Here is a 133,474-nt window from a genome sequence, read left to right as displayed (position 1 = left end):
ATAAATTATTTGACATTTTATTTGCACACTTTCTGTTTCTACAGTGTTATCAATGTCTTCAAACTACATGGAATCAAAGATTCTTATATTTTCCTATTGTAAGAATCCTACAATGATCCATATATTTTAAATGAAATAAAGAATCAATTTTTTTTAGAAAATCATTAAAAATCTGCTCTTCCTTCACAAAGTGTTTAATTAAAATTGATATAAAATTCCTGGTCAAATGCCTCCATTCTTCTAGATTGCTGCATTCCATAAATATGGACTAATCTGGAAAACAAATGCTGTTAATATTCTTGTTTATGTGCACTACTGGATAGTAGACAATAGTTCACTCTGAGAGTTCTCAGTGAAAATTCATTGCTATCAGTGCTACACTACAACAGGAGAATTTCATACAAAAATGAAACAAACCATAAATCAATTTCTGTCTTTTATTGAATATTCATATTATAAACTTATTAATGTTATAGCTTAGATTATCAGTTCTATTTTCTATGTATATTATTCTGAAATATATTATTCTGAAACAAATTATATTTTGTATTTTTACCAAAATATCTAAATCTATTTTTTAAATGTAAACTTTGATGATGGAAATACTGCTTACAAAAGGTACAGTGACTCCACATGTGGGGCTCTTTAAAAGTACCCGGAAAAAATAAAAAATATATATAAGAATTGGGGGAAAATTTAATAAATGTGTTATTACATATTGGTTTATCTAGCATTTTATTGGTATATATTTCAAGTGTATATAAGTTTAACAAGGGTTGCTTGTGCTAAATTTATTATTAAAATTAAGAACCTTTAAATGGCTTTGCGGTTTTTATTCCCTCATCATTGTTTTCAGTGGTGTCTTACTGAACATCATTTTTCTCAGAGCTTCTTGTCAAGTGAAAGTGTATAATACAGAAACCAAATTTTAAGATAGATCTGTGATGTGTATGATATATATAACTCAAGGGGCCTAACGAACGTTGTGTTTGGTGTGCGTTTTTCCCTCAATGCTCCTGTCTATCATGTTGTGACCACCAGACTTGTAAAGCTGAACCAGGAGAGGAAATTAGATTCATTTTGTAGGTAAATGACTTTAGCAGAGCTGACGTGGTGTTATTACCATCCTGTGTCTCACCGTTTTGAGAGGCGGCTGCACAGGGAGGTCTTGTATTAATACCTAAAATAAAATGCAGTGTTTGCTTAACAAATTAAGCCAATTAGTTGTTATGTAAAGTGATCTGCAAGTGGAGCCCCTGGGTGTGTATTAATGCTCATATGGTTTTGCTTTAGCTTCAGTCACTGTGCCATAGCAATGCCCCGCACCCGCCGAGCGGTTGTGCGACTCTCCCGCTCCTCTCCTTCTCCGTTTTTCTCTCTCACTCTCCCTAACTCTCTCTCTGAGAGTACAAGCCCTAAGACTCTGTAATAACCAACTGCTAATTTGACAGCTCCCAGTGGAGAAAGGATATTCTGCAGGTGAGGCCTTTTGACCTTGGTGATCAAATCTTTGTACGTGTGTGTGTGTGTGTGTGTGTGTGTGTGTGTGTGTGTGTGTGTGTGTGTGTGTGTGTGTGTGTGTGTGTGTGTGTGTGTGTGTGTGTGTGTGTGTGTGGCATGTGTGCATAAATGAAGCTCTGTTTTACTCTAATTTTAGAAGTGGTTTTCTTCTGACAGGCATCACATATTAGCTTTATATTAGCTTTCGTTAGATTTAGTGCTTTGCCCAGCACAACTCACTTCAACTGTCTGTCAGTCAAATCAGGTGAGAATCTTTCCTGAAAATATCACTGAACACAAATTTGCGTGTTTTTAAAATGAATTCCAAATTTCTGATGCTTTCTAGGAGATGATTGAGAAATTTCAAATGTTTATTACCAACATAATTCATCTTTCATTCACAACTTAATAAGCTTTAGCCTTTTTTTAGCCTGTATTTATTCCCCACTTTTTCCCCTCACACTTTTTTGTAATGTCTTTTGAACGTGTAAAAAATAATGAAGTTTACTGATAATTTAAATGTCAATGATTCATATTCACCAATTGTGAATTTATAACTATTATAACTAATATTTAACTAATATTTAAATGTATTTTCCTTTTTCCCCAGAGAAGAATCTGAACAGTTAATCTGATATTAAATATAATCCTAAATTAATTCAAAATTAAATGGATTTGATCCTTATTGCTGCTTATGAAATATTACAACATTTTTACAAACATATACTTCATATGTATTCATGTGTATTTGAATTTGACTTGGTCTGTAACACACATATTGAAACTAAAATATGAAATTAATTTCTTTCTAAAGAAAGCATTTCATTATCAGATTCAGGGGTTTACATTAAAAAAATTTCCATTCATAAAAAAAAAACACAAACAAAATGCAGATAGCCATACACAATAAAAATTATAGCATCAATTCAAATTATATTCATAAATTAATAAATTCTAGCAATTCAGATCTATTCTCCAAGCCTCTGTTGTGTTGAACTGTTTATTGTGCTTTATTAGTTGTAATGTTTAACGGTTCAAATCTCTACATTATGTGATTAAAGCAAATCATAATTTATGTTTTTCATAATTTCGAGATTTATTTCTCAATAGCATTTATACTGTTCCGTCAGCAAAACAAAATTTTGTTCAATGACCAACTCTGGATTTGTGAGCTCAATTGTACAGGTTTGCTTAACAATGCTACTGGTTAATTCTCTATTCTGATTGGTCAGAAGGAGCTGGTTAATTTTCTATTCCAGCAGTCATTTCTGTGACTTGTATAATGGATGTGGCACATAATCTTAAGTTAATAATAAACAGATTATAAATTTTGGTATTTAGGCAGCTTTCTGTAAGGATATGTTTATTTAATATTTAAGGAAAGCTGGCTTTTTTGTAAAATGTCAGTTATGTTTGTTTTTTTATTAACTTCAAGAGAAAGACAGTGAAAGGCTGGTAAAAGAAGGATTGTTTATAGCTACTACAACTTAAATGATAATAGTAGCCTACTTTTTTGTGGAAGTTGCAAAAAAATACAAAATATGATAAAAATTATGAAATGTTGTTGATTCAAAATTAGCAGAAACATCATATTGCTTTCACATTAGACAAATACTTAACACCAGATTTTTTTTAAATTAGCAAAATTTGGGATTGTTAAAGCATCACACCACCAAGTCCTTCATTTCTTTTCCTCAAACAGTAAGGCCTGAAGTGTTTTTATAAAACTATGTAGTGAATACAGTTTGTTTAAAATGAATGTTTAAGTTGTAAACAATTCTAAAGTCAAATTTACAATCAGGCTCCAGCAGTTTAATACAGTTACTGAAACTGAAATCTAATTGACGTTTCATTTAAGGGATCTTTACACTTTGATGATTGAAACTATACTGTGTTTCATCAGTTAGCTGCTGAATCCACACCGAGTGACTCAGTCTGCTGTAGTGTTTATAGCTGAGATTGCTATCCCATGCGATGCCTTCACTTTGTCTTAGCCATTTAAAAGTGAATTTGTCTCTGGTTGGCTGAAAGTGCTGCCATATGTCAGTAGTTAACACAAATGAAAAAAACTTTATCCTTCCAACTTAACTTTCTACCTTCTATGACATGTTGTTCTAATACCGATAACTCTAAAAAGTGATGCTGACATTGTGTGATTTAACTGCTTCCTCTTTTTCTTAGTCCTTGGTGTTTTGGCCAAGGTTCTCAATGGAATTTTACTTTTCTGGTGTCTTTGTACTGTTCATGCCTCTTTCATTCTGCAGATTTTTTTTGATCACATTTCTGTAACAAATGATTTTCAAACATATGATTTAACTTGGGAAATATGACTCACATTGGAAGTAATTCTACTCTCTGAATTTGTTGTCATGGCGTCAATGTTTTCTGAGCAGATTTATGTATTAATACAGTTTTGAAAACTAGTGCTGCCATAAGACATCAAAAACTGGACCTGTCACTGGGCCGTTTTTATCGTTTTTATTGGTAGAGTAGTCTTGTTGTACTCGATTAAAATGGATCAGGAATTTCTGAAAAGATGAAAGAAAAGGAACATTAATCTGTCTATTAATATTACATATTATTTGTCAGGATTAAAAATGTCTGCATTGTGTAGCAGAAAAAATCTTTGTTACTGTTAGTTGTAGGATTTGGTGTAGTTACATACATACAATATACAACAATATACAAAAGACATCTCTCTCTCTCTCTCTCTCTCTCTCTCTCTCTCTCTCTCTCTCTCTCTCTCTCTCTCTCTCTCTCTCTCTCTCTCTCTCTCTCTCTCTCTCTGTATACTGTATATGTTATCATGCCCTCTACTGGCACAGGTTAATTGTAGGCTTACTCTTAAGTAAATAAAATAATCCTGTGGCTGTCCTCTGACTTTTTGAGATTTCTTTTTTCACAGCTAATTCACAGAGTTTTGATCACATTCAAATCTATTTAGATGAGTTCAAGGCCTGCCTGAGCTGGACATATAGAGTTCAACCTCAACTTGGCAAGAATGGAACATCTTCAGGCACATTAATAACTGAAACAGGTTTTTCTAAGCCACAGAAAAGCCAGAAATACTGATTAGGCATCTCCAATGACAGACTACCAGTGGAGCATCACAGACTAAAAAAGACAGATGCTTCCCTCATACAGTGTCCCGTATTTACCCGTTGAGGTTTTTCACATCAAGTCTTTTTAAACAGTATCCCACTGAGGACTAAATACTCCAGTCAGCCAGCTAATGACTTTTCTTATACACTGCCGAATGTTCAGCTCTCTATGTTCTTTAATCAGGGCATGATTGTAAATTTTTGCCCTCTAAACACTAATCCTATTTGAAGATTGTGTGTAAACATCATGTGTGACTTGTGCCATCCTGGCACACTCATTTTGAGGCTTGTAAGTATATGTGTTTTTTTCCAAGAAGCCACAGTTAAATTGCCTTGAATTCAGCATTTTCTTAACAAATGGGCCATATCGCCCCACCATGCTGTGTTTACATGGAATAGGGCTGACCTCTTGTCAGCGCTGATTAATCCAAAGAGAAAAAAATAACAAAATAAGGCAAGCCATTGGAGCAGTAGCAATTTTCTCTTGCCCTCTTTTTCTTTAGCTTCATGTAAATTTTAAGACAGACGGTATATTTTGTTATAAACTGTGAAGCAGTTTGTCTACATAACTAAGTATCCAAAAAAGCCACATAAATGTAAATCTAATAACGTGAAGCAGCAAATTTAAGTATAAAATGCACTGATTTGCAGGGTTCTAAAAGAGAGTCATGATGTCAACACACCATAAATCCCAGTGGAGCCACTGTACACTCAAACAGATTTGTATCGTTCGGCCAGCACATTCGTTTGTTAATGAATATTATTTTTGACTGTTATAATAATAATAATAATAATAATAATAATAATAATAATAATAATAATAATAATAATAATAATAATAATAATAATGATGATTATTTCTGACACAATTTCTTTGCAGTGCACCATTAAAACAAACACATTCACACTTATGGATAATTTTGTGTACCAATTCATCTATTGGCATTATTTTGGGAGATGAGAGGAAATCTACATATAAATTTGAACACACTGTAGGTTGTGTTTTTTGTTGTTGTTGTTGTTGTTTTTATCTGTTTTAGTCTTTATGAGGTAGGAGCACACACATTTACATCTAGGGGAATTGCCAGAATTTGGAGTTGCCAGTCCACCTATTGGCATTATTTTGGGAGATTGGAGTAAGCAAGAGAACTTGTAATCCAAAGAGATAGAGAGACAGCTTGCTCTGCTCGACCAGGGACCCTGGAGCTGTGAGTCAGCAATGCTACACACTGCATCACCATGCCTCTCTATTTCTTCTATCATTACAAAAGTCATGAGTATAAGTTCTGTGCAATGAGAGAGCAATCTAGAAGATATTACAGATCCATGCATTTTTTTTTCTGGAGTCAGTCATGAAATTAAATATGCCTGATGTAATGACCACAGTAGTTCCAACTTCAGAGCTATGGATACTGATTTTTTCAACCAGAACAGGGATGTGGGTCATCATGGAGACTGGGAGAGGAAGAAATATCTTAATACTTATGGATGGGATAGTATCTTGATACTATCCCATCTGGTCTGCCATATATTGCCCTCAGGAATGTGGTAGTTCAGTGGTTAAGGTGATGGACTACTAACCAGAAGGTCATGAGTTCAAATACCAGGTCCACCAAGCTGCCACTGCTGAGCCCCTGAGCAAGGCCCTTAACCCTCAGTTGTATGAATTGAAATAAAATTGTAAGTCACTCTGGATAAGGGTGTCTGCTGAATGCCAGAAATGTAAATGAATATAGTATATCATCATACAGGCTGGACATACCTACCTCTCATGTCTGTCAGGGCCACTGTAAGACAATCTGTAATTCTGTAATTAAGGACACACACACACACACACACACACACACACACACACACACACACACACAGACAAAAATGTGCTTTCTCTTTCTCACACATATACAGACTCTTATACCCCTTGACTCCCCTGCTTGATGTTCACATACACCTAGACCAGGGCATGACATCAACACTGGGTAAAAATATGGCATTTTAACCTAGCATTGCTGCACTGTTCTTTGCTGATGGCACGAACCCATGTGGAAGCCTTGGCTTTGGATTTATGGCATGCTTCCCTTCACCAGACGTCTGCGGTGAAGCAGGCATTCTGCCGGACAGCTCATATGAGACATCCATCATTGCAAGGTCATCATAGTGGGAAGAGCCGCTTCACAGGCAGTGCTGCATGGAGTACCAGGCAAATACAGACTGGGCTAAACAATTTTATTTGAAGTTTGGAAGCATACTTCTAGCGCAGTGTAGGCTGTATTTTACTCTAATGAAACGTTTCCTGAGGTTTAAGTTAAGTGCATTTTTTTGCTGTAGTTTCGATTTGATTTTCCTTAGGTGCTGGGGAAATTTTTTATTTTGTTTTTCAGTTCTAATTTCAGGTTGCTTTTTTTAGGCACCATTCCTGCAATCTGATATAATTTCAGAAGGCTATCGGTAGTGTTTTAATTTCATTTGTAGTTGAGAAGTCAATACCAAGTTGTGCTTTTAATATTACATTAGGCGAGTCAAATTAGTATGCCTGCATAGCTAGTTGTTTATCTGGTTATATATGATTTGAAACGATTGATTTTCCCATCAATTTCCTGTGCAATTTAATAGCAATTAGGAAAATACTAAAGTGAAGCTGTAACACTGTCAGCTGTATTTAAGCTACACAGTACAGCAATGTTCTGTTCAACCTCATTAACACACACATGTTTCTATATATGAAGTCTTTTGTTAGAAAGTATTTTCTATCACAGCTCACTAAACACACATTAAGAACTTTAGCAGCATGTATAAAGAGCACCATCTAGAGTGGAAAAAATAGATGCCGCAAAATATTACTCAAATATTGCAGAGTTATTCTGGTGTACTAACAATATAAATAACACTGACCACTCTTTTTTTCTATTTGTCTGCAACATCTCTCTCTCTCTCTCTCTCTCTCTCTCTCTCTCTCTCTCTCTCTCTCTCTCTCTCTCTCTCTCTCTCGCTCTCTCTCTCTCTCTCTCTTTCTTGCTCTCACAGACATTCTCTCCCTATATTTCTTCTTTTTTCTTTTGTAAACAGTGTATGATTCACCCTCTCAAATCAGACATTCTGTGTTTGTACTCTGTGTTTGATTACTGTGGAATAAAGACTGCTTTTCCGCCTTAAAGTTGTTTATAGAAGAGAAGAAACAATTTGTGGATAAATCCACGACCTGGCTTGAATGCATTATTTGAATTATATATATATATATATATATATATATATATATATATATATATATATATATATATATATATATATATATATATATATATATAGTTATATTACTAAATATAATACAATTTGTTTGTATTAGTCTCTTATTCCCGATCAGTAAAGCAGAAGCTACAATATCCTTCAGCAAACAAATAAGTTTAAGAAGTATGTAAGGTACAAAAGTTCACCTAGAAACATATTTCATAATTTTTATTAATCTTCCCTACCTTTTTACTTTAGATGGCTGCACTGTACTTGGGCACAGATAACCCATGTTCAGTTGCTGCCTCACAGCTTCAGAGTTACTGTCCCAGTCTGTACAGGTTTCCTTCAGGTTCATCTGTTGTTGTTTTTTTTTTACCATCTCCCAAAATCACCTCTAATGTGTGAACAAGTGTGTGAATGCATGTGTGTGTGTGTGTGTGTGTGTGTGTGTGTGTGTGTGTGTGTGTGTGTGTGTGTGTGTGTGTGTGTGTGTGTGTGTGTGTGTGTGTGTGTGTGTGTTTGTGTTCATGGTGCTCTGCAATGGATTGCAATTTTGTTTAGGGCATTTTCACACCTCATGCTCAATGTTCCCAGGATTATCTCAGGACCCTGTCCACGATAAAGCACTTATTTAAGCTGAATAAAGAGTAAGGTTGGATTTATTAAAGTTTATTAAGTATACAATATGTAATTCCATAACATTGACTTTACACACTTGTTTCTGCATGCACATGAAAATAAATACCTAATGTTTGTGCTTAATGGATTTCAGTTGCCAAGAGATGTGCATAATTTTCAGTCTTTTCATCACACTGATTTAATTTGCCTGACGGCTGAATTAATTGTAAGTGACTGTTAATCAGATCAAACTGGGCGTTTAAACAATCCTGTTGTGATTTCTATTATTGGATCTATGCTTGTTAGTTGAGAGATACACTACATCAGACTGTAGCCAGAGTTAATTATGTTCTATTGCACTTTGCAAACAATATCCATGCTCTCTGTATATGGGCTGGTTCTGTGTCTGAGTGACATTGTATGTTTTTTGACTATAGCAAATATTCCGAAAAGAGGAACTATCAGGCTTTACATTTTGAGCAAAGTAGCAGATGAAAGGTTTACTGTGTGTACTGATAAATGTATGAGTTCAAATGAATCATGAGTTATCCTGTGGCTTTGCAATTTCTTAATGGAGATGTCTTATTATAGGTATACGGTGGCAGAGGTCTGGCACAGATTTTGACTATTCATCATTTTCCATTATTCTCAGAGATCCATAATGGGTGACATTCATGAAGATTTCAGCACCTGTGTCTGTAAGCCCACATGTCTTTTCTTTATTTCAACACCCACAATCAGTAGAAGTCATCACTTGCATGCTGTTGAAAACATAAAGGGCTGTTTTATATTAAACGCTCTCATCATCATGTAGCAATAGACTGTATCCATGGTGATGTGAAAAGCACAGAAGTAATGAATGATTGAAAAACATTAATGCTGTATTGTATCTAGTCTCAAGACTGGCCACTACTCTGGCTAAATTGCTCAGATTTATTTATTTATTTGTTTTTCGTTTATTACAAAGGAACAACAAATACTGTTTCCAAAGGCCGTGATAAAACATGCAGTACAAGGGAGAAGATCTTCACGCAAAATTACATGAAACGTAAATTCAAATGTATATGTAAATCTAAAAATGTTATACAGGAACAACATATGAACTTAACATTAACTAACCAGGAAATCATAACCTAGAACCAGAAAGTATGTAGGTGATTATATCTGTATTGATTACAATCATTATATTCACTACAAAATTTTTATGTAATTTTAATTTTAATGTTTCATTATACTCACAACAACAATTTTCAATAATTTGGGACTATGTATATGAGGCAGGCTTCCCCTTTAGCGGGCAGTAGATATAAAATATAATGGATAGGGACTCGGTTCCAAATTCTTTTGCTAAGAGGACTCGCTTGCTAAAAATATTCCTTTTTTAAGCTACTTTTTACTTTAGCCTTGCATTCCACTTTTCTGTTTCATTTTAACATTAAGTTACTGTAATGAGATGATGAAAGTGAACTTTCTATCAATGTATTGATCTAGAATGTGGCTCTGTTTTGCTTTTCTGAGTGAGAACATGTGATAAAACCCAGAACTGCACCATCAAATATGAATAAAAGTGTGCACTACTGATGTACAAACTCTATACAGTATGTCATTTCTGAGTCTGGTTTAACTGCAAAATACATAATCACACTAATGTACTTTGGTTAATATCATTCATTGTATCTAAACAGCCTCAAGCTTTGTCTGACTGTTTAAGCATGCAGGATGCTACTTGTCTTTGTGAATTAAGCAAAATGACAACTTTACCTCATGTCACACTTTAATTTGCACTAACCCCTGTGGCAGACAATCTACATCAGCTAGAACTAATAATACACAGATGCAGAAACATGAATCTTGTTATTTCAAAAATAAAAACATGTAATCACTGAAATGGTCACAGCTTCTGTAAGGAAATGTTTATTTAACATTTATAGAAGAAGTTTCAGGTGTCAGCACTTTGCTGAGTTGGTAATGTTTTCCACCACAGGAAAGTTTTGGTACTTTCTGAGTAACCTGAAAAGCTCCAGTTTGTGTTTTATTAACATCACGAGAGAGAAAAAAGTGTTTGTGAAGAGCGAAGAACTATTAGCTACTATAATATAAGTGATAAAGAAACCAACTTGTCTCTTAAATGCTAATTAGAATTATTTCATTATTATACTGTGGTATAAGAGGAGTAAAGCATTGAGATGTGTTGTTATAGGAAGTCAATAGACAGTAACTTTGCATTGTTGTATTTTTTTTCTATAATAGTGCACCACACTGTGTTTTCTATAATAGTGCACCACAGTGTGTTTTCTGCAATAGTGCACTACAGTGGGTTTTCTATAATAGTGCACTACAGTGGGTTTTCTATAATAGTGCACCACAGTGTGTTTTCTATAATAGTGCACCACACTGTGTTTTCTATAATTGTGCACTACAGTGGGTTTTCTATAATAGTGCACTACACTGTGTTTTCTATAATAGTGCACCACAGTGTGTTTTCTGTAATAGTGCACGACACTGTGTTTTACTGTTTTCCTTGAAGTCAAAATAATTTGAGGCTTGTGACTTAATTTAAGTGTAGAGTATGTACACAAGAAATGTAATTAAAAGCATATTTATTTATAAAATGTGACTCACAGTGTGATGCAGAGAAATCTGATGCTACCAAACACAAGATCAGAATTAAAGGATTAGTGTCAGGTGTTTACACTTTGCACACCTTCAGCTCTGACACATAATCCGCAATGATGAACAAATAGCACTATGTGCCATTTAAACCACGTTTCCTCTTCCTGTATTAAATATCCCTCTCAGCAAATTGGTCCTGTGTGTGTATGTGTGTGTGTGTGTGTGTGTGTGTGTGTGTGTGTGTGTGTGTGTGTGTGTGTGTGTGTGTGTGTGTGTGTGTGTGTGTGTGTGTGTGTGTGTGCGTGCGTGCATGCGTGTGTGTGTGCGTGTGTGTGTGTGTGTGTGTGTGTGTGTGTGTGTGTGTGTGTGTGTGTGTGTGTGTGTGTGTGTGTGTGTGAGAGAGAGAGAGAGAGAGAGAGAGAGAGAGAGAGAGAGAGAGAGAGAGAGAGAGAGATCAGTGAAAATGTAGCCTTTACCACCTCTTAAAGCATTTATCAGGCTTAGTGACCAGATGCATCCGACTTAGATGAAAGCCAAATAATTGAGACTTATTTACATTTCTGCACATATACCAAATCTTTATTCTGTCTGTACTGCACTGTACATGTAAAAATCTATTGTTAGTCACATATGTAAAAGATTACATTAGCAGCTTGCGATCAGTGGTCAAACCACATGAAAAATGTTACTTGCATTAAAATGTTAGCACACATCAGAAGTGTTGAGACTAAAATACTTACAAACTGTCAAAATAATATTATCCTGAGATATACAGTGTTATGTATTTTGCCTTGATCTGTTCATCCACACTGAAAACACAGTTTTTCTAGAAGTATAATGACTATGGTATTAGTAGTCAGGAATACATGAAGTCAGATTCAGACAGTCAGATTGCTCTACCCCATACACAAACTTATATATCCGCTACATGCTACGAAGAGTACAATCTACATGCAATCTACATGGAAAGTCTTTATTTTGTTTGGGATTAGTATACAAAATATTTAATGTACTAACTAATACACCTCTCCTTTAATGTTATTCAGGTATCAGTTTTCATTGTCAGCTCCTTATGTTCTGAAATGCTAGGGTGTTTTTTTTCCATAAATAGTAATTCTAGTAATTAATTAAATAGTTTTCCTTCAGACATATTTAAAAATATTTAAAAATTTGTCAACCAATGACCTTAATGACCAATTAAAATCACAGCTACATCAAGTTTATCATCTTTCCCCATTCTCAAGTTTAGGAGATGAGGAAGTAGATTCCAAATCCAAATCCTGTTTAATTGTTAATAAATATAATTTTGTTGTCATATAACTATCAGATGGCCATTTGTTGATGCTCATCATGGGGAGACAATGATATTAGTTTTTGACTTACTATTGTTTTCTCCACCTTTGCCTATTTTCCCAGCATGTAGTAGCATTGGCGCTGTGGATGCAAAGTAATGGTAAAAAAAGGATACTGTCCCATTCTGGGACACAAATGTCTCCCTAAAACAACTGTATGCTACAGAAAGTGGACAATTATTGTGTACAACTGATGTGGATATACATTGGATTTCTATTCTGTCATATTAACCGAAACCACAAGAATGGATGTACATGCAGTTCATTACAGCATTTTGTACTGGAGTACTGGACTTTGTTTCTGTTTGTTAGTTATAACATATTTGAATCGTATACTTACTTAGAGTAAATTTATTCAGAATGGTTTGAATATGCATTTTCAGAAAAAAATCTGTTATTCATGAAAATCCATTGACATTTTGTATAAATGTTTGCATTTCCTTAACTGATAGGACTCAAATAAAGTAAATGGTATAATTTACAGTAATTTACTATACAGGATTTGTTCTGAACATTTCCAGAAGAACAGCATCCCATGTGAAAACATTAGTAATATATTTGTTTTCAACTTGCAAAAGCATTTGCATTTAAAAATCATACAGTAACACAAATAGACCTTTCTGGCCAGGGTGAGAAGGTTTAGTCAGAGCTTCACGGAGGTTGTGAAAGCAAGATTAGAAATATAGTAGCACTTGGCTCGATGAGATTCTGGTCTGGCCTAATGCCTAGTAATAGCTGAAGATTATAGCGTGATTAATTATGCATCATTACTGGAGGATTGTTACCACATGCAGACTCTTAAATCATTCTTCAGTCCACGCCTGCTGACGGGAGGATTTATATTTGTTCTCTTTAGTGTTAAAGTTCACTAGCCATGCAAGGCATAGCTTGATGAGAGGAAACATAAAGTTCTGAATATGTTTTGAATTCCCACTTAAATGCCACTCTTTTAGCTGCAAAATGAAAGACTTAAAAACAAAAATGACTCAGCCCTGGAAATGATTGTACTTGAAATTAAATTATTTACAGCAGCTTCTTCTTCTTGGCAGTTGACAATCATGAGATTAAAATCTTCCTGGATCAGAATATTATTATTATTATTATTATTATTATTATTATTATTATTATTATTATTATTATTATTATTTATGTATGTGTTTTTGAGAATACTTAAAATCGTGATCTCATATCTATCCATCATGTCCATGCCATCTGCCAGCAAGTGACAAGTAGGTATGACTCCTACTCCCAATCCTGAGGTTTTTACTCACTGGTGTGAAGCTTTCTGTACTTTAGCCAAAGGAAAGATGGAAAGAGAGAATGTGAGAGAGAGAGAGAGAGAGAGAGAGAGAGAGAGAGAGAGAGAGAGAGAGAGAGAGAGAGAGAGAAAGAGAGAGAGAGAGTATATTGACATGACCTGACACTGACAGGGGGAGTTACAAACTGAAAGAATGAATTCTCTCTGTGTGTGGCTTCACCTGGAGCTTTAAGAGATTGTGGCTGATTGTGGTTGTTATGAGAGACATGTAATGGAAAAATACATAATGAACTAAAATTAGAAAAGGGGAGATAATGAACTGATGAATTTAAATGTGCTGCACAAAGCCTTAAAGATTAAGAAGAAAAGAACAGAAAGCACTTGTGTGTGTGTGTGTGTGTGTGTGTGTGTGTGTGTGTGTGTGTGTGTGTGTGTGTGTGTGTGTGTGTGTGTGTGTGTGTGTGTGTGTGTGTGTGTGTGTGTGTGTGTGTGTGTGTGTGTTAATACAGGCCTAAGGGTACAGTATAATAATTATTATATAAATATAATACTTACTCAAATTTACAACCATTATACTATCTGGATACCATCTGGATAAAGGCATCTGCTAAATTTTTGGAGCAGGGAGAAAACCAAAAAAAACACAGAAAAAGAATAGAACAAACTCACACAGTCAATAACCTGAGCTTAGGATTGAACTGTGAACTGAGCAATTCTACTTCATGTGCCATTCATTGACTGATATATTCATGGGAGTATTTTACAAAAATTATTAATATATTATATATAGCTATATAATATATTAATATATATTTATTCACTGCATCACATCTGCCCTTAAACCTCCATTATAACATAGTAAATAGGTTTGCTGTTCTTGTAGGTAAACAGGTGAAGAAATCATTTAGGCAAGACCAGACTTTATTTTCTTTCCCATATTTTATTCATACTGAACTTATTTCATCTCCACCCAAAATGCTTTGTGCTCAGAGTCACTAGACTGCTGTCTATAGTCAATGGAAAACTCTTGATGAACTGCTCAAAACAGAGGCCGTGGGGTAGGAACTGTGTAATTGCAAAACAGTGTTGCTTTTAAAAATGTGGAATGAAAGGGCCTAGAATAAAAACAACTGTTCAGTAACATGTTACCACAGAGAGAAGCTGCTATGCCTTGGGCTGAGGGTAGCAAATCCACCCTTGGAACAACAACTTATGGCTGCTGGGTGCAAAATTATTGACAAAAACCATGAGAAAGAAGTTACCAGATTTATTGCACCCAAAGCAAATATTTTGCCAACAATGGTTATATAAATGGGTATGTAGGTTATTTTGAAAAACATTAAACAGGACATTGACACTGCGAAATATTGTGCCAGTGAATGAAGTCTTAATATCTTCACACGTGAAGCCTAATTTCTCTGATTAAAAATGTTTTCATTTCATTAATACCCAAAGTTAACATTACCTCGGGGTTTAAATGAGGTCGGAATTTAATATGCTGCTCTTTCTCACGTTATTTCAGAAGAGCTGGTTGCAGTACACAGTGAAATGAGACAACCTTTCTCGATGATCCTGTGTGCTGCAACAGCTATACATAGTTGAAATGACAATAAAAGCTTCTTGACTTGACTTGAAGAAAATAATGTAAAAACCTCCTTCCAAAGTGTTATCAATATAATTTCTACTAAATGAAAGACTGTTAAATGTATTGCTTTGAAGGAGAGTTGCTGTTTAATTGTAAACATATTAGAAAATGCAGACATCATTAAGAGATCCTATTACAAGTTCAATATCTTATCATGAGTCAGTGTTTTTGTAAATCAGTGGCTTTCCAGTACAGAAAGGTGATGACAGTGAGAATGAACTAAACCATGCTTTGCGCCTCTGTATTTGCTCCACGGCTTTTCTTCGAGGTGTACTTCTTAGATGAAGGCTTAAGCTCTGACTCATTGTGTTGTCGTGTGTAGCGCTTACAAGTGCAGGATGTCACAGCAGCAATCTTGTACGTGCGTGTACTTCCATCACGGCACCAGAGCTTGACACGCTGCGTGCGTACATGCTCATTCACGCACCTCCACTCGGACACATCCCGCCGTGCCCAGTATCCTCCTCCAATCCAGTTGGGTAGCAGGTGAGCAGGCAGACACTCACCAGCACACACCAGCTCATTCACTGCCTTCAGGCTTGTGCACTGACCATCTGATATGTACTTGGTAGAGCGCAGCTCTCTGCAGCCCAACTGGCTTTGCTCTGTAAAGAACAAGCAGTTATCTTCAAAGATGTAGAGACTGCAGTGATACCACAGGCTGAACCCTGTGTCAGAACTAAAGTTTACAAACCCTTGCCATTGTAGTGATACCATTAAGGTGGCATAATTTGTACATTTTGTATGTCTATATACAGTATATATACCTAGGAAGTTGCATGCAGTGTTCAATTATGTATTTTAAATTATATTTTAATAAGACTACTTTATTTATCACCTATACGATACAGCAGAGTGAAATACTTTTCTTTGCATATCTCAGGGTAGGATGGTGGAGTGACAGTGCACATCCAGCCATGATGCAGTGGCCCAGGAGCAGAGAGGGATAAAGGCCTTGATATGCCTTGATATGCCCAACAGTGGAAGTGCTGGGGCTTGAACCCTGACCTCCCAAGCAACAACCCAGAGCCTTAAACACTTGAGCTATCACTGTCCATTATAAAGGGTTCCAAGTAAAATATACACACAAAAGATTTAAAAGCTGGTATCACCCGGTGACAAGTGAAAGTGGGATCTTTATTTCTGAACATGTTTACAAGATTTCTTCTCATTTGATTATTTATAGAGTATGTACTTGAACTTGAACTTGAACTTGAACTTGATGTAGAGGTAAAAATTAACAGACATACAAAGTTCCACTCACAGTCACTGATGCTGAGGAAAAATTTAGGGGGTTTCCACAACAAATTCTAACTTTATGATTTACTTTTGAAAGCTAATCAACTGTTTTCATCAGGTATCCCTCAACTGATATATTGTATATTTATTATTTTTCTTTTGCCATTGTAGCAAATAATAACATCAAATCAAATGAAAATACATTTACAGGATTGCAATAAAACATATATGCTTATTAAAGCAATTTGCAGATACTTTTAACCTGATTTCAACCTTAAATTTGTCTTATTGTATTGGCAGAAAATGAAATTTTACAAAGACTAACATTAGATAATTTAAATAATTAACAGATATTATTTAATAATTTGACCATATTCAAGATATTTTTGCTTAGAAAATTCATTTGTTCAAATAAAAATACTTATATCTTAAGGAGAACTTATTTTAATGCTTATCTTTGTAAGAAAATCATACACTACACAATGTCTTGAATATAGTCACATTGATCTAGTGCTATTTATTTTACTACAAACCGAATGTAAGATTATTGATAGAATTTTTTTCCCCCCAAATTTCAGGTTTTAAATGTTGTCTATATGAATATATATTTACATACAGTATACAGGCTCCCCGTGACCCAAGGTAGAGACCCGAGGATAAGCGGTAGAAAATGATAGACATTTGGTGTATAATCTTGTTTTCAGAGCTGCGGTGCGCATTTCTTTAACACTCCACATTGGTTACTGAAAATGAATAAGATGCAGGAGCATTAATGCATCCTTTTAACCAGAAAACAACGATGACATGTTGTGCAGACTGAAGACTGCGCTACGCACCTCTTTGCGCTGTGTTTTCTGCGCGTCTTCCGCCACCGCGAGCTTCGTTCACAGATACAGAGCCATTGGTTTGAGATTCCTGGAGCGAAGAGGCCACGATGTCATCCGACAGTTCAGTGGCACCATTCTGAACTCCATAACAGCCCTTCAGCAGAGCACATAAGACAGTCATCAGCCAGTAAAAACGCATGTTCAAGCGCATATAACACCAGTAGGCTTCCAGTGCTCAGTGAGGCTTTAAACATTGCATGAGTGAAGTGATATTACCTGTTGCTCATATGGCTAAATGGTTTTATACTTATCCCTCCCCGCCTTCAGCCAACAGCACATGCCTGGCAAATGTGGTTTGTAAGAAATGGGTGTGCGCTTGCATTGCTGGTAGGTGCTGATAATGTAGTCATGTTCAAGCTGGAAAGCCCATCTGAGTAGATTCCTGTGGTTTCTCTATTCAATTTTTGTTGTCATCACCATGGACATGCATAATGTGAAAGAAGACTGAAAATTAGAAATTGTGCTCGTTGTTTAAATTTGATCATTTTCTGAAACCATTTTAACTATACATATGAATCAATGCTGTAAAGTATTTCTAAAACTTTTAAGCATTAATTAATTTTGTTATTCAGAAAATATTTAATCTGAATTTTAGTTGATGTAATTCCAACACAGTGGCGGTTGTAAATTTTGAACACAACACAGCTTTAAAGTATTCCAACATGCCATCAACATATGAACTTTTTTATTGTGTGTTTATCCAGTAAAGACAAGGCAAGCCTACTTGTTGAGCATATTCTTCATCACTCTTCATAAATTGAAAATCAGCAGAATCCTGTGAACAGGGCCAAATATTTTGGAAGCTTCTATTGATTGGGGAATATGTCAAATAAAATAAAAAGTCAGCATATAGTATAGTAAGCTTTGCCTAAAATCCCATATTATGCTATTCAAGGTTATCTTTAAGTATGCATAGGTGTAGTGCTTTATTTATATATCTTTATTCATATTTGTATGGCTCGTGAGCCATGTAGGAATGGATAGTTTTGAAAGGAATAAGGAATAATGACTTTAATGCAAAATATATTGTAAATCAGGCAAGTGAATCTATTATTTTATATTATAAGATTAAAAATCAAAATATAAATCAAACTTTTCAGCAAGTTTTTTGACCTATTAACAGATAATATTTAACTGATGCTTTTTTGAGAGGGGGGGGGGGGGTCTGAAGGGTGTTACTGGGGATCACTGAATGTTCAACCCCCAGGCTTGAAAAGCAGAATATAAAAGCCATGTGATATGAGGTGGCATTTGCTAATTTCTTTATCTGAAAAGCAGATATCTGAGATAGTTCTTTTGACTTTGATAAGTTGAGAAGTGAAGACAGAGCAGGAAGAGATAATCTCCCATGAGAGACAGACTGGTTACAGCACTTACTATGAGTTATGAGCATACTGACATGCAACATGACAAGAGAACATTACACAGACCCTCTCTGGCCTAGAGGGTGATCTGATCTCTTGGGATAAGATGAGATGAGGAACAAAGCATTCAGCTGAAGGTGAAGAGCTCTACACAAATTAGCAGAAATGCCTTAGGATGTATTCAACAGTACCAAGCGTGGGAAAGTCTGCTCATATCCCACTGTGACAGCACGTCATAATTCATTTAATTATTCTTGTAATACATTTTGTTACATATTTAGTTTTAACTCTGTCGTTCAGGGGTTCCTCTGGGTGTTGTGGTTTCATCACCCAGTCCAAAGTCAAGCATTGTAGGCTGACTGCAATCTTTAAACTGTTTGTGTGTACAGTATGTGATTGTGCACTGTGATTGGTTTGCCTTGTGCCCCAAGTCCCCGGTGATAGGATGTGTATGTCAAGCTCATGGCAATTACAAAAAGCTCAGTAATTTTTTTTAAGGATTTTAGTATAAAATAATTTCTATGCAAAATTATTTTACATACTATTTTAGAATTTTACAAGTTCATCATAAACTAGAGGTGTGTGACTCGATATATAGTTACTCACAAACTCCCAGAAGGACAGTAATGCTGTATTTAAAAAAGTCTCCTAAATAAAATTCTAAATTAATGATTTCATTGATTTGTTTTAAATACATTTTTTATATGAAAATAAATATTAATTTAAAAATTGTGAGTCAGGAGGTCAAATCATCATCATGATGGTAGGTTGTTAAGGCAGTTAATCTTTATGAGTGGTATATGTACTGTATTCATGATTTTTTTTTTTAGTACATTTTAGTCAGAATAATTTGTAAACTAAACTGTAATTTTGTATTATTTGTTTATTTAGAGCGTGCACTACATTTTGACAGGGTACAATTAAGTAATATACAGTAGCTCACAGAATCTATGAGGACCAGGAATTACTTTTTACTGTATGGCTCCAGATCGCAAAGTTTTGTTCAGACTGTCACTTTTCATGTCTGAGATCTCATCCTAAGATCTTTATAGTCAGAGTTAATCCATGTTATTTTGTTACATACTGTGGTAAAGCCTTGTGGGTAGCCGATCTAGATGCTGGAAAAAACAAGACTTCAAGAAGCATTGAAAGCTGATCTTCAAGCACACACACAAACACACACACGCACACACACACACACACACACACACACACACACACACACACACACACACACACACACACACACACACACCACCACCACCACCACCACCACCACCACACACTTCTAAATGGATAATATTGCAAATTTAGAAATAGAAAGCATAGATTAAAGGCAGACCATTTATGAGGAGTATAATGAAATTAGAAAAATGTAGAAAAGCACCATTATGTTTTCTAGACTTTAGGCAATTTCAAATTATTGAAGATACAATCATCAATTTTTAAAGTGCTGACAAGAAAATTCAACTTCAGCAGTCAACATCCAGGAATACAGCCTGCAATTGTAAATATCAAATACACAGTAGAATAGTAAAATGCTATAATAACTTGTATTGGAGATTAAGAGGATAAAAACCGCCCTCTGCTGTCATAAATATCACACTACCATAAAAGTCTCAGCACACAGAAGATAACCAACAACACTCCGGCAACCTCTACCTAACAAGAAGGTGTTTTTTATATTTATACTATCATATAATATCAAATTTGTTCAGGTTAATTTTTTTGATTAACCATAACTACCCTGTTAAGAAAGTCACCAATGAATGAAGCAGTTTATTAAATGTTTATTCAGAGAAATATGAGTCATACAAAATTAAACAATTTGTGGAAAAAAAATATTACTTGACAGAATTACAAGACAGAAATTTATTTAGAAAATCGAAATAAAAATAAAAATTGTTCAAGGGGGAGGTGTAATGGAGTTGTTCTGCAAGGTTAGAGTATAAGTAAGCCATTTCAAAAGCACACCACCAGTCAAAATGTTCTCTTTATATTACTATTATATTAGAAAATGTACAGTATAGTGTAACGTATAATAATGTAAATTGTAAACAAATTAAAGTACATATACAGTACTTTAAATATAGTATTCATGGTATGAATTTTTTTTTATTCAATCAATTTGATTCAGAAATACATTTACTGTATATATGCACAGTATCTTCATTATAGTTGTCCAGAAGCAAATTTCAACCATACACTTTTTAGCAAAATTGCTTACACATTTTGACTGGTAGTGTTGTATACTCTCTAAAAGCTCTTAGGGGAACCCTTACAGGTACTGTATAGAGCCCTACAACAGAGGATTTTCTTTTTAGAAATGATTTCAATTACAATACCGTCAGAAAAAAACCCAATACACCCACAGTATCATTTTTGGGTCTAATGGTTCTTTTGATATCACTCAAGGCTCAGGTCTGATTGTAGGACTGAGTGTTTCCCGGTCATGAAGGATTCTGGTTGTGTTCTTCCTGGTTAAAATGAGTGGTGATTGAGCAGATTGTTAACAGTCAGGATGATGGATGGCCTTCTCTTCCCCAGTCCTGGCAGCCAGACATGGCCTCTGCAACAGCATTCGAAGGGTCAGGGTAGTTCTCGGAAAAAGAACGTGAACGTCCAAGTTCCGCAAATCCCAAACAGAGACCCAGCAATGAGCTGCAATTTCCCTCCATCAAATCATGAGCATTGGCTGAAGAAACAAAGGATTAGAACTGAGTGGACAGTAGAGGAAGCAATCACATGAGTCATAAAATGCTATCCTATCAGAGATAACACAAAAAAGCCTCACATGTCCTGTGGAATTTATTAATAAAATTTTTGCTCATGATCATGAAAGTGTCTCATGATCAGCTTTTAATTCTTCTGTGTGACTAATTACTAATAATTACAAATTAGAGCTTTGCTATTCCAAGATTTACCAGTGCATTTCTTACACTGTAGTTACCTGCTAGATGGTCTGTCTGAAAATTCATACCACCATCTCCCACACAAAATTAAAAAAGACAGAATCACATGGCAATATTTTACCATGTCCAGGGATTTCTCTCAGACTGGCAGAGTCTTTACTTTGAAATTCTCTCTGTCGCTGCAGGGCTTTACACACTTTCTTATGAGTGAACCAGTGCAACCTCTGACAAGCCTGTCCACAATAGACAACCTAGAAAGAAAATAAATCATAATACATAATATCTCTTTAACTACCAGTGCTCACCCTTTGGTAAAAATACTGAGTGTAAATACACAGAACTCGCAAAATGTTTTCAACCTGAATTTTATTAACCCATGACTCACATCCTGTCAAGATTAAAGATGCATTAAATAATATAAAACGGACAGCCTCTGTACCATTTCGCAGAACAAACACTTCTCATCAGCTCCCCTCTCTCCACATGTAGCACAAAACTCGGTATCCATTAGAGCCATCTGACCCGTTAATGCCTGAGTAAGAACTGAGAAGGCTGTTGGGGAGTGACCCTAGAAACAACAAACAGTTTGCTGATTTAACACTTGTATATTGTTGATTCAATGAGCAGTTTGTAATTTTACCTTTTTTTCTGCCTGTGAGGTAAATTGCAATTCCACTGAAAATTTCCCATAATTGATCCAACCTCATCTGGAAAAACTACATATGACCTGTGTTTTGTAATTTAATGAAAAAAAAAAAGGGCAGGAATATAAACAGAAGCCTGAAGCCTAAAAGAACAACCAAAAAAAACACAAAAAAACACCAAGATTGCAAATTAAAGTAATTTTTAAGGTAATTGAAATGATTTGGGACTAAAACACACTGTAGTATATCATGAAATTAATATTTTCTGCTAAATACTTCTTCCTAAACTATACATGTTCTATCAAGAATGAATACACAAGGAGCTTATTTATAGCACTCATATGACCTATATACATATGTAGGTTACAGGTTTCACAAGGTAAAGTCAACAAAAATCAAAATGTTAGTAATAAGTCATACAGTTTCACTAACAATTTCCACTGGAGCTATGTTTTCGACCAGCTGGTGCAACAGAGTCGCCTCACAGTAAGGAAACTTCCGGATACAGTCACGAATAAATTTCTCCTGGTACTGCGGAAAGCCATCACCGTCTCTGCCTTTTAAAAGACTTAAAACAATCCCAAAATTACTATTTGTAGAACAAATAATATTATTAATGAATAATAAGTGATTTAAAAAACTGATATTTGCATCACATTATGGTGGTTGACAATAAAATTACCTCTTGAGGAGAGCGTCTAGTTTGTCATCACGCTCTTGTAAGAAGGTCAGGCACTTTTGTAAAACACAGCTGATGTAGTGCATCTTCATAGCCAGCACTTCATTCATGTCCTGCTGCTTCACACACTGCTCACACAGCAGATCCATCACATGGTAACACTTCTCTAGAGCTACAACATCTACTAGGAGCGGGCTTTCTTTCACCATCATCACCATCTAACCAAGAGTGTGGAAGGATTGGTGGGATTTAAGATTAGGAAAATGATAAAAGAATAAAAGGAATAGAGGGAAAAAAATATTTCAGCAAAATTTGAATCAGCTTGCAGTCTTCCAGGAACTTCTCACGATATTCTTTTAAATCACCTAAAAATAATAAGAGCAAGATATCTTAGATAACTTAAGAAACCATGATCCAACCGACATAAGGCACATAATATCCAACGACACCTGAGTCGTTTTCTGAGTCTTTACTTTGCAAGAATTTCCAAAGTGATGGTACAGTGTATTTATATACATCCACACCCACATTACACTTTAAAAGGAACACCTGAACACTTTCCGTTTATGCTGTGATCAAGCAGCCGATCATGTGGCAGCAGAATGATGAATAAAATCATGCAGCTACCTGTCGAGAGCTTCAGTTAATGTTCACAGAATTAGAATGGAAAAAATGTGATGTATATGACTTTAGCCATGGCATGGATGTTGCTGCCAGGTGGGCTGGTTTAAGTCTTTCAGAAACTGCTGATCATTACTAGCCTAATTTTCTCAAAGAACAAACTCAAGTGTTTATAGAACGGTGCAAAAAAAAAAAAAAAAAAAAAAACACTGAGTGAGCAACAGTGGAAATTTTGGAAATATTGTGTTGATAAGAGAGCTCAGAGGAAAATGGCCAGATTGTTTGAGCTCCCAGAAACTGTGTATTAACTCCTGTAATTATTCTTTAGAACCCTGGTAAGCAAAAGAGCATCTCAACACGCATTAAACAACAAATGTTTAATTGCACAGGCTACAGCAGTAGAAGACCACACTGGTTTCCACTCCTATCAGACATGATCAGAAATCTAAAGCTTTCATGGGCACCGACTCACTAAGACTGAACAGTTGAAGATGAGAAAACAATCTCACCTGGTATTTTTCAGGCTACAAACTGTCAAATTTCCTTTTGTGGACACATTAGTGAATCTTAACTCACTTGCTACATTCATGGGAAGAATATTTTCTAGTATATTTTATGATAATCTCTATCCATATGTTTATATAGGTTCTTCTAGATGTTTACAGAGAATGATCTTTGCAGGACAATATCTAGATTTACAGTACCATCCTTACCTTGACTGGGTTAAGGTTGGTATTCATGATGATTTTATGTAAAGGTCCTGCCAGTTTTGGAGGAAGAATGGGTTCCTTCTCTAAGCCCTGTGGTCTGGTGTAGTATTCTAATCTTGTTCGTGAGAAGAAGTTATTGATCACGGTCACGCAGTCATGCTGGCCTGAAAATACAAGAAAAAAGATAGCTGATAGCATACAGTAGCTGTTTGTGGTTGCATACTGTATAATTTACGTTTGTGAGCTGTTTGTAAAAATATTTGCCTGTCTGTGAGCATTACCTGCTTTACTCACCTACAAAAGCGGCCATTTGTGCTGCTGTCCGGCCCACGGAGTTGACCAAATCGGTCTCTGCCCCAGCATCCAGCATCATCCATGTAATCTCAGCATTGCCTAGGCATAAATTTTACTAGAGCTAGGAATATTTACTCCAAAAAAAGTGAGCAAAAATAATATATATTACAAATAAGCATCTCTACTTATTAAAAACCACATTCTTTTTTTAACTTCTTTTAGTTGATTGATTCTCCAAACAACTACAAATTTTTACCCCAGAAATGATTTGTGTTGTCACCTGAAAGGCTGGCGAACATAAGAGCAGTATAGCCATACTCATGCTCATTGCAGTTGACATCAGCTCCATGCTGTAGCAACAGCCTGCATAAGTCTGCTTGCCCTTTATAAGCTGCATGCATGAGGGGTGTCATGCCATTCTGGATGACAAGGTCATGGGAAAACATAAAATACACAGATGTGAGAAACTACACCTTTTATTGGAATGCATTTTTATGAACAGACGTCCAATTTGATTATTTAAAGCAACAACACGTTTTTTTTTCTGCCTCTAATCAACGAACATTTTTACTTCATTTGCATGTTATCTTTATGACTCATAATCTGAGCTGATTTTTGGCCAGTGCTGTCTGAGTGCGTTGGTGGCACAGACTGCATGCCACACATCTGAGTTTGACAGGCAGGAGGCTTGTGGTTTTCTGCTTTAAACCAATCTATTTTTTGACAAAAGAGTTTGAAGAAGCCTGTATTGTGGGCTACATTGAGTACCGCCTCTCCATTATCAAAATCGCTTTGAGCTGCACGTCTGCCTCTCACGAGTCTCAACCATATGTCTGTTTAACAATGGACAGCATGTGTTGTTAATACGCTCCATCAGGCACTGCACAACTTCACATAATTCATAATTAAATCATTTACACACTAGCAAAATTTACAATTGTTCTATTCTGTTTGGTCAGAAATTAACCAAAATTCTTTAACAGTATTTCTCGCAAGTTGTTACTATAGCAACTATAGTGACTATACTAAAGGACATTCCACATAAATGGATTTTAAATAATGTCATTATTGATATGGTGACATTTTCTGTGATGAGACATATTTCTTGTATTTTAGAGGGAATCTTCAGTGTCCATGCTTTGTAACAGTCAGAGGTAAAGCTATGAGATTAAGTTTGTGAAAAGTAGAAAAGTCTTCAGGACAGGTGGCTTTGTGGTTTCTCTGTACAAAATCAAGCTGTATTTTTGCTTATGAGTGAAGGACTATAGCTTATACTGTAGCTCCTATAAGTGATAACAGGAACTAACTTGTTTCATGGATGTATAACTACACTAATAAAGTATGAGGTGTAATTTTTTAATTAATGATTAATCAACTATTGGCAAATTGATGCGATGTAATAGAAAATAGAAAAGAAACCTCCTCGTCATTACACAATTGTCGCTCTGTATATTTATAATTACACTCTCTCTACTGTCACCCAAATGACGATGGATTCCCTTTTAAGTCTGGTTGCTCTCAAGGTTTCTTCCTTTTCCATCTAAGGTTGTTTTTCCTTGCCACAGTCACCTCAGGCTTGGATAAATACAAACACATTTAAATATAAGTCTAATACTAATCTAGAATTTCTGTATCATATTAATATTTGTATAATATTAAACTTTTTATATTATGTTTTTTTATGTTCTGTAAAGCTGCTTTGAGACAATGACCATTGTTAAAAGTGCTATACAAATACATATTTAATTGAATTGAAAATGCTGCTAGCTGAGAATAATCAACTTAATGATAGGCTTGCATTGGGCCACATCACATCACCTTTCACTGATTTATGTTCTTATAACAACATGAGCTTTATTTGTCTTTCTGTTTATATACTACAAAGAAGATTTCATTACTCTTACCTCATCCAGACAGTTAACCCGTACTTCTTTACTGTTGAGAAGCCGAGTGGCCTCTTGCACATCCCCTGCACAGAAAAGATTTTCTGGGTCAAACAATAACAAACTAATAGATATTTAGGAGCTACACATATATGATCATAAATGAACGGCAATATAAATTCAGAAAATTATATAAAACTGTGTACATCAGTTCTACATAATCTTATAATTAGCTTCTTACATAATTATTCAGAACAACACTGATGTCAGTGGCCTCAAAGTATTGACTGAGATTTGGTACCCAATAACCAATAGTGACCAAGCCAACTCTCTGCAAGTTTCTATTGTCAAGTTATTCAAAGCACATGCATGGAAATCACCTTCACACTTATTCAAGGTATAAAATAGTCTGAAGAGCAATTGGAAAATTTTGTTAAATACAACCTGATACTGATCCAGTGTTTAGATCCCTTACACCAATACTCAGTAGTGAATTATTTGTAAATTAACAAAAAAAAATACAGTAAATTAACAAACAAACAAACAAACAAAAATTCAATTAAATAATAAATTAAATAATAAAAAAATTAAAAATGTAATTTATTAATTAACAACAAATTATTAAACCTGTATGGTTTAATACTATAATATAAATAATATAAGGTTTTCAATTTTAAAGATAAAAATGTGTTTCTTTTTAGTTCTTATACCTGCAGCAGCAACCTGTAGCATCTCTTTTTCAGCAGATGTTAAATCACCTCTCTTGGTTTTAGCTGTGTTCTCTTGAGTTGTCATTTTAATCTTAATTCGTATGTTTATTCTTAATAGGAATAAAAATCACCTTTATTTATTCCCTTTAATGTAGCCGCATATATACAGAAACCCCTCAATTTATAACACTGTAGCCATGGAAGAAAAGCCTTTATTAGGATCATACCATTTGCAGTTTCCCAAAAGGGGGAGACAAAAAAACCGCCTTCAAGTATAAGAGGATTGAAACAAGTAGTTTTTTACTATAGGTTGAAATGCTTAATTTGGTATTAAATAGAACTTTCATCATATGTATTGTTATAGTTATAGTGTATCTGAATTGTAATGTAGATTTATGAAGTAATAATAAACTCCTTGGTCTGGTCAAATGTAGACTGCTCTGAGTGCATTTCAGTGCTTCTTGTGGATGAGTGAGACTTAGTGGTTCTTAACACTGGTGCTTCAAACTCTTCTGAAGATTAAACCCACTGTCAGGTAAAAAAAATATACTGTATGTTTTAAATCAAACATTGGTTTTTAATTAGTTTAACGTGCTGTAGCTTTCGTCCCTGTGTTAGTCAGTACTGGTGTGAAGCTGTGTGTTTATATGTCAGCTGTTCAGTGGCTCTACTGTATGTAAGAGTCCAGGAAACTGTGCTGTTCATCAAGGTGCATATACATCTATATGTCCCTGTTTAACACGTATTTAAACAGTGGAACCAAGTTACTTTAAACGTTATTGTGGATAAGCTTTTAAGCCTTTGTTCTCTTTATTGAAAATACACGTGTAAGCTGGGATTTAACCTCAAAGTCAAAGTCATGTAATATAAACTAGTCAACATTGCTGAAAATTGATAACACGTTCCACATAATACATATCCTGTTTATTCTGGATACCTTTTTGTCTTTTTGGGTTTTATTTTCCCTTATTATTCATGCCTTATAATGCACGCTATCATTCAGTGAAAGACAAGAAGACCTCAGCAAAATGTTTTCATAATAAAGTGCAGAAAAGAATAATTTTCCAGTATATAAATACAGCCTTTGTGACACATTTTACCAGGTGAATGATTTAGGTGAAAAATGTGAACACTTCTTATCCTGGTCTGATTTGATCTGGTTCGCAAATCCGTTCAAACAAATATACATGTGTAGGCGTTGGATACACTTCCACTGACACCATCTCATCTGTGAAATCACAGTTGTATTTCTGGTCTGGAGTATTTTCAGCAGTCCTGACGTATAAGACTGGTGACACCACCACACTGTAAACATGCCTAATTATTGCATGGCTATGGAAATGAGGCCTGAGCAGGACAATGTCCAACTGGTATACTAAACAGGAGATGATGAGAATGTGGGTTATCATTGTACAAAAAGGTCTGAGCACTTTGTAGGAACCTGTATGAGTTTTATGAAAAGAGTGAACATAGTGTTATTATGTAATTTGCAATTAAGACTTGTGGCAGCTCAGTGACAAAAATGTTGGACTACATATCATAAGGTTTATTAAACAGGATAAATTTAAGTGGATAGGAGCATCTGCCAAATGGTGTATTTGTGCTTTTTTCTACTTCCTCAACATATGGTTTGGAATAGAAAAAGCTCACCTAATAGTCAGCAAGCTCACCTAATAGTCAGCAAGCTAGCTAAACTATAAGCCCCAACATGTATGGCTTACTATCATCCATCACTCGCTAGCTTTTCTACTAAATTAGAAATTCTCCTAGTTAAATCCTAATGCCTTTTTCTCAGTAGTCTAGTATTGGAATTGTCTATTATCACACTCCTATTCGTTTAGGCTTTTAGGCTGCCTTTTACTCTTTCCCTTTTACCTAAATTCACCATATTCTAGGGCTTTCTCCATGCTTGAATTTAGGGAATGATATCATTTGATATCTCTGTGTTGGGGTAACACTTATGCTTATGGATTTACTGTCATATCCAAGCTGACACAGCACTGTCAACAGCCTTCAACTCTCAGCAGCTGAAGAACATAATTTAATACAGTATTTCTCTTCTCCACTCATAAAGGTTTTTCCCATTTTTAACAAAGTCCTTTTCACTGTAACTTTATACAGTTGTACAATTCCAGTTGTACAATCACTGGAAATGTGTTATTGTTATGTATAGTTAACAAAAACTTTATTACAGTATTGGATAAGATGTATTTTATTGTCCAGTATAATCAAGGAGTGGGACTTCCTCTTTCTGACACTCGTATCTGATGTAATGAAAGAGTGAAGCATGATTCAGGCTCCTCTCTCATTTGCAAGGTGTGATCTCTGTCTGGGTGACTCAGTTTCCCTGCTAACACCCAGAGACTTCCTCTAGAGATACCGGTTTACGAATGCAGCCATTGCTTGTGTCTGATGCCTTTTGTGCACAGCTAACAAATGCAGTGCTGTTATTTTCAGTGGACAGTGGTTAAAGAAATCCTGGCTGCTTAAATCTGAAGTGAAAATAAACCTGGTGGAACTTGTATTTCTTGTGTCCAATTTTAGGCAGGGGTGCCAGGGTGATCTGGTATCTGCTGTTTACTTGGAGTCAGTGCTGTGAGAAATTACTAGCTTAAGCTGAGAATTAGTGCGTCCATGCCTTTATAAATGAAAATTAGCTGACTAATAGGGACAATACATGAAACACACCAGAGAGAAAACAGTAGATTATTTTGTATTATGTATCTAGTATCTCTTAAAAATTGTGTATTTGGAGAAATTGAGAAATTGATTCCTTAAGAAACTTTTGTTTGAAAGAGTTATAATAAACTTTTTTTCTACTATATAAACAATGATTCCTTAAACTGAACTCCATTATTTGTGTAAAACGTACCTTTTTTGCTACTTCAGAATTGGGTTCAAAATTCAGTTCCAGTTGCTGTCTTCTCACATTTCAGTAGTTTCAGTAGTTAGGGCAGTTTTGGCAGCACTTATTTCTAATTTAGATGCAAATGCTTAATCGTGGGAGTTGGTCTTATGTACTTATTAGCCACAGAGGAACATCAAAAAATACCTTTGAAAAAGTTAGAACAGGAAACGTTGCTTAAGAAATGGAGATTTTAGTGATTCATATTTCTGTGATTACGAGATTATTAAATGTTGACTGTAATGGCTTGATTAGGGCATCATTAGTGATTGTGCACCTGAAAAGAATTGTGCATATATACAAAATGGAAAAAGACACTTATAACTTACTTTAATTACTGTAAGGGCAGCTCTTGAAAACATGTTCATAAATTCTGTAATTAAAGTGTTTTGTCTTTTCAGAGATCGACCTACATGTTCAAAAGGAAGAATACATTTTTAACTGCTTTGGAAAGTTTGATGAGGCAAATAGTGAAAGCTATACTGAAATATTCTCTTATTGTTAATTTAGTAGTTTTATTTACTGTACAGTATGAGCATATTTTATTATATTTATTGACTTAAATCATTCAGTTATTCTTAGGAATGAATTTTGAGTAAATAGGCTTTACCTTCTTTTATCAGTAAAAGCAAATGGAAAATATTATTTAGAGATGTGATGGAGACATAACACTAGACTGTGTGTGTGCATGTGTGTATGTGCGCATGTGTGTGTGTGTGTCTGTGTATATGTGTGTGTGTGTGCATCTGCACAATGCCAGGCAATGGACTATGTTCAGACATGTCCTTACTGTAATAAGACACATGACCCATGGCTGGCTTACTGATGTTTACGTGGTCACAGAGATGAGCTCCTCTATATTTAGCACAGAGCAGTGTGAGCCTGACCACAGCAGTCACTTTGTGCTAGAGTGCTCAGAGAGATACACACGCATCACTCTCAATCTATAGTGGAAAGGACATTACAGCTGGTAAGCTTTTCAAGAAGCAGGCTTTTTCTTGTTCTCTCTTTACTGTTTTACCTCAGAGAAACTGTGTGTTCAGGACCGTGTTCGTGATGAAGCGTGGGAAATACCTGGCACAGAATCCGTTACTGAAAATAAGGGTGTGAAAAAGTTAGGTGTTATAAATTTACTGCACCTTTGCTTTCTGAATGATTGCTTCATGAAGTGGTATCAGGTTTTTGACTATTAGTACCGGGATTGGCTTCAGATAACAAGTTATTTGAACATAAGCTTTAAACTTAATTTATATTTGCTGCATGTATAATATTTGTGATAAATACAGAGAATACTTGACATGTTTGCTGTGAAATCTTGTGACCTAATAATAGAAATCTAAGGGCAGTTGAATTGTCAAAAAATGTTTATTAGCAGCCTTGTGATGTGAATTCATGCATGAGAGAACAGTAAAGTAAGAAAAATGCTTTGCTCAGAATTTTGTGGCTTCTGTGAGATCAAGTGGAAATCGAGGCACTTTATGCTACATTGGTTAAAAGTAGTCTGAAAGGATGAAATATTCACTTTTAGAGCTTAATTTTCCTTAAACAGAAGAAGACATTAAAACATCCTCTGAATTATTTATTTATTTATTTATTGCACATAATGAATGCCCCAGCAACTACCTGTAGACATCCAAAGTGAACTGAGTTTTGTATAAACAGATGTCAATATGCTGGTCCTTTAATACTCACACATGCACTACTGGTTGAATGTCTTTGGATTATTCCTTTAATGTTCAGTACAGACTTCTGGTTCTGGACATATTTCAGCCTGATGATATGTTTAGACTTCTGATTTGTGCTGGCATGCGAATGTTTTTTCAAGTAGATAAAAAAAAAATGCAATTCTTTAAGTCTGGATAAAATGGTCTGCCTTGTTCAATAACCTTTATTTTTTATTTTTTTTTAGGACTTTTATGAATACCGGTAAGCAACAGAAGCCAGTGCTTACAGGCCAAAGGTTTAAGACTAGGAAAAGGGGTGAGTGTCCATTTTCAGCACTGTCCAGCTCCATTGTCATACGCTACAGTGATTTAGCTCGATTAAATAGCTTTTTTTTGTCTTCAAGGCTGTTTAAGAATTACTTCCAAAATGACATTTATCCAAGTTTCTTTGGGCTCTTATCCATGTTAGTGCACACACACGCATACACACTCCCCTACGGTATTCATCTGCTGCAGTCTTTCACTCACTGTTGCAAAAGTCCCTGTAACAGCTCTCTGCCTTCCATTAATAGCCTGTTTGTGTCTGCTCTTACACAACACTAAACTGTGTACAGGCCCCATACCACCCCACTACTGCTGCTTATTTTTCAACCTGAAAAACACACACATACACACACACACACTCACACACATACAGATCAGGAGCAGCAGAATTGAAGCTGCCCACACTGGATCAGATGCAGGACTTTTCAAACAGGCTTTACATGATTTAAATAAATTAGAGTTAGATGGCTGTGACTGCAGCACAATGCTTTAAAAACAAATGCTCATGGAAAAAATGTTTCATCTTGAGCCTAGCTTGGCCTACAAAATGTTCCACAGGGAGCTGTGACTGCCAAATGTGAGGGTGTTTTTTAACCCAGAACACTGGTGTCACACTTCAAAGCCTTGCTCTGTAGGTGCTATTGAGTGTTCAGAAGTGGGGTGTCATTGTCACTGCCACAGCCAGACTGTTAGTGTGTACTTCCACTCATGTAGTCTGATTTATTTGTGAACTATGTACAGTAATGATGGACTGTAATTAACCTATAAATCTCATTAAAAACTGCAGTATCCATTCTCAAATGCTCACGGTGATGCACAACTTTTAGTTATACAGAAGAGAAATGTCTTTAGTAACCACTTAATTAAAAAGTAATATGTGCCAGTCCGTACTAGTATGTACCCGTCTCCCGGCTGGCTTGGTTCTTATTACTTATTACTTATTATTCTTCTGGTTATTGCAGATGAAAAGGAGAAGTTCGAGCCCACGGTTTTCAGAGATACAATTATTCAGGGCCTCAACGACGCTGGGGGTGATCTTGATGCTGTAGCCAAGTTTTTGGATGTCACCGGTTCGAGATTGGACTATCGTCGCTATGCTGACACTCTGTTTGACATCCTCATTGCTGGGAGCATGCTTGGTATGAACTATGAAAGCAAAATGTTAGTTAAAATATTTTAAATAGCTTTTTCTACATTTAATTATATATATATATATATATATATATATATATATATATATATATATATATATATATATATATATATATAGATATAGATATAGATATATAGATATAGATATAGATATATAGGCTGGAGTTATGCTTAGAATCACGATCAAGAGCAAAGGTGCATTGATGGGGTTTAATTTGCGGTTTGTATAAAGTTGCACTCATCAAAGGAACAAGTATGAAATCTGCCTTGAAACATGTCAGGGAAAGTGAGTAACATTGAGTAGAAATACAATTAAATGTAAATGCACATACAATAGATATGCAATTACTTTCAACAATTTGTTGCTATGGCCAGATTGTCAACCCCACATTCAATTAAATAAACCCAAATAACAAATACTTTTTGTTTCACACATTCATTTTTTAAGCCTTGTCTGTTCACTTATGTGTTATTTATAGCCGTGACCATTTCTCTAAATTATTGCACAGTGACCTAGAAAGTGTCTTATTAAAACAATTAATACCAATTCTATCTCTATATACTGTATAGGCAAAAGTGTGTAGAAATCTTGGAAGGTCACAGTTGTATAGGATGGTTTTCAATACTGTAGCTTTACAGTTGCCATTTCCTGTAACTAAGAAGCCCAAACCAGTTCCTGCATGGCAAAGCCATTTAAATGAACACACTGTTTGCATAATTTGGAGTGGAAGAACTTTGTCACGTCAACTGACATATATCTTTTGGCCATATAATGTATGTTGCTTACATACTGCATGTGGTGTTGGTGTAAAGTTGCTGTGTTTTTTCTCTCTTGTTGACATCATCACTGTAGGGTTTACTGATCCAAGCAATGTACAGTCATGCAAACCAATACACCATTAACCTCTAACATCTGATTGCTTTCCAGCCCCTGGGGGAACACGCATTGATGATGGGGACAAGACCAAGGTGACTGTCCACTGTGTGTTCACTACAGAGGAAAATCACATTGCTGTTCGCAGCTATGCTCAGGTAATGCTTGGTCATGCTAAGCTGTTGTATCCCTGACTCCACCTTTCTGTACGGTAAGAGCAGAAAAGCAGTCATACTGTGTCACTTTAAATGGTCAGAGGTACAGATCTCCTTAACACTCCCTGTATTATGTTTTATACATTAATCCTGAAAATCTTTATTATTAATGTAAACTAACACTTAACTGGCTGGAAATGACATTTGACATTGACAAAAATGACATTTTCTTTTCATTTTGTTTATGCACATATTGTCAGGTTTTCAATAAACTTATCAGGAGATACAAATATCTGGAGAAGGCTTTTGAGGAGGAAATAAAAAAGGTACTTTCATTGTACTGTACTTATTCCAACAGATGGTGTTTATACTGTGTTGAGGTAAAATAGTTCTTCTTGCATTTTTCATCAGAATCAGTATAAATACTGCTATGGTATAAGAGCTCGGTGCTGTTTATCAGGATGAGTCACTGTTGTCTCTGTTGCTTCCTCTTATATCTCTTCTGACACGCTCTAATTATATGTTTGCACTTTAATTATGAAAGTGACCACATCTGAACGATCATTTTATTTTTTCAGAGCTTTGCTGATTAATAAGAATATTATACTGAGATCAGAACACATTAATGCTTATTATACAGTACTGTGTAGCCGTCATCGTATTATCCCATTAGTCTTTATTTTCTACTTCAAATTGATTTTTGGATAAGCTGCAAGCTGACTCATGATACTGAATCAGACAACTGGCCGTTTCAACATGTGAGCCTAGATATTTCATAATAAGGTGTACCTGAGGTATAATAACCAAACCATGTAATTGTGGAGCTTTGAAACTGTAGTTAATAAATACTCATTATGTCAAAGTTTCTGGATGCTTTATAATTAAGAAGTTAAATATTCAGTGTTTTTTTTTTTTTGTATAATATAGATGTGTGGATCTACGCGTGGATATGGATAGGCAATGATGTGGAACAAAGCAAATTAGTGTTTTGTTGTTTTCTTTCTTTCTTTTTTTTGTTTAACATGAACTCTTTCTGTTTGTTACTGTTTCTTCTGGACAGCTGCTTCTCTTTCTGAAAGCCTTCACTGAGTCCGAGCAGGCGAAACTTGCCATGATGACTGGCGTCCTGCTGGCCACTGGCACACTGCCACCTGCCATCCTTACCAGCCTTTTCAGTGATAACATAGTGAAAGAAGGTTTGTGGAAAATGTTATATATTAGGCTTGAAAAGATTCCACATTTGATTTGACATTAGTTAATCTTCAATAACCACTCAAGTGTTTTTCAGTCGCTGAGCATTTTATAAGATACGATCAGATAAGATAAGATATACCTTTATTCATCCCCCAACAGGGACATTTCTTTATTACAGCAGCAAAGAAAAAGAAATATGTATACAAAAATAAAGACATAATATAGTATACACACAACACAATGTATAACATACAAAGAAGAAAAAAGAGACCACGAGTAAGTAGTTACACTAACAGTCATATTGCACACAGGTAATATTGCACGGTTTTAAAATTTCTGTTATTGCAAATGTGTTGTTTAAAATACTTTGTTATTGTTATTATTGCAGTTAAACAGTAATAAAGTGTGTAATTTTGGTGACTGGTTCACTGGGAGCAGCTTTGATTGTAAAGTCTAATAGCAGCAGGTAGAAAAGACCAGCTGTATCGCTCCTTCAGACATTTAGGATGTAACAGTCTGTCACTGAAGGAGCTGCTCAGAGATGAAACCGTATCATACAGGGGGTGAGAGTCATTCTGCAGCAATGATGATAGTTTTGCTACCATCCTCCTTTCCCCCACCTCCTGTACAGTGTCCAGAGGAATCCACAGGACTGAGCTGACCTTCCTGATCAGCTGGTCCAGTCTCTTCCTTTCTGCAGTAGAGATGCTGCAGCATACCTCACCATAGAATATGGCTGAGGCCACCACAGAGTCAAATAAATGATTAAGAACTCCTGTACATCAAAACATTCAAGCAATTATTTAATCAGCCACTTGTGTTGCAGCAGTGCAGTGCATAAATTCATGTAGATACAGGCCTCGGGTATTTTTCACATCAACCATCAGAATTGGGGAAAATGGGATCTTATTGTACATGTGTACATGTGTACATTCTCTCATGGCCACAATTTACCCCTCTTCTAACAATTATTTCCAGCATGTTAATGTACCATGTCAAAGTTGCCTCAAAATAAAAATAAAATTTTCTGCCAAGCGAAAAAACATTTGTGAAGTTCTCATACTGTCATTAAAACAGATGTATAGAAATCCCTGTAGTGATAGGATACTTTGCATGAGTGTGCTAGCTAAGCAATACTTACATCTTACATTTATAGGTTTAAATTGTTTATAATTTGATATACATGTCTATTTTTGTGACTATTCATTGCCAGTAAAAGTTATTTGGAATTGTACACCATATAAATTATACTGTAGTATTTGTGGAATCATCCTTCTATATTTGTGGGAATTTGATTGTTTCACTTAGTTTCCCATTTATCTTATTATACAGGAATCGCTGCTTCCTTTGCAGTGAAGCTGTTCAAGGCATGGATCGCTGAGAAAGATGCCAATGCCCTGACTTCAGCCCTGAGAAAGGCCAGCCTGGATAAGAAACTTCTTGTATGTTTGTGTGTGGAAAAACACCTGCGGTTTAATAATAGATGATATTTAATATTGTAAACATGTTAAATTTGAGATGATCATCAGATCTGAGGGTGTTTGCTCTAAACTTTCATGACCTTGAGAACTGGACATGGTAAACAGAAAATACAGGATAATCTTACAGCTCATGACTTTGTTTTTGCATTTATTAATACATTTTAAAGTAATAAATAAGTTATTTAAACCTGGTATTTATTAACTCACATTTATACATCTAAGGTCACATTTATTCCATCTGCTCAGGAACTGTTTCCTGCCAACAAGCAAAATGTGGAGCACTTCTCCATGTACTTTAATGAAGCTGGGCTGAAGGAGCTGTCGGAATACTTGCGTGTGCAGCAGTCTTTGGGCACTCGCAAAGAGCTGCAGAAAGAACTGCAAGAGCGTCTGTCTCAAGAGTGTCCCATCAGTGAGGTGCGCATGCTTCCACATTTATACACTTACCCCTAAAGTCATCATTCATTTGGATGTATTTTAACATTGGTAACTTCCTATTTACTTCGAAGTCTTGGTTCTGATTGGTCAGATCATGTTGATTAACTGCTGATCAGCAGCTGACAATATTTTTCGTTGCAAGACTGTAAAGGTCTAAAGATGTTTATTTGGCATTTTGCTAGTGTTTATATTTACTACATTAGAGACAAACCTGTTTTGCAGATAACCTTAAGTTTAAAAATAAATGTAACTATAAATGGATAAAAAATATGAATATCTTTGTTTATTAATTAGTAAATTGGACTGACTCTAAAACTGTTGTGCAACAAACCACCCTGCCGTTGATCATTTTCCTTCAACAGCACAATCTACAGTATTGACTTTTATTCTCTCTATCATATATTTTTAAATGTATACATTTACTAAAAGATGAGTCTACAGATTAAAAAATCATGTTTCATCTTTGACCTCATATCAGAGTCAGAAACACAGCTGTCAGAAAGCCTATTGAAAAAGAAGTAACCCAACTTTGTTTTGCTGGACCCAACAAACACCATCCTGCTAAACGCTCACTTTGCTCATCAGGATGCACCATTGTCCAGTGTTAGTGTTTAAAACTATATATTAAACTGTTTGGTAACAGCATTGCTTCTCCTGATATGCATCTCAACAGAAAATGCAATCAAAACAATCAAAAACTTTGTTTTTTCCTTTTAAAAATATTGAAAGATATAAAAAAAATACCTTTTTAAGTGTGCATGAGTATTGACGAGATGTCCATGTCATGTTCAGATTGTGGTGTATGTTAAGGAGGAAATGAAGAGGAATGCTCTGCAAGAGCAGGCTGTAATTGGCTTACTCTGGTCCTGCCTTATGAATGCTGTGGAGTGGAACAAGAAAGAAGAGCTGGTTACTGAGCAGGCCCTCAAACACCTAAAGGTATGTAGGTTTCTGAGGTGTTCTCCTCAATCGTATTAAATACATTTTGCCATCCTACTGCAGTGACTGTGATACTAATGTACATGTCCCTGATTGTAGGAAGGTAGTTGTTTAGGAGAGCTAAACAATTTATTCAGACTGTAGTTGTTGACTTTCATAGTATATTAGTTTTCTGGACAGTTCAGACTGCTCATAAAACTTAAATCCTGAGCAAAACTGCAGAGTACTTTCAACTCTTTTCAGTCTTATGAATCTATTCTGCTATTTCATAATTGTATTCATTAGCCTTCATTAGTCACCCTGATGTCTCACTTTTTTGTTTAGCACTATGCTCCACTGCTGGCTGTGTTCAGTACTCAGGGTCAATCTGAACTGGTCTTGCTACTGAAGATTCAGGAGTATTGCTATGACAACATCCACTTCATGAAATCCTTCTCCAAGATAGTGGTGCTGTTCTACAAAGGTACAGTACAAAATCTCACTTGCTGTGTTACGGTATGTAGATACCAATAGCTTGGGAGGAAATAAAACTTGCTTAATTTACCCCTTACAATGAATGTAACTGATCAACAAAAGGCGTGTGTGTTTTGTCCAACCAAATATATTTTGTCCCTAAATTATATACTTACTTCAAATAAAAATGTTATTTAAACCCATCTCTAAATAACCTGTTTGTATTTACAATAAACATTTTCAGTGAAGCAGCTGCTAAATATATGTATATAAGTATGATTTTTCAAGTCATTTATAGAGTGCCTAGACACTCAGGAATAATAAAGAATGCCTAAATATAATAATATATAATAACTTCTAAGAAAGATTTTGTGTGAGGTCAATTACTCATTAGCTTTTCATTGAGCTATGATGCTAATAATAAAATACCAACCCCTTCCCCGGACACCAAACACATCTCAGCAGATTTACTACATTTCAGGCATTGTATAAATTAGATTTTTCCAATGGTCTTCATGTGACTGTGAGCCCTTTTCTGTTGTTAGCTGACGTCCTTAGCGAGGAAGCCATTTTAAAATGGTACAAAGATGCCCATTCTGCCAAAGGGAAAAGTGTCTTTCTGGAGCAGATGAAGAAATTTGTGGAGTGGCTTCAGAATGCAGAGGAAGGTACGCAGGTTTTACAGAGATGTTGGAAAAAGTATAAACTATGCTTCATTCTCATTGTTGCTTTGCTGCATATATAGCATACTAGCCACTGCTGAAGTAAAGTCATTAAGTGTGTATGGCACTCTCTCTGGCAGAGTCTGAATCTGAGAGAGAAGATTAAATATTCGGGATGTCTGAAGATCACTGCACACTGCTCTCTGAGGCCAGCCTGATAATACACTGTAGTAGGAAGACTCCTAGACACTCAAGCACAACTGGTGGAAAAGCCATACATAACCTTTTAATAAGACATATATTCTTTACTAATGCTTTTCAGGCAGTTTGTGAATCAGCTTCTCAATTATTGTATTGAACAAACCGACATGTATGTATGACTGATTTTTATTAATAAAATGGTTTTATATGCACCATCTCTTGTTGAATTGTCACTTAAACATCTGAAATCTTAATCCTGAAAGCCTAATTTCACTTTTTACTGATGTGGGGTGATTAGAGGTTTGTAGCCCCCCCCCCCCCCCCCCCCCCCCCAAAAAAAAAAAACAAAAAAAAAAAAAAAAAAAAAAAAAACTGTAATGCAATGAAGATGCTGAAGTATTTATTGTAATTGTTTTCACCCAATAAAGTAACCTTTTTAAAACCAAAATGCTTTAGTGGCATAAATCAAGCACTATATTTTTATATATAATATGTTGTTGCACTGCGTAGGTGATGAGGCTTCCAGTATAGCCTTCGCTTAGGATTTTTTGTTTAAAAGAGTAATAATAATAAAAAAAAATAAATACATAAAAAATGTATTAATAATAATAATAATAATAATAATAATAATAATAATACATTCACACTTTATGAGTAATGATTACATTGTTATAACAAATATCTGTACCTAAAAATAACCCTTTAGCAAATGTTCCTTGTCAGTTACATAATCAATTATAATATACTCAGAATATTATAAAATTTCCAAAAAAAATATCAAACAATGGGGAATTTATGTGTTACGTGTCGGATACTGCTCTCTGATTGGTGGAAGGCGTGCTGTACTGGATACTGCTTCCTGAATGGTGGAGAGCGTGCTATGACGGCTGCTGCTCTCTGATTGGTGGAGTCTCTTCTGTCCCGGGTGCAGTGTATTCGATATCGCTGCTGCTCTCTGATTGGTGGACATTTTTTGCGGTTCCTGCTGCTGCTCTCTGATTGGTGGACGTTTCGGTGGTTCCGGCTGTAGTTGGCGCGAACGTGTACAGCAGCCAGAGACAAAGAGCATCTTGCACTCGTCAATGTGGAAGCTCCGTTGGTGGTGATCGGTTATCTGTAGGTGTATAATTATTACTCACTGATTCGGCATGGCAGATAAAGAAGGTAAGCGCTGTTTAACGAGACTAAAATTCCGGCTTTATTAGCTACTTCAACACCAAAGCTAATGTTGCTAATTGTTAGCATTTGCGTATCAACACAGGCCTCGCGCGTCCCGCCATATTACTAGCTAACGTCGTTATAAACAAAGCTGCTGTGCGTTTTAACTTTTTATAAACTATTTCATTTGCAGACGTGTTCTGTCTTGTGTTAGACTCTGAATTAGGCCAGAAATGAAAGTTACACTGCTGTAAATAGTTGACAGCTCGGGCTGGTTGGTGAAGTTAGCTTTTGAATGAATTAGCATGCTAGTCTTAGTACAGTTATGGCTTATAAGAATGGCTTGTAATTCTCTAAGGTATATAGATGTAGATTGTTTAGTGTATGAGGTGCAAGTTTGGTCGTTCACATGTCACTCAATAAGTGGCTGATTTTTCCATTTGGTGTGTTGCAGCTGCTTTTGATGATGCGGTTGAGGAGCGGGTGATCAATGAGGAGTACAAGATATGGAAGAAAAACACGCCGTTCCTCTACGACCTGGTGATGACCCACGCACTCGAGTGGCCGAGTCTCACCGCGCAGTGGCTCCCTGATGTCACCAGGTAGTCCATCACATTCCCATCTGAAGCACAGGGTCACGGAGTTGTCCATCACATTCCCATCTGAAACACAGGGTCACCGAGTTGTCCATCACTTTCCCATCTGAAGCACAGGGTCACCGAGTTGTCCATCACTTTCCCATCTGGAGCACAGGGTCACCGAGTTGTCTATCATGTTCCCATCTGAAACACAGGGTCACCAAGTAGTCCATCACTTTCCCATCTGAAGCACAGGGTCACTGAGTTGTCTATCACATTCCCATCTGAAGTACAGGGTCACCAGGTAGTCCATCACATCAGTTTTCAAGTACTGGTCCTTTAAATGTTTACTGTGCAGTTTTCTTATGTAAAGTGTTTTATGCATGTATAATAGAATGGACAAAACCTGTGCTTAAGATGAATTACAAACAAACTGAGGAATTCAGGGGAAACGTCATCCTTTTTCTGAACAGAATTTTTTTTTTACGAATTTGGTCTTTGTTGCATCTGCTTTAGAATTAATAAATATTGTGTGCTGTACCCTGCAGGCCTGAGGGGAAAGACTACAGTGTCCATCGGCTGGTTCTCGGCACCCACACCTCTGATGAGCAAAACCACCTGGTCATTGCCAGTGTTCAGCTGCCAAATGATGATACCCAGTTTGATGCCTCACATTACGACAGTGAAAAAGGAGGTAAGAGTGTTTATGTAATTTGGTGATAAGCTACTAGGTATTTGATAAGCATGGGCATGTGTATAGCATACCTTCATGTTGTTTTATAAAGACTGTCTTGTTTGATTTCAGAGTTTGGTGGCTTTGGATCAGTGAGTGGCAAGATTGAGATTGAGATCAAGATTAACCATGAAGGAGAAGTGAACCGTGCCCGCTACATGCCTCAAAACCCCTGCATCATTGCCACCAAGACTCCAACCAGTGATGTGCTGGTCTTTGATTACACCAAACACCCATCCAAACCAGGTAAGAACATCTTTCACTGATGTCAAAGTCTGTTAAAATGCAAATCATTTTTTTATTATTTTGTAGCTTTTTGAAAAAGTTTCTTGGTGTTATACAAATTATTAAAAGGTGAGACATTATCAGGGGAGGATAGTGTGTTTAAATATGAGGTCTCTAATAGGCAAAGAAGAACAGTAATCTGTTTGCCTTTCGTTCCAACTACTTTAATGATGAAAGCAAAAGTGGGTGCTTTTCAGGAGTTTCCCATATTGCTATAGCAACTTATGAATATTTTTTTAAGTGGGTATTGATCTGAATCACCCTGTAAACCCCGAAATTGTATCCGTACCCTTGTTCCTGTTCAGAATTGAAGGGAAATTTTTTGCTCCATTTTTTTTTTATTTTTTTGGTGTGAAAGTTGTTCAGTCACAGGTGCAAATGGGAACAAGCAACTGATATATAAAAAAGAAAACATAAGAGATGTTTGCTATTATGATATAAAAGGGACAGGATGGTGTGGAAGAGTTTCTCTATATATTTGCTTATTAAGGTCAGCTGGGTGAGTGATTCAAGGTCATTGCTTGGCCAAACCTTTTTTTTCTCTCTCTCCATAGACTGGACAACAAATTAAACACTACACCATACTGCATTTATTTAATCTACACCTAAATAGTAAGTCACTAGTCCCACCACTGGTGTCAGTTACTAGTTAGACGTGTTGCTTGGGACACTTTGCTAGTATTCAGTCTGTATGTGCATGCCTACAGAGGGGAGATTCGTCTGTGCAGTGGAGGAACTGCTTATGTACAGTTTGTTCTTGAACTGTTATTCCATATGTAGCCTGAAATCTTGGGTGCTGAAGCTTTGTCTGTCATTGCCCATTCCCTGTAGACCCCTCTGGAGAATGCACTCCTGACCTGCGATTGAGAGGACATCAGAAAGAGGGCTATGGTCTGTCTTGGAACCCCAACTTAAGTGGCTGCCTCCTCAGTGCCTCTGATGATCATGTAAGATGCAACATTCCTGTTTTCACATTATCACTGCTAAATATACTGTCTGTCAGATCAATGCATTGTAAAATCTGTACACACAGCAATGGCCTTATGATGTTCTCTCTTATGTTGTCAGACGATCTGTCTGTGGGACATCAGCACAGTACCCAAGGAAGGGAAAATAGTTGATGCTAAGACCATTTTCACTGGTCACACTGCTGTGGTGGAGGATGTGTCCTGGCACCTTCTGCATGAATCTCTCTTTGGATCAGTAGCAGATGACCAGAAACTGATGATGTAAGTTAGTTTAGATTATTTAAGCATAAAGGCACCTGGGCCTTTAAAGCCTCTAAAAATATCTGGGTAGAATTATTCAAAGATAAATGCAAGTGCTCACAAATGAGAGATTTAATTGCCTTGCCACTGATCACTCTGAAAGCTATTTTAGCCAACTGTTATACCACCCGTATATGCATCCCTCTCGCAGTCGCATTGAAAATCAAAACCATTTAAAAACAGATTTTTAAGAATGTGGTCTTTCATATTGCTAAAATATGTTCAGCATGATCTTGTGCCCGCATTAATGTAAATTAAAAGTGCTATGCAAAGCCAGAGGTACAAAGCAATCTGGTATTTATCTGGAATAACTGGAAACCAGGGGAAAAAAGGACATTCTGTTACAAGTCAATGTGCATATCGTATGTGGTGTAGAAATCGCATTTAATTAACAGTTGCACATCTGACTGCAAGTGTAAATGCTTTTCATTAAAACTCTTAGTAGGTGTAGTCAACACAGCTATATACGCTTCTGGAAGAACTAGAACTTTTACAAAAGATGTTTGTTAGTGTTTGGTAATTAAAAGCTATTTACGTTTTCTGTTTCAGTTGGGATACACGCTCTAACAACACATCCAAGCCCAGTCATGCAGTAGATGCACACACTGCAGAGGTCAATTGCCTCTCATTCAATCCTTACAGTGAGTTCATCCTGGCTACTGGATCTGCTGACAAGGTAGGAGCAATAGTTGAAGAGCCTTAATCTTGTCTCTCGTAAAGAATATTTTATAATTTCTTTCCTTCTTTATTCTTATCTAGAATGTTTTTTTTTTTTTTTTTATCTCACTATAAACTTTTTTTTAATAGACTGTTGCCTTGTGGGATCTCAGGAACCTTAAGTTGAAGCTGCATTCCTTTGAGTCACACAAAGATGAAATATTCCAGGTATGGGAATAGCTATAAAAATGACTTGTCATTAAGGTGACTTGATTAATCTTGAATGCAAATTTTCCTGATCTTTTAATGTTGCTTACAGGTTCAGTGGTCACCTCATAATGAGACCATCCTGGCCTCTAGTGGAACAGACAGACGTCTCAATGTTTGGGATCTCAGGTGACCATTTACTTTTTACTCTATTCCTGAGTTCTCAAAGAACAAAAATAATTTTGCTATAATCATTACATTCTGATACTGAACCTTTATTTATTTTATTTTTGTGGGTAGTAAAATTGGTGAGGAGCAGTCACCAGAAGATGCAGAAGACGGACCTCCTGAATTACTGGTGAGAAGCATTATATTGTCATTGATTAGTTATACAGCCATGTACAGATCTGTATATGTATTTGCATGTGTCTTTTATATATCGATTAAATAATTATGTTTTTCTTCTGTCAGTTCATCCATGGTGGGCACACAGCAAAGATCTCAGACTTCTCCTGGAACCCCAATGAGCCCTGGGTGATCTGCTCTGTGTCTGAGGACAACATCATGCAAGTCTGGCAGATGGTAAGTCAATATGTTCCGCACATTAAGCTGTTCTGAAAGCTAGAGTAAAATGGTTCTGTTAAGATTTACAACTAAACCAAAATGCACTGAAGCAATGGTTAAGATAAACCAGTCAGGCTGATGAATAATCAGTGTGTGGTATTTAGGTCATCTGTTTATGTAAGAGATGTTCATTTGAATGGACGGTGCTTAGTAATGTGCTGCATAAGATACAGATTTTATCATGTCTATAAAAACGGGTACAATCCCTGATCCCATTTTTCACTGTTATTCTGCAGGCAGAGAACATCTACAATGATGAGGACCCTGAAGGAGCAGCAGACACAGAGGTCCAGGGATAAAAAAACATTGTAGAACTTTGAGCATCCACCACACCTCACTGTCTCACATGACCATGCTCTTTCCAGTTTTCTGAAGTGGTGAACTGCATTGGTTGCATCTTCAGCCACTCTCATAATACTCAAAATGAAGTTTCTTGAGAGAAAGAGAAGAAATGAATTAATTTTCTCTTTAATATGAAAAGTGTATTTTTCTAAGAGAAATTGGTTGCTCTTAATTTTCAATACGGCTTATTAAGCTCCCATCCTGTCTTTTACTTCTAATGTTTATCCCGTAGCCTTTACATTCTAAGGGCTTGTCTTGGCTAAAAGGATGTAAAATTGAACTCAAATGATGCTTATGCCCACATACCTATTTACCATAGTCAAATTGTGGTGGATGTCAGTAGGTTACTTATTTTAGATTTATTTTTACATGGCTGAAATTCGAGTCATTCAAGCAAATGTTATCAAGGGTCCACATGGTGGCTTGTGTACTCTTCATTTTGTACTTTTCCTCAACAATGGTCTGTCACGTTATTGTCTTTAATATTCTAAATCATTTTGTGTTTTTCAGTCTCTTTCTTTATGTCCACACTGTTGTACAGAACATTGAGAATAAACTGTTTTTCATTGAAATGATTCAGCCATAATAATGATTATACCCTTTGGCTCAAGCATTTTGATTTATTTAAGTATGTTCACACTGATTCAAAATAAAGCGCTTCAACTCTTATTATTGAGGCTTATCTAAACCTGTTCAGCGTCATTCAGACAGCATGTTCTCATCGTTCTTCCATTATGCCCTAATATGTCCATCTTCTCTCGTGTCTCGTCTTGTTTGGTGCCTTTAAAGACAAGTCACTGGCACTTAGACTCTTGTGTATAAAGCTTTATTTCCTCCACTCTGACTCACATCCCTATCAACACTGCAAATAAGTCTAGAAAGCTCTGAGCTGTTTAAGTAGGCAGATTAAAGATTAAAATCTGCGCAGTCTCCATCGCACGTTCCTTGCTGTTGTGACATTGCAGAGAGGCTGAGTGGTGCTGGTACATTACATGTTAACATCTGCCAGCTTTGGAAAATTTATAAAGGGCAACCACATGCATGTTTATGCTATTAAAATTGTGGCAGTGCAATGAGATTATTTACATTTAAGAATTAAGCAATCAGACAATCCCTGCAGAAACACCAAGAAGAACTTCTGTCACTACCAAACTGCAACGTTAGGCCACATTTGTCTTTGTCAATCAGGTTTTTTCTTCCATCAGTAGGATGTCCTGTGGAGGTTGTCCCTCTAAGCTTTCCCTGTATAATTAAAAATACAACATTTATCTGGTAATTTGTCTTATTATTTTGTAAATATATTCATTTTCATGGACAATAACACTTGCCTATAGAAATATAGCTGCTTGGCCAGACTTCTCTTAAGTTCCTCCATGTCTTTTATTTTATTAATCTGTATCTGAAGTTCAGTTTTTAGTTCTCGGTTGCTCTCCTCTAGGCGGTCTATTGTTTCCTGTGAAAAAAAGAAATGGCTTTATTACATTATATCTGGCAACTATCGTTCAGGATCAGTTATATGCAATAATATGCGTCACAACATCGATAATTAGACATTCAAAATGATGTGTACAGACTTTACATACACGGTATTGTTCCACATTCTCCTTTCTCTGCTTCTCCATGAGATAAATGCGCTCCTCCAGGCGATTCCTCTCTAGTCCCAGCCTCTGTTCTTCCTCTTTCAGGGGTCCCAACTGGGTTTTCAGCTCTTGGCACTGCTCCCTGTACTTTATTAAAGCATCAGCGCTACTTTGCCGTCTCTTTAGTAAGGCTACCAGCTTGGGCTCGTAAAACTCCTCCAGTGCTTTGATTCCGCCCTGCAAGTACTGCTGTAGGTCGAGGGATGCACGTCGGCCTTGAGACAGGTACGAGTGGGTCTTGTCCTTGCTGGATTCCTGGGCCATGTTATTTATCTGATTTTGTAGGGTCTGCACTTGGCTTTGGTGTTCAGAATGAAGCTGATCAATGACTTCAATCAACGTCTCAACAAAGGCCTTCATCTCCTCCTGATTGAAGAGGACAATGCAGCATTAGAAAGTTTACTCAGATTGGAGCAATGAAGAAAAAAACATTTAGTGTACTGCAGTTCTGTGGACGGAAATTGTTTCTCTGATGATTAGAGAGGTCAATGAAGAATGTTTTGATTGGTTTGAACTGAAAGAAACAGTATAGAGCCACAAAAACTACTCTGTACAATTGTGTTGAGCAGAAAAGCATCTCCTCAAACCTTGAGGTGGATGGACTACAACTGCAGAAGTCCACATCAGGTGGTATCGGGCACAGGCTTATGAATACTGGACAGTTTGAAATAAAGCCTGATCTGATGAATCTCAGTTTCTGCTGAAGCACACAGATGATAGGGTCGCAATTTGGCACAAACAACATGAGGCCTTTGGACGCAACCTGCTTTGTGTGAACAGTAAAGGCTAGTGGAGGTGGTGTAATGGTTTGGGGACCATTTGCATCACTTCATGGCCATAATTTGCCCATCCACTAATGGCTACTTCCAGAATGATAATGCACCATTTCACAAAGCAAAAGTCATCTCAAACTGGTTTTATAAACATCACAAGTGTTCATAAACAATTCACTGTTCTTCAGTGGTCTTCCCAGTCACTGGATTGAATAGAGTACCTTTGGGATATGGTAGCTTGGCTTTGTTATGAGATTCACAGCATGAAACCCTACCCAAGTTTAGTATAGTGTTCCTAACAAAGTGATAGATAGATAGATAGATAGATAGATAGATAGATAGATAGATAGATAGATAGATAGATAGATAGATAGAGTGAGTGAGTGAGTGAGTGAGTGAGTGAGTGAGTGAGTGAGTGAGTGAGTGAGTGAGTGAGTTAGTTAGTTAGTTAGTTAGTTAGTTGTCCTATTTTTGTCCCATATTCCTAATATGAATGTTTACACTTGCAGATAGAGAGACAGACAGACACCAATTACACATCACTGTACCTGTTCTTCCTTCAGCTGCTCCACTTCTTTCTGATGTATGACCAAAGTCATCTGGCTCTGTGCACAGTCCCTGGCAGCAGCAAACAAGCGTCGTTTGAAGAGTCGCATCTCATTCAGCAGATTCTGTCTCTGCAGCATGGCCTTAGACAGGAGCTTATGGGCCTCCTCCAGCTCACTTCTCAAAGCATGGGCCTCCTCCTGCATGGGTTTCTCCAGCTCGAGAAGCTCCTGCACCAGCTCTTTTTTCATGCACTCTAGTCGGCTCACCTCCTCAATACAGCTCTCGAATGTTGTCCCCAGCTGCTTTAGCTCCATGGTTGCAGACAGCTCTGGTACAACAGTGCTGCCTTCAGGCTCAGCTACTGCCATAGATCCTGCTGTGTCTGAAATACAGTCTTCATACTCGGCACTATCCTTTAAACAACTGGTTACTAAAATGTTCTCTCTTTCTGAGAATAAAGATGGAAGAGTAGATTTGGTCTCATGAGTGCCTTCAAATGCATCTAGCTGTGCCAGCATCTGTCTCATAAGTACATTAAATTCAACTTGCAAGGTTTCCTGACATTTTTGTGAATAGGGCATGGAATCACCAGGAAGAGCAAGTGCAGCTTGGATCTCCTCCAAGCAATCTTCAAAGTAGTCATCTTCATCTTCCTCAATAAATAATGGATCATGTTTTTCCTTGGGCTCAGACAGAAACCCACTGTGTTCCTTCAAGCCAATGTCTTGTTCAGCCATTTTCAGTTTATTACCTGTGAATAAATATATTTTGCTCTGAATTACTGGCTAGGTTATAATTCTGTCATTTGCAGGTCAAATTTATTTACATTATAAATCCTAAACCTAAAGCATTTTTAATCAGTACATCTAAGAACTTTTTTGTATAAACCTAGAGAGGGTTTCCCAAATAAAATCCCTTTAGAGCACTATTCATTCTCCAAGGAAACTTTGAGGCATGTTAAACTTATGAGAAAACTTGATTTTTGACTCTTGGCAACCCTCCTTGTTTGGTTGTGGGTGATGAGAGAGATCTTGTTGAACAACCATAATGTTTGGATGCTTTGTGAGTTTTGGATAGCACTGTGTAATAAATGGACATGGAGGTAAGGCTGAGTGGAATTTAAGATCTGAGAGGCATGTGACACATTAAGTAGCAGCTGCACAAGCCTAATGAACAGCTGATAGATGATTAGCCTACAGACAAAAATACAGTACTGAACAAAGCTAGTATTGTGTGGTCCATTATCAGAATATACATCCATTTTTGGGGAGAGATAAAGAAGAGATGATGGATACTGAAGTTTTCATCACTATGGGCCAAGCTGCCAAGCTGCAGTTTGTACCTCAATTCCAGCTCTAGAGCAAATTTGTGCACTTTTTCCATGTGTACCCTTGGGAAAAAATGTGATATTACTGTCTTTGATACCCTATATGGTCTGACAGAACATGTCGCTGGTAAAGGGGGTCAGTAGGTACAACGGCAAGCTCAGAGAGAGCAGCTGGCAGTCATGGGCACAGGCATGGCACATTCCACTGGCACACTGGTACAAAACCCACTACGAACTCGCATTCTTCAATATGAAGAACATTTGAAATGTATAATTAAATCTTCCATTGTCTCTTTCTCACCTGATGCATCAACAACATATCAAACAGACCTCTAATAATAATATTTGTTGAAATAAATTGGTTAGGTTGAAATTAGACAAACTTTCATTCAGATCCTTAAAATGACCAAGAAAAGCCAAACATCAAGATCTTGCACAAATGTATCTACATAATTTTCTTTTATATTTTACAGTGTCTTAGATTCATTAGAATGTATTTTGTACAAAGAAAGTTAACATGCACGGTACTCACCACAGTCATTAGGTTTCGTTCCCCCACAGCCTCAGAGCAATATCCAAGAAGTGAGTAAGAGCCAGGAGAAGTCAGAAAATAAGAGGGAGACATGGGACATCTGGTTTCTTTCTCCCAGACTGCCGAGTCACCCAGGCAACTTGGACTCTGTTTACATTTATGAATAAACAGTAGGAGGGACGAAATATGAGCCAGTTAAACATAGAGTCCATCTTAAACTGAGCATGTACAAAGAGGTCCACTGGGAGCTGACCAGCTGATATAAACCAATAAGGCTCCAGAAAGAGTATTTTATATAAATAAATGTCAGAATCCAATTAGGAGCATAGTGTTCATGACAAAGCAGAAGTATTAAATGGGATTTACAAAAGGGCATCCAGATAAATGTAACACTATGATGTCACATCTGGGAAAACCAAAGGAAGCACTAGCTGCAAATCTGTGTCCATATTCAAAACATCACACTCTTGTACTAAATAGCGCATACGTATCAAGTGCTACGTTTTAATATGAAATAAGCTTTACTGATGGGCTTCACAGAGGATAACCTGAATAATCCTAAGCAATGATGTCATTTTTTATAACATGACCTAAAAGCCTGGCTATCATCAAGCCTACCAGTAACTGAAATCTATCACAAACAGAGTGCAACCATGAAGCTGGAGAAGCCACGATGACAAAGTGTAAGACTTAGCAAGTGTAACGGTTCTGAATTCCCTCCATGCCTGTTCAATGCCAAAGCTACTCTAAATATACACTGTACTTTACATGACCTCTTTGAAGACAGAAGGATTTCACTGTTCACTTATGAATATGGTGCAATTAATAAATATGCTGCATTATTTACTTTTATGTATATGAATCTCTAGCTATTTAAGCTCTATTAATGAGTAAAAGATATTTACAAATTATAGAAAGAGGTATAATTATCTCTTTAATTGGTAAATACAGCAATGTACTACACATGTAGCTTGTGACATTTAACACATACTCTATTATAATATGATTTACGCTATTCCATTTTATTTCAAAGATAAGAAATAGATTATATGGATCTTTGGATCTGCGTGTGATTCTCTTGAGAGAGATTTCCTGGTCATCGTTCTGATTAGTGAGAATTTTGGGTAAGTTAAGTCAATCAACAATAAATCAATAAACAATCAACACCATTAGTCGTATATATATTTATTATGCAACTAATTTCCAATGAAAAAGACTTGTTTGGGAAAACAGGAGTAAAAGAAAAAAAATGTAAATTTGTACATCAGCATTCACAGCATTTATATTTGTCTTCGAAGCAATATTAAGCTGTCTTTAAAATGCCTTTGAGACAAAAACATGTACAGATGAGTGACAAATTAAAGAAGAAAACACCAGTGTCTAACACCATTAGCAACAGTGACTTAGTAAGGTATTGGATCCATTGTGTTCATCTGGGTTGTGATCTAGTGAAGATGAAGTCCATAGCATATGATTTACATAGTTTTTTTTAAACATCATATCATTGCAGGAGCCATCATGCCATGTGCCTGGGGAAGTTTCTAGTGAAAGAATAAAATGTTAAAAGAAATAATGTATGAACAATTTGAGCTGTGTTGATAGAGAGGAGTCAAACAGGTGGACATGAGCTAATGGAAAAGAGCACTGGCTTCCAGGGGCTTTCCTGCACCATGAACTCCCAGAGTTCCCAGTAGTGTGTTTCTCCTTTATAACCACAAAGTGGTGCTGCTCAGCTTCTGTTTAACTAAGACTGGTAGTCTAAAAAGTTCTTCTTCTTCTTCTTCTTCTTCTTCTTCTTCTTCTTATTATTATTATTATTATTATTATTATTATTATTATTATTATTATTATTATTATTATTATTATTAATAGTGCTTGCAAAGCAACATTCTTGTTATTGTGCCGGACAAAATTTTATAAGCGATCGGAATTCCGAATTCCCGGTACGGAAGCTCAAATTGGCTTTTTCCCCCCATAGACTTCCATTATAAATTCTGGAGGTTTATAACTCGGCAAGTTTATTGAGCGATTTACACCAAACTGGACAAGCTCCGTTAGGACCTTACTCCGGACAAAGTTTTATTTCAGTAGCAACTTTTGTCCAAAAGTATTGGCACTCCACCGGGTATTCACGTGACGTCAAGTGTAGCCCCGCCCCCAAAATACGCGAAATCAAAAGGTTAGCACAACAACATGGACATGTCATAAATCAAAACACTCAGCACGATGAGGGGAAATTGACTATGACTATGAAAATGACTATAATAATAATAATAATAATAATAATAATAATAATAATAATAATAATAATATTAATAATAATAGTAATAATAATAATAATAATATTCTTTTGATTCTTTATTTATTTAACACTTTTAACAATTTGAATTTGAGTGAATGAATCTTCTATTAACAGTTATTTAAAATGATAGTTGTAAACATTAAATCGTTGTTAATCGTTTACTAATAAACTTTATATTAATGAATAAGTAAAAAGATGTTTAATATTTATGCATATTATTATATATTTTTTAAATGAAGCCTCAGAAATTCATTGTTGATCTTTATTTAAACTGTGATTCTCTGCTATGACCACAGAGCGGCGCTGTTTGGTTTCTTTTTTCATTTCACATCCCAAACCTAAACTCACTCTTAAATCGATGAAGGAGTGTAAGAAATCCCATTCCCAATCCTCTGCCCTCTCAAGCTCTTATCCATGCAGATTGAGCCATAAGGACCTGTGAATTCCTCAGGAATGTATTTTTGTTTTAGAAGGGTCCACTCTTTCACAGCACATCTCTGGGAGGAGGTAGTTTTTTCCTTTTATCTTTCTTTTTTACATTCACACCAATGTGTGGGAATTTATACCTCTCTCTCTCTTTCTCTCTCTCTCTCTCTCTCTCTCTCTCTCTCTCTCTCTCTCTCTCTCTCTCTGAAACACAGCCTGTAGAAAACCTCTCTGGAATGCAACAGCACTGCTACTGTATAATAAACATGTGTTGAGTGGATTTCATTTGGATTTGAGAAAGCAGCCAAGGTTTCTTTCTGTCATTTGCTTCGTTTTTTTTTTTTTACAGAACTGCATGTAAAATTTGTTATTTGTATAATTTTACACTTTAGGCATCATCATTACCAGAGGTGAAAGAAATGAGTACAAAACACAACGACTTGAGTTGTTACTATAGTGATAATTCTTGTTAGAGTAAATAGCTACTTGTATTTACAAAGTTCTTTATTTTTATTTTTTATTTTTTTAAATTGTAACTAAGCAAATGATTAATACCACCTTAATTATAAACAACATGAAGAGGAAGGTAATGTTTACTAGCTTGCTAATTAAATAGCTGGATTAATTAGCTAGCTGATGTTAATTAAAACATGTCTCCAGCTAGTTAGCTATCTAGCAGAAATACCCCATACACATTAACCCCTGAGCATTGCTTATAGGTTGTAGCAACAGATATAGTCAACACAATAGGTAGTTTTCACTCTGTATAACATTCACAGATCTGCTTATCTCATCAAACTCTGCTAATGGGTTATAGATAGATAGATAGATAGATAGATAGATAGATAGATAGATAGATAGATAGATAGATAGAACTTTTCACAGCAATGACATGCAGTTTGTCATCTACCAGAAGTGCAAAGAGTAGCAATTATGCAAATTAAATATGTAATATGTATAAAAAGTGCAGATAAATATGTAGCATATGTACAGCATGTTATATATATAGGTATATATGTACAATGAATAAATATAAAGGCTATAGCAGTGCAGAGATGGATCTACATATCATTACAGGATGCAGGATGCATGTTAAGCTGTGAATTACTGATGTCTACTTGGGTAATTTGTGGATTATTATTGCATTTTTACTATGAAGCATTTAAAACCGAAGACACTTGACAAATTGGTCCAGAGATGTTGATCTATATCCGCTTCAGTAAGAACTACTTCATTGGGTCTTGAATTCAATGATTTTGAATTTGCACATATTATCTTTTAAACTGTACCCTGGAACACATGATCCATTTACTTTTTTTTTTTAACTTGGTAAAGATATTGAATATAAATAACAGTTAAATATATGTAACAGTTAAAGAAGTTTTTTTAAATAATATTATCTAACAAAAAAACCTCAAGTAAAAGGACTATGATTTAATTGATCTAAAAAACATAATTTTACTGCGAACCATGTACAAGCATGTAGTGAAAGTACATCTAGCTTGTTACTTTCCATCCATGTTTTTGTGTTATGTGTTTCATGCGGAAGGTCACATTCATTTCTTAGAAATCATTTTGATTTAATCCATTTTTTAGTGGTGTTGTATTGGTCTCTAAGGCACTTTTCATATTTTAGATCAGACACTTGTCTGGAAATCTGTGATGTAAATGATGTAGTAAATTGTCCTAGGATGCACCTGGTACAGTGATTACTTAATCCCTACATTTTTGCAAAATATCTCAGGCATTTGTTGGACAAAAATTGTCAAACCATATTCTGCAAATATAAAATAGTCATCCATCCACCAGGCATTCAGGTTAAGTGTGTTATAATGTTGCAGGCTTGAATAATCGATATAGCACACATACTTTAATTATTAAAATATCTGACAAATTAAGCTTCACATCATCATTTCTGATACAATGCCGGTTTTATATGGATAGTGAAACTTTCAATTGAATAAAAATCAAAGTTATCATTTTGTCCCTGTTTCCTAGAACAGGTTTCTAGTGAACCCAAATGATTCAGACACTCCCTCAGACAATGTCACCTCAAAAGGCTGCAAAGAAAAATAATGATGACAGTGATAATGAAGCCTTTGAGGCAAATTACAACAAACCTATCCTTATCTTTCAGTCAGCTGCTTGGTACTTATGTGTGATTTATGAATAAGGGCATGGAAAATGGAGGAAAAAGGCCATCAGTTGCTATATGTGTCTTCATATTTAATTTAGATCAATGAGCTTTTGGTGGAGAATAAACAATGGTAGTCCTGTGTATTGGCTGTAAATGTTAAGGCTTAGAATATAGATTTGTGATAGACATATGCCTTAAGTTCTGCCAACCAATTGACAATTACTGAAAATCAATTAATAAACTGTATATCTACTCGAATAATGTGTGTGAATATAAAAATATCACAGCATTGCTCATACTGGGTTGTTTGGGAATGAGAGGAGATGATTTGTTTGGATATATCTGGTATATATCTTGAATTCTATTTAAACCCAACCCTTTTCCCACTGCTACAGCACTGCATGTTTCTGAATTCACTGATGGTCAAAAAGATACCGATGCCATAACCCCAGTTTTTCCATGTGTGCAAGAATAGAGATGTTTACTATGAATTGGTTGGCCTGTAAACAAACTGTAAAGAAACAGAGCTTGGTGCCTTATATAAACATCTCATAAATCATATAGACTACAAATGAGTGATAACACAGTAACACAAAGCTGTTCCAAGTTACCACTTTTATCTTTTACGTACAGCTGTGACTCTTCAATGAACGTCTGACAGTCTAGTACTTAATATTTATATATAGATAGATAGATAGATAGATAGATAGATAGATAGATATAGATAGATAGATAGATAGATAGATAGATAGATGGCAGGATGCTCTATGACAGGGCACAATTGCAAAATGGGCAATTTAGACATGCCGATCAGCCTATAACACATCTGTGGACTGGGGAGGAAACTGGAGTACCTGGAGGAAACCCCCAAGGAACAGGGATAACATGCAAACTCCAAACACATGGCAGCGACAGGTCAAAAGAAGTGTTAAGTGTAGAAACATTAGTTGGTTTTTATTTCAGTATGCAACAATGCTTACTAAAAGCATGGGTGAATGTTGCAATCATTTCAGTTTTGTTGAAGCTCTAATGCCAAAAGCTGCAATGGACAGGTGTGATGGGACGGACGCTACCTGACCCCACAGCAGACAGACATGTATGGCGGTGAAGCCCAGATATTCCCCATGTTTTTTTCTCACAACAACTGACTGGCTAATCTATCATTCTATTGGAGAAAATGCAATAATAGTAAAAATACACATATCACATTTGCTGTGAAATTATAACCACAGAACATTAATAGAAAGAGGAATGAAACATCATAATTCACAGGAGAGCAAAACTATTTCTCTCTGCCTTACTGTCCTAGTAACATTTGGACCTGTAAATCATATCAAATATATCAAACAACAGGGATGAGATCAAATATGATTACAAAAACAAAAAAAATCTAAAGGTTGCTCATCATTGTCTCTGACTGTAAATCATTTCCATTCTTCAAATATTCCATTATAAACTGATATATTGTGATCTATAGACAAAGGAAAGACCAGAACAGTTTTTCAGTCAGCAGGGTCAGTGCAGCTTCTTGAGCAGAGAACTAAAAGTGTACATGGAAAAAGACAAAAACAAAACAAAGTCCATCTGAGCAGTAATGTCCTGAATGAAAACATCATCCAGTGATTAAATGCTCAATTTGAGATGAGGAATGCTCATGTAGGACCGGCAAACATACTGTATATTTAGGACTACAATGAATAAATGTGTGTTCAGGCTCTCTTGGCCCAGACAATAATTAACCAGCTAGAAACGGAAGCAGAGCAAGCATGTCTGTAACTTAAAACAAAACGCCCACTTTGTTCAACTCCACAGTTTCACGGATGTGGAAAAAACTGACACAAACATTTTCTCCAGGCCTTTGTGTGCTGCAAATGGGGCAAGGTGGAGGAATTCCAGGACATTCAGCCTCTTAGTGTGCCCCGAGGATGGAGAGGCCTAAGAGTGAGAGAGAGATAGAAGGTCATCTCCATGCCTGGACATGTGCCTATTCCCCCTAAACAGAGAGAAAAGAAGGAAGGAATAATTAAGCAGACTGCATGTCTGATCTTTCAACTGTTTGCTGACTCAGCAGAAAAGTAAAAAAGTGTGTGTGTGTGTGTGTGTGTGGGTGTGAGTGCGTGTGCTTGCATGTGTGTGTGACAGAGAGACAGAGAGACAGAGAATGAGAGATGCAGCTTTGATTATTTCTTTCACTGTTTCCGGCTTGCTTTCTGGTGCTTTTTCCAGAATAAAATTCAAATGTATGTTAGGGTTAAGGATATTTAATTATTATAATTATAATACAAAAAATAAAAATATAAATAACAAAAAATAAGTTTCTCCTGATATCTTTCTCTAATATTTTCTCTAATTTTTCTAATTTCTCTAATTTTCTCTAATTTTTTCACTTTATCTAATACGTTTCTCTAATATTTCTCCTGAACACAACAACAACAAGGAACCCACCACATATGTTTATGGTCATTAGTAACTTCATCTGGCTCTGTCATAATTGGAGTCCATTAATATTTGATCCAACATTACAAAGCATATTATACTAGTTTACATTACGCTCTTTCGAGGTAACGTTGATTATGTTTGTGTGTGTGCAAGTGTGTGTGTTTCTAAAGTTGCACTGACAACAAAGAGATTTTATATACCTCTGAAAGGAAAGGTAAATTCATCAAATCAGACCAGTCAGTGTAGAAACAGCTCTGTCGACGTTTTGGGGAAACATCCTGTCCCCTGTGGTAGACTTTAAGTCATTCATACTGTATAGATTTTAGTTGATGGAATGCTCAGAAGCATGAAACAGAATGTTCTCATTTTACTTATGAAATGTGAAATTTACGATGATGGTGCTGATTGTCAGGAATGCTGCATATCTTATTTGTGCTTTTACCTGTGGTTTTATTGAGGGCAGGAAGTGCAAAAGTAAAAGACTCATAATGGACACAAATAGTATTTCTCCATTTAACCCTGAATGTGTGCATGCCGGAGAAATAAATAAATTTCAGGAAAAAAAAACCCCAAATTGATAAACCCAATTTCGTCTGGCTGAGATTCCAATTAACATAATACCCAGAGAACCACTGCATGAAAGCTTGTAGGCATTATACAGAATTATGATAGTAACCAGCAGACTACTGAATAGATTTTTTTCCTGTTTGTCATGTATAGATTCTAGATACATGTTCATGTTTAGGATATCAAGGCACACTTTTGGTCTGTTTGTGTGTGCATCTGATAAATTTACTCTGTAGTGATGTTACACAAAGTTACACAAAGTTGAGCTAATGTCTACGTGTTGTGCACCCAAAATAGCAAAATAGACAGCTACCTATTCTGTGTCTGCTTGTTGTATGTATGTGGAACAGTGTGTATGGTTGTGTTATCAGCAGAGCCCCTCATTGGTGCAGAATGAAATTCAGTATGCAGAGGACAAAGAGAGGAGCAGTGGGATAATGAGGAGTAGGGAAAGGGTGGCTTAGTCCTGCTGGCACAGGGGATTTCCTGCTTGTTGCCTCAGCTCTCATCACTGACTCTCCTGGTTATTTAAACTGTGGAGTTGTAGTCTGAAATATTTTCTATGCATGGTGTCACTTATACCTGTACATATTGATTCAACTATTGAATAAGCCAATCATGCTACAGGAGCATATTGCATGGAATGATATAAACCCTTCAGGATTTCAAGCAGAGGTTCTCTGGATATTATGTTAATTGGAATCTCAGACAGACACACTGATGGACAGATGGATAACCTGAAAAAATAATGCCTCCATCACTCAGTTGCAAAAGCATAAAAAAACCTCCATTGAGTGGCACTTCTGTGGGTGAAAATTCCTTGTTAATGGTCAGAGGAGAATGCCCAGATCGGTTCAAACCAACAGGAAGTCTACAGTAGCTCAAATAACCACTCTTTATACCTGTGATGGGCAGAAAAGCTCAGGAACACTAGGCTACAGTGAGCACAGGCTCATCGAAACTGGACAGTTCCAGGGTCCATGTTTTTGGAGAAGCTCTTGATTCAGGACAAATAGTTTTCCTGTTTATAGTATTAGCAGTATTCATGTATTGAATATTCCACTATTTTAATGATGAACGCACACATACTGTATGTATGGACACTTGTTTTATATTTTGATCATCCACAAGAGAAGGCTATACTCTAAGCATACACAAGAAGCTGGTTAGTTGGTATGTTGAAACATGTGCTTATTGGTTGAAATGTATTATGCAGAATGTGCATTTTCCTGGTTGATTGTTAAGACTGTTTTGTTTTGTTTCATTGCACTTGGAGAAATTTGGCTTTGCCGGATCAAAGACTGCACACAGAGTTCAGGATATTCTGGTGGTTAATGTTCATGTACAGCTGTACAGAAATGAATGTACTCTGCTTTTAGTACCCCACAGTTTTACCAGAAAAAATACTTTTTGTATGGAATAGCAGATGACTGTTTTCTTCATAGTTGCTATAGCAGCATTTAAACATTTCAATCTGTTTGGAGTGACTAAACTTGAGTTTGACTCACTCCAGCCCCACCCTATACTTCAAATGGTTATGTACAGGGGTTCTCCTTCTCCTGTTGCCTCTCTTTATAGAGAGGAGTTCTCCTTCTCCTGTTGCCCATACTCTTGCAGTCAGTCTCAACACTAAGTGTCCACACCCGAATAACACATCAGGCAAAAATTCCAAAAAATGTGTCTCTGTCTTAAAGTATGAAAAAAGATTGAGATAGTGATCCCCAGAAAGCACTGATTTACTCAACCCAGTCTGGTAAGAGCTCCATCTGTGCTTGGAAAAGCCAAACAAGCACAATAAAAAAAACCTCCACTGTTTATAGTGCATATTGGATCTTCTTAGATACATATCCTAGTCCACATAGCTCTGTTATCTGTGTTTAGATTTAAACCCAGTTAAATTTCCACTGACTCACATGAGAGAGAATCCAATAACCAACACCTGCAATATGGTTATTTCTGAGAAGAATCATCAGTTGCTATAATTCGTCAGTGCAGAAGAAACGTACTGAGGACAGATATATTAGACTTAATTTGATCACAAGGGCTTTGGATGAAAACAAATATTTTCCCCTAATATATCTCATTCTTGCTGAAGAATCTGACAAAACAAATCAAGACTTGATGAAACGAAGTGTTTTTGGCATTTTGTTACTGATGGTTCCATTAATCGATTTTTAAGCATACAACAGAAGAATACAACACAAAACATAAAAAGTAAACATGCTACTAGCCAGTCATAAAAAAGAAAGGATTGGGTTAATGTCAGAATTGAATAATTGCATAGAATACTTCCTACTGAGATATCTTCTCATGTTCAGATTTATAGGCAGGTTACATAAGCAAGTACACAGGTTTTATATGGTGAGGTTCACTTTATGTACAGTAATCACCTAACATGACTGTAACTGATCTGAGCTACTGAATTAATCTTCTGTATGGGATAATGTTTTTTAATAGCATGGTGTTATTATGCTGCATGGATCCAAAATCATCCATAATAATTAAACCACTTAATAGCAAATAATCTGAGATGGATGCAATAAAATATAAGTTTGCATATCATATGCATATCTTTAAATGTCCTGTTATGTATACCAGCTCTATCTGCATACCAGCAGCCCAAGAATGTGTTTTCTCTGTACTTACATTAACCCCCACCATTTATAGTACAAGCAGGTACACAATGAGAAAGCCAGCATAGTGCATACGGTCCCCTTAGAAAGTAAGCTCAGCTCTACACTATCATAATGTTATTGAATCCAGATGAGCCCTGCACCATTTCCCCATCACTGACTCCCATGTGGCATGCCATCATTTGCTTGCGTTATACTTATTTTCAACTTTATAGCTTCGCTCCTCTGTGAAACAGCAGAAAATAGCCAATGCATGCAATTTTGCTGTAAGAGATTAAGGAAATAGACTTTTGAGGTATTTATTGTAAGGATTTTAGTCCAAATAAAATGTATAAAGAAATATTTGTATATAAATTTGAATTTCCTCTGGAATCAATAAAGTGTCTATCTATCTATCTATCTATCTATCTATCTATCTATCTATCTATCTATCTATCTATCTATCTATCTATCTATCTATCTATCTATCTATCTATCTATCTATCTACCTACCTACCTACCTACCTACTGTACCTAAGGAAAGGAGAGTGTGAGATAAGTAGGTTGTTAGGTCATAGCGGGTCACGTGAAATGAAAAGCTCATATTTTACCTGTTGAACTCTGACTGTCGTTCACAGAGTAGGTATTCTTCCTGCATATTGAGGAATTGGTTTTTCTGTCTTTGTTTCATCCAGATTTCTGTTGCTAAGAGAAATTCTACATAAAGTTAATTATAAACAGATGCTAACTAGATGCATTAGGCTTTCACCTAACGGCATGACATGCAACTACTTGTGAAACCTGAGGAAGCTCTGGAAAGGAATATTGAAAAAACAAGACATGAGAAAACAAGGGAAACAACAGAAAAGCTCTGTCTGGGAGCGACAAGCAAGGCGGAGAGGGGTGTGCGTGGGTATGAGAGAAAGACACAGGGAGAGAGAGAGAGAGAGAGGGAGAGAGAGGGGAGAGAGCAAGAGAGTGAGAAAGGGAGGCAGTCTGTCATTGTGAAACAGCACTGGCTGGAATACACGTGTGAGTTTGCAGTTCCTCTTTGCGGAGTTGAACAGAGGCCAGGGCAGCAGTGGAGCCGTAGCAGACAGAAGGGGGAGGACTGACCAGCATGGAGATTCAGTCACCCCAGAAGAACTGAATAAACAGCACACCAAAGCTCCAATGTGACTGAGAGAATAATCCATACAAGAAAAGAAGGGAAGATCCCCTCAGGAGTGTTCGTGTACGTATGTAATATGTATGAATGCATGTCCACCAGAGCTTGTAAGTGTTAACTGTTTATGTTAGAGTAGAAAGGGTCTGTATTATATAACATACAGAGTCTGAAGTATATGATTTTATCTGTATTTCATCTTGTAAACAGTTTGAGTGTTAATGGGTGGGTTTGGGGATGGTTGTTTTACATTGGGGATGTGTTCAGGAGTGTGTTTCTCATTTGAGCAGCTCTCATTTTCTGGTTGTCTGATGCACACTATTGCATATTACAGAGGCTGAGTAGTTACAGTCTAAATGCTGCATCCTTCTGCTCTGAGAGATTTCTGCCACAGGCACTATCCTGCAAAAAACAACGTGCTTGTGGCAAAGCTAAGAGTTTTCTATTACATACCTCTGACAGGGAGTGGAGTTTTTCTGCATTTTTTTTTTGTCTTTTCCTTTCTCCCATTTTGTTTTCTTCTGCTTTTTTCAGTTTTCATGAGACTTAATGAGAAGGCATTTTTTCTTACTTATAACATACTGGACATGCTAGCTAAACAAAAGCTTATAATCACCTGAACTGCATGTGAGCCATTGATAAAATAGTTGTCCCACAGAGCACTAACCTTTGGATTTGCTGATATCACTTGAGCAAGCTAGCCACGAGTCTGGATTGACTGCATTCCTGACTCTTTGGTCCCTTAACACTCCTTCTTAATGTATGTCTTGACTGTTCTGTTAATCTATTATCCATAAAGATGTAGAAAAATCCATGCACTCGTGCATTTTAGCCTAGGCAGCAGATATAGTGTGTGCATGTGAAGGGAGGACTGAGTTTTGAACTTTTTACCAGAATCACTGAATACCTTTATGGTACATATATATAAGTAAAAAGTACCATTTTTCTTTTTTTTTTCCACCAATGCAACTGCTGTAACAGGTGACAGGATCTGAGTAAGTGAAAGTAAAGGATGTCCAGGAGCAGCTCCACAGGGGACCTGGTGCCCAAGGACATCACGGAGATGCTGGCCCTTCAGAATAAAATCAGCAAGAGCAGGAAGAAGCGAGGCTCATCTCTGAGTCGGACTTTCAGCTGGTTTAAAGGCAGTAAACCTAAGAGGATTGTCAGTAATGGTCAAAGTCGATCAGGGAGGTTGGGAGATTGGACTGGAGAGTGTAGCACCATCATGCAGGATGTTGACAATTATGACGTTTCCAAAGGTGAGTCACATTTCAGATGTTTTTAGTGTGTAATCTTCATAGTTGTTTCATTTATCCACTTCTTATCCTTCTGTCTTGTCAGGGCCTGGTACCGTATGACAATGTCTGAGGCATTTTTATGAATTTTGAGAAATTCTATGCATATGATTTGTAGTTAGTTTGTGGTCTGGTTGACCATTTGGGTCAGTCTTGTTTCAGAGTGTTGTTATGTCACTGTAAGGAACATTGTTGATTCGAAGTGCAGAAAGCCTGTATTTCAGCCGGTGGCAGAACAATATGTGGGACCACAGGGCTCATCTTTGAGAGTCAATCTTGAAACCTGCTTGGTGAGCTTTGTGGACTAACCAGACCAGTGGAAAACTGTTTACACAATGGCTCAAGATTGTTTTGACCTGTTGGGTGAAATATACAGTATGGCTGTTTTAAAAAAAGTTTGTTTAGTTCTAAAGTAAGTACATTATACAATTACTGTACTATTAAAATATAATAATAAGGCTTGGAGGTTTACCCGAATGCTCTTCATGAGTATATGATCATGTTGGAGGCATTGGGTCTTTGAGTTTATCTTCTGGATCCTGATCTTCCATTCAGGATGAAAACTTTGATCATGGCATGCAGTAGATAGCAGGCAGTGTGAGCCAGAATGTCGACAGGGCTATGCGAGAGATGTGGGAGATTAAAGACACAATGCTGTATTGACTCAAAGAGATGAGAGAGTGAATTCATTATTAGATGTGTTTTTAATTAGAACACACCCTCTTTCTCAGTCCCTTTATTCTTTTGCTTTCTGTTCTCTCAGACGTTACAACTTCTGTGATGCAGAATTACAGGGAGCTAGAATTACACATGCATACAGTTATAGCTCTTCATTATTACTGCTTATTATGCTATATTGTTTACCCCACTGCACGTTGTTATGTTCTTTGAACCCTTAGGTTGCTAATACACTTGGGCTTAAACTGGTAAGAAACAAAATTGCTAAATAAAAGTCACAGAGGTGACCTTAGTGTCTATGCAGGGAAATGTGTTTACCGAGTTATACAGCGTGTCTGAGGTTTTGGTAAAACTTCATTTTGTTAGTCCAATGTAGACACTTTAAAACCAGTCAACCATGTGTAGACTGTTAACAACCAGCCTATCAACTACTTCTAAATTATATGTCATTAGGATCTGGCTGATGATGTTTAGTAGATTATTAACATATCCCTTTTCTTCTGCTTTGCCTTGAGAATCCAGTTTAGTGTTATCAGCGTTTAACCAATCAATAGTCCATATTCCCTATTGCATAAATTTGTCTTTATATACTGCCTACAACTGAAGTCCATCAGCAAGAGAAAGAAAAACTATATCATACAGTATTACATTTTAAAGAAATATATGAATGTGTATTTGGATCATATATTTCCTTAATCATCTATTAATATGTTTAAAATTAAGGGATATAGAAGGTGATTTTGAATAGAGTATTAAGGTTTGATTTGGACTTAAACAACAACTGAGTGTACACACTATATACATAGTTCTCCCTTAGAGATCAGTATGGTACTTATTTTTTTAACAGTGTAAACAGACCTGCTGTGTTGGGCTTCTCCTCTATCCTGAGAGCCCACACCGCTGTCCTGATTCAGGCACATCTATGGGCTGTGTGCTTGATAGTGCAGCACTAAACCATTGCGTCAGCGTTGTTTCATTGTACTTGGTCTCCATCCACCCCTTTCCTCGCCTCAAGGGGCTTGATGCAGTCGAGTCTTTATAACGTGAGATCACTGTGTGTGGGATTCCCTTAGTCTCTGTCGAGGTTAGGACATGTTACATACATGTACATTCACACCCATTTGGACAGACCCTTCTTATATCCATACTGGATTGTGTAATGTAAAGATAAAGCCTTTTTTCTTAGTTTTTTTCTTCCAAGTAGGATTAATGATAAGCGTTATGCATCCTCAGTGTACTGGAAATGTCAAGCTGAGCCAAATGGAAACATGTTAATAGTTTTGTTATGAGCAAATGTAATGTCTGTTTGTTATCAGTTATGGGAACGTCACTACAGGGTGGAGATCTGTGCTCAAATGGATGTGGAGGAGGGGGTGAAACGTGACCGCTTGATAATTACACTGGAAAAACACACAGCTGAATGTTTAATGATGTCTAGTGACAGTGATATAGATGCTCACAATACGTCACCCGAAAACAAATATGTAACCGCATGCAGGAGATGAAAGGCCTTGCTGGCGTGGTTTTCTCACCCGGTGAACTCAGAGGACTCCACAAAGAACATGGCATGTTGCTGAAGGATACAATGTTAAAACAGTTGTGGAAAGCATGTGGAAAGAGTTTTAACACTTATTTAATGTGAACTAGTGTTTAATCACATATGGACAGTGTTTGGATGCATGTATAGAATAATATATTATGTTAAATAGAATCAATTTAATTATATTGTTATTGTTCCAGAGTTTGTAAGGTTTGATTATTTGTGCTAGATGCAATCAAATCCCAGGACCACTATTTTTGACTTATTATTGAGTTTTACTCAGCCTTCTTAAAACATTTTTTAATCACAGCAATACCTGAGAAAGGGATATAGTTGCAAGAAACAGCAATGTGAGTCCTTCCAGTAAAGATTGGTGAAAAAAAAAGCTAGAAAAAATTAAGAGGCTGAAAGATAGAGAGAAAAGAATTGCTCTTTTTAAGTTTAATAGGGATAATCTACACAGATTCTCTTCTATTTAGAAGTTGGAATGATAACGATGTTTAAGATTCAGAGTTCCTGTTCATCTCATGTGTCTCTGTCTCTCTCTCGGTGTGTGGGGTTTTGTTGTCTCTCTCTATGTAAGTGTCAGTAATGAATACACCTGGTGACACATCCACTCTTACTATTTACTTCACCTGACCTCTCTCACTTTGCTTCTTTCCACCACCTGCTTGGCAAATCAACTTGAGTGTTGTCTTTATATGCTATGACTCAGTCCACAATTACTTAGGAAGCCATTAATTCTTCTTTTTACTAGGAAACTCGGAGTCAGCACTCTTGTACACATCTTTTAACATCAACAGTGGGAAAAACTAAGCGGGTAATCCTTTTGTAGTTAGATTTTGTGTAGCTTTGATCCATCGGCTGAATGGTGGCTTGAGATATGGCGACTGTGTACTGTGATGTTAGTCCACTGACACAGAGGAGGTGACAGTGTGAACAGACTGAAATAGTTCAGCACTGCAGGGGATAATCACAGTGATGTGGATCATGTAGTTAACCAAGCTGACAAGGTCAGAGGCAAAGTGGCCTCAAACAGGGTCATGCTGGATACACCCATATTTTTATGACATATATGCACATACACTCTCTCTCTCTTTTTGTCTCTCTCTCTCTCTCTCTCTCTCTCTCTCTCTCTCTCTCTCTCTCTCTCTCTCTCTCTCTCTCTCTCTCTCTCTCTCTCTCACACACACACACACACCCACACACACACACACACACACACACACACACACACACACACACACACACACACACACACACACACACACACACACAGAACTTTAGACCAGACTACCAGACCAGACCCTTGTAACCAACAATAACAAAGATCACAAGAGATACAATAAACTCCCTTTCCTGTTGTCATAGCAGCCAGTGTGTTACCTCAAAACCACCCTCCATCACACACACTCTTTTTTCCCCCTCTCTTTTATTTTAGTTCTAGGAACATCCTGCTGCCCTTCTATCTCAGCCATCTGAAACACAGTGGCTGTAATGAAATGGGCACAGAGCCAGAGGCCTTTGGATAAGACAGCATTGTCATGGCCTTGACAAATGTGCAATGAACTATTTATTCAATGTTTCTTTTAGGGCCAAACGAACAGAACTATATAACAGAACTTTTAACTTTTATAACTTTTGTATACACAGTGACATTTGATGGTGGTTTCAACACACCAGGTAAAAGATAAAGTAATAAAATCTACCTACAGAATGGTCTGTAGCGTGGTTACTGAGTGTCTAACAAAAGCAGACAGGACAAATATCTGGAGCAAGTCTTTTACCTTGAGCTATTGTTAGAGCTATAGTAACTTTTAATCAACGATAAAAAGCAGGTTATAAAAAAAATCTATTATACACATCACTTGAAACATGAAATCTTTACACATATCAAAACATTGTCACATAAAATAATATAAATAAATAAATAAATAACAAACTCACACACACTACATTCCTTTTACTCACTTTATACTGAACTTTTCCTGTTCCTGTCACTACACCTAACCAGCTGTGTACTTGAATACATACTGAATACCTTCAGTATATTAACATCATGGTGATTCATATGTCATTAACCTTGAGATTCTCCTGCCTGCCCTGTACATAGCTCAGACCTAAGCATGCTAGGAATGGAGACAGGACACAATGGACACAAAGATTTCCTGAAAAGAAAAAAAACATCATGCTACTGGCATCAAGCCAGAACAATGCCAGCTTGCATTCAGGAATCTTACTTATCAGTTCCTGATTCTTTTAGTTAGTCGCAAATACCACTGGTCATGAATACCACAACAAGCAGTGTCTGAGCCTCTGAAAAGGTGCACGCTGGCACCAGGTGAGTGCTCTGAGAGCCTGCCAGTCTCTGAACCTGATGGAATGCAGCTGGATGGAATTTCGTCTCAGTTCCAGCTGTGTATCAACCCACATTCCATCATGGCAGATTTACAGCTCATTTAACACAGTAGTGGATTTGAGAGTGAGAAAACATTTAATTTACCTAAATGTTGAAGGAGGATTTCTGCCCAGTTTGATGTTCCAGAAAAACAGAAAGCATTCTGTGATTTTTTTAAACAGGTCTGCCACATGTGTGTGTCTCATCCAGAAGAGGGCAGTATGAACCAAAACACTCCATCAGTAGCCTGCATGTGTAACAGTGCGAAAGAAAAGCCTTGTTCACTGCTCATTTTCCTCACTTGCTCCATGGACCGTCTCCTCCCATGGCATTAAACTTACACTGGCTTAGGCTGTGTTCAGGTATTTTAATAGCCTTCCAGATAACAGGATTACAGCAGTGGGGTAGTGAGCTAGGGTTTGTGTAGTCATTCGTCCTCATTTGATCATTACCACAGGGCAATGTGTTAAGCAATGACTTAGTATCATATCATCCTTAAATTTTCATTGTCATTTTTTTTTTACATTTTTTATCAGCTTCTTAACAATTATAGCGAGTCTTTAGATACATAAAAAAGTGCCCATAATTCACTTTTTGGTGATATTTAGATGTCTGGCTGCATTTTAAAGACAGTTACCCTTTATAACCTAGAACAAGAAAGCCATTCTAAGTAAAGCACCATGCACCCCTGAGGGCATTATATCTTTGTCATGCAATATCCACTTCTTCAGATCACAAGCCTACTAAAATAACAACATGCATTTTCTGGGCAGGAAAGAAATCAATAGAGGAGAGACAATTTATTGGAATGGAGCAGTGAGAGGACTGAAGAAGGCTGACCTTCTGTTTATAATGTAATGTAAACTCATAAATGGGCAGCATTTAAGGTGTGTTTATGTTACATGTCTGATTGCTTGATTTCCATTTCCTTTCTCAGATCCAGTATTTCTGAGCTTGTAAGACCAATATACATCTATAATGTGAACAGATCCCTGCCCTACAGGCTTCCAGTTTCCAAATCAATAATGTCACGTGCATGTCTATGCACCAGTACGTGTGAGACACTCAATCACTGCAGTAGTGACAAAACATCGAATCATCAGCAGAAGTCATTTCAGACACTGTTATATTTTATATTTATTTTCGGAGGTGTAAACTTTATAAAGGTCATATCAGTACAGATATTTGCAGAATTACTATAGAATGAGAGAACCATTTCACTTAGCTATGTCAGTATGGATTTAATCAGCCATTAGCTTAAAATGACCAACATCTATTAGCAAATCTGCTCAATCACTGGCTGTCAGTTACTAACCCAGTCACACTTTTTATGTTTTCTAACAAACACTAGGTCCTTCTTGGACCTGGTGTGTTTGTATTGAGACATGAGACACTTTAAATGCATGTAGGTCTTTCAACAGACTATGCTATATCAAATGGCAAATGATTTTACACAAAGCTAATTTACTGGTTTCTCAGCAATGTGCAGATTACTTACTTATGTAATCACATCTTTTACATTTTTTGTAATAATATGAATGTAAATATAATGAATTAGTTCATGAATCAGTTTTAAATCAATTTAATATCATTCATATACATATTGATATATTCATATATCAATGTCATTATGCCTAAATTACTGCAAAGTTAAGTACACTTTTATCTCAAATATGCACAATTTAGATTGTTATTGTATAGCATGTGGACATGTTTACTTGTTAAAGGAGTATTCTCACAACATGTGCCTTTTTATTGCAAGTATTGGTAGTGGACTACTGAGTATGAAAAGAGCACACCTAGCTGACAGATCAGGGATGTTCGTGTGAAAAAGCACAACATAAAAGGATTGACTAAGTAGGGCACTGAAAACTGAAAAGCATATTAGATTACCTGACCACAGATAGAGAGAGAGAGAGAGAGAGAGAGAGAGAGAGAGAGAGAGAGAGAGAGAGAGAGAGAGAGAGAGAAATAGGAAATAAATTAATATAATGATTGAATGACAGGACAGAGGAACATCCATAGACACATGTGATTACTTTGATTTTCCTCTAAATACTGGTTATGCTAAACTGCTTAACCTGAAATAAGTGTAAACAGTATGTGTGTGTTATCAGGGGTGGGTAGGGCCAGAAAGGGCTGGCTGCAATCCCTCCTTCCTCACTAGAGCGATCCGTAACTGATCGCCACTGAAAGCAGAGTGTTCTAAACAAGGAAGAGAGGGTGGTGTTCATATACAACATGCACACAAGCAGCCTGGATTGCTGGCACTGCACATAGTGTGATCGCACTGTCCTGCATCTGCAGCTGGAGTAGGGAGTCATCAGGGAGACAAATGAGGAGCTAAAGGAGTAGGAGGATCCAGATGTGGCAGATCTTATGTACACTTTGGAACCAAGGATCTAGTACTCTTGGGGAAACTACAGTACTGTCATGGGAAACCCCATCAGCAAAAAGAAGGCAAAGGCCAATTTTATCACCAACCATCACTCAAGTAAAGTTAAGGCTTTGTGGAATATTGGACATGTGGACAAGTTAAATCCAGGTAGGAACAGGGTGGAAAGTGTTTGTTTTGGGACTGTTTGTTTTCTCATTTTCTGTTATACCTCTAGTAATAACACTGTGTTTGGTTAAAGTAGGATAAGATCAAGAAATGCTAACAAGTCTGATCCAAATCCAGACAGAGACCCCTTTTAACTAAGTACCAAAATACTTTACATCCATAATGAAACTGGGGAGAGCTTGAAAGTTCAACAATTCTGAAAACTAACAATCTCATGACATGACTGTGGTACAGTAGGTTAAAAGAAGAAACTTATTTAATAATAATAATAATAATTATTATATATTATTTTATAATATATAATATATAATATAATATATTATATATTCCATTACATTGATAGCATCCATGTTAGCAGTAGGACTCACCCAGTACCTTTCTGACCTTTAATTAGCAATGGCTGTTGTTAATGCTGTAGAATCCTAAAGTAATCTCATTTTATTGTTACTATACAATATGCATGTATAGGCTCTTTGAATTTTGTGCATTCATCCTGCAACATGTGCAAGTTTTCATATGCTTACACATCATTACTCAGCTCTACAAAGGTAAGACAGCATCAGCAGTTCCCCACAGGTATTCTATTGCATCATATTGTGATGTGATTGTAGTGATGTGATTATAGTATTCGAAAGTCTAGCCAAGAAATCTGAAATGTAATTATTATTATTATTATTATTATTATTATTATTATTATTATTATATTTTTATATTATAAATGTTGTTATTTTTCCTGAGCGAGTCAGACAGGGACACATCATGGTGTGTTTTTCTTTTTTTCTTTCTCAGATTTTCTCTCCCACAGCTAAATAATAGCCAACATACAGGTTCGCACTTAGCAGGTCTTCGCAGGCTACTAAAGCCATTGTCATTCTATCTAATCTGCTGTTTGTTCTGTTTTGCTATGTCTCTTAATTAGGCTTATATACAAGGTGTTTTGCTTCTGATAGACAGTAAGTCTACTGTTTTAAATATCGAGATCTGTGAGCTTGAAGTAAACAGAAAAAAGAGAGAGTGAGGAGATAAGATACATAATCACACAAAGAGAACAGTTTATGAATACAAAAATACATTTTATTACTGTCTTTGCCTTGACGTACTGTACACTGTCAGTCCCAGCTGTAGCATTTAGGCCCTATGCTTTCATTTACTTTACTTTCTAATCGGACTCAGTCTACATGTCACAACAATGACAGATTTTTAACTGAATGTCTTATTATGACAGAACAGGTAGTATACAGTAGTATTAGGGTTTGCTTCAATGCTTAGAGAAAAGTGTCTGTTTAAAGAGCAGTGTGTGGAAACATGAGATTTTTCTTGTGTTTTGACCACTCAGTTTTCACCAACTGCCTGATTATAACTTATTTAAGGGAAATCTATGACCTTTCAACTAGGTTAATGTGTAATAATAATAATAATAATAATAATAATAATAATAATAATAATAATAATAATAGCAGCAGTAGTAGTAGTAGTAGTAGTAGTAGTAGTAGTAGTAATAATAATCCGAAAATAGATTTAAAAAATGTTTAATGGCAGCGCTTTTTGGGTATAGATATGTCCTCTGCTTGTCTTTGTGCGCCACATTCAGAGAGAAGGATTTTATTTTCTCAAGGGCTGAATACCGGTCAGATACCTCACACATGACTGAACACAGAAGAAGGTTATGTCAATATGAAGATCCTCTGATTCTTGCTGCTTACGCTTTAGAACATTTACAATGTTTGATCATTACAATAATCACTTTGATCATCTAATGATGAGCTTTAATCAGAGGTTGAGTAGGTGTTAAGTTCTTAATGATAACAGATGACTTTTAAAGGTCATGAGTGGTCATGATATGCACAAAAAACACTGTTGACATTTTATCATTATTTTTGACTTAATTAACATTAATGCAATTTAAAAAAATGTTTAACTTAACTAACAATAAGAAATAAATGCAGAATAGTGATAGTATTCTTTGAGGTTAATCTGAAATGAATAATATTTATTTCATACACTCACAATGATACACAATTATATCATAATAACATCCAATGGCTGTTTTCTATATTCCACTCTTCAGACATCAGTATGTTCTTAGTCATGGAAGAAATAAACATTCTGCTAATTATATGTTTGTTACTGCTAATGAAACAAACATAAAACGTGTCGAAGCAGCTTGTTTTCACTGCTAGTGTATTAACGCTGATTTAATAGTATACGTAAAGACTAATGTACAGCATTTCCCATTATCTCTGACTTTATACTCAGTATGTATGGAGAAGAGAGCTTGAATGCATGAAGAGAATTACATTGCTGTGAAGGGAAGCCAGAGAAAAATATGAAGACACAAATCAGGGGGATTTATTCGTATTTATTCATTGGAATGCTGAATCTAAAGACCATCAGTGAGATGCATCAGTGCATTTTATCCAGATATTCTGTATAAATGACTTTTGCAGGATGTAATAATCTGATGACCATGAATTATATGTAACAAATCTCTATATATGAACATGCTAAGGAAAGCAGCTTAAGTCTTTGTTCAACAGTGATGTGACACATGCATATCTGAAACAGTTCTGAGTAAGCCATTAAGGAGAATGACTAGTCATTATTGCTAAGTCCTTAAGAGCTATTGCTTATAAAAGCAAGCCGTTACTGCAAGGTTTTATAGCTGATTTGGGAACCAATATGCATTACCTTAGTGGGATGCCACAAGGTATGTTTCTAAGCACTTAAAGTACGTTAAGCTATGATGGGCACGTTTTGAAAAACAATCTTACATAAAGGCACATTGTTTCATTGATTTTATTTAATTATAAATTACTCAGTGTGAACAAAATACTGCCAGAATTACAGATCATGACAAACTGAGTGAGTTTGAGAGAGAGTGAGTGTGAAAGAGAGGGGGGGCTTTACTTAAGATTGTCTTGTCACGATTATTATGCTGACCTTATTTATCTCCTAAAAGCATATGACTTGAACAACACTGAGGTCTCCTTCTCACTCTCCTTTTGACTCACTGTCTTACTGAAAATATTTAATACTGTTTAATATTTGACACAAAGGGCCAACAAGACAGTGACCGTGAGAAATACTCACTGAGCAACCAGCTGGACTGAGGCCTGTTCTTAGCTATGGAAATGCACTCAAGAATTAGACAGCCTGCTGGTTAATGTGTTTTAAGATTGATGATGCCTTTTAATGAATGTTTAAGATCAACACTTCCCCACATATGTTTTTACTCACATAAAAAAACATGTATTTTCTCACCTGTGATAAACCCACCCTAAGAAATCTTCACAATAAATGTTTTAGGTTCTAACAGGATATGAATATTATAATGAGGTGAATAAAGGAAAGAAGGCTAATAAATAACTAAGTAGTTAGAGAGGCTTATTTACTTACATCTTAATGAACTTAATCTTAATGAACAATACAGAGAGGAAAACATCCAACTTATTGCAGCTCCAAAAGTTTGCTTTTATTCAATTTTCACCCCTTCAACCCCCACAACTACTTTCATTTTGTGAGCTTCATGGATGCCTGAGGAAAGTGGATGCCTCGGGCTGTAAAGGTGTCCACATTTTGGCATTGAATGTGTTCACAAAGGGCAAACCGGCTGCAGAGTTATAATATAAGCAATGGTCGTAAGCATGAAAAAACATGACCCATTTTTGTCTAGTGATTTGTCTTAGACAGACATTTGCTACTTTTCACACCCCGTCACTTTCTTGCGTTGCTTGGTAACAAGGCTAGCCTCGACCTAGACCTATTCGGTTATGTTTTAGTTAGCATTTTTCCAGATAGGATTCATGGCTATTAATGATAACATTTTAATCTCTGTCTTGTGTCCTTGTGTATTAACTTGCATAAAGACAAAAACGACTTGCAAAAAGGGTGGTGGTGGTGGTGGTGGTGGTGGTGTTGGGGGGTGTGTGTGTTGGTGTGTTATTGCAGGACAATGTGTATACCTCTAGAGAAAAAGTCTGGTTATATATAATTAACATTTTAACATAAGAGGATCTTTTAATATTTTTTGTATGATTTTAAATGTCCATACAAAAAACAGAAATTATTTCTACACTGGAAATCATGCCAATATATTTTCAATAAGCTGCAGTACATTTTTCTTCTTTTTGAACTCAATACATTTTTACTGAGACTAACCACTAGTCATTAATATTCATAAAAAAGACCTCTAGTACTGCAGTACAGAGGGACATTAGCTGATTTTATGAATCTAATGTCGGGAAACGTTTTGCAGTCATACTGCACTGGTATATCAATGTTTCCCTAAAAAAAATAAGCTTTCTCTGTATATGAGTGTTCTGTTTAAAGAGAATCATCTTGAGCTAACTTTGGTTCTGTGCTTTGAGCTAACTGTGCTTTGAGCTAACTGTGCTTCTATTGAAACTGTGCTTCTATTGAAATGACCTGCAGACCCCCTCTTTTATTCAAACACTGTGTGTCTAATAAACTGATATCTATAAGAACACAATAATTAATAAAGTTTAATAAATATAACAGTGATGCAGGAGATTTCATAGCTGGAACTGACTAATATTTATGAATTAAATAATGATTATTGCCAATGGTTATAAATTGCTGATACTGAAGAAGTTTTTTAGTGTTTATGATCAGGCTTAGAGCTTCCACCATACAACTGCCTGTGAACTACTAGTAACTATACAAACGATAACATATTACAATGACCACACTAATACAAACCTGTGTTTAGAATGACAGATGCCGCTCCTGACAGAGGTGCTCTTATTGTAAATTAATTTCTACCTTTTGGATTCAAGGATTCAAGAGCAGTGATGTTAAATATGCAGTATAAATACACATACACCACCTTGGAAACCCTTTGCTTTTGAATGATTTTTAGAAAACCTTTTCTTTTGAATGACATTTAGAAATATTAGCTGGATATTTTCAGATGAAGCAAAGAGAACGAGTGCTTAGCTAGAGAAAAGGGTTTCTAATACAAAGCCCTCTGTGCCTGGCTGTAATGGAGCCCTGAGCAGCCACTTCCTTTCCTCCATTAGGCACAAATTGAGTTAAGATATTAGACTACAGGAGACAAGACAAGCACCAATTCATGATAACTTCTGCATTATACTCATTTAAATCACACTGACAAAGCATCGCCATGAAGATATAACTGAAATATATATATTTTATTTATGAAATGTAATCCAACACCAGACCTCTTGTCTTACTGTTAACCTCCTGATTTAGTGTCGTATAAATGGATGAGTGGTGACTAAGGGAAATTCGGATGTTAAGGGTCATTTGCTTTTCACTTTTTCTCACATCTCTTGTAAATAGCTTTGCTGACTCTTTAAAGCAGAACCTGCAGTCTGCAGGTTTGTCTGCATCACCAGTTCACCCTGCTTACCTGTGAATGTCAAAATGATGAGTTTCAGATCTAAAAGCCTCCACAAGGAGAATCTAAAAAAAAAAAAAGGTTGAGTTTCCAACTTTTAAACAATTGGAAGTTTAATGAAAGGGTGAGGGTTGTTTTAACAGCATTTTGTATTGTTTTCATTATCTTTACTAAAGGCTTTATCCTGGGACATTTTAGATGCAATGCAGGACTAATCCTGGAACACACACACACTCACACACAAATCTAATAATAATTTAATATATTGCTAATGTATTGAGGCAGAATGAATAGTCTCTGAAGATATGTCTTAATGTAAAGATTTAATATGACATTTTTTGGCAGCTCTAAACCTCTAAATTATTGTGTAAAATAAAACAGTATCCACTATATCCACTGTTGAGTTGCACCAGAAGTGAGTAGAAAATTGTGGTGGAGGAAAAAAACACTGAGGAAACACAGAAAGCTCAGGGCTGAACCTGAACCCCGGATCAAGGCTGTATGTGATACAGTATGATCTAAATCCCTGATAAATCTGATGCCAGGTTTATTTTTGTGTCCTGACGCAGAAAAAGCACAAATGTAGTTGTGTAAAACATTCCTTCAGCACAGTCTGTTATCACACTGCTTTCTGTGTCAGGCAACCTCCACTGAGTGGACAGAATATTAACCAGTCCACTGCATACTGCCAGTCATTACGACCATTTGCATCATAATTTCCTGTCATTAGATCCATCTGCACAAGCTGGGGTGAAATGAGATATTCAACAGGATTTTTTTATTGTTTAAAAACCTGTTTTCCTCATGTACTGTATAAGTGAACAGATTGAATAGGCTATTGTGCTATAGATGAAAAAGGCAAACAGGAAAAAATATTGCTTAGTTTATTTAAAGAGATAATGGTGAGGTTAGATTTCTGGAGCAAATGGGAATTTGATGCATTTTGTGGGTTTACCAATGGCTGCGAGTTGATTGTGACTCATCAGAGGAGCAAATAAAAAAGTAAGCTACTCTGATTATTTTTATGTAGATCACAATATCAAACATGAACCATAATGAAATGTGTGTGTCCTGGATAAGAATCACACAATGGCCATTAGCCATAAAGATATCTAATGTTGATGCTAACAAGGGAATGAACATGTACTTATACACAGAGGTTCTGTTTATCATTAGCATAAGTGGGGGAATTGAATTTTCCTCTGCTTCTCCATTTAAGAAAGATTCACTGTATTTTGCCAAGAGCCCATGGGTCACATGAGAGATTTGTTTTTTACTTTTAGAGAAACAGAAATAAATAAAGAAATAAACTGTTTTAGATCACATGCTGCATTTCTCAAAGATTACAATTTTCCAAACTACTTTTTATTCCAGGTTTGGTTGAACTGCCTGATTGTAGTTTGATATAAACATAAAAGACAATTAGTAATTTATATAGACCATAAGCATGTGATTTTGTATCTTTTATATTGTATCTATAGCTTTCTATTATTGTCCAACAGCATTGCGTTTCCATTTTTATCTAAAACACATCTATCATACAGGAGGAAATATTCAGCAAATTGTGAACTCCAGGCTTTCATTTAACTGTAGATTGTAATGGCAGTAGACAGGGTGTGGTTTCATGCTTAAAGCTGAGCTTCTGCACTTACTTTCCGTGTGTGTTTTATTGTACTCTGAGAGTTTCACTCCCATTACTCTTACAAAGCTTCTAATTCAGTGTCGGAAGCTGAAGCACTCCATTAACTAGTGTCAGATGATCTTAAAGCTATGATTTGTTGAATCCAAATTTATCTTTGTTCCACAGAGCAGGTCACCTCACAATTACAGGGTCTTAATGGCTGCATAGCTCTCAGCTTTCTGTACTGGTGTTTAATTTTAAGTCAGAGTAACAACCCAGATGTCTTGAAGACATCACAAGCTTAAAGTCTTGTCTGTGTGGGGTTAAAGTTTACATCAGATTACACCAAAAGCAGTAAGGAAAGACCAAAAGTCTACATTTTAAAATAACTAAAATAGCTTTGTGTTCCATACCACTTTAACTTTTTTTAAGTGTCGTGCCTGCAGTGCCTGGTGGTATATATGGGCTAAAGGGGTTAAGCCCTTCCTCTCCGTCTAGGAAAAAATACATAAAAATAAGGTTTAAGTTTGGCATCAACATCATTTTATATGTTGTTAACAAATGTTTTTTTTCTTTTATGGAACCAAGCATGCTGTTACCAACAATGGTCATTAGACGAAAATACACAGAATAACATGAAGAAGGCAGGCTGATACTTACTTCATACCAGAGTCATACAATCATTTACAGTTGTTTAAAGTGAATAAACAGGGTTAAACCTCCTTGCTTTGGTGTTCTTCCTGGTCTAATTTACTCCTCAATCAATAGCATGTTATCAGCAGTGATGAAAAGGTCCATGTGAATACAATAGCATGTAACAGGAATGAAGTAGATCACTATTCCAATCATTCATTTTCAAAATGTCTTAAAATAAACAGAATCTGCATACATAGTGCAATTAAAGTATAAATTACACAATGGGACAATAACAGAACTGTAGGTTTTGTGCATTTGCACAGTATTCACACCTTTTCACACTGTTGTGTGAAATTATTCCTTGTTTTCCCAGCTTGCTGTTTTGAAAGAGAAACATCATAATAACAGACTTGAAACACTTGATTTATAAAAGAGGAAGCATGGACCTGTTGGATGGATGAATGACATGTGTTCCTGTGTCTATACAGTATGTACTAATCATTCATAAGAGTACCATCCAGTTACTGATAGTTTAAGATAGTTATAGATCTCCTATTAAATATCACAACCATGAAGCAGTGTTTGTGTCTTTGGGGTTGAGTGCAAGTCATCTCTGGATATTAAAATGTAACATAAGATATAAACAAAAGGGGATAGAAATAAAATAAAGGAAATGAAGTCTGCTAGTGTGCAAAAGCAAAGGCACACACACTAAAAGAACCATAGCCTGTCCACAATAGCTTGCTTTGGGTGTTTATAGAGGCTGTAATTATCCCTGAATTAAGGTCTTTCTTAGACTGCTAGATGCCTACATCTGCATGGAACAAACATTCAACAATCATGGAAGGAATTTCGTATATTATTTATATCCTTGCAAACACTTTCCACTTTTATTGCATCTGGACATTATTGCCATGTGCATCACCAAGTGTCAGACTTTTAAATGGAACTCAACACAAGCAGATTTATGAGTTTGTTTGTGTATTCAATATCACACAATGATGAACTACAGAGAATGTGGACTCCTAATCCCAGGATTAAGAGATCAATCTAAAACAAGCAAAAATGTTGCATGCTCAGGTGCTTCTGTTTATCTACAATGTAAAGTCTTTATCTATGCAGGTATGGATAAAGTTTAAAGCTTTATTAGCTAACCCACTGGATGCATGAAAGCTCCAGTGTACTTGCCCAGACTCATGTTGTGTTTGCCATGGCCAAAAAAATAACTGAACTGAAAGTATGTTAGCAAATTTATTATGTTCATTAAAACAAGCATTAGAAAACTAGATTTGTAAAGTTCATCGCGACAAACTTTGATGTTGGCTTTGACGATGCAAGTATTTGCAAAGGATGGTGCTTAGTGGAGGCAAGTGGACATAAGGATGTCCATGTTGTTAAGTTTTTTGATTTTGCATATTTTGGGGGCAGGGCTGTGGGACATCCCGCTACACCAATTTAAAACTTTGTTCAGAGTATCACCCTAAAGGAGCTGGCCAAGTTTGGTGTAGATAGTTCAAAAGCTTGCCGAGTTATAAACCTCCAAACTTTATAATGGGAGTCTATGGGGGAAAAAGGCCAATTTGAGACCCGGTACCCAAAGTACCGGTACTCGGATTGCTTAGAAAAGTAATAGCAACAAACTTCAGACCAGGGTCTACAACATATCCGAATTTGGTGCATGTGGCTCGAAAACCCTAGGAGGAGTTACTCTTGATAATTTTTTTTCTAAGCTTAAATAGGAAAACAGAATGTTGACTTCTACAAAGCCAACATAATTAGAAAATACTTGAATCATAGTCGATATTATTACCTTGATGATAAAGAGACATCTCTCTTCATGTTAATGAAGCATGATTCCGTTCGTGACACAAAGCCAGTGTTTATGAGCTGTGCTTTTCTCTGGTCACTACATAAAAGTGAAGTAAAAACATTATTTGAGATTCTTGTTTTCTTGATAATGTGTTTAAATGCAAGGTATTTATCCATTGCAATGTATTGTCTTTTTCTCAGGCTTTTCACGTCCCTGCATATTCCTGATTGTCTTGCATCCATCCAAGCTAGTTAATATTCTTAATAAAAACTGTTCCTAACCAACAACTAACAGTCAGACCACATCCTTATTTTGTGTATGTAGTGCAGAAGAAGATGGGATTTAACACAGAAATAACGTGCTTTGGAAAAGTGAATTAAAAAAATAAAATGGTAGCTTATTTTATATAAGTTGCCTACAGAACATTTTTGAAGGCTGGAGAACTTTAAATAGAACACTGATATATAAATCCATAGCCTGGGCTTATATTTTATCCTCCCCTGATATAAATAACCTGCTAAGAATATTGAGGCTTAAGATCACTGAGAGACAAATTCACCATCTTTATTGATTACATCTGCACTGTTGTGTTTGGGGGTTATAAACAAAAACAAGTCATGAACTGAGACAAGACTAGCTGTTTTAGAGATTATTAATAATAAAATGAATATAATTATTCGTACTCATAGCAGGTTCTTTTTTTATCTACTTAAAATCACTTGATGCTAAAATCTGATGAATTGTATTTAAAAACAAATGGGTAAAAACGTTAAAACAGCACGCCTGAAATAACAATAATAATTTCACGTTATTTTTTAAAATTTAGATTGAAATATACAATGTCGAATACAAAAGTGTTCTTGATTATATAATAGTTTAGGACTGTTGCATGACCCAAGATGGTTAAAAAAATCATCGTTTCCAAAACAAGATTCATTTAAAAAACAAACAACAGACCATCAGTGGAGTCTGACGTACATCTTTTTTTACTTGAATTTTACTGCTACTTATATTTTTTTATCTTATGTAGAAAGATCGAGAACAACAAATGGTCTAAAGCGATACAGATGTTTATGTTCCTTTACAGTAATGCTCTCAAATGTTTTTAAGGTGATTTATAGATTTAACTATAAAGAAGCCTTTAATGTGGATCCGATACATGAACGGACTAGAAGCAAAACTGTCATCATACTGACTGACAACATCAGTATTGCTGTTCAACCTGTGAAAAATAAAAATAAAAATTGGATATGTACAGTGGTGTATGGAGAGGAAATGGTAGACACAATGAGAGCGATGGAGGATACTGCTAGGTTTAGTAGGTTTCACTTTGAGAGGTTGGTGTCAGACTATATATTTATAGGCTAAATAAAGCTAGTGAGTTAGTCCAGTTGATTTTGTTTATTTTTTCTTATTCTTTTCTTATTCTTGGAACATCACACCAAATACTCCCTGGCATGCAATCAAAGATTTGTTTATGCTGGCATAATGACATAATGTAATCATAAAATAGTTAGTTTAGATTTTTTCCAGTTACACTATTTTCCCCTGAGAGAAATGTTTTTTTTTCCAGTGCTCAAATTAGCACAACCGCCCTAAAGAAGAAAACACAGTCAGTGGTTCAATCATGATTATGAAGTATATAATTAAAATTGGCCGAAAATGAGATGTGGCTTTCTGCAGCATTCCTGATATAGAGCATGCACGATTTATGCAGCGCTTTATCTCAAAGCTGAGATGCACTTTAGCAATCTGATGAGAATATTTTTACAGAACACTGCTTCATAAGTGATTGGATGCCTTTCAGATGTATAAATCAAGTAGGTGCATTATTAAAGGAATATGCCAGCAGGTTGGAAACCCAAAGGCTACACACTTTGATCCCTAGTATATGGGTGTTTAGGTCGTGGTTATACAGAAATCACCCATATGCTTCCCCATCAGCTCCTGCTCATCACATCACCTTACACAGTTTCACTGAGCAATCACACCGGTTCTGTTTCCTCTAATCAGAGGTTCTGCTTTGCCTTCCATAGCCTTGCTCAGGGCCTTGCTGTTTTTGTTTGTATTGAGACCCAAAACTTTATTTATAATAGACATACACTTACGACGGAAGTCTAATGGAAAGTAATTTAGTAGCTATGACACTAAATTAAATTTAAAGTATTATGATGAACCCATTTTGAATAAATAAATCTTACCAAAGCTCTTCCTTCGTACTTTAATCCACCTTTCAACTGCACTGGAGCCATTCAATGACGTCTTATTAGTCCTTCTCTCTCTATAAAGTAATATCATAATGGATGAAAATTACAGTATTTTAACCATAGTGCTGTTGCAATCACAGTACGGTTAGTTGCAAGGTGTTAAAACTTTTTGCATCTCTGACATTCGTGCCAGCTGCAAGGCAAATCACAGGGTTATATTAATGCACTCTTTCCAATATGTTTTGTTTTTACAGTAACATATTATACATGGACCTGTGTGGCAGATGCTGCACATGAACATAAATTCTTAATAAAATGGTGAAGGTTTCTGTGAGACGTTTATGTAGCATACATTTCCAGTAATAAATCCAGCAGTCCAAGGTAAAGACGCAGCTAATTTTATGGATGGATATGTATAAAGGATGAAGTGTTTTGATACCATGATTGTCTTATTTGTTTGTAAGTGATAACATGGGCCTTCTTGTTTCACAACATGTGGTTGTGACTAATTCCTAACTTTGAGCTCTTTGACTGAGGAAATTAATAATTCATTCAATGAATATATGTTCCATAAAAGTTTCATGTTTGTACCAATAGTGGTTCTTTGACTGTGGACATTTTTTTCCTCATACAGGGAAAAATAATGAAATGCTTTACTTGCTTTAGGCTACAGAACTGGTAGACAGAGATAGGGTTAAAATAATACTGGGACATTCCTTTAGATCATGTGTATAAAAGGCATTACAGTAAAACCATTCACCATCCACGTTCCAGGGTGAGTCACCAAAGGAAGGATTTGAGAGAGACTTTAAAAGAAAATGAGAACAGCGGTGTGAATGTTTTCAATCGAATCTTGGGTTGAATCTGGGTTGTATTTGCAGTACATCAGAAGCCACATCAGTAGAGTTTTTAGTCTGAGATATTTTGTGATTTAAAAAAAAAACCTGCATAATACCATGTGGAACATTTTAATGCTAGAAAGGTCAATATTGATTGATTCTCAGTCTGGATGCAAGCCTGAAATGTGACTCAGAGATGCACAGAAGACATCACTACCAGTCAATGTTACAAATCTAGTTATTAATAGAACACTAGTGGTGAAGCTTTCAGTCTTGAATGTGTTTGTGTAGGAGTTTTGTGACTTTCATAACATTGTTTAGAATTGCAGCCAGGTCACAGTGAGAATAAACAACTCCGTTTTATTTCATGCTGATAATAATTGGATGTGCTGCTGTGGAGCAGGCTGAACTAAAATAAGAAAGCCTGATGATTGAGAATTATTACTAAAGAGTCACTGTGGAGGAGGTAGTAGGTCAAAGATGCCCTGATATACACAATATATCTCCTTCTATGGGCCTTGGAGATGCTTTCAAAATTACTGCCATCTTTAGTTTGCTAAAAACAAATTGTTTTTGAAGAAGAATGATTTCCAGAAGGTAATAACTGGGAATATTTGTTTAGTATTATTTAAGAAAAGACACAAGGGTAAAAAAAGAAGTGTAAAATATCGTCTTCAGTTTTTCACCTGGCATATATATACTGTATATATATATTTTGTAGTGCATGATGTACAAAACAGAAAGCATCATGTGTTTCTCATTGGTTTATTACCTTTTTTACTGATATCTGTATAACAGAGTGGTCTCCTGTGTTACTCCAGGGCAGGTAAAGGGCATGTTCACAGCTTTCTGTAAAACACTAGATTGTGAAGATCCTAGAACAATGTAATAACACAATGGACTCATGGACTGGGATTTTTCCAGTCAGGGTCTTTGGAGGGTGGAGATCTGCTTTGTGATGAGCTCAGACTCAGACCCAGAGCTCATCTGGCTCCTTTTCATCACCAGCAGATGTTCCTCTAACCTACTACCTCAGTCTGAGCAACGCTGCCTTATGGGAACATGAAGACCTCACCAGACCTTTTGCTCTCCCCTAGATAAAATTGTTCTGGTAGATGTTGTTATCCATATCGATATAAATGGAGTTTGGATAGAACATATTTAATGAAGGCTGAGAGTACAAGCTTATATGTGTGTGTTATAGGCATCAGAGACATTGAGAGGTTGGTTAAATGCTGCTTTAGAGGTAAATAATCCTGCTCAGGATAAAAATCTAGACATAGCTCATTATGAAGTAAACAACTGGTATGTCTGTGTTTGACATCAGTCTTTCAAAAGAAAAGTATTCATTTGAAATATATCCACACAAAAGGCTTGAGGCCTGTCCTCCCAAATCAAAGAAGCCCACTCAAATTCCAACATATTCTCATAAACACTACGAGAGAGAGATCCTCATGAAGCCTTGAAGGTCTGAAGTGTAGCACCACCTGGTGGACATCTTCTGGTAGTAGCAGACTTTGTTACTAGCAGACTTTTTAATGAGCTAAATGAAACCTTGAACAGTTATAAACTTTGCACACTTTGCATAAAGTGATGTAGAGTCTTGAAGTCAGTCTTGTCTTTTAAAAGGGCATTTTGACTTGATTGAAATGTTTGATTTTGAAAACTAGTGCTCAAATTGGCTCGTCTTGTACAATGTGAGAGAATAAAGAAAATTAAGGTGTAAAAAAAGGACTGCTTCAGATACCACAGCATGTGTGAAACAGATGCATGGCTGCCAGTGGAATTAACTCACTTCTCATTATTGACCGCAAACATTCCCAGAATCATTTATGACCCAAATTCAACAAAATTTTTCATGCCAAAATACTCAGTGATTTGACCCCACAAAACATTGTATTTCACCAACGAAAGGTTGATTCAGGAAGTATGCACAATCAAGCACCACATGCAAAAAAATTATTTATATTTCTTTAAGTGTTTATGGTCCTTTAACTTTCATTTTTTTTCTTTTCTTTTCTTTTTTTTAATAATAGCATTCGGTGTGAGCCACAGCCAAAAAATTTAGCATAAAATAGCCCCCATGGGTCATTTGCAAAGACTGCTATGTAGACTTGGCTGAGTATAGAAAGTTGGGGTCTTTTTGGTCTCATAAGCATGCCCCACACCCTTTATCATGTGCCAGATGGTGGCTTTAGGATCTCCTGATAAATATTAATTGGGTTTGCAAGAAGGGACAACAGAAACAGGAGGCACACAATTTGCATTTGGTGTGTCCCGCCTTTAGTTTTCAATAATAACGCCAACCATGTTTGCCCAAGTGTGTAGCAATAATGCATACTCTATTCCACAGGTGTTTATATAGTGAAGTTTGCCTCAGCAGCATGGCTTGCTATATACAGTTTGCAAAAAGTATCTAAGTCACAACTACAGAAAGAACTGCACTTAAGCTTGGCAGATAACTGTCTGAGAACTATATAATTATGGAGCAAAAATCAGAAACCACTGACCACACAGATGGCTAAAAGGACAGTTAAAGAGAGGAGTGAGGAGCAAGAAGTGTGAGATTGGAATGGCAGGTGAGGCAGTGAAATCAACACATAGACCAAAAGGATTAACCCCCTGGACAAACCAAGTGTTGGCAACACACCAACCCAAATAACTCCTTTTGTATGTCTTTTTGAAATGGTGCCTCATTTCTAAGCCAAATCCATTTGAATCCAAAACCAGTGCCAAAATCAGTGTCTGTGCAGCGAAGGAGACATTTGGAGGCTGGGTACATGGTCCAAAAGTGCATCCTTCCTGTTAGGCTAAAGTAAACCAAAGCTGTACTACCTGCTAAGATGTATCATGAGGAAAATTACATTGAGTAATGGCTAACCACACTCTGGTGGTACCAGTAAAATGGCTCCTTTATGTTTCCTTACTGGAGAAACAGTGGAGAATTGTCAGTAAGGACTCATTTTTCAACACCATCACTAATGAAAATGAATTGTGTGGTTTTCACCTTTTTTGTGTAAATTTAAGTATAGTTTATATGGTATGTCTGTGAAATATTACAAAATAAAAAGGGTTCACAGATTCTTCGGATAGTTTTAAATAGGGTTTTCATTAAAATCCTCTATAGAACATGACCATTTTTTTGTAGAATTATACTTAAAGTAATTGTTACGATAAAATTCAAAATCAAAGTAAAGAATTAAATATTTAGAGAATGTTCACAAAGTTTAATAGAAGTGCCACCCGTGGTGTTTAGAAGAAAGTAAAAGAGAAATTGGTTCTTTGTTGGGTAATGAGAGCCCAAGTTCGGTTAGAGAGATCAAAGAAGTAAAAGCAGCCAAACTCCTGAGTGGTCCAGGGGGGTTATGTGTGACAAAAGGAGGGGAGTTGTTTAGAGGAAAGAGGAAGGGCTGGGAGGGAGCTGGGACCAAGCAGCAGCTCATATTGTTTTCTCTGGATTTATCCTTCATCAGTCTGCTGCATATCAGCTACTGTATCTTGCAGCATCCTTTCTGTGGCATCTGCAGCTTGAACTTTGTTATTATGCTTAAAGCATCATTTAGCGTTAGATGGACCTTTATATTTACTTCACTTTGGAATTCAGTTTAGTAATCAGTTTGTAGATTTTTCTTTCAAGGATAGGATGGTGGTGTTTCTGGGTAAAACATTTCAATCACTACTGTCAGTCTTCAAGAAGAAGGGTGAGTAGATTCTCATCATTTTATTTAAGGCAAATAGGAAACTAACTTAGGTGTATTCCTTTGTATTTGTATAACTTGTATTTACTAAATGCTTTACTTTTATCGTTGTACTCTTTTAAGTAAATCTGGACAACAAATAAATTTCCAAGTTGTAATCTAGGTTAAAAATAAGGCAGTTTTCATAAGAGAAATGGTTGTGTGACTACATTTTTTTATACCTTCAATATATTTAATCATATTTCATCATATAGGAGGGAGGGGATATATGACCTTTGTTTTATTAGGAGTTGGATTAGTTTTGAGTTTGTATCCTTGGCACTGCAGTTGCACTCTGATCAGATGAATGGATTGTGACAAGTGTATATCTTTAATATCGAATCATCTCTAATTTCTAATCATTTCTATTCATCTGTCAGATCTGTCTTTTATCATAAACCTGAGACAAAAGGATTGGAAGTAGGACGTAGAGGTTTGCACTTGTTATTCGCTTGAATGTTGCTTTCCCTTTTTCTGCATCTCCTGACCACTTAATGCTGATGGATTTGGAAGTATCTAGGAAGTTTTAATATAGTAAACAATTAACTTACTTTGCTTCATGTGGTTAGATGTGCCACATTCGTTTTTAAGCTCTGCATGGTATCAGAGTCACCGTCTTCACAGTTAAGTTACCTGACACCCCCATGGGGTAGCTGCTAATCTAGACACTTAATAGTTGATGCCCGGTAGGCGGAAAACTGAAATAAAAAGCCAAGGGGATTTCTTTTAAAGAAATCTCCCCTTTTAGACCAGAAGCCTTTTATCATGTTTGCATCCCAATGATTTCAGAAGAGCTACATTTTTGTTCTCAACCAGAGTTCAAGGTACTCAGGGGACATTAGGAAGCTGATAGGGGGACCAGTGGCTTCTAGTAAGAAGCTTCTTACTGTTTCTTAGACAGTTACAAAAGGTCAACTCGAAGTTTCATGTTTCTCACTATTGTCCATGTAACAGTCAACAACCAGTCAGGAATCATGGCATAGTGACCAGCAAAGGCCGGTATGCCACACTGATTAAAAATGAGGATGTCTATTTACTCTTCTAATATCCATGTTTAATTAAAGTTTTATTTCAATGTAGAATAAGCAGAACCTGCTTCTGAGTCATTAAAGGCGCTGCAAGCGTCACGCAGTCAGTTGTGCTTGTTCATATTTGAATAAAATGAACAATCCCAGTGATATCTAACATAAGCTTCCCCCTCTCTCTCTCTACTCTCTATCTATCTCCCCATCTCTAGCTGGACAAAAGCATGACGAGCAGTCGAAACTGGCAGTGCATTACACAGCCTCCCAACAATACCAGGAGAATGTGTTTATTGAAGGTAGCAGGCCAAAGTATCTGGAAGATCTGCACACTGAAGCCCAAAAAGGACTACTACAACTACTACAACAAGAAGGTGAGAATGATATAGAACTCTAATAATTTAAATTCTTCATTTATTATATACAGTAATAGCCATATAAGTGAAGCTGAGTGCTGATGAGTGTTTTCCCAATTTCAAATACAGAGCATAACACTGCAAGGGACCTTGAGGATGATCAGCCTGTTGTGAGTTTTCTTTTCATCAAAACAGAGCACAGATGTTATTAAATTATTTATTCAGTATATGACTTCATATAGCCTTACTGTTTTGTTTTTTTTTTTTTGTGTGTGTGTGTGTGTGTGTGTGTGTGTGTGTGTGTGTGTGTGTGTGTGTGTGTGTGTGTGTGTGTGTGTGTGTGTGTGTGTGTGTGTGTGTGTGTGTCTGCAGTCCACAGAAACAGCACAAACAGAAAATGATGTCAACTGTGAAGAAAGGGCTAAACATCTGAGCTTTGACAGCACTGCTGACAATTCATCTATTGTATCTGCAATGTCATCAAGACCTGTGCTAACACGCCAAGGTACATTCATTGCCTTAACTATGAAATAAAACACAAAAAGACATGCAGATATGTTAAAATAATCACTGATAGTTGGTACGATGCAGCCTGAGGCAAAAGAGAATGTTACCAAACCAAAGGTCATTTTGTGTCATTGCCGTGCTGTCATATAAATAAAAATCATAAGTCTAAATTTGACAGTGGTGAAAATTGGAATAACAGAAGTATTCTGTAAATTTCAGTTTCATTACATTTTTAAGAATATTCTATAAACTTTGTAGGTTCAACATTTAAGCCTCTGAACCCTGTGAAGAGGCTGGACAACACCAGAAAAAGGAGTAGAAGAACGACAATTATGGGCATACCACAGCAGATTCAGAAAGAATTATGTACGTCATTTAATCACTGATTTAACTACTACTCCATATTGAAACAATATAATAGAAAATTATCAATTTAAAAAAATTCATGTTTTTTTAACCTTTGACAGGTATGGGGAGGGTGGATTTAATTCAGATCCAAAATGATGGAGGTGATGATTCATCTGGTAGAGTCATAATCCCTAGAATTGATGGAGAGATGCCTATAACAAATAATGAAGGGGCACGTGTACACCTACAGGATATTGAAACCCTTCAAGTTTCTAGAGATGATCAACTTCTCAGGAATCACATATATGCGGTGTACAGGGATGACTTCCTTCTTAACATTAAATCTGGAACACAAATGGCCCAGAGACCCAGGTCTCTTGCTGTACCTGGAATAACAACTTCCTCTGCCCTCTTGCAAGAACCACAAGGTCCTGTTATGTCTATCTCACCACAGGCTACATATTTATCCACTATAATTCCTAATGCAATCTTACCTTCTGCAATAGATGTGATAGAAATTGATAGAAACTGCAACCGGCGAAGTGTACGTACAGTTAGCAAGAGCAGCTTAGCACCTGCAAGTCCAGCTTCTTCACACTCAGGAGGAGGTACTCATGATGAGCCAAATTCTAAATGGAGCCATTCACAATCTTCTGAGACTATTGTCTCGCAGCCTTCCACCACCTCTTTTAAAGGAAGCATTCCATCTTCACATGAGGAACAAATGAGTCTGAAGAGCTCAATAAGTTGGTCAGGTTCCACCAGTAAAGCAGGAGGTCAGAGACTAGAGCAAGTAGAACTAAGTGATGTTGCGGAAACTGCCGAAAATAGTCGATTGTGTTCTCGTAACCTATCAGTAATGAAGGCTAAATTACCACCAGCACCACCAAGGAGAACATACTCTTTACACCATGAAAAACTTAAACAAGGCCCAAGGCAACTGGCTAGCACTAAAGATTTTAAATACCTAGATTCCAATGGCAGGCAACCAGATGTAGCTCTTAGTACAAAAGAAGATGCTACATCATTCTACACTGAAAATATCTCTACCCAGTCTCCAGTATCACCATCTTATGATGACACTAACTTGTCTGTGAATGTCAGTCCACAGAAACCTCTTCAAGACCCTACCGAAGATCAATCCGAATCAAATAACTCCTCCCCACAAGATATATTTGAAAGAACACTATCGCCTTCAAGTGGATATTCAAGTCAAAGTGGGACACCCACCCATTATTCTAAAGATATTTGTCCTAGCTCTCCAAGAAAGCAGAAGTTGAAGCCTCCAAAACCAGAGAGGACAGGAACACGGATTTCTCCTGCAGTTTCAGTCTCCTCATCCTTGGTTTCCCTGTCATCAAATGTATCAGATTCAGCCAATCAGCTTACACATACCCACACTACTCAATCACAGCCACCAAAGATCTCCCCTGCTGTAACAACGATAAAAAACAGAGTGACTCCACCACCTTCAGCAACCCTCAGGGACTTGTTTAACATTCCTCCTCCACCAAAGGTAAAAGCGCCTTGTCCCCCACCCCCTGAAACCTGGGTTCACAATGAATGCACAACTAAACTTTTATGTGGTCCAAGTACAAGTACCCATAGGATACAAGAGCTTCAAAAAAATGATCACGCAGACATTTTAATCATGAAAAATCAGGACACAATAGATACCACTATCCAATATTGTGATCAAAGAAAAATATCAGTAGAAAACGAAACAAATGGAACTCATTCCGAGAATAAATCAGCCATGAATGAGCACATTTTAGTACAAGAACAGGTTATTCTGGATCAAAAGGAACAAGTGGGTCATGTTATGCACAAAAGAATGCATGACAATTCAGAAGAGCTAAAAAGTAAGCAAGAAGATTCAGTAAATTCCAAGAAATTGCAATCAGAAGAAAAAATGAGTCAAATATTGACGTTAAAAGAGCACTTTGTCATTGAGTCATGTAATGTTAGTACTGTTATTTTGCCAGAGAATGACTTTTCAACGCCAGAGATAGAGAAAACAGCAGACCAGTATTTTGTTAAACATTCTACTGATAAAGAGATCCTCAATCATAGAACACCAAAAAGTCTAAGTGTTGAAGGTCCTAGAGACATTAGTATTGCTCCATCTCCTTCTCCACCTCCTGAACATTCTCCTCCACCACCACCACCCATTGGGTCTGAAATGTCTTCAGTATGCTCAGTGTCTGTACTATTACAGGAGGAAGAAGTACAGCCTGAAATTGAAAAAGAACTACCCACTGTAGAGCCTTCTTGGCCTCCACCACCACCACCTATGGACGACTCATCTGACTTAGTATTTGCACAGGATGAAATTGACTTCCCTCCACCTCCACCACCAGACATGCAAGAAACATTTATAGTCATATCTGAGAATTACAAGGTAGAATTATCAGGACAGGGAGACAGTGTGCCTCCTGAGGAGTCAGCTGATTTGACAGACATAGCCAGTCACACTGAGCAAAATCCAGAGCCACAAATTATTCAGAGCACAACATTAGTGGAGAAAATATTACATGAACCTCCACTACTTGATAGCATTCCAAATGTGTCAGAGAACAAACTGTTTGATCAAACACATGCCAAACCACAATCTTTCGAGAATGTTTCCCAAAATTACATTGATCTAGTTGGTGCAGAAACTCTTGTATCTTCAGAAAGTTATTTGAAATCTTCCAAATCACAGGATATACCTTTACGTACTCTGCCTCAAGAAACCCCCCTTCCACCTCAACATGATCCACTCGCTACTGATTTAAAAATTACACCTTCCGTTCCAGTGGAAGATCAGTCCACAGTTAATTTCAAAAGACAACCAAGTTTAATAAGTAAAGACAGCAGATGCAAAGGACTTTCTTCCACACAGAAATGTGCACCTATTCCTAAAGAGGATGCAAACATTCCCCTTGTCACACCTTCTCTACTTCAAATGGTTCGTTTACGGACTGTAAATGCTGAAGACCAAGAAGACCTATCACAAAAAGTTACAGAGACCAAAACAGAGCAAGATTTGTTTGTGTCTAGTCAAGTAACTCCACAAAAACCTATTCGCAAATCCTGCATAAAATCCATGGAGTCTCCTGTGAAGGCATCTCAAGCTCCTTCCATGCGCCTTCAGGAGGCTATACGTATGAAGACAGCAGCCATGTCTTCCAGTGGCTTCCCAGCAAGGCCCAGTCTACGTTTGCCAACCCCCACTGCAAACAGTAATGATGTGCCTGTACCGTCCCCTAAGACACCTGATGATTGTAAGTCCCCTGCCTCTACAGCCAGCTTCATTTTCTCCAAAAGCACAAAGAAAGTTGTTATCGAAACAGCCATATCTCCAGAGGCCCAGGCCAGCCTGAAGCAGAGCCTTGCAGCAGAGCTTATGCAAATTTCTGATCAGCAGAATTCATCAGTTCCAAATTGCATAAAGAAGCATCACAAGGTTCCACCACCTGTTGCAAAAAAACCAGTATATGCAACAAATCCATCAGAAAAAGTTGGAACTGTCACAAAGCTTACAACTATCGACTCTTCAAGTAAACAAAATAACGGAGTAGCAAATAATCAATCTGCTGGTCAGCAGGTTCCTTCCACCACAGGTAGGAAATACATATATAATCTTTAAAATAAATAAATTATATCATATACATATTGTATGACTGTATGATTTTTGATATGTGTTTTACACCATATACATTTCTTTTTCAGGTAAAGAATAAACTACAAGGTTTCTTGCATAACGCTTTGGGAGAAATGTTCAACACAAGGAAAAGGAAGTAAGCAAAGACAATGTGTAGCAGTTGTGGACAATGTCACTGTTCTATTGTAAAAGCCTTAGCCTGAACATGGCCTTCATATTTATGCAAAAAAAAAAAAAATGGAGTTGGTACCAATTCTTTTGATATAATAGCTTTACTGTAGCTTTGGCATATTTTTCTACACAATACAACTTGTCTCTTTTGGCAAATTATAAATCACCTTATATTATTATGGGTGGTTGCTGCAGTTAGATCTTGTAAATTCCTAAGTTTATTCTTTAACTGCAATGTTAATCTATCATATATTGGTTATAATGGGTAGTAGGCACTGCTGATCAAAGACCTCTTTCCCAACACAATTATGTATTCTATGCTCATTATTGCATTTTATCCCCTCTATTTACACTACATAACCAAAGGTTTGCTGACTCCTGATCATCACACCCACATGAAAATTGTATTCCAGACAAATTGAACATTGAATTTCTTTGCTCTTATCATAAACTTTACTTTTTTGAAAAGGTCTTCCATTAGATCTTGAAACATTTACCAATTCAGCCACAAGAGCATTAGTGTTAGGCCTGCGGTGTAGTCTGCATTCTATTTAATCACAAAGGTGTTCTGCAGGGATGAGGTCTGGGCTCGGTGCAGGACACTTGAGTTCTCCAAATTTTATAGACCATTCCTTGTGGACCTCACTTTGTGCACAGGTGCATTGTCAGGCTGGTACATGTTTGGGGCTCTTTGTTCCAGTGAAGGCATTGTAATGCTACAACATATTTATACATTCTATACATTTGTTTGCTTCCAGATTTGTGGCAACAGCAAGCAGATGTGGGAGTGATGGTCAAATGTGAACAATCTTTAGGCCATATAGTGTATATGGAAGAGGCTAATGCTATGCTAATACATTTTGAGTACGTCTTATAGAATTGGCCACCTGCATCTTTATAATTGTATATAATATGTTACACATGCTTAAAGAAATCACAGTATACACTGAATGTGCTTGACAGGTGTGTTTAATGTTTATTACATTAAAAATTACTTTTTAATATTATTTCTAGAAAAAGCACTCTGCAAGCTACATATGCTGAACTATTTCTAATGAAATGACCAAGGCAGTAACATCTGCTTCTTTATTAACATCAATCACAAATAGTATCGATACTTTGAGAAAAAAAAAGGTGCATTAAAATATTTGGATAATTTGGGTTTACAACCTATATCATGAATTCTGAGTCTGGCAGTCATGAGTCCTGGCATTGTGGAACCTTTTTTTTTTTTTTTAGGTTTCTTTTAGTGAATTATCCCACTGAGTATTTTCCAGTATTCTCAATTATATGCAATGTATTTTCTCTACTCAAGTAAAAATATCATTTCATATTCTATAAATCTGGTCTGAATGTATCCATTGATGTTTTTATTTATTTTAGTATTACTTTTAATATTATATTGTCCTCCGTGTTTATCTCATACTCAAATAGGAGGAAGTCTACATTGCCGTTAATACGTTTTTAGTAGAGATAACATCAAGGTTCAAAATCACAGACATCATAAATGGCAAGTTCTCCAGACCAAAAACAATGTAAAAAGAGTGAAACAATTTTTGCTTTCTTTAATTTTAAGGTTGTAAATCTGTCCAAACAAAATTATGAGTGTAATTGATTTGTGTGTATATCATATACATAACTTAATGAAAGGCTGGAATTATGGTTTCGTTTTTATTCTTTAAAAGGTAAAATACAAGTTTATTATTTTTGTCAAGTATTTTACAAAAAATTTAGAAAAAAATGTGTTCTTCAGTTTGTAAAGTCACTTTTCCCTTTTTAAAATCATTATATAATTACATTACATATATACATTATATCGGGGGCACGGTGGCTTAGTGGGTAGCACGTTCGCCTCACACCTCCAGGGTCGGGGTTCGATTCCCGCCTCCGCCTTGTGTGTGCGGAGTTTGCATGTTCTCCCTGTGCCTCGGGGGTTTCCTCCGGGTACTCCGGTTTCCTCCCCCGGTCCAAAGACATGCATGGTAGGTTGATTGGCATCTCTGGAAAAATTGTCCGTAGTGTGTGATTGCGTGAGTGAATGAGAGTGTGTGTGTGCCCTGCGATGGGTTGGCACTCCGTCCAGGGTGTATCCTGCCTTGATGCCCGATGACGCCTGAGATAGGCACAGGCTCCCCGTGACCCGAGGTAGTTCGGATAAAGCGGTAGAAAATGAATGAATGAATGAATATACATTATATATCTACACTGATATTGTGTTTGCACCTTCTATAGCTTTCAGAATTGCATCAGATAATCTGTTCATCATAGGATGGCTGCATTGTGCAGAAATATTGCACTGAGTAGAAATATTATGAATAATTATGCAGTTGCTGCAAGTTGTTTTTGCTGTGAACAGCATTTTTAACCTCATTGCATGGTTAAAACCTGGCCACTAAAGCACTGAACACTCAATGTCGCATTCCTAAAGCCATTCATTGGTGCCATGAAAAGTGCTATTAATATTATGTTTGAAGTGAGCCTTCAAGTGTAAGTAACATTGGTAAGAGACACAATCTTCACTGGGTATGAGACTTCCTGACAAATATGACGAAATCCATTACAACAGCACCACAAAAAAACGCCATTAGGCTTAATCTTTACCTTTTTACAACAAAAAGGTACACCGCATTGTTTTTTAAACTTCAGTGGGCCACTATTGATGCTCTTATAACACTCTGTATGCTCCTGTAACCCATTCAAGGCAAAGTGTAATAAGATGTGTTCTGAGATGACCTGCTTTATACCAACCTTCAATTCTAATGTGATTTGTAGTTCTCTGGCTATTTGTTTGCTTACATAACTCTTGATATTTCCATTTAACCCATTAGTTTTTGTCTACAGGATCAGCAGGCAGTGGTGTTTTTTATTTTACACCCAAGTCTCTGTAAACCCTCGGTGAGGATCCTTTGGTAAACATTTCCAAAAGATGCATATGCTTAAATGAACATTTAAAAAATATTTTTTAACAGTTTTCTAAAAAAGGAATATGCATGCAGTAAGTGATATTCTAAAAAGTGTTATAATTTGGATTCGAAACACGAGTGGATGCATTTGCACCTATTAGTAAGGAGCAGGAATTTTATAACTCATTCATTTCAATCATCGTACTTCAACCATTTACCATTCTGGACAAAAATGAGAATGAAAATCATTTCTTAATTTTACATATTTATTTCGTATGGGTCTGGTTAATAATATTGATTTTGTACAATAAATTCAGTACATAATGCTTCTGTTTCCATCTATTTTGACATCTTCATATCTTCCTTTATACACTGATGTATATTAAGGTGATCTATGACACGATGTCTCTTCCTTGTCATGACGGGTAACAGATTACACAGTTTCGGAGTGATCTTCAGATCAAGTACTCTTAGGCTGTTAACAGTATATAATGGATGAATGAAGCTCAATGAAGACACTTTGATGAAGATTTTTGAGAAGAAGGGAAAGAATATTTAACAAATGCTGCCACCCTTCAATGATTTACAGGTGATTTTTCCTAGTTTGGTCATCAAATCCTTCATGTTCCACTGAGCTATCAACTCATCTGAGATCTTCATGTCCACCTGAGAAGATATAGACAGACGTAGATGTAAAACTCAGTAACCTGTGCACCATCCTCAATGCCGTGTCATAGTTTGTTGCAAATTTCACTTTCACATACCTGAATCTTCTCAAAAACCTTCTTCTTTGGCTTGAGTTCATCATCCGGTGTTCCTGATGTATATCCATCGACAAAGACACGATCCCCTGGTGCTGATCCTTCAGGTGGATTCAAAGGCTCTACTCTTTTGGTCTTACCTTCACTGTTATATACAACAAACAAACACCTTCTCAGCATGCAGTACTTTACACATTGAAAGCTTGTGTTAAACTGGATATCAGGAATACTTACACTGAAGCACAGAGCAGCATAGCCTGAGACTCGATCCCACGCATCTTCTGAGGCTTCAAATTGCACAACAATACCACAAGTCGGTCCTGAAGCTCCTCCTGGGAAACGTAGGCCACCAGTCCGCTCACGACAGTCCGAGGCTGCTCTTCTCCGACATCAATCTTCTCCAAATAAAGGGAGTCTGCATCTGGGTGCTGTGGAGTGTAGGATAGGAATTAAAAAGCATGTAAGCACAATAAAGTACTAAACTACATTGTGAAGTCAAGTCATTTGCTGTCAATATTGTGCTTCACAATCAATGCTCAGTATTCAGTTAAAGCACTAAAGCTCTAGTAGACATGTCAACAATTGTAGTTCAATTACTGTGATTAACAGTCTTAAATGAAACATAATACATTGCTAGATAGTAGATATGACGTACCTTCTCTACACTGACAATTTTGCCCACTCTGAGGTCCAGTCTGGATGGGATGATCTCATCCTCATCATCTGCCTTTTTGGGGTTCACTTTTACTGCAGCCTCTTTAAAACAGATACAAACTCTCTATCATACTGAATGAAAGCACCTTACTCACAATAAACACTATCCACAGATACTAACCCTAACCACAGAGTGTTTACTAAACTTTTATGTTCTCTTGAACTTACTGTTTTTTGAGGGATAGGCTGAACTGCTCAATTTCTTCAACTCTGGTGTCTCAAACTTTTTCCTGATGGGATCCAGAAGTTTGTTCAGGGACACTTCTACTGACGCCTTTAAATCACCTGGATGGATTTTCTATGGAACAAATGTTCAAAGAGTGTAACTACAGAAGTAAAGCACAATAAGCAGTCATCTTGCGATTAAAGATGACGTAGAAAATGATCTTTTTTTTTCTTGAGAGTATAAATCTTCAAAACTCACAGAAGGTCCCCAACGATTTGGTAACATATTTGATTTTTCATTTGTGCTACATGAAAAAGTTCATCAGAAGAGGAGACAAACTACAGATACACAGTTAAGCTAAAAGAGTACGGTAAAATGTGGTAACTAATAGAATATCTAATAATATATTACCAATATTATCACATTATATCCTTCTGGGGAAACTACACATGGTACTGGACAGTGCAATGGAGCTTTTACATGCCTTTTGGGCCTAGTAATAAAATGATAATTTATTCCTGAGTATGTCTGTATGCGTCCTCTCAAAACAGCTACAAAACCTTCAGCTCTCATTCTATTGAAACATACCAACCAGAAAAATACCATACAAACTCCACGTACCTCCTCAGCAAAGTCTTTCTCTACTTCCTCATATGATGTGTAAACTTTGTCTCCGCCCCATTTAGGATCTCTTTTAATCACAAATTCTAGTAAAGAGAAAAGAAAACATTATTTTTAAACCGTCTTTCTGTAGAATGAATAGTTAAGATTGAATGAATGAATGAAAATGTTGTGACTTTGCTCACCAGAATGCAGTGGGAAGAGGACATGCTTGACAAAAGAAAGGACTCCATTGTTTTGGATGTTGCCAGGCTCACAGAAGGCCTTCTTCAGTTTCTTCTTTACATCTTCTTTTTTGTCAAGGAGATCTATCTTGGATTCCTGAAATTGTCAAATCAAAAGTATTAATAGGAAATATTAACAGTAAAAAAAGATCACGGGTCAAGGTATGGCTTCAGTTATACAGAGCTGTTCTTCACCTCTTCAGAGGAGCTCATCTTGCCTCCTGTAAGGCCGGGCACCATGGGGTTCATCATGTGGATCCTTTTAGCATAACCTAGAGATGGCAGGTACTGCAGGAACAGAGGAAAATATGAAATCATTGTGTACATGTTACAATCACAATGTGAATTTGTTGTGAAAGATAACTTTGTCCTTACTAATAAATTGCTCACAAATTCACACCTTTTCAGCCAAAGTGAAGATCTTCCTCTGGTCCACTCCACCAAACTGAGCATCCACTTTTAAGTACTCCTCATCCAGTGCCTAAACACCAATATACCAATAAACGACGACCTCAGAATTCAAATCCAACAGAGCTTGTGAAGAAAAGTGTACAAGCTTTACATGTACAGTAGCTGAGTGAAGTGAAGCACCTGTAATCCGGGGTAGAGCAGGCCGCTCAGGAGAGGATGCTCCACCTGCTTCACTACTTCAGCTCCAGCCTTCTTTGCGTCATGCTCAGTCACCATGGACGACAGCCGGTACACATCTAGTGTGTAGTCCCTGAAGCCAGCGGAAATAACAGTGTAGGAGGCAAGAAAGGATGAAAATATATACTTACTTACTTAGTCTAGTGTAGGCTTCACCAATCCTATCTAACCATCAATCCAGGCAAACAGTGATTCCAAAGCTATATACTGTATGTAGTATATTTCATTTAAATGAATATTTATCCCTAATAAACAAGACAGAGAGAACAGTGGCAAGGAAAACCTCCCTGATGTCATGCCATAGTCATAGTGTATAATGAGCAGAAGACAGCAGTCTCTCACCTGCTCAGCTGGTAGTCTGTGCCTTTGATAAACTTTAGTTTATCCAGAGGGACACTGATACTTTCCAGCATGGCCTTAATGACCTGCTCGTAATATTGAACTCGGAGCTCAAGCAGCTCCCAAGGTGCCTTCATGTTATCCAAGTAGGCATGAAGGTCAGCAAAAAGGATGGTTACCTACCAAACACAAATGAGTGATAAAGTATTTCCACATTAATAATACACAATCTGGACATTGTTGACTTAATAACTCATTAGATTCCAGAATAAACATAGAAAAACACTCATTAATACATTCTGATCTCGGTAGACATGAAAAGGGAGATTAGAGTCTGCTGAATTAGCCTCACAGATTTATAGATCATTTTACAATTTTATATGTCTGCTGAGCCTCAGCCATAACTCACTGGCTGACTGATGCTTAAAGTAGGTATTATTAGTGTGGCTGCTGAAACTATAAACACATTTATTAAGTGAAAACTCCAAAGAAAATATTACCACATAACCCACCTCACAGCCAGCCTTCAGGAAGTCTGCGATCTTAGACATGGGGACAAAGTATGCTACATGAGGCTTGCCTGTGGTTGCTGTGCCCCAGTACACCTTTAATTCTCTTTCCTTAAGAATTGCCTTCAGCTTCTCCTCCCCAAGAACCTCCTATAAGATCAGATACAAAATACACATATGGAGTAGACATGCAAGAGTATATATAACATCCCTAACAACTTCGTGTTAAATGATCATATTTCTTAAACAGCACCATTGTGGATTCAGACAATAAATTGCTTTGTTCACCTGAAGGTTCCGAGTGATGAGGTTAAACTTTTCATCAGGACTCAGCTCTTCGCCCATGGTGCCCTGCCTGCCTCTACTCACTGTAATATACAGAAAAGCAAATATCATTACTTAAATAGGAAATCAAATATAATTTATTCTTTACAGGAATCTCTTACTGGGTACCATGATTCTGAAAACCCATAAATGTGGCTTTGTTTAAACCAAATGCCCTTTACGGTTTAGTTCGGTTTATACTCCTATCTCCAGATTTGGTCACTCTCTTTATACACAGTGTCTAATAGTTGTGTACATTCTGTATGTATACAGTGTGTGTACAGTGTATACATACAGAATGTACACAACTATAGAAAATAAATCACAATGATGTGTGTAAAATACAAAATAATAAAAGGTGAGAATGAACTCATACAGTATGTGACTGTGCAGTTACATGCGATGATGCACATATAACTATAACTCTTTATATCTCAGAATGTTGTGAAGTTTTTGAACAGCAGCTCTGACTTTAAAAAATATCATTGAAAAAAGTTATTGTTTTAATAAATGATTCACAGGAACTTGTACAGTATGTCAGATGTCATGACATGAAGATTAGTAAATTCATACAAATGCTCCCATAACCTATTAACTGAGATGGCTCAGCTACTAACTAAACACTTTACGATGTTGGTGTTTGATTCCTGAATCATCAGGAAATCAATATTCAACATCCACTTATAAAAGCCCTTGCTCATGTTGGTTGAGAGAATGTTTCCATAACATTTCACTCTAAACTATAGTTATAAATATACATCGATGGCTGTAATAAAGTATACTGGATTGTACTGTTGAACTATAACCATTATACCACCTTCAAGTTGTTTGAATAGGTTTATCTGAATTTGTCATCTGTATATGACAGGGTTAGATTGTTAAACAAACAAACAAACAACAACAAAACAAATTCATTTGTCATATACCCTCGAGGAAAACATTGTAATTATAAGCTCCCAGAACCTGACAAAAACAGCACTGATTTTATGAACCAAAACAAAACATTCACATAATGTTATGCAGTGGTTCTGACTATCAGACAGCTAGAATCAGTATAAAACAATGGTATGTGCGGTTCCAGGAAAATAATCCTAATAAACCCAGTCATGATTTATTCTATAATTCATTTTTAATTTGATTTTTTTTTTTTAAACTGCTTTCAATAAAGGGTTTTTTTTGTGGTCTTTAAGGCATGTACCATAAGGTATGACTCTGATTTCAGTTTAAAGACAGTATTAAAAATATATTTCCTTGTTTCCTGAAAGTTTAAAGTCAGAGATCAAGTCGACCAAATGAAATAACATTAAATAAAATGATTAATCCTGAAAGCCTCTCTACTTCCTAAATAATTCAATTCAAATTTATTTCTATAGCGCTTTTTACAAATGACATCGTGTCAAAGCAGCTTTACAGAAAATAAACATAGAACAAAAGGTTATAAAGAATAATATAAAGATTAAAATACAAAAATTCAAGATTAACATTAGATATAATATTTAAATGTGTTTGTATTTATCCCCAATGAGCAAGTCTGAGGTGACTCAGGTGACTGTGGTGAGGAAAAACTCCCTTGAATGGTAAAGGAAGAAACCCTGAGAGGAACCAGACTCAAAGGGGAACCTCATCCTCATATGGGTGACACTGGAGGGTGTGATTATAAATATACAGTCTGATAATTGTTGTATTGATGGAGTTGGCATCTCCGCTTTAGTATAGCAGAGTCTAACTGGAGCTGGAACATCTCTAGATGCCTCAGGATCCTCATCTCAGTGGAGGTCCAACATCTTCAGCATTACTTTAATTACATTACTAGTGCACTACATAGGGGTATAAAGCAATACATAACCAACAGGCAGATTTGGGATTCTCTATCGCATGCCTTATGTATTGCATTTATGTACATCGCACTTATTTTACAATATAATGCATGGTTTAAAAACCCACAGAAATCAGATTTAAACCTCCTGAGCCTTCAGTCAGTTAGCATACGTTAGCTAAGTACAAAGCTAAGAGTAAGCCTCTACACTATTTAGGTTTAGATGTATATTTTCAATGACAATCCCAATATATATTTAATAAAATATAATGATATGCTGCTATATAATATACAGATAAGAAAGGAATATATCGCACCTGAACCTTCCTGGTGTGGTAAAACGTGTAGTTAAGCCGGTGACACCTCTTTCCGGATGTAAGGTTTCTTTTTCAAAATAAAGGTACTCATTACTATACAATATGTATAATAATAATACATTAATAATATAACTGGTATAATATAAAATACCAATAATTGTTAATTAAGTAATTTACTAATTAAACAAATTCAAAGTCTTAAAATAATAATAAAACTAAATGCATTTTATATCTAGATGAGTTTATATTTATTTTGAAACCATGATTTGAAATAATGACATTGTTGCATCAGCGCTGTATAATCAATTGTCGAGTCAACTCCCAGGATGACCAATCAATGTCGTCGATGTAATCGGCAGTTGCTATGCTTCAGCCACAAGATGGACCCCAAAGGTTATTATCTTAATGTGTTTAATCACTGTATACTTACACGTTTGACTTTTTTTTTTTTTTTAAATCATTTGGCAGTATTAGCCTGGAAATATTCAATGACTGTCTACTGATTCTGCTTTGAGCTTTCTGCACATGGGTTTGGGCTGAACACACATGGGATTGGGTTGAACACACACATGGGTTTGGGTTTGGGTTTAGTCACACATGGGTTTGGGTTGAACACACATGGGTTTGGGTTGAATCACACATGGGTTTGGGCTGAACACACATGGGATTGGGTTGAACACACACATGGGTTTGGGTTGAACACACACGGGTTTGGGCTGAACATACATGGGTTTGGGTTGAACACACACGGGTTTGGGCTGAACACACATGGGTTTGGGTTGAATCACACATGGGTTTGGGCTGAACACACATGGGATTGGGTTGAACACACACATGGGTTTGGGTTTAGTCACACATGGGTTTGGGTTGAACACACACGGGTTTGGGTTGAACACACGGGTTTGGGCTGAACACACATGGGTTTGGGTTGAACACACATGGGTTTGGGTTGAACACACATGGGTTTGGGTTGAATCACACATGGGTTTGGGCTGAATCACACATGGGTTTGGGTTGAATCACACATGGGTTTGGGTTGAACACACACGGGTTTGGGCTGAACACACATGGGTTTGGGTTGAATCACACATGGGTTTGGGCTGAACACACATGGGATTGGGTTGAACACATACATGGGTTTGGGTTTAGTCACACATGGGTTGAACACACGGGTTTGGGCTGAACACACATGGGTTTGGGCTGAATCACACATGGGTTTGGGCTGAACACACATGGGTTTGGGTTAAATCACACATGGGTTTGGGTTGAATCACATGGGTTTGGGTTGAATCACACATGGGTTTGGGTTGAACACACATCAGAATCATAATCAGGTTTATTGGCCAAGTGTGTTAACATAGACAAGGAATTTGGTTCTAGCTGTTTGTGACTCTCAAAAGTACAGACATAAATAACACTGTACTATACAAGATAATACAGACTATACAAAACAATGCAGATGTTATACAATAGACATTATGAGTATTAAATATCAATACAGAATACATGACTGATCAGTTATGTACATAAAATGTGGCAAATAACATTATTGTGCAATATTATGCTTTTGTACAATATGCAGCAGCAGTAGTGTGTGTAACATACACCGATGATGTGATGACTGACAGTTCTGATAATGCGGTACTTAGGCTATGAAGCATTGAATATAATTATGGTGAGTTGTTAATCAGGGTGATTGCCTAGGGGAAAGAAATTGTTCCTGTGTCTGTTTTAGTAAGCAATGTTCTGTAGCTCCTGCCAGAAGGGAGGAGCTGAAAGAGGTTGTGTCCAGGGTATGAAGGGTCAGTGGTGATTTTTCCTGCCCGGTTTCTGGTTCTTGTATGTTACAAGTCCTGGGGAGTTGGCAGGGGGGCACCAATTATTTTTTCTGCTGTTTTAAACTGTGCGTTGCAGTCTGATTCTGTCCTGTTTTGTTGAATTTTGAAGCAAGTAGAATTGAGAGAGTTTTTTTAAATGATTTTGTTGAAAATTTTAATTTTTCCTCTGTTTGTGATATTGAAGGATCAAGACTAAAACATCTCATTTTCTTTGCTCATTTTTATACCAGGGCTATGTACAGTAAACCTCTGTAGCTCTAGGTAACACAGATAGCAGGAAAAAACACTGAGCCATTCCAAAAGATCACACAATGCAAAGCTGTAGACAAGGAGCATTTATTAAACAAATCAGATTTAATCGGCTTTTAAATAAGACAAAAGTGTCCTTTTCCCCCACAATCATTAACACATAATATTTAAACACTGTACAAACATTATCTACATATTTACACAAATATGTACAGCAACAGTCCTTAGTGGAATTACTTCTGGCAGTAAACCAGTATGAACCTCATCACTGGAAAAATCTCAGAAATAACAACAAAAAAAAACCCTTCAAGAGATTCTGCAACATTTGTAGATGCATTATATATGTATATGTATGACATATGACAACGTATACAAACATATATTCACAAGTCATCTTAGGTCTGAAGAGATGACATGCAAAAAAAAAATATATATATGGTGGTTTTCATTTGCAAACCACTTTGAATACATACAGTCAACAACACAAATAAAAACCCTAGTGCTTCCCTTATGCCATCTTTTGTAGAGGCAGCAGATTCATATATAAATTAAGGACAAACACTGAAACAGTGATGTAACACCACAAGAACCTTAAATGTGGATACGTTAATTAGCTCCAAAATCCTTTCATTGCCCTTTAAAGAGTTACATAAAAGTTGACATTGCCAAACAAATATTAAAAATATTAAATAAGTAGAGCTTCGTTCTTCTCATATTGGAGATTGTAGACGATGCAGAACCAACACCATCCATGTCGATAAATTAATATTCAACACCCTGGTAAACCAAATGTAAAGAATCTGCTAATAATAACTGTGCAAATACTAGAACTGTGCTACTGACAGTGATTTTTGAACGTCACTTTTGTTTAACATTAAAGGATCAAAAGTTAGACTGAATAGACTGATTAGACTGATACTGTATTCTGTGTAGAGAAATGGAAGGAAAATGGATTGGGGATACGAGTTAAATATGCACAGATCTTCCTATGCACGTACATGCACATGGCACACGCGGCACACACACGTGTAAATTCACACATGGCACACACACGTACACATGTAAATGCACACATGGCACGCACACACACACGTACATGCACACATACGTGTAAATGCACACATGGCACACACACTGAATTATTCCGTAAACTGTAATAAAGCAGTGTAGTATACTGCTTATATTTTGCAACACAACAAAAGTATGAACTTTTCCTTGCAATGTATAAAATGTTTAGTGTAGTGTGAGTGCTTTGTGCTTTTCAAGTTCATTACATGTCTTATTTCCATTCTGGAGAGTAGCACTAACATTGGCAACATAAACAAAAAATGCATACGCTCTGAGCACAGGTCAATTGTTTTGTGCTTGTTCTATAGGGAACAACTTGAGTCTGCTTTCAGACACTTCCAGATCCTCCATTCGATGTTTCTAATTATTTAGTTGTCACAAACACAATAGGGTAAACACGATTGGCCTGAATGCCTCCGAGGGCATTTATCTGAGGGTCCCTTATTTGGTCGTCCAATTTGAAGCCCTCTTTAGAGTTCTGTGTTGTTACAGCGCGTTGACCAGCTCAGATTCTGACGAGTCTGCATCTGACTCCAGCTCCCTAGAGCAAGAGAAAGGGAAACAGTCAGATAAAGCTCAGTGTTTAAAATGTGCTATTACTGAAAGCTCATTATAGTTCCAATCTTTCTAAGGTCTAAGGGTTCTTTCTCACTTGGCTTTATCCTAAGCTATCCAGAGCTGCATCCTTACAAAATATTACTGGCAAGCTGTAAAACATCTCAACATTAAATCTTTTTAACTCTGGCAATGAGGAGGTAAATCCACCCTTATAGTGGAACATCACTTTGCATACCATTCAAAGTCCTTAAAACTCTTTTTTTTCTATGCTCAATATCATTTAAATCATCATTGAGCTTGATGTTATTTATAAAAAATTAAAAAATTACATCAATCATGATGGAAAAAAGCAAGTGTCATGTATAGAGTGGAGCCTTAAAAAAGGTACAATATCGGAAAGGTGTGTGTGTGTTTTACCTTTGCTCGTTGAGAAGTTTGCGGTTTCCCTGCCGCCTCACCTCGTCAATGGGATAAGAGATAAATATGATCAGTCCTATGATGATTAGTACAATTGGAGCCGCAGAGACCAGAATCTTCAGTGTAATATCCACCGCAGCTGGTTGCGTGCAGCCTCTTGTTACATAACCTGCAAAACTACATGGAAATTTTTTAGAAAGATTAGTTACATGTTCATGCTCAACCAGTTTAATCTGATGACAAACAATTCAGTTCAGGTGAAAAATGTCAGATTGTAAGAAGATAATTTTTCTATAATCAGTGTCTTGATTTGGCCCCAGGAAGAATAGAATATGGATGATAGAATAAAATTGCATGGATCTCCAAGTCAGCAAAAGACTCAAAACAATCCAGCAGAAGTTTGGGATTTTCCTGCTTAAAGACTTCTCATAAAACGCCATGTTAATAAGTGAAACTACCAAACTAAGCTGGACTCTTGCCGGTAGTTGACTGGAACCTGGGAAACCTCTATTTTTGACATTAAACTGGCTTAAAAAATGTATGAGATCTAAATGTGCATGTTTATCACCTTATTATTAAGGTCTACATTCATCTGCCAAGAACTCATTATCCAGAAAAAGGTTGCATGTTAATGTCAGAGCAAAATGTGCTATAAAAGGCTTAAGCTCCCTATAAAATCTGCTTAACCTCCCTGTAAAATCTCATTTCAAAGGCCCATGCAGGCAGAGAATATTAGCAAGAATTGTTCAGCATGTGTGACTGAGGACCGACTCACTCGAGGCTTAGAGTTGAAATTCCTAAAGAAACTCCAGAGGCAAACTTTGTGAAGAACACGTAGAAGGAGTAGAAGATGGCTTCGTGACCCTGAGATTCAGGATTCAGAACTTTGAAGTCATCAACCACATCAGGAAGCATAGACCTGCATACACACATATACATGTACAAGTTAGATTCCCAACGCAGTGCTGGTCAGTGACCAATGGTTCTCTTACTGTCCGACACTCACCAGGGGAGGAGAAAGGCAGCAGCGATGCTGACTCCAGAAGCAAAGGCAATAATGTAGGTCACAATGAGATTACTCTTCAACAGGACCACTGTGATCATGAATGGAATCACGATCTGCAAACATTACAAAGATGAGCATTGTGAATTATTACGTCCTCAATGTCTTCAACTGCATTATAAATAATTTTGTCCAAAAAACGCTCTCCATTTTTAAACACTGCTACAAGTCACACCTATTAAATGGTCCTGCTAATACTTACTGTAGTCCCAACATAGACGGCTGTTTTCTTGCCAAATCGGGTAAGGAACCACTGCCAGAAAGGGATGGTGAGAGTGGCAGAGAGCTAGAGACAAAATAGATTAGAACAGATTAGAGGTTAAGACTTTTCATTTCACAATTCATACTTTTACTCTGAAGAGCTTTATAACTGCCTTTTCATACAAGTAAAGCCACAGGAAAGGAGTAATTATATAGTGAGGTTACTGCACAAGAACTGGCACCTCATTCATAGTGAGATTGAGCCCAGGATCAGTCTGTATATTTCTTTTAACCAAATCCTTTGTTTAAAAAAAAAAAAAACAACCTGTGTGCCTATTCAACATGTAGCATTAATTCTGCAGGTGTTCTGTGAATCCAAATCCTGTGCTGAAACATTTTATCCTGTTAAATAGCATTAAATGGGAGTCTTTAAGCAAGTTGTCACTTGCAGCAAGTAGTTAAACCTGATGCGTCAATGTGAGATTGTATTATTGCACTTTGAGATAGTCTATCTTTTAATAAGGTTTAGAGCTGAATAAATATCCTTAAACATTACCAGAAAAGTCTTTTTTTCATATACATAATGCGACTTTTGTATTGTGTTAAACACTCTTAACCCTCAATTTACAATCCGAAAGTAATTTACCAAATAAAAGTCGACCTTTTTGAGACTGAATGGATTCTAGTTGTTTACTCTACGAGCTAATATAATGCCATGTTCTCAGCTTCCTCCCCAAGAAAGCTGGATGTTGTGCTATAATCTTTGGAAGAACACTTACCATGACAACCAGCAGGACATTCTGAAAATCGTCTCTGAAGCCCAGGGTGTAGGAACAGAACAGAGCAAAATTGCCCTCCAAGAGCTGCACAAAGAAACATTGAGTTATAAAAAAAAAAAACTACGTGCAAATCCTAATCAAATAAAACAAACCACCAGCCAAAGATAGCTAAGACTAGCCATGGTGGCCCAAAAAGTGGCTGAACTTAAACCCGCAAAAACAAACACACTCCTGTAAAGCAGGCATAGCACTCACCATGAAAGCCAGAGAGGTGAAGAGGAAGCCCATCACCAGCTTGGCGTACGGACCATGGCCCATCACTAAACGGATACCCCGGAAGAAGGACATTCGCTCGGATCGTACCTTTGACGCTTCTATCAAAACAAAACAAAATATTTTTTAGGGGCTACGGTATTGGTTAATTTAAATGAAATTCATGTCAAATGTAAAGGAGTCATGGCGCTACTGTGAACATTTCATCACAAGCTCATCCAAATCTTTGTGCACAGCATGTGAATTGTTCAAGAGTCAACACTCATGACTGCGGGTACTGTATATAGTTCCTGTTGTGTGCTTTCCTCTGCCCTGGGCTGAACCTGCTCTACAAATGCTGCTTTGTTAAAAAGTTTTTTTCCTGCAAAATATGCCCAAATAAACTAAAAAACTGCAGCACTGTCTATTACAGTGGAGCCCTGTTTCAGATGCATCTGTATCACTGGTGTAAAAGAACTCCTCTCGGTTTACCCAGTGCCATTCCCAAGCCCCTAAACCTGAAGAGTGCCAGCCACAGAGTAACCTGAGAGCTGTGGAAAAGAGTCCACTAAACAGAATATGCGACCTGAATTAAACCAACCTGATCCCTAAATTACTTGTGGATGTGTGACTAACTCCCTGTGGAAACCAGCTTTGTTGGCTTCCAAATAATATCAGGGTGTGGACGGGTAATACTATGGAAACATCAACAAAAATTTTGGCTCACCTTTGCGTTCCTTCACTCCAAGAAACAGTGTGATGGCACAGAGGATGTACATGGCACAAATAACTCCTGAGGCAATCATGTAAGCCTGTCTCTGAGAAAAGAACATGAGCGGGGTAATGTGTTAAACACTCACAAGCAAGAATAGTTTCTCTTTAAATACATTCACTCCTAAAACATCATAGCAATCACTCAGAGGTCAGAAACTTACTGTGTCTTCAAGGGAAATTGTTTGGCTGCTGTTGAACTCAGATCCAGAATTCTGGGAAGTGGAGTTGAGATCATTTCCAACCGGTACGCAGGGCGCATTAGCCATCCCCACAATCTGACCTTGGATTCCAGTGCCAATGACAGTTCCCAAAACCTCCACAGTCATTCCTGAATAGGAAAATGGCAATGATGAGGCTTGTTTGGAACATAAAGCTATTTCATTATCACAGTATACTGTATATCACATTCAGAAAGTGTGCTCATTCTAATAGTGCTTAATGTTAGCATTCCAATAATAACAATTTTAATATGTATTATTTTGGGAATCCTCTGGAATATTAGTTAGCATATAGAACAAACCTTTAGAAACTACACAACACTATGATTCTGTATCACAAGATGATGAAAACGGTCAGTTGTTCAAACTAAGAAAAATAACATCACTGTTGAGAGACCTCACATTTTTTCAGCTACTAATTTTCACATGAAGCTAAATTCTAAATGCTGCCCTGTTTACTATAAATAACCAATGTAGGGAAAAGTGTAGCAAAAGGCTCTTGTCGAAGTGTACTTGCATCTGCTCAAGAGAACATCGTTTGAGATTTAAAAGCAATACTCTCTTAAGTATGTGTGGAAAACTGTTAAATACTACTATTTAATGTAAGATTTTTGCATTATTGTTACTACTCTTATTAATGCTACTTTAATTACAATAGTATTGTTATTAAATAAAAATAATTAAACATATTTACAAATTTGAATATTTAAACATTTTAAAAGCAAAAAATATATAAATGCAATAAATTCCATGCTTTTACAAGTGACATTTAACCAGAATGTTCAGAAAACACGCATTTCGATAGCTGAATAACAGAAAAATGTGAAATCTTAAGCTTCTAAATGTGGCTGTGCCCTGAAATACATCAAACGTGTTCTAACCGCATTCTTTCAGCCTAAATATATAATGAATCTTAAATGTTTAAGGGTGATTCAGTCCTGACTGCTAATGGCATCTTGAAATACTTACGATAGGCGGTGGCTGAATCTCTCTCCTTCTGCTCTGAACTGATGAACATGGTGAGGGCTGAGTATGGCACATGGAAGCACTGCAATGGAACAAAAAAGAAAAATAAAGAAGAAAATGAGATGAAGGTTACCTCTCACACACTTACACTACAGGTACTGTAGTTTTCGTGCAGAGGATTAAGCTGGATGATCCATACCGTTTGTAGAGTCTGGAAGAGGCAGTAGAATACGAGGTACCAGAGGACTTTACCCTGATCCACAGGAGGCACGTACCAGATGAGAAAGTAACATATTACTGCAAAGGGAGTAGACAGAATAATCCTGCAAAGAAATGGATATAAGAAAATTATGGCTTGGATTATGAATTGTTTGAGCATTGCAATTTACATGCAACTTCAGACATATCTGGTGTTAACAGTCAAATTAGGAAAATTAGCCAAATTCACACGCTGTGCCCAGTATATCCAAAAATACCCGTCCTCAAAATCACATTACGCCAATTACGCAATCCTCTCCATTTTGTCATGTCCTGAATCTAGTCAGACTGTTACATAATCATGAACAGTAGCTGGATATTTCATTATGGGCAACGTTTTGGGCCACATCCTGTAGTTGCTGCACATTTCCCTGATGTGTTACTCATCTAAGATGAATGTACAGCAAAGAAAGTAGGATTTGAACGGAAGGGTGGACACACTATGAGTCAAAAAAAAAAAAAAAAGTAATAGACGACGACGATTACAATAAACTGGTTTTGTGAACAGGTTTGTAACAATAACACTTCCATTGTTTATTTTCACTTGGGTATATTAGGTCAGAGACAGAAAGCAACATACAAGCTTATGACTCAATTACTATAAAAAGCTATTTTCTTGGCTAATACACCCAGACAAAATAACCACAATGACAGTGCTGTCTAGCATCTGTCCGTTTCATGAGGATCCTGGATCACTTTGAAAATAATACAAGCTCGTGACAAGACTTAATATGTTGAGATGCTTGAGATATTGTCCTGACATGCTGTGTAAAATGTTAAACCTTAAAATTCCATATGAACCACACCCACATTCATTTTCTTGCTCTGCTCTTTCAAGCAATTCCATTGCAGTATGTAGGATGGAGCACAATAATGCATTATAGTGCTTTCTTTTTCAGTATTTCCTAACTAAAGCCTTAAATACCACCAAGTATATAATAGATCCAGCCTTAAATAAAGGCACAAAAATGAATAATTGTTGCTACAGACACTCTTTGATGGCGAACATTTATGCGTCTCGTGAACTGAAGTAACCCTGTAAAGATATCCCTCCCTTTTTGAAGGCGTTGGCTCTGATTGGACGAGAATCGGTGGTGTGTTGTATGGGCCACTCGTGACGTTGGAATTTGACTATAGTGACAACACTCATCCCCCCTCCAGAGAATGAGTGAGTGTGTAAATCTCTCTCTCTCTCTCTCTCTCTCTGTGTAGTGTCTTGTATCAAACACATGGCTTCTATTCATATCTATGGGAATATATTATTTTCTTCTTTGCATATTAACTACATTACTAATGCTCTAACCAAAATGATTCACTCTTAGTTAAACAACATTCATGGGTACAATAAATGTGATCGGAAAAACCATTAAAGAAATTGTGCTTTAAATCATCTTGTGGGAGCTTCGAGAAATCGTTAATTGTTGTTACGCCTGTTCATTCCTCCTGAGACGTTTAGCACGCCAACAGCCAGCTATGTGTTCCATGAGTCTGCTGATAAACCAGGCGTGTTTCTGTGGCTAGAATGAATCAGAGAGAGGGGGTGGGCGACTTCTTAGGTCAGTTCCCTTGCCACTAATGTGGAAGCAACATCAACAATCCAAGTGAATAACTGTCCTTGTCCAACTCAAAAACCAAGAACGCCCTTTTAAAACGTTCAGGCTTCATTCAAGAACTCTCCAAAACCAGACGGTGCACTGCCTCATGACATTTTTACACACATGATTAGAAGTTAACAAGGTCTGTTTAACTACCAGATTTCCTTTTAGTGCACAGCAAAACTAAATGCTGTATTTAATCGCTAAACAATCTTCTCATGCGAGAATCAGGTGCAGCGATATTCTTTAGTGCCAAATGATCTGGCAGGACCCACTGACCTGGCAAAACCTGTGAACTAAATCACTACTAAAAATCCTTTTCCTATCCCCAGGCCTCCCAACTTTCCAATATCTATAACTCAGCCCCTAATGAGCTTTTTAGACTTTTTCACACAGTCAACTCCAACAAGCCGATTTGGCAACTAAACTAACACTCTCCCATTACATTTAAAGACCACTGGAGCAAATGAACAAATGTCTTGTCTAACAGAATCAGGTGAGAGATCCTGCAATGGCACAGAGGTACAGCACATGCCCCAGATGATCTCTTTTACTAAAATAGCCCCGTGGAGTCAGTTCTGTAAATCTCCACAGTGGATCAGGGTGTGTTAAACCAATCATTCAAAACCGAAAACAGAAGCTTTACACATGGGGATTCTTCAAGAGACATCAGTTTGATTCAGGAAGAGAATTTTGAAGGGAAATTTGAATCTTATTTAGACAAAAGTACGAGGTTTAGAAAAGTACCCAAGATATTTGAATAAAGCAGGGATAGTATTTCTTTAATGGATTACACATTTGAAAACACTGTGGTACCAAGAATGACCTCAGAAAAGTAAAACACACAAAAATAAAATTTATTTAAAATTTAAATAAATAAATAAATAAATAAATAAATAAATAAATAAATAAATAAATAAATAAATAATACCATGGCATCATTTTCCCGAATCTGGTCCATGGAGTCCGGCTGACCAGGAAACCCACAGTGGGGTCGGTGATGGCATCCCAGGCTCGCCCAACAAAAAGGATAATGGAGGCATAGGATGGATCCAACTAAAGAGCAGAGAGAGGAACAGACCAAGACCTTACATAAATGGAGCATTTAAACAAAAAAAAATAACTATAATCAAAACAGAAAGCACACTGATCATAACCCAAAGAACATTAACCTGCTAATTTAGGAGGTATGTGCATCAGTATTAGTAAAGCAGGTACAGAATTATGCACAATATCCCACTATAACCCTGACTAGTATTTAACAGTTATTAATAGCAAATACTTATATCAGTCTATATTGCAGTTCTTTCTCAACTCTAGCCAGATAAAAGCAGGTCTGTTTGAAGTTATATAACCACACATCTGTAAACAGCTACTGTTTTCTGCCTCAAGAATAAGACCGACTGAACACTGTGGCTTTGATTAAGGTTTAATCAATTTTAAGAAAATTATCTGAAATTTCAACCGCCGTATATTTTTTGTTGTTGAAATCCCATTCATGGATGGTGTAGGGCCTATTACTAACTGAAAATAGGGAAATGTAATGCAAATGAGTGTCTGCTGATTATACAGATAAACACCCTCAAGATTTATATTCTGGAATTGGATATTGAATGCTGTATAGGTAGTTAAGAGAAATAAAGTTACAGATTTAATAAGAATTTCCTCAGCCATCAGCCTAAGGAAAAAAGGTGTCATATTTAGAGTTCTTGTATGTAAAAGGTTTAACAAGTATAACCTGCATTCTATCTATATATGCATTGCAACATTTTTGACTGAACGCTGAATTCAGAGATATATGGTCCATAACAGTTTATTAAAATCGTATCATTGTGTTTTACATTTTATGTTTTAAAGTAGAACTTATTCGAGCACAAGGACTTATTTAAACAGAGATATGTACACCCACACCCAAGTGTTTCTCATGAACTGCTTTGTATTAATACAAATGTGTTCATGGATTTTTCCTAACACAAGGCTGTACAATCCTAGAAAGGCAAATGAACCACAGTGACCGTTTTGTAAAGGTCAGAATGTATCCAAAGCACCACAGTAACCTTGAAACATTTGTGTATTCCAGTTCTTTGCCACGGTATTCAAGTCTTCAAAGCCAAACCAACCAGACTGACTACATTTAAACATTTTGACGGCATAATTAACAGTTTCTCAATGAATGAACAATCATATGTCCTGTATGAACAATCATTACTTGCCCTTTCAAACAGGAGCTTTTCCCCATGAGCCAGTATTGTTTGAGTGTAATCTGGCCAGTAAGATTATATAGTTAGTTCTGTATCAATTTAGTACATATTGATAGAAAATAATTATTTAAATGTATTACATTTCCAGCACAATGCCTCTATTGTGTGTTTGTGATGTGGCGGTCACCTTCGTGTCAGTAGGGCAGAGGGGCGTTATTTGAACCAACTCATTTGCCCCAGAAAGTTAAAATACAAGCTCATAAAGTGGAGTATAATTACCACTGGGAAGTTCAGAAGTCCATTAATAATAAAAGGAGGTATACTGGGAACAGACTATTGTATTTTGGCTTTGTATCATTAATGTGTAACTTCCTTGTTATAGTATTAGCACATGCACTAAAATATTGCAAATGCAAATCATAGCTTGTCGGCCAAAATGCTGAGCTCATTGACTGCCCTTTATGGAAACATCAAAAACATTTCATGTGATTAGGTGTGTAACAATATGTGATCCTGTTTGTAATACCACACCTCCCAGATGTGGTAAATTAGTGTGTAAAAAAATGATTCGTGCCAGAAAATTTTCGAAAAATTCACGAGATTCAAGAGACGAGATGGGCATGTGGTAGCCTAGTGGTTATGGTGTTGGGCTACCAATTGAAAGGTTTTGAGTTCTATCCCAGGTAAACCAAGCTGCCACTGTTGGGCCCCTATGGACGGCCCTTAACCCTCAATTGCTCAGTTGTATAAAAATTAAATAATGAAAGTCACTCTGGATAAGGGCATCTGCCAAATGCTGGAAATGTACAGTAAATGTAAGTTTTTCTAGCTATGGTGACTGACAGTGAATTCACTTTAATGCTCCTCAGCACTTCCACATCCACACAAAGTAGCTCATGGAGATGCACGATTCTCTTTGGAGTAATGAATAACCAAGCTAACTCACCAGAGCAACATCCAGGAGATAGATCTGGAGGAAAAAACCCAAGGCACATCCTGTGATCTGATAAGGCGCTCCTCCTACAGCATAACATAGCTTATTGCACAGTGATAAAGGTCTTTTCTCCTCCCCCTGGAAAAAAATAACATCACATTTCAAATAAATTTCAAGTCTGAATGAAAGAGTCAAAAATGTACACAAAAGATTCAAAAACAGATTGTGGGAAAGAACTTCATACACAATTATAATACTGAGTGTATTAATGATTAATGATTGTCAAGAGCATGGTTTGCCATTAAAAACACACCATCAGTACTAAAACTTGTGAGCTGAAACGTAAGTTTTCTGACCTCAAACATCTCACACTGTCATACAATACTCAAATAGAAACACATCCCCCATGGGGACACAGCCCATTGAGATCCAGGGTCAAGTGCAGGCTGACAAAACAGGTGTAGGTGGAATAACATGTTGAAAAAACATCAGGATATCATGTTTTTGTTAAAAACTATAAAGTCTTCAAGGATATTTAAGGTGTGCTGAATCAGACAGCCATGAACCAGTGAACTACCTCACATTCTTATACGTAAAGAGTTTCAACACAGTATTTGGCAATGTTCATCCTTCTATGGTGACAGCTGTGTTTTCACACAAAGCTGACATTCGTCACTTCGGTTTAATGACCAAAATAGATTATAAAATAAATTCAGTGGTCAACCAGAAAAAACTGAATGTTAATGGTAAAGTAGATTATTTTGTCTTTAACCACCAAAAATATATATGAAAAAACTTCCAGTCTTATTTATCGGACCATGAACCTCCAAGTGTGAAGTCTGAAGTGATGTGATATCTGAAGCACGCCAACGGCAATGCCAGTGATGCAAAACTCACAAGTACCTGCAGGTGATTTCACTAATATTTTCACAATCCAATCACGTTGTGTGAACAAGGGCAAACTTGAAACTTATTCAACTCATGCTGATAAACTTAGAGAGGTAATTTTAACACAGCCTCAATTATGTGGAAAGGTTTAATCACGTGCTGCCACACGTTATAAATAAATAAATCGATAAATAAATAAACAAACAGATAAATAAATAAATAATAAAAACCACATTTTTTTTAGATAGATAGATAGATAGATAGATAGATAGATAGATAGATAGATAGATAGATAGACTGACTGACTTGTGGGTGGGGAGTCATATTAAAAACGTGTAATTCTTCCTTTCGCTTTCCTGCCCGACGGGATTAAAAGGGAAACACGCAGGTTTGGTGACGTGAGCACGAGCCCCTGGAGTTTATGACACGTCGCATACCATCCCTGCCAACCCACATCTGTATATAGACACAGATCAACACATGGTTCTCTTTCTATATACACACACACTCGCGTGTTTATCATTATAGAGGAGCTGAGTTACATCTAAACTATTTAAATAATTAATTAATTAATAAATAAAACCCTGAAAATAAATAAATGTCGGTTTATTGACGGAGATAAAAAAGCGCGGTACTTTTAAACTTCAAACCCAGTGATCACATAAATAGATAAACAAACAAACAAACAAATAAATAAGACCCATTTTAAACCCCGACTCATTGGATCTGTATTAAGAACAAGTACTTCTTGTTACCCATTTAAATTAAAACCATATAGAGTCTCTAGACTAAACCCACGCCCATTGAGACACAGCTGGGAAATTAATCCCACACTGGAGTCTTTCCTGTTATATAAAACCCCGGATTTTGACTCAGAATGACGTTATTAATCGATGTTTATGTAGATGTGGTGTATAAACGTACCTTAGAAGCGGTTATGACTTCGTTATCATCGCGTTTCCTCAGCAGACTGGAGTTAGAGTACTGTTCAGCTCCTTCTCCTTTAGCCATCTCGGAGTCACTTCTCTATAAACACACAACGGTTCTACAAAAAATATAAAAGTGCTAAAGCTGTTCCGTGTTGTGTGTTTGCTTTCAGCCTAATGCTCCAGTGAATGGCGTTTGAAACGTATTACACGTTAAACTGTACGCCTCTGAGAGCCGGCTAATTAAAATACACAGGACTCGCCTCCTTTTTTCATTTATGGATGTGGCTCCGCCCACCTGGAGTCGCCTCATGCTTTGTAACGAATCGTCACGGAGGCTCGGCATCCGGAAAGGGTTTTTACACAGCTTTCACGTAACAAACGGAAACGTAGTGTAGTCACCCACTTACCGGAAATGTAGTCTGTGGTATTACTGTGAGAATCGGTTGACTGGTGCAGTTATATTTTTTAGAAGTGTGTGTGTGTGTGTGTGTGTGTGTGTGTGTGTGTGTGTGTGTGTGTGTGTGTGTGTGTGTGTGTGTGTGTGTGTGTGTGTGTGTGTGTGCGCGCGTGCATGGGCGTAAATCATGTCCCCCCCATCCGAGGATTGTCCCCCCCAAAAAAAATTATTTACAAAATATCGCACTCTCTATTGTGAAAAAATATTTGTATTTACACCTAAATAATTGTGTAAGTAGAAAAAAAAGACAAACGCAAAACTGCATTTAGAAACAGTTGAGTCCCCCCTCCCCTTCCTCACAATGGTTTGACCCACTGCCTGCTTTCCCAGTACATCTCACATACTCTGCACACACGAGTCAGGTGTGTGGCTGCGGCTCAGTTAATGTTGGACTCCATTAAGTAGGGGATTTTACTCACTTTAAATAAAGCGATTCTCTTTAATGTAGTTGCAGACTCATTCATAAATTAGTTGCGGCAAAAATGCTGATTACCGATGTAATTTTCCATGAATCTGCTATATTAGCGATTAAAATCTGACTTATCTGGTTAACGTTAGCTTGTTTACAATAGCTTGTTGCTTAGTGCACTGTAACTAACACACCAAAGCCGTTTTGTTTTTATACATAGTGCAGTTACTGTAAAGTGATTATTTAATAATTGATTTTGTTTGTTTATTTTATATATATTTTTCACAATAACAGTCATGTTTATATTTTATTGTATGTTGATGGCTTAACTGTAAACAACACAAACAATGCAATAAATAGTTTTGAAGAAGAATCTGCTTTGTCATTGAACCTGAGAAAAACTTTATAACCATAATGACGCAGTCTCCATGCTACAATAATAATGATAAAAGCAAAGGTTGTCACTGTGGGGACATGTCTTTATAAGTACAATTTGACTGTATTATTTTTGTCCCCCTTCAAAAATTGCTAATGAGAAATTTTATGTTTATTGTCCCCCCCCCTACTGTTAAATGAAATTTACGCCCATGTGTGTGTGTGTATGTATGTATGCATGTATGTATGCATGTATGTATGTGTGTGTGTGTATATATATGTATTTATTTATGTTTTTACTTATGTGTTTGTATATGTATGTGTGTATGTGTGTGTATATATGTATTTATGTTTGATCATATTTGTACTTATATGTGTGTATGTATGTACGTTTGTACTTATGTGTGTATATTTATGTGTGTATGTGGACTCTTTTCTTTGTTGCGTTCAGGGAAACGCTTTCCTTGAAAGCAAACACAGAGAGAATGAGGAGAAGCTTCTTCCCATAGGCCATTCGGAGTTTAAACCAGGAAACACCCAGGATCTGGATCTAGATCAGGATCTAGTACTGGACCTCTCTCCTTCACTTTTTTTCTGCACACCTTTTTTTGCACTATGACACTTTAACTCTGGACTTGCACATCACAGTGCCACTTTATACACTCTATACACACCATACTGCACATTGACACTTTAAGGACAATCATTAAAAAAACATACACATTTATGTATATGTATATACATTTTTTCACATATATTTTCATATTTTATATAGTTTCTTTTTATACTTTATTTTTTTATCTACCTCATTTTGGTTATTTTTTTTTTCTTAATTGCATTACTTATATTTGAATACCAGACAGATGCAAAAAGCATTTCATACTCTGTCGCATGTTGTACTCTATATGTATATGTATATGACATAAAATTTGATTTGATTTGTGTGTGTGTGTGTGTGTGTGTGTGTGTGTGTGTGTATTTATGTATGTACATATGTGTGTCTGTGTATGTGTGTATGTATGTACGGATGTGTGTGCATGTATGTATGTGTGTTTGTGTATATATGTATATAATGTACATATTTCTGTATACTGTATATCTGTTGATCCTTGACTGGCATCTGGGTGTGCTCTATTTGTTTTTTGTTTGTATGTTCATCAAGTTATCTTTTTTATTTCAGTAATTATTTTAATTGAGAAATATTCTTTTACAATCACTCTACACTCACATGTTTGTGACAGTATAAATTTTTTGGCCCTTTGTTTGTTTACATTTTCGTTCTTTCTTTTTTTTTCTTTCTTTTTTTCCCATGCCCTTACTCAGGGTCATGTATGTAGTAGTCTGTCTGTCTGTCTGTATGTCTGTCTGTGTGCGTGTTTACTTTTTTAACCAGCATTTGCTTGTACAATAGTCCAACTCCAAATACTTTTATCTATAACAATATTTAAGCATGACACTGACTGAAAGGTCATTCCCAAAAGTCAGGGTTATAATTGTTCAGAAAAAGCATCATATCATTAAACATCTAAAAGAAAAAAAATCCCAATTTCACAAATTGCCAACACATTCCTGAATTACTAGCTAATATACTAGATATTGTCATGCTAGTAAAAAAGTTAGTGATGTCCAGAAGGCTGTGATAAACATCAGTTATTAAAGATGTTCATATCAAAACAAATTTAAATTCCATCCATTTAATAGGTTTACCCACCATAGCGGCCAGTAACTGATCTTTTTAAAGTAGATATTAAAGTATATTTGAGATAGTACATATATTAAGTATATCTGTTTCAATCTAATATTTAATATCTTTTGAATTTTTGTACTAAATATAAAATTTATTTATAAGTGTACACACAAAATACAAAACAAATCCTTGGGTTTTATTACTCTTAGCTACAGCAATATGTTTATGTGTCCATGTTTTAGTGTTCTACATAATTTGAATGGCTGCCAGCAAAGCCTAGATGTCCACGTGGAGCTGGCAATATTTACTCTCTCAGAGTTAAGATTCAGTGTCATACAGACCAAATGTGTGCCAACTGGAGATAAGATAAGTTTATTCAGAGTGGCTGTTAGTGTTGATACTGCTGATATTTGGTCATAATATTGCCTCACTGTCTTCAGTATTTGTTTACTAATCTGGATTGCTTAAGAAAAGATGGCCTTTAAAAACTGAATTGTTAATAAATGCCACTCATCTTTGTTTAATTGCCCTGACAGATACCATAAGGTTTTAGTCCAAGTTACTGTACACTGCAATAGCACTTTGATCAGCATCACCTGACACCATGAGTTAGAGTTAAGAAGAGCTTATGGATGGGTGGTAGGAGGTGTGAATATAAGGCTGTATAAAACAGTGCTATGTGTTCTGATCTGGAGCATACAGGGAGCTGAATATCTCATACAAAGTTATTTTATACTAGCAGTTACGTTTGGTCAATGTCCTATAGTAACTCTTAGGTTATGAGGCTCACATCTGTTGGTCAGTTTCACTCTACTTTTGTAAGTATTATGCTGGGAAACATGAAAGCATCAGAGTTTCATGCTAGACCAGTTTACCAGGAGAAAAGATAGGATCTAAAGAGCTAAACTTTATTATAATCATATTATGACAATGAAGACAACTGTAATAGCATTCTTGTTCTACATGAAGCCAGGAAAATTCCCCAGTAATGCATCTATTATTAATCTTTGAGTCTTTTTTTTTCTTTGTTTAGATATGAACACAAAACATGCAATAGAAAAAAAAAATTAGAATTTAGAATTTCTTAGGCTTGTCCATGAAAAAAGGTTTCACATCCAAGCGCTATTATAATAGCTAGTGCAAAGGTTATACACTATCTCTCTTTGTTTGTTTGTGTGTGGGGGGGATGTGTCTGCTTGTCCATGCAATTACATGTATTCATTAATAATCTCTTGATTCAATTCAAGCATATTAAACTAATAGGCATGTGAAAATAATATAGGTAGGAACGGTACAGTTAAGTGCAAATGTTTTTTTTTGTTTTTTTAACCTTATCCCTGAAAACACATTAAATGGAATGATTAAGAGAAAGTTCATTGTAATACTGTTAAAGGTATAAAATAGTTTAAATAAATTAACAACGAAAAATCATCTAAATCGATGATCCTCTTGACCCGCATACGTAATGTGACATTTGATTTTATTTGATCAGAATGATAATAAATACGTTTAAAACATTTTAAAAAAAAAAGCAAAGCAAAGGAAGATATAACAACCTCACACAAGCTATAAATGACAACTGAAAGGAAATGAAAAGGAGGCACTAAAAGATTCAAAATGTGAGCTCTTGAATTATAAGTAAATATTTATATCACATTCAGAAAAGTCAATGGCAATTTTTAATTATTTAACCTTTTTTTTGTCCTTTTTGTATGTAGTTACAAGAGACATGAGAGATTTAAAAGTGAAAGAAAATGAGTCCTGCAGGAGTTTTTTGAGGCAGACCTGAAAATATACAGTAAATAATATCTGCAAGAAGAAAAGCAGTAGAAAATATGTTTTTCTTTTATGGTTGTGTTTAACATTTCTGCAAGTTGAAATAGTACTGTTCAGAACAATTCTATATAATTACTACATATACTCATTAAATCAGGATCAGCGTTTTCTTGAGGGCTCTGAACAAGTCTCAGGCACTGAATATATAATTTACTTATCTAGAATGTCAGAACAATAACAGTCATCTTTTACCACACAGTGATTTGTTATGTTTGCTCACAAGCGCATTGTATGCTAATGCACTTGTCAGGAGTAAAGCACAGCAGTGTGTGTGTGTGTATGTGTGTGTGTGTATGTGTGTGTGTGTGTGTGTGTTTGTGTCAAGAGAGCCAAGGGCCAACACTATACATAGACACACGTGTTATGGAAAGTCACGAGGAAAGCTTTGTGATACTGCATGTGTGGTATGTACACCGTGTCCGATCATGACCACATGGAAAGCACTGTGTGGGACAGTATGAACATATTGCTTTTACTTAACAAAAAAAAATTAATGTCTATTCAACTATATTTATTTGGATTTGTTTAGTTTAAAGAGTTTTTTTTTTTTTTTTTATAGAATTAGTAGCTCAAGATGTAGTAACCTAAAGGATCGGCGACACACCAAAACCACATTTAAAAAAATCGCACTCAAAATAGGTTTAACATCTTTGAACAACAAGAACACAAAAGCACATGCAAAACAAAAGCACAAGCTTCCTTTGGACATAGAAAGCCTGACCTTTCCTTTATCCATAAAAGCAATGCAACACAGGACAATAAATCAAAGCAGAACAATTCAAATATCTCTAACAAGGCAGAAGAACATGGAGGCCTAAACACCCCACTCATGAAATCTTTCCCAAACTGTTCCTAAAAAGTTGAAATTACAATTATAATGACTATAATATTGTTGTACGCTGTAGCATTACGATGTCCCTTGACGGGAAGATTCTAAAACTATGTTCCAGCATGGCAAGGTGTGCGAAGGCCAGTGTAGAAGACCTCAATTGGACTGCACAGAGCCCTGAACTTCAAGACTACCGAAATCAATTAGGCTACTGATTGTGTTCCAGATCTTCTCATTTGATTTCACAAATTCTTTTGTCCCACAGTCACATTTCAGAGTCTAGAGGGAAGCTTGTTATAGCAGCAAAATAGAGACTAACTACATATTAATGGCCATGGTTTTGTATTGGGATGTTCAAGTGGTCAAGAGTCTTTAGAAATGTGACTGTGGGACAAAATAATTTGTGATATCAAATGAGAAGATCTGGAACTATATTTAGAAATAGTCAAAAGTATGTAGACTCTTGACCACTTGAACATCCCGATACAAAACCATTAATGTGGTCTCTAGTAGTTAGGAGTTATACAATATCCTTAGATATCCTACATCCCAACATAGTCTACAACTGTAAATGTATACTGTACTGTACCTATGTACAATAAGTATAATTATATAGTAAATCTAATACCTAATAGAACGGTGAATCTTTGAAATTTAAAGACAATTGCACATAACAAACCGGCATCTTATGGTATAATTGACACTAACTGGTCTGATGACATACACACATTTTTATACATTAATCACATGCACGAGAATCTCAGGTGATGGGATCAAAGTACGACAGCATGCCCATGTGGCTGCAGGTCAAACAAACACCCACTGAGCCAGACTGGTACAGCCTAACCCAGCACAGACCAGTGATGTCACCACGTTTGTTAGTTTAATAACATGTCTCTAAAGATAAGAACTTTAATGTTTCATAAACATTTCATAATGGTTCACCTCCACTGAAGGTTATCACAATTATTCAAGCTTAGTACCTCTAGGTACCACTTTATGAAGATGTGTAGCTTGACCTGTGTATGGACTACTGAATCCTGTCAGATCAGTTTCTTTTTATGTTTCTTCTGGGTTTTCCTTTTGTCCCCACCTCTTAAAACATGTCAGTAAGCAAATATACTATATTAAATTGCCATTAGGTGTGTGTGTGCGGGCGTGCGCGCGCGCGCGCGTGTGTGTGTGTGTGTGTAGCAGTGTATGGTACATTGTGATGGACAGGCCTGCCATATTCTCCCCTCATGCAGTCATTAGATTATTAGCTCCAATTCCACCCTGACCAGAACATTGCAGAGACTGAAGGTAAACTAATAGATGCTGCTATTTTGCACGTACCAGGATGTATGTTTGCTCTATCTGTGTGCCCTTTGATTCCTTGGATTAAATTCTGCCATGGCAAACACATACCCTTTTTTGCCAAGTTGAGTATCTTACTGTCGCTGTGGATGTTGTGGCTTTGGCCAACGATAACAGAGAGATAAATTTTGACTTCAGGAATGTTACAAGCGATATCTTAAAAGTTAATCTGAGGCCAATTTTAAAGTTTTATATCTCTTCTTATAAGTTCAAAGCGGATATATTTCAAAGTGTGCTCATGCCATGTTATGGCATTCGTACTGATAATGTAAAAAAAATTGTGTGGGTACAGGTTTAGACACGCTGTAGACCACACAGATTTTTCCTTCAGCAGAATTTAATTTGTTAGGGCCACACACAGCAGTCTACCAATACTATGCATCAGAAAGAGCATCCAGCATAAAACCTGCACCAAAATACAAAATATGTACTTTTATTATTAGTACTTTTATACTATTATTTACTTTTTCATAAATCATGTTGAAAGTGTCGTAATTTAAGTCTTAGTAGCATGCTATCATTCTATGTGGTTGCCTTGATGGAACTTGTGGGTGTTATTCTATTTTTGCATCTCCTCATGCTTTGGCCCGATGTTAACTACAACAACTAGGCTGCTTTTATAGTCATGAAGATTTTGTCATGACCCTTGCAAGCAGATAAAGTGGATACAGACACAATTAACCAGTGTCCCACTCATCATGAACATAAATTTCACTAAACACTGTCAAAGGCATTTATAAGACTAGCATAGTTTGATTTCAGGGCTGAGATTAGATATTGTCCGGACACGTTCATATAAGAGCCCTGGTTAATGACAATCGCAGTTTATGCTTGAGACACTATGGACATGCTCTTACTGTTACTTTTTGAAAGTGTAACTTATTACAAAATTAGCTTATTTAATAGTAAAAGGAACTTTTTCATACAGAAATATGTATTCTATCATTTTTCACTAGTAACAGTTTGACAGAAGGATAGTTCTTGTTGTGTGTCCTGAGTTGTAGTTAAAAGGAAAATGTTTTGTAGAAAGATCACAAATTATTTGTAAATGTCATATCCTGTTTAGCTCAAAGGTATCACCCACATCCTCTGGCACAGATAATACACACACATGTGCTCTGCTTACAGTATGTGCATGGCAAGCGTTTCTTCAAATGGTGAAGTAGAAAAAGAAAAATCTACAACGTCTACACAAAAGGTCTCCACACGCCTGTTAAACTGGCAGGTTTTTGTGATGCAAAAAATTAAACCAAGATCAATAACGTCAGAGATCATGTCTCAATGATGTTTTTTTATTTTATTTTACTGGAGCAGGGGTGTGTACAGTTTTTTTAATCCAGTGTAGCACTTTATAACATTTTATAAAGTGCTACACTGGATAAAAATAAATAAATAAATAAATAAATAAATAAATAAATAAATAAATAAAAGAGGGTTTTCCCTGTGTTCATCTCCATATACGTTGAGTTACTTATCATATTTTTGTTGAAATGTTTATTATGCTTGCAGAAAGACAGCTGTATCTACAGTGTGAGGAACTATCCTATACCTCTAGCTAATCTATAGTTTATTCTTAATGAGGGAAACTTGTCAATAGCTCAAGTGGTTAAGGCTTTGGGTTGTTGATTGGTGTTCAAGCCACATCTCTTTTAATCAGCCACTGAATCTTGACTACTGACTTACACTCTGACTCCAACTTACAAGGGTAGGATAAACAAAGACAGAATTTTACTGTGCTGTAATGTATATGTGACATTAATAAAGTCTTCTTCTTCTTCTTCTTCTTCTTCTTCTTCATTTACTTCAATCTGTTTCAGGACTTGTTCCATCATTAATGGCAAACATGTATGCATTGTTAGAACATGCTGGTGCAGAATCATGCAAGTTACACACCAGTTTAGCAATAAGACTCACAAAAGGAAGTTAGGCTGTGAACCACATTTGATTTCAGTTTTGAAAACGTGTCAGAGAAAAAACATCACGTTGTAGCGCCCTCTTTTGGTGAATAACCAATATTGCCTGCAATATTTGAGAAAACTAGCAGTGTCTACATAAACACTCACAATCTATTATCTGTGCTCACAAAAACTCAAACATTTATATAGTAGCTGTGTTGAAATTAAATGAAATTGAAAATGTCCCACATTTGTACACCAGTCTTCACTGTAGTCTTGGAAAACAAGCATTTCATCTTTCTACATGGGAAGTCAAATAAAAAACCTTCTACAGAGGTCTGGATCTCATACTAATTCTAGCCATTTTTAGGTTCGGAAGATAACAAAGGGCAGCACTTGCTATATAAAATACACAAAATGTCCCCAAACTGTAGCAAATAAATAGCCATTGTGCAGCTGGTTAAACTGTTTTAGAGCTGTACACAAGTTACAATAAGGCCACCACAATAAAAAAAAACAACAACAAATTAATAAAAAAACAAATTAATAATAATAATAATAATAATAATAATAATAATAATAATAATAATAATAATAATAATAATAATAATAGGGGGCACGGTGGCTTAGTGGTTAGCACGTTCGCCTCACACCTCCAGGGTTTGGGGTTCGATTCCCACCTCCGCCTTGTGTGTGTGGAGTTTGCATGTTCTCCCCGTGCCTCGAGGGTTTCCTCCGGGTACTCCGGTTTCCTCCCCCGGTCCAAAGACATGCATGGTAGGTTGATTGGCATCTCTGGAATATTGTCCGTAGTGTGTGAGTGTGTGTGCCCTGTGCCCTGTGATGGTTTGGCACCCCGTCCAGGGTGTATCCTGCCTTTGTGCCTGATGACGCCCGAGATAGACACAGGCTCCCCGTGACCCGAGAAGTTCGGATAAGCGGTAGAAGATGAGTGAGAGTGAGTGAGATAATAATAATAATAATAATAAAATTTGTTTTGTGTATATACACAATTTTTTGTATGATTTAATAAGCTTAATGTTTTTGTTCTTTTAGCTGCTTCCTTTCTCAGACTCTCAATATATTTAATTAGTATTTAATATACGCTGAATTTATAGGCTTGTCTAATTTTACACGTGTGACTGCGCTTTTGTCTGAATAATTCAGGGTTAATTGAGTAAGACTTTTTTTTTAAGACGCCTTATCTATACTTTCACTTATGTAGCTATGAATTCTCGGTACTTTTCCTACCCCTCTTGTATTCAAGTTTTCCAAGAGTAATAAAATTGTGTGCTATAATTCTGGGTACGGCCTGCAGATGGAGACATTGAGCTAGAATTGTCATTGTTGCGTTTATCAACGTCTCAGTGTACAAGCAGCAAGTTACCACTGGCGTGAGTACAGGAAGCTCAGATGGCTTAAATGGTGTGATGTCTCACAACCTCATCGTGTTGAGGAGCTCAGTGTGGCCCAGACAAACTGATGGCATCACGCTGGTATCGCCAAGGCCTTACATTCCTTTACATTTTATTGGGTACTGAGGTGAAGGTCAAAACACACCTGGACATTCAACACACACATACGCACACACGCACCCACCCACCCACACCCACACACACACACACACACACACACACACACACACACACACACACACACACACACACACACACACACACACACACACACACACACCATCTCTTCAGACCCATCACTCATCTTGGTGCAACACTGTTGACTGTGAAGCAGTGCAGATGGATCTTACACAAGCTACAGTCTTGCATGAAAGTTTTACTGAGTTCTAATTACTTAACAATTTATCTACCTAATTAACTCTTAAACAAGTTAAAATATAGTACTGAGTGTATCAAAGGTACAAAGTTGTTTTTATATCTATAATTCATATTCAACAATTTTAAATGTTAATTGTATTAACCATGTACAGGAATAAAGCTTATTTCCCAATAGTCTGTAGCTAAATCCAGACATATTATTAGATTATTTAATGATTAATAATAAAAGATTTTTGGTTTCAAATGATTACTGACATAATATTCATTGGTTGCCTCAAAGGAGCCACATGCACATAATCACACACTGTTTTATAAAAGGTCTTAAAATCAGCTGTTAGATTGTTTAGATCATACATTATTTGTCTAATATTTTTAAATTGTTTATATATCTTATGTACTTCAAGTGACACAATTCATAAAATGATTCAAATTGTTAATTGATTAGTAATGTGTGTAAGTTGTTTTTAAATAATTAAAAAAAATGATCTTGGTAACATTTATACCAAACAAACACACATTATATTTTTCTTGTATACACAATTAAACATCCATTTGTATATTTCTAAAGTATATTCCATTCAACTATGAGAAAAAGAAACTGCAGTAGGTGTCTGGCCTTATAAATGTTTAAAAATTATTATTATTATTATTATTATTATTATTATTATTATTATTATTATTATTATTATTATTATTATTATATTCTAGTCTGTTATATACTATATCATCTTTTATGTATATTTCAGTGTAACTTAGTAATAAGTGTATTATTAGTGGTTTAAAAAATGGTCAGTTGAGACATATATATATATATAATGTAAACAGTAACTCATTCATTTCAGTGATAATATGGTAATTTTTAAATGCATCTGGTCAGTAAATGTGAACTCCCATTGTAACTCCTGCTCACTTCTGCAGTGTGTGACTCACCATAGTGAGTGTGATCAATAAAATAGCCTGGACCTCCCATGCTCTAAAACTGTAAGGCTGACCGTGGCAGTTCCTCTGGGGCAAATGCAGACTCAGCGGCTCTTTGAACTGAGCTGATGGACAGATGAGCCAGGCCAACTGTCCACAACGTCATGGAGTCAGTTTACAGAAGCCTGATAGCCTCCCTCAGGAGACAAGAACAAATGCACCACAAGAGCATGGTTCCTTTAGCACATGATACAGGATATGTTCATATTAAACTCTCACATGCACATGCATGGGCACACTGCAGGGCATAAATTCACAGATTGTGGATATCAAAGTCTACAGATGGACTTCTTCTTTGTTCATGTTTACACGTTTAATAAAAACTGCAAGACACATAAAAATTGCTTTTGTAAGCTTGAAAATATAAAAGACATCTTGGTTGCATAAGTGTCTGTAGTGTTTATGAGGTCATATCTGTGCGTAGACTGAGGCACTTATAGAGTGAATTGTGGTAAAAGGAAATTAGGTCAACTTTATTGATTGTAATTGCCCTAATTGAACAATCTGCTGTCCTTGTAGACTTTCATTGAAGGTTTAATTGTTTGAACTAGTATTATTCTTGACAATCATCAAACAAACTGAAGAACAAGCTTCCATGTTTACATGGAAACCTGATATGATTTGCCTTGGTTTTTAGTTATTACACTAACAAAATGTTAAAATTCAGTAAAGCTGCACAGATTATTTCAGAAGATTTGTTCAGCAGAGAGATGCAAAAACTATTGAGATACATGTTTTGAATTTGTAGATGGATGGATTTCCAATACAAATACACATCCACACACACCGAAAGGCAACAGCTGATTCTGTCCTCTCCTCTGAAAGCCTCTTTGTTTGGACCCAGGTCCAGTTGCTGAATGTTTTTTGTAGCACTTCGGCACTCCAGCTGCCCAAAGCGTAAGTATGCCGTACGTGTTGGGTAGTTTGGACATATGTTCCGGTAGTGTTACACCAGCATTTTGGCAACTGGCCTGAATCCATTAGCTTCACACTACGCTGCTGTCAGTCTCCAAGCTCTGTCACCTCGCTGTTCAAACAATGATCCATTCATCCCCTTGCTCCTAAACTGTATCCATGTAGAAGCCTCAGAACAGGACACCGAACTACAGTTTGTTTTACTGAGGTTATTGAGGACTCTTAAAGAGTCTTAAAGAGTATGGATGTTCTCTCCAGCATAAGAAAAAGATTTTAGCTCTTTATTTTTTGACTTAAGCCTGTTTATAACAATCAGACAAAAAAGATGATAATTCATCAGATATTCAGTCATTTTGACAATAACATGCTTTGATTCCTAAACTTTTAAATATATTTCACCAAAACAGAGTGGATGTTTTTGCTTATTTTTTAATCTTCCCTTAATCTTTAATCTCTTACTGTAAAGACCACATAAAAGAGTATGTAATAAAGGATATAGTAAATCAAATCTAATGTTTTCACTTTATTGTTCAGAAATATTGTTGAAAAAGACATCATGTGAATATTTTTCTGAAGCCATCACACATATGCCTCTTTTGATCATTTTCTGGAGGAACACCATGCAGCTATAAAGTAGATTAGTGTTGAAAAATTTGAAGAAACATCAGGTTCAGTTGCTCTACATGAATACTGTCCAAGATCCCACAAGATATTATACAGTCTTAATGGAACCTCATGCACTATTTACATAATTTGGGTAATATAAACCTGTCATTCAAGAAAATACATTTTATTTCCTCACGTTTCACCATTTTGATTATATGTAAAACTCTTCTTTAATTCTGCAGCTAATTTGTGGTGAATTTGCAACTGACTGCATCGACTCAAGCGACTGATTTTTCAGAAGTGTTTCACTGTAGGAGGTGTCGCAGTGCAATTACGACAGCATTTTACAGCTTTCTAAACGAACAGAAGGAGTCTCTTCCCCGCCTTACCTTCACCCCCTTTTCCTGCTTAGATCATGTAGACGGTAATGGATTAGCAGTTTGTTCATTTTACACACAAATTATGTCTGTGTAGTAAAAAAAAAAAAAATGTAAAAAAAAACCCATCAGAAACGGAGTGTGTGTGGAGGTTAGGATGAGCAGAAGGGCCAGATCTCCCTAGAGAGCTCACGCTCCACTCGATCATTGTGGTCAGGAGAAGCTGACAGTGTGTTTAGCATCGTGCTGACTCAACACTTGTAACCGCTTCTTTCCTGCTTGCTTTTTCCCTCCTCTTTTGACTCATAATATCGAAGGAACTGTCAGAGCAAGAGAAATGCGTACACTCAAATCAGATGCAATCAGATCTACTAGCGCTCCTGTCTCAATGGACGCAAAAAAAAATAAATCTCTACTATACACACTACACAAAACACTACACATGCAACACACCATACTTTGGGTGTTTTTGTTTTCTGGTGTTTAGAATAAGAACTGAGAAGACATTTATCAAGCATTTTCAGAAGGAGTCACCAGTGGCAGCACTTTGTAACAGTCAGAAGTAAACCTGTAAACCTGGTTTTGCTTTTCCCCCCTCCTTAACTTCAAGAGAAAGAAAAAAGAGACATTGCTGAGGGAACGACTGTTTATAGCCGCTATAAATGTAAGTGATAACAGCAACTAACTTTTGCAGATGTTCCACAACCATAAATGCAACTATAAACTAATAAATCATGCAACGTGCAGTTTGTAGTTGCTAAACAAAACAAAAAAAAGACGCAGGCTGTTATTAGTGTCACAGTGATTATTTTCCTATAACAGCACACCCCATTATGTTATAGTTATATTCTCAACACAGTCATTATCAAATGCTTAAAAGTTCTTTCAATTTAGAAATAGCACAAATGATTTAAAGCCAATCCCAACTGACAAACTAGCGATCACTGATACTAATGTGTGGGTGAGGAAGTGATGTGAAGTGTGTGAGTTAGTCAAAGCTGTTTATTTCTATTGTTCCTGTAATTGTTTTTGCCTCACCATAGCACAGGTTTGCCATTAAAAAAACTGAGCCACATGAGACCAAGTCAGTAAATCACAATAATGGGAACAAACACAAGACTCATGAAACCAAATCTTATGTTACCTGCGTGCTATGTATGTTACCTTAATCTACTGTAAGTCATAATTTAGCAAGCTAGCTAACTCACCTAACATAAACAGTAAAAATCACCTAATATGAATCGATAAAAGCTGAAACACATCTCACTCACGCAACACACTAGAAGTGTCGATGCTCAATAAGACAAGTATTAGTTATTTTGCTATTTTTCATGCAATATCGATGAAAGCATTGCGAAGAGTGATGTAATGTTATTCAATTATCATGATGTGGAAATGTAATAAATGTTCAACAATGGGCGATGTATTTTGGAAACATCAACACAAGAGAATAATCTTTTATCGACTAGAAAGCTCTAAGCTTATAACCACACAAGGCTACAGTGCATGGATTCTCGTTAGAGGCTCCTGATTGATAGCCTATTAAGCCTTGGCCAAGACAAAAAGCTGGGCTGTGATGTATTGAGACTCATCCATACTCATTACAGCTAATGGACTCAAATCGAGCTAACACACAGTGAAGATTTCATCCTTGGCCAAACTCAGCAGTCACACCAACAATAATAATAAGCGTTCAATAAATTCCTATTTCAGCTGAGACCATGTGTTTAGGGCTTGGACAATTTAAGGCTGTTGCAGTTGTTCAGAAGTCGTTCATAATCACACAAAAGTATTTATTTATTTATTTGTTTGTTTGTTTGTTTGTTTGTTTGTTTGTTTGTTTGTTTGTTTATTTGCCCAAACACAGTTAACATTGTAAGAATAATTCATGAGATTTGGTTCCTATTTTTCATTAACTATTAATAACTATTAATCTAAAAAGCAGGTGTAAAATGATTTGTTGTGGCTTCTATAAAAATTTATAAATAGAATTAATATATACAGTGATTTGACAAAAAAATAAATGAATCATGAATTCTGACATTTGTAATGAGTACACTAAGAAAGTAAATGTATTAAAAACATAATTAAAATAAACAAAGATTTGTTATTTTTATGGTGTGTAATTGTGTTATTGCAGCGGGGGACAAATCACATTAGTTGCTCATCAGGCAAGAGCTTCTGTGAGTTTCAATTGGTTGTCCAGGAAATAATGTTTTACAAGCTAATTATCAAGTCAAGTGCATTAATACAAATGGAGGAAAATTAACAAGAGTATGATCATGAAGAATATCGATGTATTGTTCACTCTGTGTCTGTGTTAGTCATTGGTTTACGCCTAAAATACATTATTCTATTCTGCCTAGCTTCTTTATTTTCTACCAATATATGGTTAAAACCAGGACTACATGCTGCCCTAATTTACAGCTTTCCACTGGACATTTCATCAAAGTTTCCACATACCTGTGTGTTCCTGCACACATTCATGTACACTAATTATTATGCATAGTAAAAATGCTTTACTGTCAAACGAAACAGCATTTCAGCCACAGTAATACAGCAGGCAGTGAGATTTGGACGGAGGAGTGCATGCTGTAGTTCCAGCATTCAAAAGCCTGGTCATGAAATCTGCATGTCCCAGGCTCCTGGACTAGTG

The 133,474-nt window shown here is 36.5% G+C and overlaps 8 protein-coding genes across 17 annotated transcripts; 3 read left to right on the top strand and 5 right to left on the bottom strand.

Moving 5' to 3' along the window:
* Nucleotides 1-14,597: 14,597 nt before the first annotated feature.
* Nucleotides 14,598-17,644, bottom strand: sostdc1b (sclerostin domain containing 1b). The gene is made up of 2 exons (XM_027175961.2): nucleotides 17,388-17,644; nucleotides 14,598-15,917 (listed from the first exon to the last, which is right to left on the bottom strand). The coding sequence occupies exons 1-2, from the start codon at nucleotides 17,587-17,589 to the stop codon at nucleotides 15,532-15,534; spliced, it is 588 nt and encodes a 195-aa protein (XP_027031762.1). The 5' UTR covers nucleotides 17,590-17,644; the 3' UTR covers nucleotides 14,598-15,531.
* A 3,285-nt stretch (nucleotides 17,645-20,929) lies between these two features.
* On the bottom strand, nucleotides 20,930-27,432 carry LOC113661634 (ankyrin repeat and MYND domain-containing protein 2-like). Its single transcript, XM_027176003.2, has 10 exons — nucleotides 27,256-27,432; nucleotides 26,567-26,631; nucleotides 24,943-25,081; nucleotides 24,663-24,761; nucleotides 24,372-24,532; nucleotides 23,041-23,255; nucleotides 22,791-22,926; nucleotides 22,154-22,282; nucleotides 21,836-21,965; nucleotides 20,930-21,497 (listed from the first exon to the last, which is right to left on the bottom strand). The coding sequence occupies exons 1-10, from the start codon at nucleotides 27,338-27,340 to the stop codon at nucleotides 21,319-21,321; spliced, it is 1,338 nt and encodes a 445-aa protein (XP_027031804.1). The 5' UTR covers nucleotides 27,341-27,432; the 3' UTR covers nucleotides 20,930-21,318.
* A 267-nt stretch (nucleotides 27,433-27,699) lies between these two features.
* Nucleotides 27,700-39,910, top strand: bzw2 (basic leucine zipper and W2 domains 2). 5 transcript variants are annotated; one of them, XM_047808305.1, is made up of 13 exons: nucleotides 30,996-31,130; nucleotides 31,204-31,264; nucleotides 32,070-32,140; nucleotides 33,111-33,287; nucleotides 34,229-34,332; nucleotides 34,590-34,655; nucleotides 35,390-35,525; nucleotides 36,856-36,965; nucleotides 37,251-37,421; nucleotides 38,235-38,381; nucleotides 38,706-38,844; nucleotides 39,380-39,502; nucleotides 39,637-39,910. In XM_047808305.1, the coding sequence occupies exons 3-13, from the start codon at nucleotides 32,077-32,079 to the stop codon at nucleotides 39,660-39,662; spliced, it is 1,263 nt and encodes a 420-aa protein (XP_047664261.1). In that variant the 5' UTR covers nucleotides 30,996-31,130; nucleotides 31,204-31,264; nucleotides 32,070-32,076; the 3' UTR covers nucleotides 39,663-39,910. The 5 variants fall into 5 exon arrangements, with proteins under 5 accessions (XP_027031364.1, XP_027031365.1, XP_047664261.1 ...); XM_047808304.1 differs by having other exon boundaries at nucleotides 31,204-31,275; XM_027175563.2 differs by lacking the exons at nucleotides 30,996-31,130; nucleotides 31,204-31,264 and adding an exon at nucleotides 27,700-27,790.
* A 792-nt stretch (nucleotides 39,911-40,702) lies between these two features.
* rbbp4 (retinoblastoma binding protein 4) lies at nucleotides 40,703-46,218 on the top strand. The gene is made up of 12 exons (XM_027175941.2): nucleotides 40,703-40,861; nucleotides 41,310-41,457; nucleotides 41,982-42,127; nucleotides 42,239-42,412; nucleotides 43,283-43,398; nucleotides 43,520-43,680; nucleotides 44,269-44,395; nucleotides 44,527-44,604; nucleotides 44,696-44,772; nucleotides 44,884-44,941; nucleotides 45,055-45,165; nucleotides 45,444-46,218. The coding sequence occupies exons 1-12, from the start codon at nucleotides 40,846-40,848 to the stop codon at nucleotides 45,504-45,506; spliced, it is 1,275 nt and encodes a 424-aa protein (XP_027031742.1). The 5' UTR covers nucleotides 40,703-40,845; the 3' UTR covers nucleotides 45,507-46,218.
* A 141-nt stretch (nucleotides 46,219-46,359) lies between these two features.
* On the bottom strand, nucleotides 46,360-50,501 carry sync (syncoilin, intermediate filament protein). Its single transcript, XM_027175942.2, has 5 exons — nucleotides 50,371-50,501; nucleotides 48,511-49,262; nucleotides 47,133-47,555; nucleotides 46,878-47,002; nucleotides 46,360-46,791 (listed from the first exon to the last, which is right to left on the bottom strand). The coding sequence occupies exons 2-5, from the start codon at nucleotides 49,246-49,248 to the stop codon at nucleotides 46,734-46,736; spliced, it is 1,344 nt and encodes a 447-aa protein (XP_027031743.2). The 5' UTR covers nucleotides 49,249-49,262; nucleotides 50,371-50,501; the 3' UTR covers nucleotides 46,360-46,733.
* A 2,522-nt stretch (nucleotides 50,502-53,023) lies between these two features.
* Nucleotides 53,024-94,132, top strand: kiaa1522 (KIAA1522 ortholog). Of its 5 annotated transcripts, XM_047808070.1 has the most exons (9): nucleotides 61,761-62,087; nucleotides 63,000-63,280; nucleotides 87,963-88,121; nucleotides 88,233-88,273; nucleotides 88,476-88,608; nucleotides 88,869-88,976; nucleotides 89,078-89,708; nucleotides 89,763-92,563; nucleotides 92,673-94,132. In XM_047808070.1, exons 2-9 carry the CDS (start codon nucleotides 63,031-63,033, stop codon nucleotides 92,681-92,683), a joined length of 4,134 nt encoding a protein of 1,377 aa, XP_047664026.1. In that variant the 5' UTR covers nucleotides 61,761-62,087; nucleotides 63,000-63,030; the 3' UTR covers nucleotides 92,684-94,132. The 5 variants fall into 5 exon arrangements, with proteins under 5 accessions (XP_047664025.1, XP_047664026.1, XP_027031727.2 ...); XM_047808069.1 differs by lacking the exon at nucleotides 61,761-62,087 and adding an exon at nucleotides 53,024-53,179 and having other exon boundaries at nucleotides 89,078-92,563; XM_027175926.2 differs by having other exon boundaries at nucleotides 89,078-92,563.
* Nucleotides 94,133-95,930: 1,798 nt separating this feature from the next.
* yars1 (tyrosyl-tRNA synthetase 1) lies at nucleotides 95,931-102,199 on the bottom strand. The gene is made up of 14 exons (XM_027176070.2): nucleotides 102,118-102,199; nucleotides 99,949-100,028; nucleotides 99,664-99,810; nucleotides 99,155-99,330; nucleotides 98,756-98,885; nucleotides 98,565-98,645; nucleotides 98,360-98,452; nucleotides 98,126-98,261; nucleotides 97,941-98,026; nucleotides 97,322-97,451; nucleotides 97,095-97,195; nucleotides 96,674-96,867; nucleotides 96,443-96,584; nucleotides 95,931-96,344 (listed from the first exon to the last, which is right to left on the bottom strand). The coding sequence occupies exons 2-14, from the start codon at nucleotides 100,003-100,005 to the stop codon at nucleotides 96,234-96,236; spliced, it is 1,584 nt and encodes a 527-aa protein (XP_027031871.1). The 5' UTR covers nucleotides 100,006-100,028; nucleotides 102,118-102,199; the 3' UTR covers nucleotides 95,931-96,233.
* A 2,076-nt stretch (nucleotides 102,200-104,275) lies between these two features.
* On the bottom strand, nucleotides 104,276-117,708 carry mfsd2ab (major facilitator superfamily domain containing 2ab). Of its 2 annotated transcripts, XM_027175976.2 has the most exons (15): nucleotides 117,301-117,708; nucleotides 116,683-116,832; nucleotides 115,501-115,626; nucleotides 113,285-113,409; nucleotides 110,700-110,823; nucleotides 110,504-110,582; nucleotides 109,478-109,644; nucleotides 109,270-109,360; nucleotides 108,546-108,664; nucleotides 108,291-108,374; nucleotides 107,513-107,596; nucleotides 107,254-107,366; nucleotides 107,023-107,166; nucleotides 106,248-106,424; nucleotides 104,276-105,813 (listed from the first exon to the last, which is right to left on the bottom strand). In XM_027175976.2, exons 2-15 carry the CDS (start codon nucleotides 116,698-116,700, stop codon nucleotides 105,759-105,761), a joined length of 1,506 nt encoding a protein of 501 aa, XP_027031777.1. In that variant the 5' UTR covers nucleotides 116,701-116,832; nucleotides 117,301-117,708; the 3' UTR covers nucleotides 104,276-105,758. The 2 variants fall into 2 exon arrangements, with proteins under 2 accessions (XP_027031777.1, XP_027031776.1); XM_027175975.2 differs by lacking the exon at nucleotides 116,683-116,832 and having other exon boundaries at nucleotides 117,301-117,707.
* Nucleotides 117,709-133,474: the final 15,766 nt, after the last annotated feature.

This window comes from Tachysurus fulvidraco, chromosome 24, assembly GCF_022655615.1.
Source record: "Tachysurus fulvidraco isolate hzauxx_2018 chromosome 24, HZAU_PFXX_2.0, whole genome shotgun sequence".
Classification (NCBI taxonomy): Eukaryota; Metazoa; Chordata; class Actinopteri; order Siluriformes; family Bagridae; genus Tachysurus; species Tachysurus fulvidraco.
The sequence above is the reverse complement of the archived record's forward strand: the minus strand, read 5'-3'. Positions and strand labels throughout refer to the sequence as shown.

What these genes read in the sequence shown, in the direction of transcription:
- bzw2 (XM_027175563.2), top strand. Translation starts at nt 32,077, where the DNA reads ATGAATACCGGTAAGCAACAGAAGCCAGTGCTTACAGGCCAAAGGTTT. An exon ending in CTGTTCGCAGCTATGCTCAG is followed by an intron (nt 34,333 to 34,589) that starts GTAATGCTTGGT and finishes ACATATTGTCAG; the next exon opens with GTTTTCAATAAACTTATCAG. An exon ending in GCCTGGATAAGAAACTTCTT is followed by an intron (nt 36,966 to 37,250) that starts GTATGTTTGTGT and finishes CCATCTGCTCAG; the next exon opens with GAACTGTTTCCTGCCAACAA.
- rbbp4 (XM_027175941.2), top strand. An exon ending in TGGCTCCCTGATGTCACCAG is followed by an intron (nt 41,458 to 41,981) that starts GTAGTCCATCAC and finishes TGTACCCTGCAG; the next exon opens with GCCTGAGGGGAAAGACTACA. An exon ending in ACAAAGATGAAATATTCCAG is followed by an intron (nt 44,605 to 44,695) that starts GTATGGGAATAG and finishes TGTTGCTTACAG; the next exon opens with GTTCAGTGGTCACCTCATAA.
- sostdc1b (XM_027175961.2), bottom strand. Translation starts at nt 17,589, where the DNA reads ATGCGCTTGAACATGCGTTTTTACTGGCTGATGACTGTCTTATGTGCT. An exon ending in AGAAAACACAGCGCAAAGAG is followed by an intron (nt 15,918 to 17,387) that starts GTGCGTAGCGCA and finishes TGTTCTTTACAG; the next exon opens with AGCAAAGCCAGTTGGGCTGC.
- LOC113661634 (XM_027176003.2), bottom strand. Translation starts at nt 27,340, where the DNA reads ATGACAACTCAAGAGAACACAGCTAAAACCAAGAGAGGTGATTTAACA. An exon ending in ACAAATGGCCGCTTTTGTAG is followed by an intron (nt 24,533 to 24,662) that starts GTGAGTAAAGCA and finishes TTGTATTTTCAG; the next exon opens with GCCAGCATGACTGCGTGACC. An exon ending in CCAACCTTAACCCAGTCAAG is followed by an intron (nt 23,256 to 24,371) that starts GTAAGGATGGTA and finishes ACTCTTGGTTAG; the next exon opens with ATGGTGATGATGGTGAAAGA.
- kiaa1522 (XM_047808069.1), top strand. Translation starts at nt 63,031, where the DNA reads ATGTCCAGGAGCAGCTCCACAGGGGACCTGGTGCCCAAGGACATCACG. An exon ending in ACAACTACTACAACAAGAAG is followed by an intron (nt 88,122 to 88,232) that starts GTGAGAATGATA and finishes TTTCAAATACAG; the next exon opens with AGCATAACACTGCAAGGGAC. An exon ending in ACCTGTGCTAACACGCCAAG is followed by an intron (nt 88,609 to 88,868) that starts GTACATTCATTG and finishes TAAACTTTGTAG; the next exon opens with GTTCAACATTTAAGCCTCTG.
- sync (XM_027175942.2), bottom strand. Translation starts at nt 49,248, where the DNA reads ATGGCTGAACAAGACATTGGCTTGAAGGAACACAGTGGGTTTCTGTCT. An exon ending in AGCAGCTGAAGGAAGAACAG is followed by an intron (nt 47,556 to 48,510) that starts GTACAGTGATGT and finishes CTCTTCAATCAG; the next exon opens with GAGGAGATGAAGGCCTTTGT. An exon ending in AAGCAGCTATATTTCTATAG is followed by an intron (nt 46,792 to 46,877) that starts GCAAGTGTTATT and finishes TTAATTATACAG; the next exon opens with GGAAAGCTTAGAGGGACAAC.
- yars1 (XM_027176070.2), bottom strand. Translation starts at nt 100,005, where the DNA reads ATGGGCGAAGAGCTGAGTCCTGATGAAAAGTTTAACCTCATCACTCGG. An exon ending in ACAGACTACCAGCTGAGCAG is followed by an intron (nt 98,886 to 99,154) that starts GTGAGAGACTGC and finishes CGCTGGCTTCAG; the next exon opens with GGACTACACACTAGATGTGT. An exon ending in AGATGAGCTCCTCTGAAGAG is followed by an intron (nt 98,262 to 98,359) that starts GTGAAGAACAGC and finishes TGACAATTTCAG; the next exon opens with GAATCCAAGATAGATCTCCT.
- mfsd2ab (XM_027175975.2), bottom strand. Translation starts at nt 117,387, where the DNA reads ATGGCTAAAGGAGAAGGAGCTGAACAGTACTCTAACTCCAGTCTGCTG. An exon ending in CAATTTCCCTTGAAGACACA is followed by an intron (nt 109,361 to 109,477) that starts GTAAGTTTCTGA and finishes TTCTTTTCTCAG; the next exon opens with AGACAGGCTTACATGATTGC. An exon ending in AAACTTCTCAACGAGCAAAG is followed by an intron (nt 105,814 to 106,247) that starts GTAAAACACACA and finishes CTCTTGCTCTAG; the next exon opens with GGAGCTGGAGTCAGATGCAG.